At 38.2% G+C, this 140,280-nt stretch overlaps 1 protein-coding gene and 1 long non-coding RNA gene across 2 annotated transcripts in view; both read left to right on the forward strand.

Moving 5' to 3' along the window:
- The window catches only part of QDPR (quinoid dihydropteridine reductase), a 9,383-nt gene extending 1,245 nt beyond the window's left edge, over positions 1–8,138 (forward strand). Inside the window, exons 3-7 of the mRNA XM_042052975.1 lie at positions 584–680; positions 1,473–1,613; positions 3,942–4,050; positions 5,383–5,466; positions 7,270–8,138. Coding sequence (XP_041908909.1) covers positions 584–680; positions 1,473–1,613; positions 3,942–4,050; positions 5,383–5,466; positions 7,270–7,378 — 540 coding nt within the window. The 3' untranslated portion in view covers positions 7,379–8,138. The remainder of the gene's footprint in view (positions 1–583; positions 681–1,472; positions 1,614–3,941; positions 4,051–5,382; positions 5,467–7,269) is intronic.
- Positions 8,139–29,735: 21,597 nt separating this feature from the next.
- Positions 29,736–103,857, forward strand: LOC121676782. Its single transcript, XR_006020589.1, has 4 exons — positions 29,736–31,579; positions 33,531–33,662; positions 34,148–34,245; positions 103,636–103,857. It is a non-coding gene; the product is annotated as an uncharacterized LOC121676782 (long non-coding RNA).
- Positions 103,858–140,280: the final 36,423 nt, after the last annotated feature.

Raw genomic sequence — 140,280 nt, forward strand, 5'->3', positions numbered from 1 at the left:
GACAGAGAAAATTTGTAGCCAACAAATTCATTACCAGCTGCGAGATCTTACATTTGAAAGAGAACAAATTGTAGATACCTAAAAGTATACAAGCTCAAATTTAACAGCCAGGCTCAAACTGATGGTTGTGGTCTAGACAGAACCAATAAGAAGGCCAATCTTTAGTTGTTTTTCTTGCACTGTCATCAAAAGTGACGCCAGTAGTCCTAGTCAGACCTGGAGTTTTGTCCCCATCTTAAACAGCACCATACTTGGAAGAGAACCTGCCAAAAGCAAGTCAATAATAATTTTTAACGATAGAGGTAAGGGTCAGGAGTTTCAGCTCTGATGATCCCTTATTTCCAGTGACATCACACGCTCTATGGCTTTCATCCATCTGAGTTTCACCTATAGTTATTTTTCAACACTGTTGTTTTGAGTTCATAGATCATAAATATTAATTTTCTATAGCTGTTTAAATTGCTTTGTCTTGTGTTACTCCAATACATAAGTAGGAAAAAGTAACTTTAGGGCATTCTTGGTGTTTACCTCTTTACCTTATCAGTTCAGTGTTTTCAGTATATTCTTATTCTATGTGTTGAAGGTGACAGCAGAAGTTGGAAAACTTCTCGGTGAAGAAAAGGTGGATGCAATCTTGTGTGTAGCTGGAGGATGGGCTGGAGGCAGCGCCAAAGCCAAGTGTAAGCCTTTGGTACAGCCATGCTGGTGAAAACATGAAGGATAGCTGAGAGAAGTCCTTAAAAGTCTTTCTTCCTGAGTCCAGAAGAGGACAAAATCATAAAAGTACAAAATAGCTCAGTCACAGTGCTTCTTTGTGCTTCTCTGAATTTTTGCTGTCTGTTAAATTTGCACAACATTTAGTTTCTTCAGTAATGTTTGTTGATGCACTAATTTTTTTCAAAAAGTTTTTGATGTGCATTCTGAAGGAGCTCAGCATTATTATCTATGAGCTGACATTTCCTGAGATTACTGGTGTCAGGCAAGTTATAAAAGACAGTGCTGGGTAGAAATATTGATGTTGTTTCCTAAGTTATTGCTTTATGCATAAAACTTCAGTTGCCTCCTGCAGTTCTCTGAGCTGTTACTGTGCAATACAGTATTGGAAGGCACTGCCTAATCATGCTACAGAAAAAAACCTTCAAAAAAACCCTTAAAAAGAGGTTTTCAAACATGTAATATTCAGAATGAAATTTTATACTTTGCCCACTACTGTAGAGATACAAGAAGAAAAATAGCCTTTTCTGTCTGGAGTGAATTTGGTAAAATGTGTCCTTTTCTTCTCCCTTCTGGTTTGGATGTTACAGGCTCAAAGAGAAAGGAGATACAAAAGATATAAATGATATTTTACAATGTGGAAGTAAAAAATGGTAGAAAGCATGTTTTCATAGTGCTGTTGCACTCTGTGTAACAGTGAGGAAATCAGAGTTAAAAATCTTCTTTTGACTAATTTCACTAATTCTCTTCCTAATCAGCTTTATACAAAAACTGTGATCTAATGTGGAAGCAGAGCGTTTGGACATCGACTATTTCCAGCCACCTTGCCACAAAACATCTGAAAGAAGGTGGCCTCTTGACTCTGACAGGCGCTCAAGCTGCTTTGTCTGGAACCCCAGGTAAAATGCAGTGCATGACAGCTGCAGGGACACCAGCAGTTAGAGATGGTTGTTTATCTGAGCATTCTTGTTTGTGAAGCAATGGCTTCACACCCCAGTTCTTGACGTCTAGCACAAGTGGGACACTGCTGCTGAAACGTGTAAGGAAAGTGTAATTTTACAGGTAGCAATATTGGATCTCTCGAAGCCGTGGTGCAAATACATAGAATCAGTGTTAAAATAATATTTGACGTACATTGGTGAAATGTACTCGTCTAGTATATGGTTTAGAAAAAAGTTTGGGAAATAATGAAGACTAGAAGCACAAAGCAATGTAAGTACAATGTTTAGACAAAGTTAAATTTCCTATTCGTGTTCTGAAATACAGAGTCCTTAATTGACCAGTCTTTCTGTTCGTGATGACGCAGCTGATTCTGATAAACGTGCTTGCCCTGTTCATGTTCTGATTTAGTCTACCTTTGCTTCAGATGTAGATAAGCTTGTTGATTGTTGGCTTTGCACTCCGCTAGCTATTTAATAGGAGCTTCATTGGATTTTTAATCTTGCTCCTCAGCCATGTTGGTCTGCATGGAGGAAGAAATCTGGGAGCAATTTAAAATTAAAAAAAAAAAAGGCACCAACACACAAGCCCACAGGCAGCAAGAGGAAAGTTGGAGACAAATACTTCTATTTCCCAAGCTTTATTAGTGTCATTTCAATGATATTTTTAAGACACAGATTCTAAGATCTTAAAACATATACAATTTATGAATATTCTTGAAAGCTTTGCCTAACACTCTTCAGGCAAAAATATTCTATATATTTTCTAGTTAATGATTAATCTTCTGTGTTTATAGTGGCATCTGCTATAGTCAAAGATAAAAGGTTTATTTTGTGAGAATAAGCAGATGAATAATTTACAGTGAACTGCTGACTAACTATATACAAATGAAAAAAAAGTGAATTCTGGCAAACTTTCATGGTTTTTGTTTGGGTGGTTTTGGGAGATAGGGACCACAACACAGGAATCAAAGCGATGTGCCTTCCTGTTTTGAACTAGCTAGTTTCAGCTAGTCTGAATTGTTCTGAAAGTCACAGCAGTGCTTTGGGCAAACACATGCAACTTATTAACATCAGGAAGAATTGGGAAAGAGTTGTTACTCAACTTTTGCAAATATGCCTTATTAGCCTTGTTATGACCGGCTGTTCTGGAAGAAGTAATCTTTCTCTTGTTTGCTCTTAATGAGATTCTTCTTTTCCTATGAGAAAATGTTGCCTCGCATAATGCAAACTGAAGAACACTGAAAATTACATGAACAGTGACAGAAACAGTGTGAGAAATGTATCAGGCATGAAAAGGTTTCTAAGAAGATTTAGAATGTTTAGTTTAGGCAAGATGAGAGAGGAATATGAGACACATGAATGTTCTTATCATAACAATAAAATAAGTTAGCTAGTGCTGTCCATTATTGCTCCTAATAAAAGTGGGTGTGATACAATATGTATTTCTATTATATTCAAAATATGTCTTCAGGAATGTTGGAAAGGGGTGGGGTAGCTGTATAGATGGGTAGGAAGAAAGACATTCAGTTATAGTAGACAAAACACATTCATGTTTTCTTAGCTGCTTAATCTGTGTCCGAACTTCTTGACAGATGCATGCCTTGAGACACCTGAGACCTCTAGCACCCTGATTGTCCAGATCTTGTACCTGAGCAGTGTGCTTTATGCTCTGGTTCCTGCTGCTTTGACACTGCTAAATGGTGTCTGCCTAGAAAACAACAGTTTTTAGGAAGAAGTTTGCTTTCCCTGCACATTATTTATTAATTTTCTACCATGAGGGTTGGGTTTTTTTGTAGCTTTCTCTACAGGGGCTGTCAGACCTGGGGTGCTGACAAAGTGAATTCCAGATCTGAAAGGGAAGTGAACTGTATCTGTTCAGGTCCAAACTCACGAATACCTTAGTTATATGATTAAAATTAATAGAAGAGTGCCTTATTAAAATCTATGAGCATCTTCAGACTTACTCTGTTAAATTTGTGAGCTTAGCCCTGTAGGTCACATCCTTCAGGATGCATTTGGATACACTGACTGAACATGCTTGACTTGGTAAGCTGCTTATTTCTGTAGTGCTAAGTTAACTGAGTTCTGTGATAGTTCCTGGATGTCTACTAAAGCCCTCTTATTATTATCAGTTTTTTGTTTTAATGTATTTTAAAAGTGTGATTCTCTTCTGGCTGTGGTAAGTGGTCTTACTATTCATCAAACAGTCTTTAGTTTCTGTCATGTTACTGCTGATATTGAGAGCTGTTCTGATTGTGCTCTAATTTGCCGGTTTTTGATTTTCAGGGATGATTGCCTATGGTATGGCCAAAGGAGCAGTGCACCAGCTTTGTCAGAGTTTGGCTGGTGCCAGCAGTGGCCTGCCATCTGGTTCTGCTGCAGTTGCCATTTTACCGTAAGTGGTTGCTTAGCTGTCTCTGCCTGTGTTGTTTTATTTAGTTACTGCTGTAACCTACAGCCACACAGATATGCTTGCAGTGTCCTATTCACAGCACCCAGCCTCTCAGACTACTCACAGAGAAAGGGGGCATCTTGACTGGATGAACAAAGTGTTACAGAAGTCACCCTAAATATGATTACATTCTTTTCTTTGCCTTTGCAAAACAGTAGTGGATGTTAGGATTAAAATTTGATTTACTTTTAACCAGTTTAACTGTAGCCATGCATTGTCTGATTTCTTTATTTCAGTATAGACAGAACTGTAAAAATGAGATGAACTGTTCAGCACAGTTTTAGACTTAGCTGTGTGATAATAGTAAGGCAAAAGATTACTTCAGAGGTTTTCATTTGATTAAAGATGCTTCTTCATAAGGTGCTGCATATATATCTGTGCTTGATTGGTAAAATTAGACCAAGAAAGTTTAGCTAGTATTTGCCTGCTTTCATTTGCATCAGGAAAGCTAGTAAAAAGTGGATGGCCTAGTAGGTCTTCACTATGTTTAATTTTATCAATTCTGCTGCAAAAATTAAAAGTATTTTTCTTGCCAGGTCCATATCTAGTTCAGGACCCAAAGTTTAAGACCAGAGAGTTTTGTACAGGGATTTGGTACACTACCTGAATTCTCCCTTCTTTTGATTTCCTCACACACACTTCTTCAGGTCAGACAAGAATGGCATTAAATGTGTTTGGATGATTGACACCACCTTCTACAGAGCTTTACAGGCAGGCAGACACCAAGATCACTGGATTCTTGTACATGCTGCTCTTGTGTAGTTCTCATGCAAAACTCTGTTCTTAAGTGAATTTTTGAGAGGGTAAATATACCTTGGATTGTCAACAGTATCTCAGTGAGGGAGTTCTGCAAAGTTAACCCTTTCATGTCATTGTATGTAGCGTAAATATGTATTGTCAAAGTTAAAACTTCCTATGTTTGTGCATGTAGTCTCTCGAAAGCATGGATGTAGTGCATATGTGCTGTGCAGTACATGAAGCTTATTGCTGCCATTCCCTGTCTGGATGAGAGAGGTGGGAAGGGAGCTGCAAGCTAAGTGTTGGCCCCAATGGACAGTTCGTCGGTGAGCCCAGAAGCTTGGGGTTCTAAGTTGGAGCCTTGGATATACATTGAAACTAATGACTACGTTCTGTTAACACACGGGGAGGATGCAAGGGAAATCCATACCACATGGTGTAAAAGTCAAGCATGTTACAGCAGTGAATTGAAGCAGGTGGTGCTCATCAGAAACATGATATATAAATAAAAGGCTTGCTTATCTTTTTTAATCATAGGGTTACCTTAGATACGCCAGCAAACAGGAAAGCAATGCCTGATGCAGATTTCAGCTCCTGGACACCCTTAGAATTCATTGCAGAGTGAGTATCTGTGGGATAACTAAGCAGTTCCTCACTGTCCCTCTTGTTGCTGCATCTCAGTGCCTGTTCTTTTTAAATAGGTGTCTCGGATTTGGGTGGATTTTTTTCCTCCATCATCTTATTGTTTATCTTTCTAAATCACATTGGGTTTAATTGCACAGGTTTCCTAACTGGAGAAAATTAGCCTAACGCCATCAACTTCAGTATACATGAGTTATTTCAGCAAGGAAGATAGCCTTAAGCAGTTGGAAGCCAGAGAATTTACTAAAGCCTGTAGACAAATTAAATTGCAGACAGCAGGTGCAGGAGACACCTGGCTTAAAGATAAAGTGCAAATAGGCATGTAAACTTGGGTGGGTTTCTTTTTCTTTTAAACACTCTTTACTGCCCAGTTTATGGCATGTTAGTTCAGTTCTCTCAACTGGCAACATTCCTGCTCTTGTTTAAAAAAATTTAGTATTATCCACAAAAACTTGTCCTGAATGATGTTGCAAAATGCTGAAGCTGCAGCTGTATCTTATGTAACGGCAGGCTGAGATTATCTGCCTTACTGTTCTCATTCCTCAGAAGGTACAGCATGAGTATTGCATTCTGCAATGGGATGGGGAGTATCAGAGTTTCTGCTGAGGGTGAATTTTTTACATGTTTTAAAAATCTTTTAGAACTGACAGTGAAATTGAGTTTACCTATTGCTGAGTAGTTTAGTTCTGACATCAGATTTCCTTTTTTGTGAATTTTTTTAAGGTGGATGCCAGAGATGGAAATTTGCAGTTGCAGCTGTTTAGTTGAAGCCTCTGCAGTTGTCTGACGAGGCTCTTTAAAACAGGCCCCATCAACTGAATTTAGCTGGCCTGAAAATGTTCAGAAAAAGAGCCTTAATTTATTGTGCTCCAGAGACGGGGTAGCCAGATGTTGCAGATTTGCAAATTCATTTTTTAAGTTTAACTTCTGAGTAATTTATCCTTATAGGAGAATTCAGTTGATTGTTTTGTTTTGTTTCTAATTTCCTAAAATTTAACCCCAGCTTTGAAAACTGAAAATCTCACTGCCTGTGCAGCATCAGCATCTGTTGGCAACATCTGCATCTTGGGAAGGATGCAGGAAATTCTTTCCAATATGGCACTTGCGTTTTGTGCCCTGGAAGCTCTTGTTGGATAGTGGGTTGTTCCAATATGGCAATTGCTATGTCTGCACCATTGGAAGGGCTGAAGGACCTGTAAAATATCCTTCACTTTCTCTATTCTATTTTGAGGAAGGAGTTTATATTGTGGTTTGATAAGGAGTGTTCTGGTCTGCTACCTAGAATGTATCCATCTTACTCAGCACTATTTTGGATGTCTTACAGCTTTTTTTCCTCCCACTGAGACCACTTTCACAGTTAAATGTTGAAATGTTATAATGGCCTGTTGTCAGAGTAATGGGTTTAGCAACTCTATCCTAGCCATAAAACTTTATTTCTTTTATATATATGCTATAAGAGCAACTTAAGTAGCCCCTCCTTCCCTTTTCCAAATTATTTTTTTAATTGGGAAAAAACCTAGCCACCCTGACAATTTGAGCTCCTGGCCTTTTCCTTTGAGATGTTTTGGAAATTCTGTGTGCTCTAAAGCCCCTTGAATTTCTTTGGACCCTCTGTCCAGTTCTGAGGGTTTGAATCCAGTGATCACATCACACAGAGAACACCAGAGAGAGCAGAAGGAAAAGTAATAGGCTTGTATTTTATTCTTCCTGTCAATATACCTGATAGTAGTTGTTACTTTTTTGTTCTTTCTCACCCTGTTTTATCCATTTATTTTAAAACAGAACCTTTTATAACTGGATGACAGGAAAGGATCGACCAAGCTCTGGCAGTCTAATCCAGGTGATAACTACAGGTGGGAAGACTGAACTAGTTTCAGCAGCACATCTTTGATGTCAGTCACTTAAAGTGATGAAACTTCAGCAAAGGAGAAGCTGTGGAAAATCTGTCCACCAGTATAATCTGAATGGTCTTCTGTATCCAGTGTCTGTAGTTATTCCGTTAATTGAACCAGATTTCAAGTAATACTTCTGTGTTGTCAGTTGTGAGCTATCAGCATTTGTTTACCAAATAATATCAACTTGTCTGTAAACAAAAGTTGCAGGCTTTGAAGTCTGTAGATGTCCTAGTCCTGAGCATTATATGGCAACTTTACCTGTTTTCTGTGAAATGGGAATTGTGCTTAACTATGTCATGTGATTGCATACATAATGGTTGGATTTTTTTCTCTGTCAGTAAGTGTTTCTGGCAACTTACTGTAACTCTTTCAGTATTCTGTCTTTTTCTGTCTGAGACTATAACCCCACCCCTGCCTATTATGTTGTCTGTAGCCATAGGGAACACCACAGGCACATATCATATCCTAGTCGTGTAGCACTTTTCTTGTGAATGTTCCACTTGAGTTAATGAAACTGAATAGAGATTACTCACTTGAGAAGGAATTCTTAATTTGCCTTACAGTTCATAAGCTGCTCTCAGGCCTACAGTTGAAGGATAAAACTGTCATTCTGTCAAATGAATAGTATGCCTTTCTCTTAGTCATGATGGTTCTTGACTTTTTTGAAAAGCAAAGTGCCATCAAGAAGTAGAAAAAATGCAATTCTGTTTGAAAATGGAACTTCTTGTGCTAAATAAATGTATATTGTTTTATGTACTGGTTGTCTCCATTACTGTAATCCCAATATCTTGATAACATTTAATTGGTTTAGTTGAAAGTACAGTTCAGTTGTGGTAAAGGACTTAACTTTTTTTACTTATTTAATTCTGATCATGGTGCATGGTGTTTCTGCCAAAGATCTACTAGCCATGCACAGAGGCAGGCCTTCAGCTGGAGCAAATGTTTTCTTAAACTCAACCATGTTATGTGGAAACACAATTCAGATGCAGAGTGCAATCATTACCTGTTCTGAGCATAGACTTACATGGAATGAGTACTCTCGGATTTTTGGGAACATCTTGAAAGCAATTAAATATAAAAAGTTGTGTATATGTTCTCCCTCTTAACTTTTTTTGTTTTTATTAACTTCAGGCTTCTGCTGGGGAAGGATTTAGTGCCATGAGTCAGGAAACCTTTCCCCTCTTTCCACTGGAAAAGCTCACATGTGCCCATGTTAATTTTAACATGGAATGGTCGCCTGTTTTGGTATGACTGTCTCTTGTTTCTTTACTTGTTTTGTTTTGCTGTATGCAGAGGTGGAGGGGAATTTTTCTGTCCTGTCGAAACGGTCCAGGACTGTCAATTTGTAAATCTGCTTTTGATTTTAAGTGAAAAGCTCACAATGATGCTGCTGCACCAGCAGTTTCTACAGGCTCAGGGTACAGACAAAAACTGCAAGGCACTGGTAGGGAATGAAACCCTGGGGTGCTACTCAATTATTCTGGAAAAGGGGGTAGCTATCATACTACAAACTAACATGATTTGAAGGCTTCCCTTTGCCAAGCTAGCTAAAAGAGTGAATAGTGTTAAAGCATAATTGTGAATGGAAAACTTCTGGATTAACTTTCATCAGTTTTCAGGTATGAGCAGAAAGATACAAAAATGACATTATTAAAGCTGGAGAGTGAAAATAGAGGTGAGTGTGTGACAATGAGGCAAGTGTCTGTTAAGCTTGCTGCTAAAGGTGAGAGATTTAACCTGAGGAGTTTGATGTTGAAGAGGCTTTTTGTGACCAGTTTCATCCTGTATCTCTCTAAACTTAATTTCAGTTATCTGTCTAGGAGTAAAAGCCACCCTGCCACTGCAAACATCTGGGTTGCCTGGCTTCTTCAGCTGGCCCAGAGATCTGGTTGTGCTGTGATTAGATGTGTCTTTGTGTGGGTGTGGTTCCATATGGATGAGCTCCCTGCAGTGCCCACACACTACAACTGGAGACTGTAGGCCTGTTGTGAAGATTTTCACAGAGTTACGGCACGGTTTGGACTGGAAGCGACCTCTGAAGATCATCTAGTCCAACCTCCCTGTCAGGCAGGGATGTCTTAGTGCTTATTACAGACATAAGTATGTGGATGAATTTCCACTCTAGTGTTGATGAGAACCTCTGAATTGCTCATATTTTTATTGTGCTATTTATATGGCACGAATAACAACGCTAATACTGCAGAAGTTAGACACTTATCCTACTTTAAGGGAATGTAATAGGTGTATTAAGCAGCTGAATTTACTGTGTTTTTTTACTTAGGACTGTACAGATGTTGTCATACCAAAAAAATCACATGCCCAGAGCCTGTTTAGTAGGGCGTTTTCCTATGCAACCTTCCTTCAAAGATGTGCGCTGTTTATTAGGGAGGAAGTCAGTGAGGTCTGGGGAAAAATAAAACACAAATCACATCAGATCAGTCCTGCTTGCACTACATCCCACTTGTGCTCAGCATTCTGGGTTTCGCAAGTGTAATATTGCTTGAAAAAAAATTATTTCTAGATCCAAGCCAATGCACCTTGGAGAAGGTGATGCAATTGCATGGCCCAGCCCTAAACGCAGTTCCAGTCTCCCCAAAATGGGATGGCTCTTGCACATGGCAGCTGATACAAAGGTGCAGAGATAAAACATAGCTTTGTCAGAAAGCCAGGGCAGCGGGGACAGGCCTGCTCTGTATGAATGGGTTTTTTTCCTACAGTGTTGGGGAAGATGAAACAGGAAAGCCTTATAAATATGATTGCCTGACAAAAGATTTTGGGAATATGAAAACTACAGGCAACATCGAAATGAAAGCCACTTTTGAAATACCAAGTCTTAGTTACTGAACAACTGGAAAACAATGGTATGGCCACTGAAGATAATCCCCTCTTGATGGAACAATACCCTCTGCTTGCAGGCAGGTCCAAGGGTCAGAGCAGACCCTACTAGCTCAGCAGAAGGGGTCCAAAGAGTAGTTTTTAGAAGTTAAGATGTAACACTCTGTGGTAATATAAGAACTCTTATAGGCTGTATGTAAATGCTATAGGATTTGTATCTTGTATTAGATTGGTTAGTGACAATTAGAATATTCAGTACAGAAGATGATTTATTGTATTGTAACCAGGACTTCACCATTCTATTCCATTCCACTCTCATACTCGCTCTCTCTCTCCCTCTTACCCGCTTGCTCTCTTGCTCTCTTGGGCCTGGTCCGAGCTGAGTCTGGCAGCTCTAAGCAGTGCCCCTATGCCCACGCCTTTTGCAATAAACCGCATGTTCCAAGATCTGACTACAGAGATCTCCGTCTGTCCGAACCCACCTGAGTCCCTACACTACAGATTTAGAGAAATCAGATTTTAATAAAGCACACATAAAAGGCTTCTGCAGTAGAATATCAGTAGTACCGTTATAAATCCAAAGACCTCTGAGCACTGGAAAAGAGCTTGTTTTTGACATTCCAGGTGCCAAGTGTGTGGGAACTTGTGCTGCTGTCTGGACTGTGGCTGCTGTCTTGCAGAGCCTGACCTGTGTACAGTCCCTTTGCTTTGCAGAACCTTTGGTTCATTACAGGGTTGAGTCCAAAATGTATTTTACCAACAGGTTTAATTTGTTTGGTTATATTTTCATGAGCAAATTAGTTTTCTACCAATTATTTAATAAAACCTGCCACAAAACAAAGATTCAGAATCATGCCCCACATCCAAGGAAAATGGAAGTTTCCAAATACAATGATAGCTGAGTCATTTAGCAGGTGCAGTTCTACAGTAACCCAAATAGCACTTTCAAGTATTTTGTTGCAATAATTATGCTAAACAAGCATGATTTTTTTTTTTTAATAGTGGAATGAAAACTACTACCACAACAAAAAATAACATTTATCATCTTTCTTCTTCCTCGTATTGGCTCACTGGAAGAAAACAGATGGGGACTGCAATAGCATGTGGAGATGCTTCAGACTAACCCTTGCAGTGTTGAACAAGGTGAGAAGTAGGCAGACATCTGAAGGGCATTGCAGAAGTCAATAGCAAATATCACTTGAGATTTAGATCTCTGTCAGATGCTGTTATTCTTGCACTTCCTGAAACACCATGTTCTAAAGGATTTGCTCTATAAATACGTCTGGTCCCAACACGGTCTGTGAGGGCTCTCAGGGTATGATCACAGACTCCCACGGCTAAACAAGGCTGATCTTCAGGAATGCCAGTAGAGGGCAGAGACTTCCACTGAATTCGGGAGATTACTGCTAAAGAATATCTTTTTATCAGCGAGGATTTTAACCATGCTACAGCCTCTACTGAGAGGCTCATCCCCATTTCTTGCTTTAGTGCCCACCGTCCCACCCTTCTGGCCTTTCTTACACCAAGCACATGCAGCCTACTCCCTATACCAGTTCCAGAAACCAATCCATCAGCTTCAAGCAGAACAAACCAAAAAATAGCAACAACACCCAACAAACACCACCACTCTCAATACACAGACATACTCATGCACAAAAGAAAACAACAAAAAAAAAGAAGTCAAGACTGTGAAGGGAGTCCCACAGCAGGGTGTACTATTGCTTTTGACATGTTATCAGCTAGTGGAAAGGCAATATTTTGTAACACAGCTTTAAGGGCTTGCACACAGGTTATTTAACTACTGTACTGCACATAAGGGTATAAGAATTTCCTAACCCAAACAAAAGAGCCAGCATCTGTTCAGACTGGACTGGTATTAACAAAGAGGTGGAATTTGGAGACAAAAATTAATTACTGTGGGGTTTTGAGTATTAAAGTCTAAACTCCTTTGCCTGTGAAATGGAGGAATGGATAATATCTTTTTTAAAAGCTATTTAGGAGGGAACAAAAAGTAGCAAGACACACAACTGTCATTTCTATAGTTTAATATTCATTATTCAGTGCCTCCTGTAGATATGAACCACGCCACTCATCTTAGTACTTTCCTTGTAAGAACTTCCTCTTAAGCACTTTCTAAGTACATACTAGGATGTTCTTACAAATGGAGAGCATAGTAAAACCTTAAGATTGAAACCCTCGGTTTCTGCTTCTGTTTTGGCTACTGGTCTGGTGGAAGAATTTCAATACATCTCTGTATCTGTGGCTCTTATCCCAAATATATATGAGACCATTTTATAGTGCTTTGAGATCTACTGATGTATCAGAACATATGAATGAAACACAGTTATCTCTGTGGGTGCAATAATAGAAACTCAAAATACCTCTTTTGTTCATTGAACTTAATGTAAAATTGTGACCACGAGCCAAAGTCAGACCACTTTGTTACCACCAGTCATATTTGGTGATTTGCAAAAGAAGCGCTGTGTCAAAGACTACCTCAGCTTGGTAGTTTGGACATCACTTACCTGTGTATTTGATAGTATGTAGTAATATTTTCTCTCCAGGACAACAGGCATTAGTTTTTCATGACTATCACAGCTGGAATTTAAAAATACATTGTTGATTTTAAATTTGAACAAACCAATAACTCTTTCTATCAATGTATCCTTACATCTCAGTGAGGCAGGGCTGAGGTTATAAAAGAAATGGCCCTCATAGTAAATTCTGGATCAACATGAGTTCGTGTGATAGTTAGCTTTTTTATTTAAGACCATACACAAATATCACCTGAAAGAAAACATCTCGGGGCCCCAGGAAGATATTTTTTCCAGTTGTTGAGATCCTTCTTACATGACCAGATGTCCAGATTTTTTTTCCATCCTCCATGAGAACAATGACCAGACTCCTAAACTGCCAGCTTCTAGTTTCAAAGTCAGTGACTCATATCCTGGGCGGCAGGACATAGCTATGTATGCCCTAAGTGCCTCATGCATTGGTTGCACTAATCAAAAAAATCAGTCCATAGTCCAGCAGGGGTTAATGACCTACTTTATCCACATTACTTGATAAATAGCTTTAACATGACAAAATTTTGTGAATAACGTATTTTCTTTTTCCTTACAGCCCCCCAAAAACATCCTGTTTGCAAATTCAGGCCTTTCTTCTACCAAAGTGTTACCCTGCAAGCCTTTACACCATCTGTATAGTTAGCATGTAGGGAAACCATGGTATTAGCAATATGAGGCCACACAGACGTGTAAAAACATCTACCCTCCCCCTTCCCCAGTCTCAGCTTCCCTTGTTTTTCCCTGTGGTCTCTCAGAGCAGACTTGCTCGGAGAGGTGTCAGGCAGTGTAGGAGGTTGAGGTGCTGTGCCTCTAATGGTTTTCTCCTCCACTTTGCCTACTGGTTTGCCTGCTGCTCTGTCCCCTGGTGCCTCTGCTTTTGCCACCTTGCCAGGGGGTGGGTTGAAGGCTCATCTGATGAGATTGCAGGCATGCACCATGTTCCTGCTGCAGAGGGGGTTTTTCTTCACCATGCTGGTAGAGAAGATGAGCATAAGTCATGCTTAGCATACAAATGTCTTGAGTGCTGTAGAAAAAGACATGGTCATCATGTGCAGGATAAACGGAGTGGGGAGGACAGGTTATTAACGATGCAGAAACTGTTTAGCTGGCACGCAGTCATGCATGCATTTAAGAATCTTTTTTTGGTGGCTCTTAGGAAGGGCCAAGTGGTGTCTGCCTGTATAGACAGAAGATGGTATGAAATACTGTTTGAAGGGGCAAGGACAATTTCCCAGCTGTGGGCTGCTTGCTGTGCACTGGGTACAGCAGTCACCTGGGCAGCACTGCATCATGCCCAGGCATGTGGCTTCTGTAGCCCCCGGTCACCAGGGCTAAACAAATAGGTGGATTCAAAGTAACAGAGGTGGATAACTGTATCTTTCAGAGAGCAAGAGTTGAATTTTCAGACAAGGTAATAGTTAATTGTCTCATGAGGATCTGATACCTTTTGAAATACTGTTTAAAATTGGAACAAAACAGGAATTGTCAGTCTTCAAGTGTCCACTGTTCATTTCCAGTGGGGGCTGAGTTTTCAAACTAACATTTTCTCCTTAACTCTTGAGCTTTTACTTAGTAACTTGCCAATACCACTAGATTTCAGATAAGGGGATACACCTCCTCTTTTTCTAACTTCCAGTTTCCCAATTGTTAAATGGTTAAAGTCAATACGTTCTATTCAGAAAAAGATATCAGGTGCGTCTGCTGTTACATACCTCTTCTACAACAAAATTACTTGGGTAAACACCTTCAGGATTAACACTTTCTAAAAGCTGTAGCAAATTTGAGTTACATTCCATCATTTAATGCATTAATTTCACCTCAACCATAGTCAACAGGGAACAGATGAAGACAGAGCAACTCCTTTGTGTAGGGCTGCATTGTGTGGATTTCATGCAGAGACTCTGACTGCAGCTAAACATGCTATAATTAAGAAAATTCCTAATGCTAGGGTTTTTTTCCTATAATACTTTTTTGCTGAGGGTGGCATTGACAGGGTAATTTTGAAGTTCAACAGGAAAAAAGAGGGATTGATCTTAAGTAGTTTTGTTCTACTTACTCGTTAAACTTATCATTCTTTGTTCTCTTCATTTTTTTGAGATCTCAATCAAAAACCCTTTATGTGAGGCGTGATTCCAGCCACTGTGATTATAGGTTTCTTTGGATTGCTGAGCAAAGTGGAAGTGTTAACAAGAAAGGGTCTCTGATGTGGGTGAACTTATGCTAGAGCCTTAGAGCACAGTCTGTTCTGATGGAGAGCAAGTGGGAACAGTACTGGAGGATGATGGTGATACTGAAGACTGGGATAAAATGGATGGGTGAATTAAGAACAAACATGGACATGAGAAAGATGGGGTTACTCTTCAAACTGAAGGTAAGCATACAAGCCCAGAACATATGGCTAGAAGTGGAGCTGTGCAATGCCCCTGTTTTCATGTTGAATAGAAAAGCAAACCTAGGGTTGTACTAGCACTAATTTTCAGGGTTTCTTGTGCAGGTATCAACATCATACTGAAGGACCAATGTTCTAGGTAAAGAAGGAAATCATGGATTTATGTCCAAGAGGGGAAAAAACACTTAAGAGAGGTGAATTTGAGATAAGAATTAGGTAAAACAAGCATGAATATTAGCAAAGTATTTTCTTCTGTTTCTTGATTCTTTCTGTGTTCAGGGAACTGATATTCCATGTGTTCTTTATGCAGTCATTAAAAATATCAACTAACTTGGTCCATGTCCAATACAGTTGAAACTATCAACCAGGTGATAGAAAAAATACACCTGTTCTATTAGAAAGGATGAAATTTTAACCCCTGATTTGTACTTCCTGAACAAACAAGGTTATCTTGTATTGCTAACCTCAGGAAAAAACCCTGTGCAAGACTGTTAGGTGGATAGGAAAGTGGTTGCATGGTCACATCCAGAGGGAAAAGACAAGACTTTGGAGTGACCTAATTGTGCCCTTCCAGTACCTACAGGGAGTCTACAAGAACGGTGCAGAGACTATTTACAAGAGCATGTAATGATAGGGCAAGGGGAACAGTTTCAAACTTTAAGAGTAGGTTTTGGTATTAAGAGGAAATTCTTTAGTATGAGGGTGATGAAGTACTGAAGCAGGTCACCCAGAGAAGCTGTGGATGCCCCATCCCTGGAAGTGTTCAGGGCCAGATTGGATGAAGCTCTGATCTACTTGGTCTAGTGGAGGGTGTCCCCGCCCATGGCAGAGGGGTTAGAACTTTGTGATCCTTAATGTCCCCTCCAACCCAGGCCATTCTGTGATTCTCCTTGTGGTAATGCAGACCTCCCACAGTGTGTCATGAATTACGCTGACTGTTTTTCAGAAAAACACTCTGTACCTCTGCTTCTCTCATCTCTATTTTAAGGAGTGTAAGAGATGAAATTCAGTCTTCTTTCAGTTCTTTCCATTTTTCAGAAGACATTCAGATAACTTGTCATGAAATATCACATGGGGTAAGACTCTGAATGTAGCTATCAATGCTTCAGTGCTTGCATCGGTCATTGAACTGGCATTTTGAGTTCTCAGTGCCCTGAGAACTGAATGTTCCCCACTGCTTCTAGCTTAATAACCTGAAGTTATAAAATGTTTCATGGCAAGTGCAGTGAAAATGAAACTACAAAATGTCTGGTTTGTTGCTACTCACCATCAATTTTACCCTGTCAAAGCCCCACCTATGGAGTTGTTTGGAGCCAGTATTCAAAAGCCAACTTGTCTTCCATTCACTGAAAAATGAGTGTTGGAAAATTAAACTTTTTGCCTGTAAATTTTTGTCTAATAGGATGTTTTTTGTCAAGTGAACTGGTATAAGATAGAAAAAGTTGATCTTACAAGTTTCAGATCAGATTCTATCAGTGTTAATGTCACATCTATGGTTCTTTTTAGCCAGTGGCACTAATTGTAGGCATGCCAAAGTCAAACATCTTCAAAAACATATACTTCCACCTATACAAAGTCCTGAAGTCCCTATAGACCCTGAATATGGTTTAGTGATATCCATTGTCACCCAATCAAGCCAGATGTTTCCAACTGGAATACAGACTAGTTGTAAATTAACCCAGATATGGCAAAAGTGCAGGCATCATAGGTCAAGGTTCAGCCTGAGCTATTTACTCTACTTAAAAACAGTTTTAAAATATTGATAACAAAGCACCTGTAATCTTCTTATCTGAAATGCCTCTCAGAGGCTCAGAGTGTTCAGAAAGGAACAGGACCAAAGAAAATACACTTATTCAGTTAATTTTTATTTTGGTTGCAGTTGGGAATTAGTGTCTCAACATGCTTGTTTCTGTCGCAACTTTGTCTCTTCTTTGCTCTTCTAGTGCTTGATTCTAAATATCTTTCCCCAAATGGCCTCTACTGCTCACTGTTGGAAATGCCAAGACAGATGGACTGGCTGTGGTATAATACACTAGTTCTTATATTTTTTTTTTGCATTTTTATCTTGCTACTAACCAGACAGGTCAACCTAGAAATTAGAATAAGGTTCCAGTCGTTAGATCTATGAGGTTTTGGATCAGCTTTTTCAGTGGGATTAGAGAGAGGTAAAATACTGTCCTGTGTTCTAGATGGAGATTGTTAAATTTATAAGTATTTTGTGATGTGACCACGTGTGACATGAGGGGCAAGCCTTGCTAATCCTAGGAGCTTTCTTCATTCCACTGCAACACCAATGTTTCTTTATGTAAAACCCCCACAACACTCTGCTCCTTACAAGTCTCTTTTGCACCTCTGGAAACCAGGAATAAGGCTGTTTAAAGATGATGAGATGAGTGCTGGCAGTAGAGATAGCAACAATCTGCCTTTGTCTTGAGAATAAAACAACAAGATATATTCATTTGATGGCAGATGTCAAGTCATGGAAATTACAGATTAAAAATAATTTATGTAGGAAACAGATTTTACATCTCTCGACTTCTATTTTGAAAGAGTGTCACATTAAAGCACCATCATATAAATGCATCATGGGAACAAAGAATATGAGAAAGGCAGTGCACTAACAGTGACCTACATCCCGGGGCATACCAAAGCCTCAGCAACATCAGACAACATCGTCAGAGCGGCCATTTAACTGTCAGCCACATGATTTGTAGCTGGCTGCAGTAAGGACTAAAAATGTAGCATGTTAGACACACATTATAGAGGAAGAAAAAAAGCAAAATAAATTGGCATCGCTGAAGTTTTTTTCAGATTTTAACTGGAAAGTGGGTAATTCCCACTCACACTACCCATTTCTTTAATTGCAAACTATTTATATAGGAAGGACTCACTTTTTTTTCACTTTCTCTGAAGCAAAAAAAGTGCAGATACGAAAAACACGGGTTAAAAATAAGTGCCACATAAAGGGGAGCACAATATCTTCATTGTCTCTAGACTGTCAACTCAAATGGACAGAGATTAAGCTAAGGCAGGAGACACAGCTGTGAACAAGTTCTGGCCCTTGAGAAACTGCAATTATTTTGTAATTAGTGTCTTTTCAGTCTTTAAACTACTTCAGGTTCTTGCTTGTTCTGCTCAACCACTTCAGTATAAACCCTAGGATCAGTGTCTTTCAGGTGTCTCTTCAATGCTGTCCCTGTAGTGCCTTCCTTCCTGTGGTTTAATTCCTGCCTTGTGGAGTGCTGGGCAGAGTTGCACAGGGAGGGGGAACCATCAGCTTGGAAATGTGTTTCTGGCTCTCTCTCCTGAGGAGAGGGAAACAGAAATTCTGATGTGATGAAGCATCACGTCTGATGTGAAATCATCACTGTTTTTCTTTTTTTAAAAGAAACCTGCTCTGTGTCCAAGAATGGGGGGCAGTAGCCATTGGTGTGTGAGCAGACTCTTCAGAGCTGGGAGCACAGACAGCTGGTATGTTGAAGACACCTATGGGAGAACTTGTAGACTGCTGAGACTTGTAGACTGTTCTACAAAATTTCTGTGTTATTCCTATTGCTGCAGAATGTTATTGCTGGTCATGCAGTACCTGATCCTAACAGTGTGTCTGCTCTGCCCCTTGAGTAAGCTGCACCGTATTTGAGTAGCATGTCTTGTCCTCAAGAAAGACACTGGTTGAACTGGTTTTTCTAAGGTCAGGAGATAGGATTCAGAAAAAGAAAAGAAGAAAAACATCAGTAGTTAGAGAAATCTGTTATTTAGCAGATGTTCTTGCATTTCTCCATGAAATATTTCTGCTGTTGCTGATGTTTTGAATGATGGCTCTCAGTCATGAAGAGAACTGTTTCTCTTCTATCACAGGTGAAGTGTATCTAAGTTCCCTGCCTCTAGTCCTTAAAGCCAGTAGCTGCACTGTTAGTTTGTTGGTAACTTTTTTAATGATCCCTCCTATTATTAATACTCTGAGAGAAAGACAGCAACATTTTCTTGCCTCTGCCATGTACAGCCTTATCAGACAGAGGTAAATGTAAACTACAGCCTATTCTGTGAGCCTTAAATTGCCCTCTAAGCTGTATTCTTTCAGATGGAAGTGAGGCTTACTGGATGGTAGTTTTCCAGGTCCCCCTTTTCCTTTTAGAAGATGGGAGTAACACTGGCATTCCTTCAGTCATCAGGCACCTCTCCCATCCTCCATGATTTTTCAAAGATGATGGAGAGTGTCCTAAAAACATCTGCCAGCTCCCTCAGCACCCATGGGTGCATCCCATCAGGGCCCATGAATTTATGGCTGTTAAGTCTGTCTATCTGATCTCTAATCTAACTGTGACTAAGGGGAAGTCTTTCTTTCTCCAGCATTCCTCTCTTACCAGGACAGGGACTCCTGAGGGCCAGCCTCAGCAGTAAAGACTGAGGCAAAGAAGGCATTCAGTAATTCCACCTTCTCTGTGTCTTCCATCAGCAGGACACCCATCTGATTCTGCAGCAGCCCCATATTTTCCCTAGTCTTCCTTTTGCTGCTGATGTACTGGCAGAAGCCCTTCTTGGCATCCCTTGCCAAACTCAATTCCAAGTGGGTCTTGGCCTTCCTCTGCATATAGATAGGAACATTGCATGCAGAATCCCTGCATGCAATGTTCCTATAGTTCTCCCTTGTGACCTGTCCCTTTTTCCACATCCCATACATTTCTTTCTTCCGTTTGAAATTTACTAGAAGCTCCCTCCTCATCCATGCAGATCTCCTGCACACTTTGCTTGATTTCTTGCTCACTGGAATACGTTGGAAGTGATGCTTGAATACTGACCAGCTGTCTTGGCCTCCCCTTACCTTCTAGGGCCAAAACCCATGGGATTTCTCTAGGGGTACTTGTTTCCTGTTTAGTTACTGGTGACTAAAATGAGCTTTCAATACAATGGTTTGGGTTGGAAGGAACCTTGAAGACCATCTACTTCCAATCCCCCAGCCACAGCCAGAAACTACCCCACAGCATAAGGAAACTGGATTTAATCCGCTAATTATCAGATGTCACTCTATAGGCATTTATTTATCAATTAAAATCGCCCAGGACATGAATTTATATATTGTGGCAGTAAAAGTACGTAGGGAGGCAAACAAAGCTCGATGAGGCATAAGTGGGAACTTAATTTACACACGCTAGGATGAATATACTGTATTTCAGAGCAATGATTCACCACTGAAGGTTCACTGGTTTTCTATACAAAAATCAAAGCAGCTTTCTGCAAAGGTTTCTTAGAAGTCCAAGCTTAAGACAGAAGTCTTTAACAAGGATTTAATCAAATTCTTTAGCAGGGTGGTTCTGGTATCGTTACGAAAATAAAATCACTAATTTTCACATTAGCAGCTATTCTCTAAATAATTTTAACATAATGGCAGAATCCCTTGTGTACTGAAAGATTTCAAAAGGGAGATGAATCCATGCACACAAACTGACACAAAAAGTTTCAAGCAATTTAGAAGATTTGATTGTTTGTCTCAAATGAGCAGTGGATATTCTGGTTTGGACATCTCTTTTCTGTGATTATGTTCAGTAGTTAACTTGATGTACCAAAGAAAGTTCTCTTTTTCAGTGGAATTAAATGCAGTCTATTTTAAGAAAGAGAGAAAGAAAAGTCATGAGTAGGATGAGATGCTTTTTAAAAGCTCATTTAGGGAAAAGAAAAGGTAATTTAATACTTTGTAATGTTTGAAAGGCTTGATTTAAGGCAAAATTACTAGCCAGTTTAGATTATTTTAGCACTAATGGAATGAAATTTTCCTTTTTTTTAACAACTAAGTCTGTAATGAGGAGATTCAAACTGACTGAAAGTAGTAAATAGATTATAAGTTCATTTTGTGAAATTAGAGAAAAGATTCTTTATTCTTATGTATATTACATTAAACTATCAAACAGCTTTCAAAAGTTGCTTTTTCAGATGGGGAAAAACCTGTCCCCTTCCTTTACTTCTACGTAATGTTTTTGGTGTGTAAATGTATATGATATGCAGAAAACAGTAAGAAAGTATGTCTGAGGAAATTTTGGTGTACACATTTTCCTTCCTCTTTAAAAAAGAAGGAAATGGGGAAAATGCAGTAAAAATTGCAAATACTGAAAAGGAAATATAATTGTGACTAAACAAAATTTGGTTTTCTATAAGGAACAGATGGAAAAATTCTCATCTGTTTTACCAAGAAATGCTGAAACTTGTCTTTTGAGCTAGTTACTGATTCAGAAGTAATTGAAGAAAAAATTTTTTTTCTTCTTTATTTCAAAAGATTAATCATCTTTAGGATGTGGCTTCCCCCTTCATGGAATAGGAGGAAGATTGATTAATATCAATACATAGGATGCAAATTCCCTTCCAGTCCACCGTGTCTTTGAAAATACACTTTATCTGAATGTTGGCAATCCAAGGATTGCATGAAATATTAAGAAAATGTGCATTTACAATCTGCTAAGTACAAAACAGAAGAACAAAACCACTGAATAAACATTTTTGTTTGCATAACATAGCTGTATTGTGCCAAATTACAGCCAATTTAAGAAAAATCATTTAGTCACACCAGATAAAAGAAATATTTTTCTTACATTCACCCAGTGGCAAAATGCTATGTAATCTCTGCCTTAAAGATCTATCAATGCACGCTCCAACTCTCCTCATTCCTTTAATGCTTTGTACTCCTGCCACTGTTTATGCAAACCTTTTCCTCTATCACCAACATCACTGACATTGTTCAAGTGGCAGGACAATCAGTGTGGTTAGTACGGGGTTCCTCATATTCTCTGAATGTACATAATTTTCTTTGCTGTTCGGTGCTGTCAGCAGAATCCAGTGAAGATTGCAGATGGTTGCCCTAGCGTTTCAGGAGATAGGACTTTTATTTCACTGATTCTAAACCCACTTGTCTTCTCATTGATTTGTTTTCTTTTTGACTATGCAGAGTTAGGACTAAGGAACCCGACTAAAGGATGAATGAAGAAAGAATGGGAAAGAGTGGATATTAGGGGGTAGCTTTTTCTAGGTGGAGGGATTAATGGAGTAAAACCTGGTGAATCTCCCTAGACAAAAAGGATTCAAACATATAACACCACAAGAATTTCTCCTCACCCTCCTCCACTTGTGAATCTTCCTTCAATTTTCTTAAGAAAGGAATGGCTTTTTGCTTTCCTTGTGGTAGACAGCTTTATTTTATATGAAATTTCAAGAAGCGTAGGAATAGGAAAGGAGGAATTTTAGCCAGAATTAATAGGCACAATTCAGGCAACAAGAGAAGGTGGTTGTTTAGAATCTGAACAACATTGTGCCTGTCTAGCACATTGTCACAGAACAAGTGAGAGGAACAAGGGGATCTTGATTCTTTATCTAAATTCTTCACCACTACCCTTCATTTAAATATAAACAATACTTTTGTACTTATAGAGTGAGAGGTGTAAGTTGCCAAGGATCATGTTGGGACATTGTATTTTATGGGGCTAGAAAGTAGTAGTTTTGACTGGCTTTGCTGGGAGTCTGTACATGCACAACCAAAAATAATCTTGTTCCCTAATCAATTAATTTAAAAGGTTTTCTGCATATGATAAGGAGAAAATAATTTCTTGAAATATTTAATTAGGATAACATATTTTAAGAACAGTAAACCAAAATATTTATGAGATTTTCTTATTCTTCATAACTTGCAGGCAATATGCCTGTAATACCCAACCAAATATTTAATTGACAGTATATTAGAAAACTTTGAAACAGTAGTTTATCAGTGAGTGGTCTATAAAAGTTAGTTTAATTGATGCAAGATCAAGGGGTTTTTTAACTGTTTAATAGGGTAGATTAATTAAAGAGACAATGCTATAATCCCTCTCTATTCATGAAAATATAATGAAAATATCTGGTACAGAAATGACTTCAATTTTTTTTTCTTCATCTTGATTATGAGGTCAAATAACACTAAATCCCTGTGCAAGGAGCAATATGCAGACCTGTTAACATTATTTTCAGGACACAGTATAGCCTGAGACTTATAGAAGAAAAAACACTCATCCCTCCAAAAATTGTACATTTTACTTTGTAATGTACTATATGCAGTAGATGTTGCTATGGAAGTCTTAATATTCTTAACATTCTTTCTGACTTTGAAATGTCAGTAAGTGATATGGTACCATATTAATAATTAGACATCCAAAATAAGGTAAATGCATGAAAATGTGTACAAAAATCTCAGAATAATAGAATCATTGTAAGTAATAAGCTGATTTGATAGAACATCTTTCCAGACTTCTAATTGCAGTTGTAATCTGTCTGCACCAAAGGTATGATGTTTACTCAAGCAATGTCAGCAAAATAGCAATGCTAATTTCATAAACATGGGAAATTTAAAACTTTTTTTTCCCCTTGACTGCCACTTGGGCTTGTCTGCTTCTCTGCTCCATCCTGGGACCAATCAGTGACTGATGTTCTACAGTGTCTGAAGGAGCAGTGATACTGCAGGCTGCATCTGCCACCTAATAAAGGAAAGTTACTTTTTTTAAAATTTACTGGCCTTTGAGGTAATTTCAGTGTGTTCCATTCTGACAGTACCATGCTAACGGTTTTTGTGTAGCATCACCAACCTTTATTTTTCTTACTTAGTTACAACTTTGATTTTCCAGTGTTATGTCAGAATTAGTTCAGTAAAAGGTCCTGCTGGGTCTAGATTGATTGCACTGTGCTCTTCTGATTTGACATAAACAGACATTCAGGACTGAACAGCTGTCTTGCCATCACTTCAGGCTTTTGCTGTAAATATAACAATTTCAACAAGGGCTGAATTACTCTTCCTTTAAGCATGCCTGCTTTCTGTTTCATGTATTACTGACAACCTACTAAGGAAGAAAATTACAGTCAAAAATCATGGCAATTCAGGTTGCCACAGGATAGAGAGAGCAGCCATACAAAACGTTAATTATCACAGTATGTGGAAGAAAAATTTACCCAAATTTCCCTTAAACTGAGGAGCAGTGCCTTGAACAGTGTTACTTCTGGGCTAATGCTGAAATGAGCTTTGGAAAGTAAATCAATGAGTAAAGGCTTAATACAGTAGATTTATGTATGCTGTCAGTTTCTAGGCAATATAATTATTGTCAGTTTTCTGCCTCTAGCTACTCTTTTAGCTTCTGGGAATAATGAGAGAATGTGTTCAGCCATGTGACATTCTTTCCTTTGCAGAGCTAACCGCTGTTTCCCCTGTGGTGAATCTTGCATTTTAAAGAGCTCTCACACATTCTTCCATGAGAATTTTGTAAAATACCATGTGACAAAATATCATTTTACAGTATTATAGCTGAAGTGGCTTTCCATATCACATAGGTTGCTGAGAAATCAATGTCAAGCTTGGATCCACAGAAATGCACGATTTTAAATAAACTGCAAGTCAAAAGATGCATTCTTTATAAAAATCTTTATAGAAAGCTGCAGAGTGACTGTATGATAGATGTGTTTGATTCATCATGACAAGACACTGCATGGTCGACCCCCGAATATTATTTTTTAGGGATGTTCTTGCTTTCTTCCCTCTCTTTCTTGTTGTCCTCTCTCTACACCGTTAGCCCAAAATGATTGCAGATCCTACAGTCTGAGTGGCTGTCCTTAAAATCATTCTTTATCAGACTATGAGAGCTGGTGAATTAGTGTGCTGTAAAGTCTCTAGATTAGCAGTTTAGTGTTTAACTGTTTCAGAGAAGCTAGACTGCTTTTTCTAATTTGTAGTCTTGATCTTGATCAGGAGAACCAATATTTTCTAAAGGTTTTTTTTTTTATACTTCTTTTAAATTAAATTACAGCGAAGACTGTTCCTGTTTTGTAATTCTGTGATGCTGTGAGGTGTGACTGGTTAAATCCATGGCACTGTAATTTGAATGTAAAAAGTCATATTGTAAAAATAATATGTAGCTGTCATTACTGCCTCTATGTTCTGTCTTCCTTATAGGGCCATGCATTTTGGATCAAAATACTCACAGAGGTGCATGGTCTAACTGGAAATGCACATTTGTATTAGGAATAGTGCTCTTTCCTGAATGCTGATTCCTAGTAAGAAAGGAAAAGTGATATATCTTTTGTAGTCTGGGGTTTACTGAGCACAAGGGATGTGATCAGTAAGGTCTGAAGTCAGACTAACTGGTTTCAGCTGCTGACTGTAGAATTAATGATCTCCTTGTTTCCTTAGAGGAAGGCAGGGGAAAAATACCTGGTGAAAACCGACAGAATTACTTGTCTCTGAGAGCTGTAGCTGAGAGAATTTTATTTGGATCTGGATTTTTTGTTTGTTTGTATCTAAAAGAAACTGACTTTTTTGTACGTAAAAGAGATTAACTTGTCCCTTCTCATTCCTGCTAAGAAGTAACTATCTTGTCATTTTTAGGTAATTTAGGTTACAAATTAGGAATGCAATGAAAAGATTTTGAGAAATGGAAATATGATCTTAAAACTTACAAATTTTGTCAAAAACAGATTACACATCAATATTTTTCATATTTGTGAATTTATGGGAAATTATAATAATTTCTATAAATGATAAAACTTGAATAAAGTGCTAAAATATAGAAATTTGCCAATAATTTGCCTGTTATTTTAATACGACCTGATTGGAAAATAAAATGTTAGGTCAAAATAAAAAAAAAAAAGATTAAAGTCTCCCAAAGATTCATTTAAACTATAAGCTTACTATTCTGCAGAATAAATGTGCCCAAAATGATGCAGTTGGTAGCAATAAAGCTTTCATGCTTTAAAGACTAAACAGCTAAAGAAATAGTTTTAGCTGTGGTGTACCTGTAACACTGACACTTGGGGTGCAGACATGGCATCAATGCTCAAAATGTCTGTAACAATTTCACACAGCAAATGTAAAGTTTATGTTTTGGGGTAACATTTCACAGAAGTGCTTGGTGTGCTAGTGGATTACTAGCACATTACTAGCATTGCAGATTTGCCCATGTTCTCCATTCCTCTTTAGGTCTTAAGTGGAAAAGGAGAAGGATTTGAATGAAGACAACACCTTTTTCTGTGTATCACAAAGTTATCACGAATTAATAGGATTTCTTTTCCCTGGTAGAAGGGTGTGTTAAACTGGGATTAAAATGTGGTGTAGGGAGTTATTTTAAGATATTTGTGCAGCAACTTCTAAAGCCATTATTAGAGATAATAAGATTAATTACAAAAGGATAAGCTTCATTTTGTCAGCCACACAAGGTGTTGCTAGTCTTCATGTGTTTTCATGAGAATGAGACAAATGCTTCAAGAGACTATAAACCAGCATTTACATGGCAACTGTAATGAGCAGCACATAACAGTCCCAAAGCTCCAGAGACATCTAACCTGGACAGAAGTTGGCTCAGAAACTCTGAATTTACTCATCCCTGGGGGTTGCCTATATAGGAAAAATGTTCTTAGAAAATAAATGAAAAAATATTTAAAGAACAGAAAACTTTCAAAATACCTTTCCTACATATAAAATACACAGAGTATGATTTATTTAAAGAAAATGGAAAACTGAGGAAAGGTTGATTTTTTTGAGGAGTTTTGAAAGTTAGCTCTGATGCAACATGTATCCTTGCCATAAATATGGCAAAAAGAGAGTTTTGGGGCCTGACCTATCTTTAGTATTTCATTTGTTTATGTCTTCAGTTTCATTCAGCCTGCATCAGTTTCCTGATCTAGCTCCAGATGTGGCCCACAGAAGGCGGTGCAGGTCAAACTGACATGGTCCATATGCCAGAATGCAGGACAAGCATATTTTGAGTCATTGCTGCTGCTCTATTTTGTGAATAACACCATATTTATAATAATAACTGCTTTCCTTGATAACCAATAGAGGGTCTCTTACTGAAATTGAGAATTTCTTTGCAGTTCAGGTTCAGAGTAGCCCTGTTCATGTTGCTTCAAACACCTCAAGTAGGGAGTGTTTGACATTGGCTGCTTGAGCCAGGAGATGGCAGAAATGTTAGTGGCAAATGCAAAGGTTGATCAAGGCACAGGTTAAACTCCAACAAGCAATCATTGCCACTCTTCTCCCACATTCCCACAGTGGCTGAATGACCTTGTGATACACCACTGACTGCCCTAATTCTTTTCCTCTTTTAACATTTAAAATCGTTAGCTGCTGTACCCATGTAGGGAAAAACTCCAAACCTGAATCTGAGTTGAGCTGAAGTTAAATAGAGGTCTGAAGAAAGCCTGGAATAGTAGGTCTGAGAAGAGTGAATTGCCCCATGTCCCTGTGGGCTCTGCCTGGAACAGTTTCACTGTCCTACTGGGATTCTTTCAGGAGTCCCCGTTCTGGAGTAACACAGCACAGGTAACATGGGATGAGGAATTGACTTTTGCGTGCCCTGGGAGTGTTGCCAGAAACACTGGAGAATTAAGTATCTGGCAAGGTCCTTTGCTCACCTTACATAACCCACCACAGCAACACGTAACTGGTTGCAAAAGCCAGCCTACAGCGTGGGTTCTTGTGTGATGTGAGCAAAACTCAGGCAGCTTACGGGGAAGTGGGAAACAGTGAGGACTACACTGTGGTATTAGGTGACAAGCTGCTGAAAATTGTCAGGCTAATTAAAAATTCACAAAATTCTTTAAATATCTGATAGGACTATTTTTGTATATGTCATATTAAGATAGTAACAAATTATTTGGAAGTCGTAAAATTAATCAAAGTTTACATTTTTAAATTTTTTCAGATCTATAATTTTTTTTGTTAACATAAGAAGGCAAAGAATAGAAATGCAACTATTTTAGACTCCAAAATTAATTAACATCACCTGATGTAATTTATTATGGAATATTATTCTACCACTGTTGCTTAGAAGCTTTACTGCAATAAATTCCCAGTAGTATTAATGGGAATCTTCTGAATAAATCTTATCAGTCCAAGATGCTGTTATGTTTGTTTGATTACTACTGATACAATGAGTTTATACATTATGATGCTTTAATTTTTATTCATTTTTTTGTCCAACTTGTAATATAAAGTTTTGTGTTTGAGAATTATGCAAAGTGTTAGGCATTCATCCAGAACAATTAACTTCTCCAGTAAAGTTACTCACATAGGCTTTTGTCTGCTAAAATGTCAGCTTTTTTCTTACCTTACAGTTTTTTCTTTATATATTCTTGATGTGATTGTTGCAGATGTTGGTACCTACCATGTATGACTGTAACAAGCATCACACTCATCCTTGTTAGGATCAGCTAAAGTTCCTTACAATGTCAAATCTAATTGTTTCACCAAACTTTCATTACTAACTTGTGTTTCATAAAGGTTATATCATAACCTGTTAATGCAGGGGTCTTAGGCTTCTTGATTGTGCAGTGACATTGTTTTAGACACCAGTTTGAATTCTCCCAGAAGAATCCATGATCCCTTAGCTTTGTCTTTAAAAAACTTGTCTTCAGTCTTATCCAAACTTGATTTTTATTTAACTGTCTCTGGAGACAGTTTCATGATGTCAGCTGTCTTCTTGTAGGACATGTCATTTTATAGTGTTACAGAAAAGTAGTTTTGGCAAATAAATGGCAGTGTACATCATTAGGAAGATAAAAAAATCTAGAAAATTCTTAAGGAATCCAAGGACAATGGGGGAAAACCCAAAAGCTAATCATAATGAGGAGTCAGAGAAATCCTAGAGGTGCTATAGATCCATTAACAACTGGAGATAAATTAATACTTATTAATTATAAAGAATATGTAGAAATATTCAGTAAGATTCTCTGTTCTGTACTTGGAAAACTATGTGTTTGCATTCCATGAGGATAAGAAAGTGCTTTTCAGGGCACAGATAGATACTAAAGGATAAACACTTTTAGAGTTGCAGATAATTTGTACCAAACAGTCTTTAAAGAACTAAGAAGACATCTGGCATGCTGGTAATTTTTAATAAATCTTGAAATACTAGACAAAATTCAGAGGAGCTGAAGGGAGAAAATGTAAATATTAAAAGAAAAAGGACATGTTGGATAAGGTAGCCAATGGTAGTGTGTTTGGATGGATGGAAAAGCAGATACAGAAGCCTACAGATCTTTAGTTTTATTTTTCTCCATGTATCAAAAGCTTCTATAATAATAAATTTAAGAGGAGAAGTGATTAAGCCATTGCAAACCAAACATGCAAAGAAGGTGTGGATATTGCATGATTTGAAGTTCCCAGATCAGTCATACACCTTTTTTGGCAGGTATGTTTGAGCCAACCACATCTTAAGGATTCCATATTAAATTTGGTGGTCAAATGGACTGTACACTGCAGAGATCAAACCAGATGATCTAATGGCCTCTCCTGGGTTTTGACTTTAACAATACATCAAGTGCTTCCACTGTATTTCAAGCTGGCAAACAGATCTGATTATCATGTGAATGTTATGTGTCTGTTTACTCTGAGGGTAGTAAGAAGTAAAAAGACAGTTTATTTTAAAATAATATTTGCATCTTATTCTTCAATTATAATTTTCATGTCATTTTACAGACAAGAAAGTTTATTTTCCTGCAAATATGTAATATGTAATTGTATGTGTGCATGTGTATATATTTGTATCTATGGATTTCTTCACAGAAAAAAAAATCCCAACATGAAACACAATCTAAAAAGAAAAAAGAGCTTTCAGGGAAAATATTTCTGACTTTTTGTACCGTGCTATGACATTCAGAGCAGTGAAATAATACCTTGAGTACAGGTTTCCTTTTAAAGCAGGACATTGACGCAATGTCTACTCACTGGAGCAGGATGGTGGGGCTTTTGCAAAGTTACAGGACACATCACCAAATAAATGTTATATGTTGGAGAAAAGGGAATATACAGTTTTAATACATGGGATAGGATTTGGAGGAGGTCTTGTGTACCTGAAGCTTTGTCTTTTTTTTCAACTGTGCTGACTTTAGGATATATATATATATATATATAAAATTATATTACATCATAGTAATATATGCAGTAATGTATAATATATTTAATATGTTTAATTGCTGGCAAATCAATTGGTTCTAAAAGGTATTAACTCTTCTCACAATCCTTGTCTTATTATTTCCTGGTTACACACACTGAATTCCTAAGCATATGTCTTGTAAGCATTAGCGTTCAAAGAAAGGGGAGATAAGATGTATAATGACTTAGAGAGACCATATTCTAGTGTGAGAACATTCAATTCATTAAATTGTTTCTAATGTATTCTAGATGGATATATGCCTGCCTGCATTTTTTGGTTCAGTTTTGGCTTTTCTTTCATAACACAACTGTTCTCCCTGGTTTATAAAATGTCAAGGTCAAAGAGAGGTGAAGCTGAATGGTGCTGGGAATCTGAGATGCAAATAAGTTTCAGATAATCCATGTGATGCTCAGAGGCCATCTAGTTTCACAGAGCCATTAGCATTCAGGGATGCTCATTAGCACTCAGGCAGCCAGTCAGTATGCATTAGCAAAATGAGATGTGTTGATTAAAGTTACAAATTATGTGTTGAATGTTTAGACTTCAAGCCCTGGTAGCTTCACATTTATGAGAGTATATTTCTCTATGTTCACATTTAAAAAATGTTGACTCTTTCTAATTTTCAGTTCCTTTTTGGTGTGTGTGAGAATGTGTTTGCATGTGTTTGTGTGTATGGGAGGAGAAAGAAGTGAATGCAATGATAGAAGAGAAGGTGAGAAGTTAAAGCAATTTCAATATTTGATGTTTTTGTTTGAAATGTCTTTGAAAATCTTACAGTTACTGCTCTAATTTTAAAGTAAGAGACAACATTAAAAGTATCAAAGAGACTAGGAAGATTCTAACCTTTAATCTGTGTTATCCTGTGTGCTGGCCTATGAGAGGGAGCTAGCACTGTTTAGACACCAGTATCCCATTGACTTAATGAGATGTAGAAACTAACAATTCAAAAAATTCTCACTCATACTTCAAGAAATAATCAGCACGTATTATCTGATAATAATACAGTGGGATCTGGCTAAAACCATAGGATTATGTGGAAAACAATGATACAGTAGTTTAAAGTCTATTTTATTTAATTTTTATCACTTTATCATGTTCATATTACATGGGTCTATCCTGTGTAAGCATATTAAGAAAGGATACTGCACTTAACATCAGGCCATCAGCATTTTGGATAACATTGGTAAAATTTATCATCTTTTTTGTGCATTGTGCACTACTGCAGACATTCTAGAATAGCTATCTTAAACAAACGTAGCATGCCACCCTAACACTTGTTCTTACATTTTGTCGTTCTGTCAAAGAGTCTGGGAAGACCAGTTATTATGCAGATGACTGAATTAGATGAATAAAAGTTATGCAAGGCTGATATTGTGAAAGTGATTTATTTGCAGGACTAATAATGAAGTACTTTGTTTGCATTCTATCTCGGGAAACATTGTCTAATATCTGCAGCTGAAAGGAATCACGGAGAAGGTAAGAATTATTCTGAGCATGACTCAGCACGGAATTTCTTATTTTTTCTGGGTCTGATTTGAACAGATACACTAAATCCAGATGCTGCTTTTAGGCGGAGAAAGGTCTTGTGACGCTACTTAACACAGAAGTCCTTGTGGGGAAAACCTTGATCACCTCTGAACACAAGACACTGTATTGAAAGACAGCATAATGTAACTTCTGTTTTTCTTTTCCTGATCGTGTTGCCTTAAGAACGTTTTTAGTGGGTTGGATGGAAGTGCCAGCTCAATATCAGATGTTGAGTTCAGCTCAGTACCTTCATTCTGATGGTGATGTCTCTGTTCCTGGGCAGACCATCACTTGGCAGCATCCTTCAGCTACTTGGGTTGCTGTCAGGAATGCTCTGTTTTACATCCCTCATCAGTTCCCTTGCTATTCCACTTCTGATGCTTTGACCTCTTCCTTTATTTCATTTGTTATAGTCTGGGATCATTTGATCTTTCCACTTTGTTTTCTGTAGCCGTCTTGCTCTCTGTAAGGGGTTTGAGTTTGGGAGAAATCCTCATTGGCAGCAAACAGGAGATAGTCTTTGAGATGTAATGGGCAGAATGCAGGATGCTTAGTCCAGAATTACCACTCATGCTTTGTTTCTATGTGATATTTTCTCCTAGAAGTAGTCTTTTACCTGCTATATTTACAACGATAACAGAATCTATTTCCTACTTGGGATCCTATTCTTGAGCCTTTCATTTTTAAATCATTATTCCTGTTTTGTTTTGTGTTGGGTGGTTGTTTTGGTTGGTTTTTATTTTCATCACTTGTATCTGCATTACATGAACACCAGATCCTATGCTTCAGAGAGAAGGCTGTTTATTTCAAACTTATTCCTTGGGTAATGCAACAAAGATATCTGCCAATATGAGGTGCTGCAAACATAGAATTAAAAGGAGAAAAAGTATAGGGTAAGCCCGGTGAGTTTTAGTATGTCCAGCTGACCTGGAGCTTACACTTGTACCAGCAGGTCCAATAGGTAGCAATAGATTTTTCCTTTAGCCCACACGATTTAATTTCAGTTCTATTTATATTTTTGGGCTCCATGACATTTTGTGACACTGAGTTTCATAATCTGATTTATGTAGTTCCTAATACATATTAAAAACTCAACTCCAAAACTCCCTCCTATTGCTGTTTTCTTGTTCTGGTTTTGCCTTAGAGAATTGCCAGCCTTTGCTTTATATTTGCCTCTAAACACCTGAGAGAGTTATGATTCCTTCAGAAGACAGCACAGGTTGCTCTGTTAGACTGTATTCAAAACATTAGAACCAAGACCTGTTTTAAATTAAACTGTTTATATTTACAAAGACTCCTCACAGCAGCAGGGTCCTTCAGACATTACTCAGAGTGAATTATTATCCATCTATTTATTAACAGCATTGACAAGTCCTGTTCTTATGAAGCTTAAACTTGTGTGTGAGATGGTATTCTATTTTGGAACCTAGAACCAATCACTAAATAAAAAGCTCAAAAATTACCAAACTGACACTTCAGGCTTATTACAAGTCTTTGAATGTTGGTTTCTAACTTCATAATCATTGGGATAAGCTTTGTGATTATTCCCAAATGAATGAGAAATAAGACTATTAGAAAGACACTGATGAATTCAATGTCTTAATATATTTTTTAAAAAATTATATTGTATGCTCTTATCATACAGCAAAGGGCTTTATTTTCACAATAAATACACTTGTGAAGTTAGTATTAGACATTGTTCAGAGATTTTCAGTAGAAATAGTAATCTGATTTTCTTTGTTGCTGGGAAAGGGTGCTTTCCACTGAAGCAAATAGAAGTCGTGAATTTTCAGTTAATTCAAAGAAGAACAACAGAAATACATCTGAAAGGGTTATATATTATTAAAATAGTATTTTAAAATATCAAAATGTTATTAAAAATATATTTTTCTCTACCCAGATGTGATTCAGCCATTTTCCAGGGTGTGCCACTCTTAGTGAAGACTTCTGAGAGAGGAATTAGCATGTCTGGAGGGAAAGTCGTTACCCATCTTTACAGAAGAGGATCTGTCACTTATGCAGGGGAGCACAGGTAGGTCCTGTACGACAGCCAAAGTGCTGTTGTTCAGAGCAGGATTTTTGGAATCTGAGAACAAATAAAACTGTATGAGTTTGCTTTCTGAAGCTTTCAAAATCAGTTGGGAATTAAGAAATGTAGCTAGTTTGTCTCCCTCCTGTTTGGTCACTTTTTATCATGTTTCAAATATACAGGAACATTTCACAGAAAAAAAAGAATTCATAAAGGTCAGAAGTGTTTCCATACTTGGGAGTTCTGAGAGGTATGTTTAAGCCCTGGCAGACTTTTAACCTTTTCTAGCTTACAATAAGTTTGCCATCCTCTTAAAACCCTTTGATTGTATGGCTTTTGTTCCCTTGAAAGGGGGACAGGGCTGCCTGGTTACTCAAGCAGATGCCAGGCTTCTGATTTGCATTTGATGAAAGCCACTTGTGAAAGCAGAATCAATGCTCAGATTTACAAACAGTAAATGTGGGTATTGGCTTGTCATTTCTTCCTAGGTTGTTGCCCTATAAAGCTGTTCAAGTTCCTCTCTTCACAGGAACATCTTCCTGCTCTCCCTGCCTCCCATAAACGTTATGTTAGATCGAGAGGAAGGGTGAGTAATTCTTTTCACTTCCATTATCTGAGTTTTTAAAATTTAACAGCAAAAAAGGAAAAGGGGAAAAAAAAGAATGAAAATGCAGCTATTTAGAATAATGCATTATAAGCTGATGGACCATAATAACTAAACTGTGTGTCTGAAGGGGCCTAATTATTGAACACCAGAGGCACAAGAGGGAGCTTATTGTGGACAACAAAATAGTGCTCTATTAATGCTGTCACAGTACTGAGTACAGCATCAGCATTAATTTGTGGGCTTATATCCAGGTAGAGACTAGAACAGAATGCATCAAGAACAACAGAAATGAGTCTAAAGGGGTTTTATATCAAATCAAAGCAAGCAGGGAGAGGGGTTTTATTTTGAATGAGGTAAACCAAAAGCAAGATGGCAGTGATTGAACCAGTGTTGCTAAAATAAAGGTGTTTATGACTAGTCTGTGTGTAAACTCCTAGTGATTAATGTATAAGGTGTGTGTATATATGTTGAAGTGCAGGAGTAAGAGACTCAGCAAGGATAAGTATTCGAAGCACAATCTATTTGAGTCTTTTTATGCCATGAGGTCAGCTGTTACAGACTGTATCAAGACCAGTGCCCAGTAAGAGCACGTGAAGATGTACCTTGTCTCCTGTTGAAGAGTGTCTCTGCTTTTTACTTTGGATATGTGGTGTAATATTATTATTTTATGCCTAAGACATCTGTAGAAAAAGCACATTGTCAATAATGTGACCTAATTAAAGGACTAGAAGAGAGGAGTTGCCATTTCCCTTTAACATGAACTTGCATGAATTTAAGTTGCTTTGGCTTGGATGTCCTACTTTGCTGGTCTTGCTCCACAAAACCTTGTTCACTGTGGTAAAACATAGCCATTCTAAAAACTGAAAGCTTCACATGTTAAAGATGAACACTTTTTATAGTGCAAGAGGTCAGATAGAAAACTCACCCAGAAGCAACAGGACTGAATATAAATCTCAAGGTATTCAAAAGCTCGTTCTTTGTCTTGGCTATTTCTGATTTTCGGTGTTGGGAAAGGCAGGGCAGTGCAGTGCACAGGCTCATGAGCCAGATGTAAATGAGCTGCTGTAACATAACTCTTACTTCAGTCTGGTGTAGGTTAACCCTTTTGGGCTACCTTAGCTTTCTTCCTGTGGTACAGCTGCTGTGTCAACATGAGTCAGCTTTCACAGATACATACCGTAATAGCACCACTGAACTGCTTCCTGGGTCTGATCATGTTTGGCTAGTGCTTCTTTGGGTATCTATGAATGTATCTAGATGGTTATATATGTGGGAAGTTTTAACAGATTTATTAATTATTACTGTAGTAGCGTCAACTTTTACTCTTATTTTCCAAACTTGTGTGCGTGCATCAAATATGCCAAAATATTTTTTGAATGTAATATTACAGCTAAAGCATTTTTACTCTTTGTTTTATAGTGCAAATATTTAATGAATTTATTTTTCAAAATCATAATTTCTCATTAAAAAAAAAATGCTGTAATACCAGACAGTGTCCCTTGACAAATAAAAAAAAGAAACCAACAAAATTTCCTCATTTAGTGACTACTTGTCACTTAGTACACAGGGAGATCAGGTAGGCCGTTGTGTGTGATAGATATCCATATTTGGAAACTTAAGGTAGGAATACCTCTACAGAAACTCCAGGTTTAAGTATTGTCATTGTTGGGATTTTGTTGGTTCTTTAGTTTTCTTAACATGTAAAATAAGAGACAAGGTTGCATTACTTGATCTCTTCTAGGCCTGGATTTTAGTCCCCAGGTACAATTCTGGTTTAAAGCCTGACTGCAGGATATGAATTTGATTGGCTCAGTTGCATGAAATTTCATGCTTTGTCAGGTTGTTTAGTTTCAGAGAGTATAAAATGGAAAATTTTCATCCTGAAGTCAGGTATTATGTTACAGCTATATCCACTCCAATGCAGGAGTACATGTGCTAATGTAGTAAGAGCCAAGTGAAACACGTAGTGAGACCTGGGCTGGTGTGTGAGGAAATTTGACTTGATATATGTCAGTGCAAAGAGAGTCAGTAGTTATAGTGAACCTGCTCAGCTCCAGGTGTTACTGTTGCCTTCAGTGAGATTTGAACCTACTTATGCTCATTTATTTGGGGGTCAGATCGTACCCTAGGTAAACTATACCTGCTCAATTTTTAGGTTGAGGACATTCTAAAACTTTCAGGACCAAAGTTTGGAACAGTCTTGGATAGCTGTGGCCACCAGCTAACAAGTAAAGGTATGGTCTCCATGCAGATATATGATCAGGAGGCAGGAATGGATAAGAACTCTTTCCAGGTAGACAAAATCTCTTCATATTCACGAGAACCAGTTCTCTGACAGTACTATAGCAGCTGTACCTTCTTCTCCCTTTCCTCCACTGTCTTCCAGTCACACCAAGTAACTGAACTTTCTTCTTAGTTAACAGATTCTACACCAAACTTCACTCTCATATGGTTCTCTCCCTTTTCTCTCATTGACTCAAATTCATATACTTCTTAATGGCCTTCCCAAACTAGAATTCTTTCTTGCTGTTGGTTTGCATACTGTTGTGTATACCTCTTCCAGACTTCATTATTCCCACTTCATGCCCCCTCTGCATGTAACTCTTACCTGACTGCCGCTTTGTGACTCAGTCTTTATGGGCCAACTCATCCCCACAGCTGAAAACAGACTCTTAAGATTTTGGCACTGCCCACCACACTCCCTGTTCAAGTCTCTCATTAAATCCATTTCTCTATCACCCTTCACTGCATCTGCTTATGTCCAATACAGTTCTTAGTTGTGGGTTTGTCTGAAAATAAAAAACCCAAACACCTATAACTATAAAGAAAAAAAAGACACAGAACAGCATCCTGCAAATAAAAATTCTGGAGTGATCTGTGTGCTCCCTTATCCCATGATTACTCATGATTTTTAATTATTATCTTACCAATACTCCACACTGTTCAGACCAGGGATCTGACTCTCTGAGTCATCCATAAAGTGCAATATTTTCCGACACACAGTGAAAATCAACATACTTTTTGTTGAGAACCCAGTTGTTTGTTTATGTATTCAGAAAGAGATTTACAGTGGGAGTTCATTTTCTGTGTTCTCTTTTGTTTCAGATGGAACAGATGGCTGAGGAAAGTAAACATCTGTATGTGAACTGTTACATGTTCATGCATGTGTGGCAGTGTAAAAGGAAACATGGACATCAATACTTAGCCATAAACTATTTCTGAGGGAAGATTGGAAAAAATTTGATTTAACACATAAATCAGTAGAAATATGCTGAGAACTGACAAAAAGAATGAGAAATCACTGGCTATTTCTGTAGTCAGCTACCAGAGATGTGCTGTGTCCCACACTACCCAAAAACCTATAGGCATCTCTGTTCAGAATCATGGGATTTCTTTTATAATCATTTTACTGTAAGAATTCCTGTAAGCTAAAACAAAGAGGAATTCAAGGACACTGAATCTTACCTGCTGTTCATCTGTTGTCCTTTCCTCTAATTTCTTTGATGTGTGAAAACTACTACACAGCAATCTGAAACATGCTAATAGTTGTGTTAGCTGATATTTTTTTGATCATGCTTGAGAATTTCTGTTACACATAGCATTTGAGCTAAGACTTCTTTACTGAAACCGGACTCTCCAGCTGTACCTTGATTTCCTCCTCTCTGGTTTAGGGGACAGTTCATGCAGCATGCAGATATTTCAGTTAGTAGGTTTTCTGTAGTCCTTCAACTGTCACCACATTTTAAAAAGGGACAATTTCTGTTCAATACTGAATAGCACAGGAAAGTTTAGTAAGGGAAGATAATATATTCTATTATACCTACTGATGCCTCTGCAGGGATGTGGCTGAAATATAGGCAAGGTTTTGGATGCAAATGCTCTACTATAATGTATTCAGTAGTTACTCCACATTCTCCTTTCCATTTCTCCATGCTGTGCCTGAGGTTTTGTACTGTTGTGCCTGTTTTGTTTGACTAACACATAACTGTATTGTAGAAATTGTTACAAGTTGAGAAGAAGGAGTAGACATCTGGTTGTGGAATAATTGATGCTTTTGACTCTTGGAAAATTGTTGGAGGTTATTTACTCTTATTTGGTGGTTACTACTTGGATGATGGGGAGGAAATTATTCCCTTGTTCTAAGCACACTGGAAGGAACAGAGGGTTTTGTCACTTTTTATTTTCTTTCTGTCTATTTTTCTAGCGAATGTAATGTGAACTCTGAGTCCCTATACAAAAATATGACGGTCTGCAAGCCTGGTGTCTCTACTTCTATAATTGTTGTTTGATTCAACAGTTTAGATATACACAATAATAAAAGTTATTAGCAGTGAAAAATAATGTAAATTGTATAATCTCACTTTTTATAATTTCAAGATAAAACCCTCTTGTGATAAATATAGCAGCTGAAACTTCTCAGAACTTGTTTTAGATTGTAGTGTCTTGGATGAAATCCTGATTCTACAAAAGTCAACAGCAGAGTGCCAGTTGACGATGACAATGCTGGGAATTCAATGGGGCTTCAATTTCTAACACACTTAATGACCAGTTTTAGGCACAGATATATTTAAATGAAGACCCCCAAAATGGAAAGTTTTATATGCTTGTTTAATGCACATATTCTGAGTTGAATTTAAGTAGAAGTATAACATGCCCCTAATTTTTACATGACTAAGTTTTTTTTACTGAGATGGACTTACCGAATTTGTAAGTCCTTTTCATTGCAGACCCAATCCTACTTTTCATGTCAGTTGAGTCTGGTCAAGGAGTTTTATTTCAACGGTAAGACCAAGAAACCAGGATTTTAGAAACTAGGAAAACCCAATTTCAAATCTAAAGATCTCAAGGTTTTTATCTGCAGAGGGAGTTAAATTTTTTTCAAACAACTTACCTTGTTCTATTCCAATAAACTCAAATTCTAAAGTGGTGTTAACACTGTTGTAATAAATCAGTCTTGTCTTGTGGTAGTAAAGAATAAAGAACCATTTAGGGCATTAAAAGACCCTTAGATAACAGCAGAGCAGTCAAACTCATTTTCTTGAAATCTTTGATACTTTACTTATCTCCCATTTACTTTGGACTAATTTTCAACTTCATCTAGTTCATTTGCAACAGACAACACACTCCATTTGACTCTTCTAATTTAAGATTTCTGGAAAAATTTTGATATGTAAGTTCAATACTCTTGGTGCTCATTATTTCTTTTTACTTCAGGTCTTTGAGAAACCTGAGTGCTAAACTATCCAATAACAGAAATAAAGGAGGAGTAAATGAATGAAAGTTCACTTTGGTGCACTTGGCATATCTACTTTTCATTTTCAAAACTTTTTATCTGTTTCTGATTAAATCCACCCAGCCAAACCTGTTTGTTTAAGTTGTGTAGTCAAAGGAGAAATTAAAAACATACAAGTAATTCTAGGTGGATGCTGTCCAAAATTGAAATCAGCTTTAGAAAGAAAAAAAGGCATGAAATTCAGGACTTGGAAAGCAGCATACCACGCCAAGGCAGTCATTCAGGCATATAAAGCACTTTTCTTTAAACCTTAATGAGCAAAGTTGGAATCTGTCTCTGATTTTTCCTAAGTCAGGTTTTTCCTTCTTTAGCTGTTCTTGACTAAATTACATTAAACAATTGCATTGCTTGTCTGCCACACAGCTGCAGAGTTAGGAGGCACTTATGTTCCATAGAGTACAAATAGCACAAGGAGGACTTCCCATTTCGTGTGTGGTTGTCAGTGTCTCCCCTTCCCCCAGCTGTCAAAAATAAAATTAAAGAATAAAAAAAGTTTTAGCAGAACAAGAAACATAAAATTAAATGTAGTGTTATTGTGGGTGCACTTCTCTGGAACAAATTTTTATTCATCATACTTTATCTTGAAATGGGAATTGAAAAATGTAAAAGAACATAAACCAAAAATTTAAACAGAAAATATTGTGTTATTTTGAAAAATATGTTGCTAATTTCAGTTTTTCATCTGCCTTTGCTCTTTAATAATACTTTTTATTTCAATCTTCTCTATTTATTTTTTTAATGACATATTTCTCTTAATGTACTTGATTGTAGTTTGGATGGACATGACTTATAAAAATTACAAGAACTATAATTTTTGTAAAATACTTGGGAAATGAGGTAGGACCAAAACAGTACTAGAAGCAGACATACAAAAGTTTTACATTTTAGAGTTCATCAGGTATTCTACCTCTCCAAAAACAGAACAAAGTGAAGATCAGGAGCCAAATTTAACCTTGATCTAGAAGTATTAAATCTGAGGGTTGCAAGCCAGAGAACTCCCTCTTTTCTCAGCTACTTGAGGGGATCACAGTGACATAATTGGCTGTTATCCACAGGATCAGAATTTTCATTAATCCAAACAAATCCAAGGCTGCAGCAGATGTGAAAAGCACAAGTACCTTTTGTTGCACAGGAGAGTTATTGAGGAGAGGAACCATAGAAGCTGAAGTTTTGAGTGGACAAGAGCAGCCTGTTTTAATCTGCTTTAGGAGCAAGGAAGGAATGGATTACAGCAGTTTGAGCTACAGCTGGAAGGAGATGCCTTTACTTTGCAAAGCAAGCGGAGGGGGGAAAAGGTTCACACATCTTCAGGTATATGCAGACAGCATGACTACAGCTCATCTGACTGCACCTCAGTCATGTGAAACTATTTCAACTAAATGCAGAAGTAGCTCCTAATTTGAAATTGGAGGCAACTTTGTGGTTTCTTTGTAATGTTTCCTGCAGGCAAAAATATTACTTACAAATTATATTAATGGGAAGCAGACTTAGACCTCGTTCAAGGTTTGTTTGTTAGTGGTTAACTAGGCTCAGGTGCTTTGTTTCAATTCTGTGGAAAGTAGGGCAACTGGTAAACCGGTAGCAGTTCATTCTGAAACCTTTCTGGTGAATTTGCAGGCATAGTTTAGTCAAAAGTAGTAGTGTCACTGCCATTCACAGGATCCAGCCAGGATTCCCTGAGGCACATGGTAAGATATTCTAAATGTCTGAAAAATTCTGATAATTCTTCTTTTCCCCATGCAAAATTAAAGACGGTTTCAGTGCTAAGAGAGGGTCTGTGAGCAAATCCCTAATTATCTGAGAGATCTTGCTATCCTGCTTTTCTGTAAGGAAATATTAAATATTTAGATTTTGCCAGATATGAGGTACTAGTGTCAGTCTTGAAAGTCCCTGTTTGAAGCTGGGCAGAATCAATCCACCAGGACTGGAGATCTGGTTGGAGTAGGGCTGGAAATATACTGCTAAAGAAAACTTTGGGCTGCCAAAGAATTTTTCTTTTGAAGCTTTTCACATGCTGACTTTGAGTGAAGAATCAATTTGTGACTCCTTTTAGAGCAAATGCAAGGATTCTAGTTGGGAGATAAAGTACATAGTCCTGATTCTGGTTGGACTGGAAAAGGACTGAGAGGAATCAAATATAAAAAAGGGTACATGAACAGGATTTAATATTGGCATTATAATCATAATGTACAAAGCAGCTTTGTTCATTTTGAGTTTTTTTTGTTTCATGATTGGTAAAATACTCTTTTGACTTGTGCAATATGTAATAAATGGCGAAGCCTTGGATATTTTACACTAGGAACCTAAATTAATGCGTAGATATTTATGCATATTGTATTTTTGTGGCCTATTTATTGGATTATTAATATTTAACATTTTTTTAAATGAGTGAAGTACTTTCAAATTTTTTCTGAGGGTTGGCACAGGCTGTGTTGGATATAACTTGATTTGGCCCTGGAAACAGACAGCATCAGGAAGGGCAGTATAATTTTGGCAGTTAGTTGTTAAATTGTTTTGAACACTTCCTTCCTTTGATCTATTCAGTCATTTCTGCCCAAATTTACTTCCCTCACTTGTGCTTTTATGACTACTTACAGGCCTATTTTTGAAACAGATCACCAAATATCTTTTCGGATAGATGTGGTTCTCGGTCTAGTTCTGTAAAATGTTGAGGTGGTCAAGGGAATTAAAGATTAAATATTCAGATTTGCTTGGTAGAAGTTTGCTGCCTAGACATATGGTCTTGAAATTCTGGATTTAGGCAGTGTACCATTCTTTTTCCTGGCTTTTTGTTCACAGTTCTGCATGTCTACCCCCTGCTGCATTAGTGCAGTTTTTTTGGGGTCATGTAGTGAACTAGATCTTCCAGTGGCTTTTCAGCAAAAACAATCTGGGCAGCAACCCATGCATTTAGCACTCAGTCTAGCAGTGATTGCACTACTAAAACCAAAGCATAAATTTTTGCTGATATCTCTGCTGCTCCTGTATCTCCAAGAAAATATTTTTAAGAAAATATCACCTCCGTGAGATAAAAATAGAGTTATAACCTTAGTTTGTCAGTGATAGTCTCTAGAACTCCATGAAATATTTCTATTTTTGCCTTTGTACCTACATACCATTAACAAATTGGAATTTACATCAAAGAAGAAAACTGATAAAGGAGTCTGAATCATGACTAATGAAATGTATTCCTGAGTATGATCTTTCTTTTCAACCAGTAAGCAATAAAGGTTTTTTTGCTTGCAAAGCTACATGTTGAACCAAAGAGCAATAAAATAATAGGGAATAGAGAACTTGCCAGTTTTGTCAATTTTAACAGGCCTACACTCCTCGTCAACAAGTTCAATATCAGCTCAGTGTATTTTCAGTACATTACACTCAATTTTGTTGAGCTTAATGATAAGATCATTAGGCAAAAAACCATATAGGAAAGAATCTAAGAGTTGATGCAAAGAAATAATAGATCTGATTACAAGGTTATGTTCTTGAATCTTAATGCTCTGTTTCATTTGGGGAAAAGTTGAATTTTTACATGGAGGTAAAGGGCTTTCTTATTGAACTTTCATTTTATGAAACATCAAGACAATCTTTCTCCCTCATCCCCCCCAGTTCGTGTGCACCTGGGGTTTTTTTTGCAATTCAGCATTTCAGATCACAAAACTGAAAACAGCAAAGACATTCCAGATATTTTTATAGTGTCTTGTTATTTAAGGTACTCACACTGATGTCATAGCTGTACAGAAATAAGCTAAACACCTATTTAATACCTACAATACCTATTCTGTACTATAAAGCTATGATTAATGATTTTTCTGTTGTAATTGGAGCTAACAAGTGTGTGACCACCTCACTTTAGATGTAAGCTACAGTAATTAGCAAATACATAAATTATGCTATGAATAGATATTGACCGTTCTTTCAATATTTATAAAGAAAGATACCACATAATGAAGGCTGCAAATCTTAATGCAAGTTAAAACTAGTTCACTTCAACCTAAGGTATAAATAAGAGATGTGACAATATACAGCTGATTATTTTAACCTCAAACATGTCCCAGTGAACTTTCTGTAAGGTCACAGCCAGCCCACATTGAAGACGGGAACAAAACTAAAGATCTGCCAATTTAAGGCGATAGCTGTCATTGTTTTTCGTTTTTGTGGGCCCCTAAAGGTTTTCCAGTAGTGATTCTGACTCTTAGAAATTTCATAAAGGTCGAATAATGGCTCTATTTCACTTCCCATGGATCCCTTAGCTATACTACAGAGACTCAGGGCCAGGGTGAAAGCTGCTTATCAAAGACCAGTCACACAGAGAGCGGTTCTCCTGAGTTCAGAAGTCTATGCTGCTTCTCCATTTAGAAGTAACCACTGGCTTGCTGACAGATTGAATCAACAAAAACTTCTATTCCTCTTCAAACTTACCTATGTTCTGTACAAAAGAGGCCAAGGTAACTGGCTAGTCTCTAGCTGGCAGTGAGGAAAAGACATAATGAGGGGGAAACATGGGACCTTTCCCCTTCTCTGATCTTTGTGCTTGTTTTGAGGACTTTTCCAGGACTTTTAGATTGTGATAATCAGTTGGTCTCTGTTGGAATTTTTTCATCTTTCTTTGAGGGGATCTTATATGATACTGTGGTACAGATAGGAGCACAAGTGAATTCTAATGCGATATGGGGCTAATTGCTTGTAGTGAGCAGATTATTTTTGGGTGTAACAAGACATGTATTTCTGACACTGCCAGTCGTTGTGTGGGTTGGTTTTTTATCGGTCAAGGCTGCAGCTGTCCTCTTTCGGTAACACAAAATTCTTAAACCTTCTCTGTCATCAGTCCCCAGTATTCCTTATCTCAGAAAATCAAAGAACAAGTAGCATTCTTTTGTATTTCTGAACACATTTCCCAGTGCATGTGTCTTGAAAACTCCCAGAATCTGTAAGTTTTCTGGCTGTATGGTTCATGATCTCTCTGCTGCTGGTCATGGATGTCTCTCCTTTCACCCAAGTCCTTTTTCAGCTGCTTTAGTCATCTGTGATTTTACCTGTTTTGTGCAACATCCTTTAATGAATCAGCACAGTTTCTCCAGTTTGGACATTACAAGCCTGCATCTCTACTGTGTTGCAACTTGGAGTTCTTTTCTCTGAGAAATGAGCACGAAGTGAAGATAAAGGAGACTGATGAACGCTTGAATATCCATTTGTCCCTATGAGACTAAAAAAAGATTTCTTCAACTATAAGTATAGTTTGAGATATATTGCATAAGGTTTCTGCTAATCTCTTCTACTTTGGAGTTTGCCCAGGTTTTTCTTCCTTAAATTCTTTTCCCCCCTTCCCCTATTTTGACTAATGTCTTCCTCTGAAATGTCTCCTAACATTATTCCTGGGGATCTTTTAAACTTTTTGTATTTCAAGTGCAGCGCAGAGCATTTTACAAATCTTAAACCTGGTGAAAAGCTGGGAAAAAAAGAGTGATTTTTAGGCAGAAAGTGGCATCGTCTCCCCCAGGAGCAGAGCCTGGTTCCATAAGAGTGATAAGCATTACTGCAGCTTCAGTGTTACCATCACTTGGGAAAAGGTTACTGTGTGGATAGCATGGCCCAAAGAGAAGGTGGCTTAGAGGCTGGGGCTAACCACCTCTATGGGGAACATATGCGTAGTGCTTCCCAAGCCATATAACATACAGTGCATAACAATACAGGACAAGCCTGTTGAGGAGACAGTAGTCTTTTCAGCATTGCCCTGCAACCACAAGTCATTGATCCAGCTAACGATCAGCAACCAAGTAATTTTTATTATAGAGTAGTATGTCAAGATATAGAGAGGTCTGCTCTGGTGTAGGTTAAGTGGAATAATACATTGCACTACAGCTATGTTGGTGAGATTTTCTGTATCAACTTGGACCATAATAAGGAGCAGTTGCACTCTTTTTGAATGAGATGGAAAAATTAGATCTTTAGAACTTTAGAACTGTACTGTGGACATCATTCATGTGTAGGAATGCTCTGCCCCCGAGCCTTCCTAGGTTTCACTGGGTAATTACGTTCTACTTGTCCAAAGGGTTTCTTTCCTGCTTATGAAAACATTCCTTCCTTTCTATTTGATTTGCAGAACATTGTTCTTTAAAGCAGATGCAGCGTTTCTGTGTAAATTTAAATCACCCCATAGCTAATGTCAGCTTTTATTTGGCTTATGTCCTGCCACACCCTACAGTTTTTGTAGTGTAATCCAGCCCAGTGCAAATCGGTTCCTCTGGAGCGTGGTTCCTTTAGTCTTTGGTCACTAGGTGTCACTACTGATCTAGGAGAGAAGCACAGCTTTGTTCTTATTTCTGTTTTAAATTTGTGCGAAGCAGAAAATCGTTTGTGTATAATAACTTCTGTATTGTCTGTAAAAACTCATACCTACTGATTCCATAGCAGTGTCAGTAAGGAATCGTGTCCCCCAAATTCAGCAAGAGGTCTGCTATGCAGTCCACTTTAAACTGCACAAGGAAGAGTTAGTAATTCTTTCCCTCCCACCCTGTATGTTAGCTGTTTTGAATACAAAATGATTTTAGCTGTTGAAATACAGGAACATAACTGTAACAAGGAAAATATATTCCTTTTTCTGAAAAGAGTACAGAAAACTAGGTTGTAATAGATTAAGTCAGACTGTAGATGCAAAAATCAATTGTCAAAGTACACTTCCTGCTTGGAATTTCATTTGGGGCTTCTAGATTCCTGTTCATGTGTTAGAATCAGTAGTTAGAGGGATTAATCAGCCTGCACAAGATATATGGTGATCTCAGGCAAGGCTGGAAAAATCAGACTCCAAACCTGATTAAGTATTGAATGGTCTGGCCTTTTACTATTGTACGTAGGAGAACTAAATTTGAATCTGGACATAAATCTTGTTCACTTGCTCCCTGATAGCTCTTGGTAAATGTGAGGCACCATTTTGGAATGTATGCTGCTATTCTAAGAAAATGAACTTTGGCCTTTTAGTGAAGGAAAACCTGCTTCCTTTGCTGCAGTGCTGTAAAAACATCTCCTACTCATGTCTATTCTCTGCTCTTGGGATTCAACAGAGCTCAAGAAAAATATTTTAATGGAGACTGATTTCTAACCACTGCTGTACAACTCAAGAAAAAAAAAATCTAATTATTACATTCACATCTCTTCTAATCATTTAATGGTTAGATATTGGCAGCAAAGCACGCCACCTGAAGGTGAAGGAAGGCCAAGGGTATGTTAAGGGGTTCCTTCATGGAGGAAATGAGCTGTGTGTTTTGGTGGTCTCTCTGTTTCCCTTTTTTTTTCTTTGTTGGTGGTTTTGTTTGTGTGGGTTTTTTCTTTCCATTTCCTTTTTTAAATTTTTTTTTTTAATTTTTGGTTTTTTGTTTGTTTTGGTATGTTTTGTGGAGAAAAGCTGAGTTCTCTGTGCCTGAGACACCTTGTGCTGATCCTATGTGAAGGTGACTGTGTAAGCCCTCAGTGGTTTCATTTTCTCTGCTGGGAGTGGCAAGTTTTCAAACAGAGGCAAGTGGTGGTTTAGCCCTGCCTGTTGCAGATGCTTTTGAATACAAAGGTATTTTTAAGGCACAGAGAAAAGAGCTCAGTCTTCAGCTCATCATGTTGTACCTGCAATGCATGGCTATAGTGCTTTTGGATTTCTGTATTGGTTATCCAGGAAGATTATCCCTAAGAACTGCTGCAGCAGGATTCAAAAGATTTTTTTGTGCCTTACCAGAAATCACTACTTTATTTGTCTTATTACTTCATCAGCTACCTCAGACTTCCAATAGACTTGGATTATACTGTTAATAAAGCACTTTCTGCATAAAGGTTTTCCTCGCTGGTCACTGAATCCATGGGTGCCCAGTAGGTACCTTTGCTTGTGCATGGAGTCCTTGGTGATTGATTTAGAGGGCATCACCCAACTTCTCTTATTGTGACATGAAAGCTGGAAAGAACAATTTAGCACTACAACTTTCCAAATGTTAAAATGTAGAGTTTCCTTCTAGAATTGTGAGCTCATATCCTCAGAGGCTGACTCAGCCCCTTTGCTGGCAGGGGTGCATAAGGTTACGATTGAGGAAATCTTTGTTACTCTTCTGAAAATAACCATAATAACAGAAGTCTTGTATCCATACTTAGCAAGCTAACACCTCTTTATACTTCTCTGTCAAAGTAGCTTGTCTTTCTTCCTTTTTGTCATCTTCTTCTAATAATGACCATTATTTACAAATTTAGTTGCCTCATTGTGCAGGGTGTTCCTTCAAGAAGTCTCATGCAATATCACAACCTCCAATGTAAAATATGTCCCCAAACAGATTAAAGCATGCAAACACCAAGAAAGGGAGAAATTAGACTGATAGAAAATGGAGGGAGACACACGGATGTAAGAACGGTCCCAAAATGATTTTGTGAACTAAAATCTATGGCACTTCAGTTGGATCATATGCCAACAGCTCCAAATTTATGTTCTTTTAAAGTTATTTGCTCCCCTTCTTCCTCATCTAGCTTTCATATGTCCTATGTACTTAGAAAACTCTGAATTACCTCCCCGAAAGTGTTTCCTTCAAATCTGCAACAGCATCAGGATGGTTGTTGTCCACATGTGTAATAAGCGTGGAATTACAGTAATCTACCTGTGACATGTGAGCAAACATAGTTAAGTAGTTCCACAATATCTGCAGCTGGGATTTTGTAGTACTCACTGCTTTAACCAGTTTAAATAGAGCAAGGCAAGCTTGAACTTAGCTAAACAAGTTCTGTCCTGACTCTTTGTCTATATCTTAAATCTTCCTCCAGCTGTTAGTCGAAACATATGCATAATTAAGAAGAACTACCCCTTATTACTGCTTAATTTCCTGATAAAGACATTAAATTAAATTAAAAGGAATTTCCCCAAAAGCCCCCATTCAAAACTGAATCCCTGCACTGACAAGCTATTAGATTTTTTTCCAAAATAGAATAGCAAACAAAACAACGACAACAACAAAAATAAAAATCTACTTTCGGGTGTTTAGATTTGGGCAGTTTAATTGTTGCTCTGTTTCCCCGATAAGGTGAGACTAGTCCCATGTCACTAGGGGAATGGTATCCTGCTGTGTTTTTCCATCCTCATTTACAATGATTATGTTATCAGGCTAGCCAGGCAAAAGGGTGGAGCAACTATAATTTCAAAGCAGGATTAGGTTGAAATAACGAGGTCACCAAGTTGTGGTTGTCATGGCAACGTCACATCTAAGAATATGGGATGCTTCTAGGAGATGAGGCAAGTGTGGAGTCTCTCTCGCTTTGCACAAAATCCCAGACTATTTCTGTAAAATTGCTTAATTGCTTTTAAACAGGTTTTTGTTTTTCAAAGTGGCTTTTGCTACAACAATGAATGAAAATTTTACTTCTTTTTGTTGACAGTGTCTTAAGGATGTGTTTATCTCTGATCTGCTATTGATCCTGTTTTCCTGTCATCTTCTGCATATGCATATTGGCTGTCCTTAGAAGATCTTTTGTTTTAAATATACTGTAAAACTTTAGGTATTTCAAACACTGCTCAGGTGTTTTGATTCTCCTTGAGACTTTACAATCTTTTAGCATACAGGGTTGTCTCTCAGGTCATATCCTGCCGTGGGACCTCCCACACACTCACAAGTAAGAATTAGTGCTTTGCTGTTAACTCTTGATTTTCTGTGCTAGTGCTAGTTTTTATCCATTTCTTGGTACTGTTTTATGTTTTTTAAAATAGGTGGTGTTCTGGGTTTTTTTTTGGTAGCACCTGAAAATTCTTATTTTTAAATCCATTATTTGTCAGTGTTTAAAGTTTTATTTGAGTGGTTATAGAGCCTTACTTCACCCTGTCACTGCTCATCACAGGCTTTCACGGAAACTTTATGGTACAAACTTCTGACAACCACAGTTGGAAGCAGCTGTGTAGTTGTGTGTGGTTTTATTTCATTAAGTAAAATCTCACAAAAAAGATTTTCTTGTGTTATTCTTACCTCTGTTTTAGTATTGTGCAATATTATGATATAAATTGCACAACATACATCTCTAATGAAATCAGTTTGATTTTTATGCTTTTTCTTTGCCAAGTACATACTGCTTTCAGTATAATGTAGAGTTTAAACATGCCAGGCTAAGGGATTCGTGGAATAAAGGTGTAAGTTACAAACAGTATAAAGGCATTGGGGTAAATTGTGACGGGAGGCTATGGGGTTTAGTATTTAGTTTGGAAGAATGGAAGCCTTAATTTTCTTACAATATCTTGTCTATGTTTTTCTTCAGTGACTGGGGTACTTTTGTCTCTGCGAGTCTGAGCTCCACACTCTCTGCAGTCTCTGTGCTGTACCAGTCTCCCTGATGGTCTAAGTTCCATCCCACTATTTAGGTATCAGCATAGTTACATGGAACTTGCCAGAACATAATGGATGTAGAGACTGCTACCTTTTCTCAGGTTTTGGTTGAAAACAGCAGGTAGACATGCAGACAAACACCTAGACACAGAAAATGATCACAAAAAGCTCATTTCTCTGGGGCTTACATTAAACTGTAGGATGAGAGTTCCTACAAATGGGAAACAGACTGAAAAGACCCTGGGTTTTTATAATGCTATGAGAACGTTATCTAGCCTACCATGTATATGGTTTCTTTGATAGGGCTTCTGGTTAAAACAACAACAGGAAAATAAAGTAGACAGAAAATACCATATTCAGCATCATGTTTCAGACAGGTTGGAGAGATGGGCAGAGAAGTACTGTTTGAAATTTAACAAAGGCAAATGCAGAGTCCTGTACCTGGAAAAGAATAACCCTGGACACCAGCACAGGCTAAGAGTTGACCTGGCAGCTCTGCAGAGAAGAACCTGGGGGTCCAGGACTGGAGAATCTCTGTTATGAGAAAAGGCTGAGGGAGCTGGGCCTGCTCAGCCTCAAGAAGAGAAAACTGAGAGGGAACCTCATCAATGTCTGTCAGTATCTGAAGGGAGGGTGCCAGGAGGATGGAGCCAGGCTCTGCTCAGTGGTGCCAAGCAATAGGACAAGAGGCAATGGGCAGAGACTGATGCCCAGGAAGTTCCAAAAATTCCACCTGAAATGAGGAAGAACTTTACTGTGCGGGTGACCTTGCACTGGAACAGGTTGCCCAGAGACGTTATGGAGTCTCCCACACTGGAGATACTCAAGAACCATCTGGATGCAATCCTGTGCCACATGCTCTGGGATGGCCCTGCTTGAGCAGGGAGGTTGAACCAGATGACCCACTGTGGTCCTTCCCAGCCTTACCCATTCTGTGATTCTGTGATATGAGATGCAAGGTCTAAGGTGGTGTTTTTAGGGAGCCCAATTTTCAGCTGACAGAATTCCTTCATAGAATTCAGTATGGACATTTTTTGCCTGCCTTCCTCCCCTTTTTCTCCACTATCCAGTTAGAGCTTGTGAAAAGGGTGGCATCTTGCACCTTGCTGACATGCTGGGGAGTAGGGACTATGCAAAGCAGATGATTTCTATCAACAGTGAGACTAATTGCTCAGTTCTGAGAGTAAAAGGAAAAAGAAATCTCAGCTTTGGTGTGGAATGCACTGTTTAACCAACTGGTAACCAGATACTATTTTCTCTCTGACTTTGGAGGAGGTGTATGCTATTTTTCATAAAGGATAGGATCTTTCCAAGGTAGCCTGGAAGAGTCGTTGAGTAGCCTCACCTGTCTGGACTCTATTTACAGGTCTGCCACCTATGATGGTAAAGATAGGAATTCTCCACACCCCTCTTCCTCTTTGCAGATTTGTGTCTTGTCCTAAGAAGTTACAGATTGCCAATGGATGGACTGAATGTATTTTTTCTGTGAACTTATGATGTAATATTCTTCAGTGTGCTGAAGAACTACAAGGGAGATAAAGAAAAAATTTAAACCAAATTGTCAGTGGGTGTATCCACCAGATGGTGATGTTCTCCCAAATTATTTGCACATTGATCTTGCAGTAAAAATCTTGTCATTTGAGGGAATTCTGATTACCTCTCAAATTTCAGATGAGAGAGTCTTCCTGTTGCTTGACTGATAATTAGGTTTGGAAACAGAATGTGTTTCTGTCTGTCTTGAAGAGGCTACCCTGTTTGTGTCCAGAACAATGGACACAGTGAGGAATGGATAAGAAAAATCTGTAGCTTCTGCCACGTTGAAACAGAGCAAAAGCTAACATGTTAGAAGCCAGGTTTGCATGGCTACTTTACAGTTATGGAGGACCATAAGCTTGACAGCCTTGTTTACTGTGTAGGGCAGTATATGCCTGTGAAAAAGCAAGCACCGGAATGAGAATGGTGAGGAGGGCTTGTACTGCTATATTGCTTCATGGCTCCTCTTTCCTTAGCCTGGAGGATCATGTGGATAAATGCCAAAGGTTTGGTTTGCTGGGTGGGGCCTCATCTTCATCTCAAGCTGGAGAGAAACAGATCTGCTGCCTTCGCCCTCCCTTTCCTTGGCTGCTTGTTGAGCTGAACAGCCCTCAGGAAAACTGTGTTGTGGAAAGTTACACAATCTAAAGTCTAGCTTTTCCATCCTGGTATACAATAAACATTACTGCAGTTTATGCACATGCACTGCAGCCATTCCAATTGAAAGAGCTTCGCTATTAAAAATTGTTAGTTATTGATTTTGTTTGAGGAGTAACTGCCAGCAAAATTGGATCCTTCAAAAATCTTCTCCATTTTTATCTAACAGAGTAAAAGGTTCTCAGAAAACACAAGGAATGTGTTAGAAAAATCAAAATGATAACTTGTTGGTCTGTTTTGTATTTGTCTGTTTCTCACTGCCAGTGACATTGTTCACACACAGAACTCCAGTGAAGCTATTCTGTAGTATATCAACTATCAGTAAATAGAAACAATGCTGTATTTGATCCAACAAGGTCAAAAGAGACAATATACCTGGAAAGTTCACTCTTTTTTATGGGAATGCTCTCCCCAGGATAGAATAACAGTGACAATAATGCTAATCTTAAAGTTAGTTTTGCCAAAGAAAATATTTGTTATTTCTTAAACCCTCCCCGCCAAACAAAAACCACAATAAAATCAAAATACTATTGTACAAAATGGTCATTTCAAATCAGTAAAAATTATTTCTCTTAATGAATTCTGAATTGTAAGAATGGTCTGCCTTTTCTGACAGCAACATACTAGTTTGGGAGGGTTCCAGTTTAGGGCAGGTCTCATGGTGGGAACACAAATACTCTTGACGTCAATACAGTTCAGATATCCAGATTAAATTTTGCTCCTCGCCACAGACTTCTTGGTAGAGGTGGATCATCTGGGGCAGCAGTGTGTTTGAAAGGAAATGGGATGATGTTCCCTCTTGCCAGGATGATATTAATTGCATGCTGTGGGTGCTGGCCATACCACTCAGTACTGTTAATCCAGTTCTCTTCATGTCCTTTGCCTCCTTGTTCTTAGCCAGGACACCTGGGACTGATTTTGTGTGGTTGCATCAACACTACAAGCACAAATGTTCTCCCTACCCCTCACCACACCAGCTGCTTTTGTAGAGCTCACCTGTCTATGCTGAGAGTTTTGTGGATTTGGGTTTCTTTTGAAGCTGAAAAAATAAACAACTGCCCTCTCTCCTGGCCAGTATGCATGGGTCACTTTTTGTTATCACTGTGGTTGGAAAGTAGCCTGTATTTCCTCATTCCACTCTGCACTGCCATTTGTTGAGACTGAAAACCAGCTCACTTTGCTGCTGTTGGTCCTTAGAGTTCACCGTGCCTTTGAGAGTTTTTGTGTAACTTTGCAAGTAGCCTTATCAGTGAAATGGCTCAAGGTACTTGGACTGGACTGTACCAGCCAGGGAAAGCTGTCATATAGGCCTCTTTTATACTGTACAAGTCCATGACTTGTTCATTGAATGGGTTTTCTCCTGTGGCCAAGTGTTTGATGGATGACACCGAACATTCAGAAAAGTGTGAGAGAGCTTGCTGAGTTTTCCAAGTTCTGCAGCATTCATTAGGAAATTACTGAGGAACTTGAAAAATCTGAAAAACCCAACAGATATTCTGATGCACTCTTGCTACGTGTAGGTGGATGGCACTGTTCTTGCCCTGTGCAAGCTGAGAGTGCTGCCAATTTATTCTACTACACACATGGAGTGTTTGAGTGGTGGCCAGAAATGCTAGTAAACTCTTTGGGATTCTTCAGTATTTGCCTTCAGGTATTTGGTTTGGTTGCATACTTTGATGAGAACTGTGATCAAAACCAAGTTGTTCTGTGAGCAGCTGTTCTCTTTATTATGGATTGTGTCTAATGATTGGATTCCCTTCTGTCTAGCACCCGTGAACTTCTGACAGAAGCTTTTCCCACAGGTAAGACAGCAATCACTTGTGGAGATTTTCTGTTGTCTAGTAAGAATTTAGTTTACACAGTTGAACACTGGTCTCCTCTAACCAGACATTCATTTTAACAAAATGCATAGAAAAATAATAACTTTGAAACCATTGCCCTTCTGTCAAATCTGTTTGAGATTTGCCAAACTTCTGTATGAAAGAAGAGGGCAGACTGAGAGATCAGGAGTCAGACTGTGATTGCATTATCTTGTTTCCTATGAAACAAAGCTAACAGGGAAGCATTAGATGGCTAATCTTCAAACCTGTCCCAGACAAGGGAATCTTGCAGAGGAAATGGTGCTTGTAGTGTCATAGAGACTTATCTTTGTGAAACGTATGCTGGTTTGGCACCTAGATTTCAGTGAAACTGCCCAACTAAATTGTTAGTGGGAGCTGTGCCATCTGAGCAGATGGGCATGTGTAGGCAGTCAGTAGTCATGTTTGTTCTTCATTTATGGGAATTTAGACCAGGATTTGAAATACCATGAAGCATAAAAAACAAAATGCCCGGGTAGGTTATCCTTAGGTTTACATCTGAACTAGGTCTCCTTGTCCTGTTGCAGAGGGAGCATCCTCTAAGTAAGCCAGTCTAGGACAGCACATCTGACGGAAATAGATACTTCACCCATATCAATATTCAGATTTTTCAATTAATTCTGTCCTACTGATCCAATCCATTTTCTCTGGAAAATGACTCTTTAGACCACGTTTTTACTTTTGAATCCTTTTAACAACTTTCCCGTATCAGTTGCTTTCATTTCCAGCTTCCTTGCAGTCATAACTGAGTGATTCCAGCTGTGCCTGGAATTCTGCTCACTTCTTTCCACATCATTGTGCCCATTTGCTGGGGTAAAGTTACTTCTCAAAGCATGTGGGTATATACACACACTGCCACGAAGCAGGCTAAAGCTAAAACGTGTCATCTGCACCCCAATAACTACCTAACTGCATTCTCCTCCTGGCTGTAAACACAAGTAATTTTCCTCCAAATTCTTACCCTTTTAAGTGTGTGAGTTACTGAGCATGACCAGGCACAGAAATAGTTACGAGTGCTAGATATCTATCTGTGTGTAACCATACAGTAACTTCCATGTGCATTTAGTCCTAGCTTTCTTCAAAACATTTAGCCACCACTTCCATTATAGCACCTGGTGGTTTTTTGTCATCTATGCTAAGGTTTTGGACAGAATGATTGTGTCAAACAGGTCTGATCTTTGTCACTTTCTGTCTTGATGTGGGTAATATAAGAAAATCTTTACATGAACACCTGGCTTTACTGAAAGCACACATGTTCTGCAATAATGTCAGATAATAGCAGAGTTGAGTGATGAAATTTTGAGCCTGGCCTTTCATCTGTTGTGCTGTGTGGTATTACTTTGAATGTCTGCTCTAAGAGTTCTCTCTTATTTAGATTAAGTCTTACAAGACAGGGATAATGTTTTTCCCTTTGTGTCACAGAACCTCAGAAACTTTGCATTCAAGAAATAATAAAGAATTTAAGGCCAATGGTGTTGAGACATCATCCACATATGGAGTGTTTCTGGCCCATTTGATGCAGAGGAAATTCTGTGCAGGAAGTCAAAGAGGTGGCTAAGGTCAGAGCTGGCGTTTACAGAGTATCTGGCAACTTTCTTAGGCACGTGTTAAAACAAGTGTTCTTCAGATTCCAGAGGAAACCAACAGGCAATATGCATCACCTGCTACACACCTACATGTGTGTAGAGACCCTTTCTCAGATACGGCTTTCCGTGGTTATTTCTCCATCTATTTGTTGGGAAACTTTCTCTCCAATTTATGGGAAATTATGCTAGACTAGGGGATAATGATATGTTTTGTGACTTAAAAGGGATCTATATAAACATGCTTTTCTCAATTCCTTGCTAATAAATGAATGGATGCACACTTGCACAAGTGCAGTACATGAACAGAACAGCTGTTCTGTTACAAGTTAGGGAAGGGGAGAAGAGCCCAGATGTCAAGAACAGGGTAGTCTGAGCAGTCAGTCAACAGCCTTAATCATTTTCTAGGCAGGGACAACTTGAGAGCTGCCAGAATAACTGCCTGTGGATCTCGCCAAGGAGCCAAATACCCTGGCTGAGACTATAATATACAGACTGGCATCTGGGCTCTCTGATTGTCATCAGTCCCTGAGCATGACAGAGGAGGAAGTGGATAATAGTAATTGAAATGCTCACTGCAGCATTTTAAAATTAATAATTTCAAATATTTTCCTAAAATAATCCAACTATTAGGAAAATAATTAAACATGTTTTCTGAGAGGGCAAAGCATGCAAGACTCCTTTTAAGGGGTTGTGGTTCAAATATCTGTGTATTGTTTCCTTTGCTTAGATGTTTCACTCCACACTGCACTCCTACTACCCAGTTAGGCATCAAGATAACTTCCATTTATTCCCATAGGCTAAGTCATTGCTATGTGTATGGAGAGAGGTATAATACAGTCAAAGACAAACTGTGGATGTGTGTGACTGCACCTCAGTTTTCTCTTACGTGCCCTGGGATGCTCTTGTGCTACAAAGGTGATGTATCCATTGGTCATATCTTCAAGAATGTTTGTTCTCTCACAAACTTTGTTATTTCTCTTTTGTGGGCAGTCTTGGATGATGTTAGAGCCAGTAGCTGCAACATGACTTGAGAGGAATCAGTTCTATCCCTGCATCTTCACCTTCTGGTGCGTTATAAAGTGGAATGTATTAGACACTAGCATGCCTAGTAATAGATTTCCCATGAAGTTATGTTAAAATATCTGAAAACCTTGCCATTCCTGTGTGCCTCTAGGCATCATGACTGCACACATGTGGCATCTCTTAGTAGTGAGAATCTGGGAAAGGTTGGCCAAATAAAGGGCAGAATCCAACTATCCAAAAAGCTGATCTATGCTTGTCTGCATTGCCATTTTATGTTCCTGTCTCTTGGCAGTATCTGAATCTGCATGGAGGTTTCTGATTCTGCTGCTGGGAAGGTAGGGAGAGCTTTGTCATTCTCAACCATAGATGTAGGGGCTTACACATGCTGCTTTAACCACGTGGGGAATGTTTTTTTTATCTAGGGACATGGAGTTATGTTTTTTGTGATCCAAACACAAATATTATTTTATTTTCTTCTAATATCTGTAAACACTAGACTGCAATTTCTTCTTAAGAAGACCAGCTGCGGTGTCCAGCTGTCTTGGGGTGACTTTATGATGTGTATCCCCTATCGCTGCCCTATGCCCAGAAATTAATTGTGTGTCTTTCTGTGCCTTTAAGCTGAGCCAGAGAGGGGGGAGAGGAAAAAAAATGAAGCAAACTTCTCAAAGCAGTTGTTTCAAGGACACAGATATACACACTCCTCTGCTTCTGCAGCGGCAGGAGCGGGAGGAAGCACCCTGCTTGCTCTCCAGCCAGTTTTTTTGGCCCTTTTTTGATCCGGAGAGAGACGGAGAGTTGAACTTTGTTTTCCTGGGACTTCGGGGTTTTTTTCCCTTCTTCTGGACTATTTCAACATCAGAACACCTCGGGAGAGTTCTCCACTGAGGCCCTGAAGGTGGGCCCAAGACCCAGCTCCAGAGAGGAGGAGAGAGACTCCGTGAGCCATGGAAGGACTCGGAAACTTTCCCAGGTTTCTCTCCACAGCGAGAGGTTTTATTATTTAGCATTATTATCCTTTTCTTGTGTGTTTATTAAATAATTAGTTTTTATTTTTTTCACTTTCCTCCAAGGAAAACTTATCTTTCCTGAACCTGGTGGGGGAAGGCTGGTTGTAACCTGCCTTCTATCAGAGGATATTTTTTCCTCCAAATTTTTCCAAACCGGCATAAATAATTAGTGGTGCCCAATGTGGGGCTTGAAAGAAAGTGGGCACACCAGCACTGCTGCAATACCATGCAATCCACCAGCAAAGGGGATTTGAAGATGTAGGGATTGATCTCCTCTATATAAGCTGGTCCACAGAGATGAGAACTCCTTTTTCTGTATGCTTTTTCATTTTTTTTCCTGGAATGAAAGAAGGGGTAGTTGTGATTAATAAGTTTTTGAGCTAAATACCTTGCTTTTATTATGGCCACAGGGGATGAAGCATGAAAAACAGTAACAGCATGCTACAGAATAGTCATAGAAAGGATCACTGGAATTATTTTTTGAATGGCTTTCTATTGTTGGATGTTCTACTTAAAAAAGAATTTAGCCCTTGCAGTAATATTTGGTCTGCAATGAATTTTTTCAAAACTATTTGCATTTTGTTTAATGTTTATAGTTTCAAAAGTACACAGTCTGGGTGCTGCAGGCTTTGTAGGTTCAACAAGCAGAGCAGTGTAGAAGATAAAGTTTTGTCAATTCAAGGAAAGAATGGACCCTCTTGCCTCTTTGAGTTCTGTAAAGGCCAAAAATGTTTAACACTTAATATTTAAATGGTTTCTCTTTGCAGAGAGTAAGGTCTTTTTCAGCTTCAAGTAAGTGCTTATATCACCAGACACTACTAATGAGCTCTAGAGCCTTTCACCTCTCTGTCCCCAGTACAAGAATATAAGAAAAAATTCACTGTATGAGACCACAGATCCATGTGTTCATCTGATATTCCTCATAATAGGGAGGTAGAGATGACTAAGAAATAAACAGAAAATAACGTTCAACAGTAATCAGACAGTATAGATGTACTAGATGTAAGACACGACTAAGAAATAAACAGTAGTAGAGGACTAAGAAATACAAACTGGAGTCAATCTACTGTAATATTTCTTCTCCATTCCTATTGGTCACTTTTGCTCTTGTTAAATGTTTCTATGGGCTCTTAGCTCTGACTGCAGCTTTTCAGGAACAAAGACCCCAGTTCACTGTTGTTCTGGACTGGCTTCTTCTGCCAAACTACTCCTAAACTTTGGCCCCTGTATGTCCCTAGGCATCTTTCAACTTCTAAAGGGCTTCTATCAAGTCTTTCTCCACAGACTAGGAAAGTAAGTAATTCTGTAGTAAGCACCACTGCTACCCTGCTGTCCTCTTCTGCTTCAGAGGTTAGGAAGATTTCACCCTCTGAATATGGGATTCACCTCGGGGAAAATCCAGATTCTTTGAATCAGGTGAAATTTCGCAAAAAAGCACTTGAACACAAACTGCTTTTTCAATGGTGGTTCACCAAGAGATCATATTTCATGCTCAGAGGTACATCAAAATTCTTTGTCATGTAATAAATACAATCTAAATCTACTGCATCAAAGTGTCATGGAAGTGTTAGTAACTGAAGATTTCCTTATTCCAATTGGATCCTCTCCTATTTTTTGGAGTAGAATGTGAACTGTGCAGACAGAGCTTGATTTGCAGGCAATAAACTTTTGTATAACTCCTTCCAAGCCCAGTGTTTCTGCATGGAAAAAGAAGCCACACATTGTCTGAGGTTCAACTCAGAACAGCAGTCAAGTGATGAGAAGCCTGAAGAGGCAGTATTCCTGTCTTTTCTGGCTAGAAAAGTACTGGCCTTTCCCATCCCTCTCCTTCACCCTGACTTTTTGTGTTAAATTAAATTAACAGTGGTGACATATTTATAGTAATCTTTCAGATTTTGAGAATAGAATATAATCAGATAATTTCAAACTTTTCTCTGCCAAAAAGAAAACCCTTTTTATATTTAATGGAAGTTTAGATTTTCTCAAAATAACAACTCTTAAGGAATCGGAACAAAAAAAGTCAAACAAATAAGCAGATAATTGAATATCTTAATTGGTACAAAGTCACAAGCATTTTCAGGATCACTTGGGTTTCGCTTTTTTTTAGTCCTCAGAAGGAACAATAGATGCCAAATCTGCATTTCTCAGAATGGGAACAGGAGCATCCATGGGGTGAAGTGGGCAGGTGTGGTGATGGGTTTAGAAATGAGGGTCTGGAAAGTAAAATAACAGCAACAATTCAAAGAAGAGGCCAGGATGAAGGAGAAAATTAATATATATCAGTTTCATCAACTATGCCAATATAAGCCCTTTTCAGATGGGGAGGAACTTGGCATTATGATTCTTACATCCATGAAGTTAAATTTGGGCCTGTCTAGGGTTAGAAATGCTGTGCTACCATAACAAGCAGTAGTTGAGAGAGTTTGTTTTTCACATGATACCTCTGAGACTCCTTAAAACACCATGTGAGGTTCTGCTTGGGGTTCTGCCAGCTTCCTTTGGCATAAATCCTGACACAAACGCATGGCATTGGAAGCCTGCTGGGAGGAGAGGTTACAGCGTTACAAAACTGCTGCAATATCCTTTGCAGCATAGGCTGTTCCAAGAGCCCACTGCAAACCAAGGGGTGGATAGTTTTAAAGGTGGGAAAGCGTGACTTGCAGGTATGCAGAATAAAAAACATCTTGTACAACCCCCCTGCAAAAGCATAGTCAGGTAGAACAGGCTGCCCAGGGTTATGTCCAGATGACTTTTGAATATCTCCAAGAATGGAGACTCTACAACCTACTTGGGTAACCTGTTCCAGTGCTCAGTCACCCTCACAGTAAAAGAGTGTTTCCTGATACTCAGAAGGAACCTTCTGTGTTTTTGCCCATTGCCTTTTGTCCTGTCACTGTTCACCACTGTCTCTTTCTTCTTTATAGTCTCCTTTTAGATACTTGTAGACATTAATGAAATCCCCTCTGACCCTTCTCTTCCATAAACAGTTCCAGCACTTAACCTTTCCTCATATAAGAAATGCTCCAGTGCCTTCATCATCTTTGTGTTACTTCACTTGATTCTCTCCAGTAGCTCCATATCTTTCTTGTACTGAGGAGCTCAGAAACAGACACAGCATTCAGGTGTGACCTCTCTAGTGCAGAACAGAGTGGAAGGATCACCTCACTCCACCTTCTGGCAGCATTCCTCCTAATGTAGTGAAGGAAATGTGATAGTTCTTTGCTGCAAGGGCACAGTGCTGCCTCTTGTTCAACTTGGTGGCCACCAGGAGCCCCAGGTCCTTTTCTGCAAAGTTGCTGTCTAGGCAATTGGGTCCTGGCATATACTGGTGTATCTCCGGCTGACTGTGCTCTGCTGGAACACCCAAGTTCTCATCAGTCTGTTTATCCTGCCATACAACCTGAGAGAGGCACACCACTGACATCACCTACCCTTATCCTGTGGCTCTGCTGGAGGGAGTTGTAACTCTCTCATCAATGCACCTACCTTTAATAAAATGCCTCTATCCTTGGAGACAGAGCTTAAGTTGTCTTGGTAGCCTAAAGAACAATGACAGATCAGAGGATTTTTACTTTTCATGGGTAAGTTACCTGGAAGATATTCCCAACGTGCCTGAATCTTGGGCCTAAGAATGCCATGCATGGTTTTGCAATACCTAGGGCAGACAAAAGGAACAAGATGAGTGTCTTTAACTCAGTTGCCAAGTAGAGAAGCTTTGCCCAGGACTAAAAGAAAGCCTAGTCTTTAAGAGAAGGAAGACTAATGAAGTAGGTCATGACACAGAAATGTGAGTGGTCTTTTGCAAACATAGCACAAAATGGGGCTTTGCAAAGATGATGCAATCTGAGAGAAGTGGAAGAATGTTGTTGTACAGTCTGCTTGGAGATTTTGATAGGAATCCTCATGCTAAATCAGACAGAAAGAATTTGAATCTGAGTCATTGCTTAGCAGAGACCTAGACTTCTTGTCAGAGGTAAAAAAAATCCAATCCAGGTTTTATATAAAATTGCTTGCAAAAGCCAAAGCAAGAAAAAAAAGACTGTGGCTATGGTTGCATGATCATTAATACCATATCTGTGTTCTGGAGAAACATCCAGCAAGACAAATTAGATCTGGATCGGTCACAAGCACACAACTGCATTTCTGTCCATTTAATCAGAATGTGGTCTTAAGTTTGTGCCAGCTTTCTTAGTTTTACACTGATTTTATGAAGATTGTAGAAAGGCAGGCAATATTGGATCCATAATAAAACCTGAAAATGCAAATAGTTTTGAATATGACCTGCCAGAGTGAGTAAAAGCTTTTACGTAAGATCTGTAAATACAGCTTTTAAATCTGCTTATTTAGGAATCCTTAAGTTATATATATTGTCTCATATAACTACAGTATGATTTTTATTTTTTCCAAAACAAAGGTCTTACTGACAGACCTATGAGTTGTATTACATGCATTTCTGGTAAAAAGAAAAGTCATCTCTTGGTACCTTTTTGCCTCTCCTGTTCACAGGACTGGATGCAGGGCATGCAGACAAAAAGCTCACTGCAACATCCCAACGAGTACTGGGTTTGCTACAACAACCAGACTGAAGTAAGAGGGGTCAGCCATCATAACAGCACCTGGCTACTAAGAATACTTGCTACTAAGATGCCTTACTCCAAAGACCACTTATTGAGGCTACACAAAATTTCTGAACCAGAGGAAGCACCTTAGCTGTGGTATTTAGTTCTCCTATTTTTTCTGTCTGGTTTAGCCTCATACCTCTGCCCTTTCTTCTCTGCCTTCTGTTTTGACCTTTATGGCTAAAAAGGTCTCTTTTGTGACACTGCCATGTACTCATAATTTAGAAAGCAACTAAAAGCAATGTCTTAAGCAGGTTGATGTTGGTGTAGGTCACTCAAGTCCCATGGTAGCAGTAGTAGTCCCTTGTGCAGTGTCTGCCTTTGTCACCAGGGAGGTTGTCAACAAAAACTGCATTTTCTGCCTCTGCTGTTTTTTTGCCTCACGTTTAGGTGTGTGTTTGTCTGGTTTTGTTTTCAAGGAAGCGACACTGAACTTTAACAGCATTTCCCATCCATATCAACTCTTGCTAAAAGAACAGTTCTTACCATCTTTAATATCACCTTTAATATCACCAGGACTGTTTCCCTTTAAAAATCTCTTTACAAGTAAAGGGCAGAGGAATAAGGGGTAGTTAATATGAAAGTGTGAGTTACTACTTTAAAATTTCAGTTCTTTGACTTTTTTTCCCATTTTATCTTTGAGAAAAGGTTAGTGATTCGTAATAGTTCCTGTTGCTGGGGACTAAGACATTGAAGATCAGAATCTTCTCTGCTTAGTGTTAGACAGTGGAAAGATGGGCAGTAACCAGGTCTATTTCTTCCAGGAAAATTAACCCAAGATAATTTGTCTCAACACTGGACTTCAGGGCATAAGCAGGTCTCCTTAGTTCCATGTTCTCACTATGTACTAAAAATGCCCCTTGAATTGTCATAGATAAATACCCCTCCATATTTCATTTAACCTGAAATAAGTGTTTGAAGGAAGAAAACTTCCCTGGAATTCTAGTTCCAGGTGGGCCTCTAACTCCCATCTTTGCCTCAACCCCAGTTCAATCTGTGTAACAAACCCCCATGATGCTTGTACATTGATGCTTTCCAAAAGCATAAATCAAGATTCAAAATCCTAATATTCTTTTTTTCAGTGTCACAGCTGACAATAAAAAGTCTCTCAGGAACTGGATTTTCCCTCCTTGTAACTCAGGAAAAGCAGAGGTGGAAAAATAAGCAGTCTCAATGTTAATGTTTCATCTGTAACTATCTTGTTATATTTCATCATTATTAGTTAGACCTGTTCTGGTTCTTGTCATGTTGACATGGTAATCAGAAGACAAAATCTGACAAAATCTAGCTAAGGGAAGTGGTTAATGCTTATTGTTACCTCTTTGTGTTAGTCTAAACATATGAGAACTACAATGAAGTAAAATCTGCCTTGCTATCAATGTTCGATTTCATTGCAAGAAAAGAAAAGGTATAAACCTGCCTCTGTATAGCAGTCTACAGAGTGAAACTACAGAGAAAACAAAGAAGGCACTAGAAAGAATGCCTTAATAGTGAGAATTAGGTGTCAGATAACTTTGTGCCAGACTTATCTCTTTTGTCTCCAGATAGCAAAGGTTTAGGTCTGTAAAGGAGGTCCCAAAATCTCTCATGCTGCTTCTTTTTACCTCTTTTCCTTCCCTGTTTCTCATTTCTAACTTAGAGCAGGCCTTTGGCTCCACCCTTTGATCATTTAAGGGAGAAAAAGTTGTTTGTTTGTTTGTTTTATGTTAGAAGTGTTTGACCTTCCTCAGTTTTATAGAAATAGCTATAATGAGGCCAGATAGATTGTGAATCTTGAAATACCCCTGCAGTAAATAGGTCAAGTTATGTGACCTGCTGTAGCTAGCAGCACAGGAGAACTTATCAACATTACATGAGACTTATGAATATCATCAGTCATCAGACAGCAACTCCTAATTCCTAACCCAAATTATGAGATACCTGTTCACAACTGAGTAGGCTGGAAGGGGAGAGCCTTCCCTGTCTTAACGGGCTGGCCTCTGTTTATCATGAAGAAGGTAGCCAGAAGTGTTGAAATTTTAACAAAGACCTCATTTATCAAAAATATTCACTTTTCATTGAAGACAAGTAGGTGCTAATAAGTACCAGAAAAACACCAATAGTTTAGATAGTATTAACAAATAACCCCTCCTTCCTTAATTGGTGTATGCTACACAGGAACTGAGTTTTGAATGTACAACCAAATGTTAAAAGCTGTTTTCGAGCCTTGCTCTCTCCTCAATGAGACATCAAAATGTTGTCACCCAATCCTTTTTACTTTATTTTTTAGTTCAATACTTTGATCATTCCCCTCTGACATGGGTGCTGCTGTACCAGATTAGCTAGCAGCAAGTTTCTAGCTAGATGAAAAAACCCTTTAATGGGGTCTGTTTAGTACTTCATCTGTAAATCATTTATGTAAAGAAAATGTAACCAAGTCACAAACTGGCAGATAATTTCTTAGACATTTGTGTTGGTTATGAAATTATTACCCAGATTTCTCTTATGCTAAATACTCTTTAAAATATTGATATAAATATTTTGTTTAAAGGAAATCATATAGAAGATTTGAGCAAGATATTTTTCCTTTGAGAAAATAGTATACCTCTTAAACACAGGAAATGGACTCCCTCTAATCCACTGGAAGTCAGTAAAGCAAATGATGTGGTGAAATAAGGAAAAAGACTATTTGAGTGGGAAAGATGGGGGTTGGTACAAGTAGCTGTGGAACTGTTTAGAAGACAAAAATTAAGAGGTGAAAGGAGGGGCCAGAAAAAATTTAACATTGTAGCAAGAGACCTTTAAGAAAAGCATATTCTGGTACACAAAGGATCTGGGTGAAGAAACCATAGATATTGCTGCTTGCTTGAGACTATTTCTACATCACTTTTTGTTGGTACAGCCTAGAGCCCAGGAGGAAGAGAGCTGGGATTGTTGAAGAAACAAGAGGAAAGGTCCTTTTGAGGACTCCAATCTGACTAAATGTTAGGAATCAGAAAGGTGAGTCTTAAGGCCACTTCAGAAAGGAAAAGAGTCACTAGTGGAGACTCCCAGAGGTCAGTGCTAGTACCATTCCTTTTCAACACCTTCATTAATGACCTAGGGGAGTTTGCAATGAAATCTCCAAGTTCATGGACCTCCAGGTTTTCAAATGCCACACCAGTGCAGAAGAACTCTTAAAACACCTTGCAAAACGGAGTAAGGGGACAAAAATGTGTCAAATGAACTTCATTATAGATAAATGTACGGTAACGCAACTGCAGAAAACTGAATTTAAATACATGTACTGCTGATCTTGTAATTGCAACACAGGAAAGAGAACTTGAGAGTTATCACTGATTTCAATACTCTGAAGCAATTGGTTCAATGCACAGTGTCAGCCAGAAAAGAGAAAAATTGTCAGACATGATCAGAAAGAGTTTTGAGAGCAAGACTGGGTATCATTTTAATGCTGTGTAAAACCTTAAAGAACCCACAGTAGGTCATTCTGGGCTCTGTGGAGGACACGGAACAATTACGGAAGAGGGCAACTGAAATGATTGAGAGGCTGATAGCTGTTGTATTGCAAGGACAGACTAAAAAGACTAGGACCTTCCAACTAGGAGAGGTAAAACCAGAACCTGTTATACCTGATGTTTGCAAGGAATGCATTTGTTATTCAACAAATGCAGCAACAGTTGGTCTAGGGATGGTCACTGAAAATAGTAACAGATATAAGCTGGGGAAAAAGGAGTTTTTTTACATCATGGATGGTGAACTCATTCAATTGTTGCCATGGGAGGTTGTGGAGAGAAGACAGATGGTATCATCACGTGGAAAACAGGCTTGGAGAAAATTACATCGAGGCCAAGGCAGATGCTAAAGACAGAGACAGGGATGAACCTCTGAAATCCCTAATCCAAAGATAGCCTCTGCTGGGAGAAAAAGAGAGGAATGAGCTGCAGTGGGCAGCCTGATGTGCTCTCCTGGGTTAGGAACAGAGTCTCTGATGTGGCAGGAGACAGGCTGACTACTAGGTCTGACGCAGTAGGACATGTCCTGTGCTTTCATATTAGACATGGGTGTAAGGGAGATTTCTCCTGACAACTCTTTGAGGTTTTGCTCTGGCTACAACGTACATAACACATATGGCAGTCTTGTCATTTTTCTCTAGTTGAAAGCACAGGGGATGCAGTACTGCACAGGTTAAAGAGTGACTGTATTTGGGTAGACTGAGCAAGAAGGAACGCCTTCAGCAGTGCAAAGATCAGAGAGATTTTAGTTGTAAAACGGCAGGTAAGTAGTTCCCAGTGAGTGCTTTAAACTTGGTAGGTTTTAAAGTTCAAAGCAAAAATATTTCCCTTGTTTATATGGGTTATATACATATTTCTGTCTCTTGTGTATCCACTGACACTGTCATGTTTCTGTTCAGAAAGTATTTAGTGTCTTTTGTGGTTTGGGCTGCATAGATGTACTTTTTTCCCTGAATATTTTCAGGTCTGGATTTTGTTGTTGTGAATGTCTACTTTGCTACTGTGGCATTTACTAAGTAAATGACACCATACAAGGTGGCCCAAAATTAAAGTGTTTTGTAAATTAAAAATATAAAACTTAATTTGGAATTTTATTTATACCAGTCTTCAGATTAGCCATGCCTTGCTACAGCCCTAAATGTTCCTTTCCGTTCTTGATATTTTTTTGCCTTTCAAACAGTATTGCTATCTGGAATTCTCTTTAGTGCTACACTTCATATGTTACTGCTGGGCCAAAAAAAGATATTTTCACATCTTCCACATTTGCAGATGATTTGCTGCCAAAAGAGTTTCACTATTTTATAAAAGTGTAGATCCCAATGGCTGTCACAGGGTTGCATAAAAGTGTGCATTTCAGCTTATTAACATTTGCATTTGGTTCAAGATATTGATGATTTTGTTAGTCACTAAGGGACATCCACCTTAAAAGGTAAAGACAGATCATGCCTCATTTTTTTCACTCTGTTTTTGTGCAACTTGCAGGATATCAGTTTTACTGTTAATTGAGTTGTAATTAAGAAATGCTCTAAATTGGTTGAGTGCATGTTTATATGGTGAATTTTCACTGGCATAGCTCTGTTAGCCAGGTAAGTTGTGCTCTGCTGGCTGATCCTACTCCAACTAACAAGTCTGGATTTCTCTGAAATGAGACAAGATGCTACTGGCCTTAATTTTTTACTTTACCTCATTGCTATAAGTGAGCATTGCTATAAGGGAGCATCAAGGAACACGGATCTTTGTTATGGATGCTCCAGTTCACATTCTTCTATATTTTCTGAAGTTGCTAATGAAAACAGGCTTGTGCTAATCCGTGAACCGTAGTTTGCTTTTGTTGTCTCTGCTGTGGGGGCTGTTCCCTCTGCCAGGTGGGCGAGGTAAAGAACTGCAGGCAATAATGTCTTAAATCACTGCAGTAGTTTCCCTCGCCTGAGATTCAGTCTATCTAAAAAAAAGGACTTTTGTCAGTGCTACTTGTCTAACTTGTGAGAATGAGGCGGTGCTAGATTCAGTCTGAAAATACAGCAACATCTGCTTTTGAAGCTTTACAGTGAAATAGTGTGTTATACGTTATAGTATGCAGGCACATATAATCTGTTTACATAACAGTAATGTCATACTAATATAGATATGGTCTAATTGATGTGTAGATATGCTCTGATTGAATTAGCTGCAGTGTGGCACACTCAGGATAGGAGAACGGGGATTATACTTTATTGATTGGATTATTTCTCACTTTTATTATTCTTACTTTTAGGAGTTTCAATCTGCTAATTCTACTTCAAAACCTCATGACTGCATTTCACATAATTCCCCTTCATCCAGCAGCCAGAAAAAAAATGGATTCCCCTTCAAAAGATGTTCATAAAATGCTCTTATACACCAAGAAATCTGAGAGAATATGTCAAAACATTGGGCAGAAGCAAAACCTTGTTGCATCCTTTTCTAATTCTTGTGAGGCTTTTCTGTTTCATGTAATGTGAATAGAATAACTGGACTGCTATTGTTATGTGTCCACCTTCAAAGAATTACAAGCCTGCTTTAGCCTTCTGCAGAAAGGCATGACCACGGCATGGCTCACCCTTGGGATGCCGACTAACTCAGCAGGTAGGTGGTGTCACATTCCGTGTTGCTATAGCTCGGTTACCAGTGCCACCTGAACTAGCTAGTTTTGATCTAGCATATAAGAGCTATGAAGTGGTCAGACCTGGTGTCAGATTCACTTGGAGGTCTGAGAGTCTGGTGAACTGTCTGCTTTTGCAGCATTTCCTTACAAAGAAAACCAGAAACACGACTGCATAAATTTTGCTTATAAATGTCCTTAAATTCCTAGATTTTTAGACAGTTTTGCACTGTTCCTGTATACACACCCTTCTAGCTTCAGGGTGTAGTGGAGAAGGTCTCATTGTGCAGGTGCAACAGAAGCCAGATGCTCCTTTGGTGCAGACACCCTGTTCCCTGTGCTGGAATGCTCTTCACACAAGCCAGCCCCTAGCTGTGAGCCTTGGAGCGGGCACTGCCTGCCGGGGCCTGAAACAATAGCTCTGACAGATGTGACAGGCTCATTCATTTCAGCACTATTAATGCTGATACTTAGTTACACTGTAAATTCATGTGCTGTTAACTATTTCACTGCTCATCAGAAGCATGTTAGAGCAGGATTAGAAACAGCTGCAAAACCTATTAGAGCCAGAGCTCATTTGGTACCAGTAGTACCAGTGTGGGAGATGAGCCACTTTTTTACCTCAATCAAGAAGGAGCCAATTGTCCCATTGGGACAATGAGTTTTCCTACTCTTGCTTTCTTCTGTTTTCCTGTAGTTGTTGCCATTATTTTCTTCTGGTGAACAAGGGTTAAGAAACACATTGACACATACTAAGTATTTTGAGCTCTTGAAAATGAGAAGCCCATAAAGCTGATTGAAACAGTCAAATCCAAGTGATGGGAACTTGTCACAATGGAGCTCAGATCATATTGAGCATGTCTGCACTAAAAGCAGCATATGACTTCTACAATACTAGAAGAATAGATAGATTATTCTGCAGCCAAAACCTGGAAAGGATTATGTTTTGCTCTAATGCTGCCAATGGGTTGTACCACAATAATATGGTCTTGCCCTTGGGGAAGTGCCTAACAGAAAAGAGAAGGTGACTATAAATGACAACAGGGCATCCTATGAAATTTTTTTTTTTTTGTAGGAAAACAGTGTAGCTGCTAAAGCAAAGGACATATTACTAGACTGACTTTGCTCACTTACAGTATACTGCATAGGGTTAAACTTTTAGCCTAGTCCAATATGGTTTATCTGCTTTCCCTCTATGCTTTCTACAGAGCTGTACAGAGTGATGATAAACCAGAGAAAGCTGTTGTTTCCTTTTGATCACCCTTATTTGTGATGTGAAAAGACAAGCCTTATTTTTATTCTTCATGGTGCTGTTCAGTAATGCCTGCTTTGAAAAGGCTACCAATAATGCGACAGAGTCACTGCAGATTTCCATCTCTGTGCCCTACCTCTGCACTGATCAATTTTTCTCATACCCGTAGAAGAGGCATTGCTGTTTATCCTTTATTGCTGCTTTAGTACATAGGTATCAGCAAAGAAATTCATTACTAACCATGAATCAGAGTACTTGTCTTGTTTCAGGTTTGTTTCTTATCTGGTTATTTATGATCAGGGTTTAATTTTCTTTCGTAATTGATGCACTTGTAGTACCAGGGAAATTCATGTGGACCCCTTCCCCTTTTGATAAACCAGAAACAAAGAAGTAAAGTTACTAAATATGTACAGGGTCACAGTTGTAAGGCATGTGGTTTTAATTAAGTTTTAACTAATTCTCTTTATCTTGTCATAGTAATTATGACTGTACAAGTCATGTCACATTAATATGTGAAAGCAGCACTTTGGCATGGCTGGTCAAGGAACAAAGCCTTTATGACCTGCCTTGTTAAATTAAACCAGAGAGACTGATCAACTTGTATTTTGCTTCCTCCTTTGATAAATTATGTTAAAGATGAAGAAAAGTGCCAAAGGGCCAGCACACATTGGTGCTAAGTATTGCTGAACTATAGCAGCAAACAAATTGAGAGAAGAGTTCTTGTGGACCTTTTAAACACCCTGGGCTTTGATAATGAAAAATGAAATGACATATAACAATGAAGTAGCTTAAGTGAATTGATAATGCTTGAACGAATCTAAACTTTATCCTTTTTGTATGATATAGTTGGATACTCTAGAGTTGCAACTAATTTCTCTATCTTCTGTTTAAGCAGAGGATATCTTATACAGAATACACCTGTGAGGTTAGCTAGGGTGTGGCCCCACAGTACATTTGCTGGTTTATACTAACAAATCATCCAGACATTTTTTATTGAGAAGAACAAATGCAATGTAGTCTTCTCAGACTTTGGTAGGGCATAAGGTCTGCTCTGTTTGGAGAAAGCTACTTTTCACCATCACAGGAATAGTTGTTTGAAAGGAATAACATACTGTAAATTTGTGTTCTAGCTCACTTTGCAGTAGATTTCCTATATAGGCAAGCTCATATCAGCAACCTCATAGCTTAGCTAAGTCATCTTCAGTTTTGGCCTCTGTGCTGACTTATGTATGTTTGAACTATAGCAGTTCTTCTCTTTATTACAATGTGAAATCATGATCATAAAAAATAGAAAAAGGATGAATACCTTGTATTAAATTCTTGATGGTGATAGTCTGCTTCATCACCTTACCCCCCACCCATGCACGCTATCGAGGAGCAAAAGAGAAGTGCCATTTTTCTTATGCTATGCCAATAACTACTGGAGAGGTGCCACACAGCCCCTCTGATTGCTATGTCAATCTTTAGCTTTTTGAGTAATTTTTTGTTGTCAATAACTGTAGTGTCTTCTTCTGCTGTTTATGCATTAAGCTGCTGTAGGGACAATTTTTGAGGAATCCTGGCTGGATTCTTATCTGAGGTCTATGGCCTTTTCCTAGCAGAGACTTTAATCAGTTTTGAAATTCAGTCCCCTTTTCCATGGGGAATATGCTGAGTAATAGCATCATTGTCACAACAGCTTGCAGAAAGATTCAGGAAGACAGCCCTGTTTTCTTTTCTCAATTCTGCATTTATTTCTTTCCAATATCTTGGGAATAAAAAGGACCAAAAAAAATTTCTTTTCTTTTTCAAACAAAGACATCTATGAAAAGGGTATGCTTTAGCTCTTTCTGTCTGTAGGAACAGTCACTGCTTGGTGGATGGTGTTCTTCAAAAAAGAAGAGACATATTATGCAGGGAATTAAAACCTTAGTCCATTTTACTACATACAAATTTTGACATTGTGTACCTAAGTTTTACCTGCATATATAAAAACATTGCAAGCAAAGATGGACTGACTTTGGAGAGTAAGTAACCAGGAAAATGACAAGAATAAGAGGCTTATTTAAGAGTCTGTTTGAGGTTGCCACCTGTTTGTCCACACCAAGATTGGGAAATTGACTATAATTGCCATGCCAATAAAAGGAAACACAGCAGCAGAATGTTTTGAAGGCCCTCAGAGCATCCAAGACTTGCAAGATTATCTGTTAAAAAACATAGCAAAGACCTAGAATTCAAATAGAGGAAAATACAGTAATTTAGAGACACTTAGGTTAAACTTTACAAAGACTCTGAGAAAACAAGTAGATGATGTGAACTTCCAAAAAGTAACATTTTCCCACCATTTCAGTCAGCATTTCTTAAACTATAAGACACCAAGTATCTTTTGGCTGCAAAATAGACACCAATGTCTGATCTAGGAATATTTTTAAAATAAATTAATTATACAGGAAAGTAAGCATACACTTACTTTGACAAGACACTTATTTTGCAGGCACTTCTATGCTGGGCATTTAAAAAACTGTCTGCTCAGGAAACATTTAATCGGACTCTCCTAAATTTTTTCTGTAGCTCATTTGGAAGTTAAATGGCCCAAGGGCAACTTTTGCTGCGGTCAACAGAACAACTGAATGTTTTTTGAGAATTAGCTTGAGAGTATTTATACATCTCTGTAAATGAAGTGTCTGTAAAGGTACTTTGTACTGAAATAAAATATAATCGTAGTTTTTTACTAAGCTTTCAAAACAATGTGCAAAAGTATCATTGTCCTTCTCTCAGACCTCTTCTCTGCTTCCAGATTCACAACTAGCAGTACATAGCAAACCTGCATACTTACTGATGTTGTTTATTGCTGCACAATCTGCAAACAGGAAGCACCTGGGAGATTAAATCTCAGAGGGGGTTGTTAAAAGGGCAAGAAATCTGAGACGCTGAGAAGGCAGAAGGTGATTGCTGATACACTAAGACCATATGAAGTATCAGAATTATGGATCAAGCTAGTGATTGGCAGGATTCTTGCTTGACTAGGGGATTGTGATGAAAATTAGTGGGAAGTAGTAGTTCAGAAAACGTGAAAGTTCTGTCTCTGCTTGTGAAGAGGGAAGGCCTGACTACGTCCTGGATGTGCCCTAGAATGCATCGCTAGTCTTTCATAAATCAAGCTTCTAGTGTTTTTATGCTTGTTTATTGTTAATTGTGATGAAAAGGTATAGAAATTGCTTTTTGATCTCCAGGTAATTATCTCCCACTAATTATTGAAATGTGAAGGTTTGTGGTTAGAATATGGACACCCTTTAGCAGTTGGGGGAAAAAAGTACATTTTAGGAGAGTTTTCAAAAGCATGCATATAATTATTAGGATTACTTTTTTTTCCCCCTTGTGCTTGAGTTTTAAGTGAAAAGGCTTTTTAGCTTTGTTTCAGCTTGCTTTCTATTACAGAAAGAATTTTCACCATCTGACCCTGCATTAATCTAAGCAATGAAAGACTTTAATCAGATGCTGCAATGTGCCCATTTCCTGCAGGCTCCTAACATGAATTGGAACCTGCTGGAAACAGAAGCTGACTTTCTTGGTAATTCGTTTTTCAAAGTGAGCAGGAGATCTCAGGAGTGGCACCTTTTATTCCCCAGCAGGAGCGGAACCCCTACTTCACTGGAGGGAAAAAAAAAAAAAGCAGAAACACGAAGAGTGAAATGAAAGGTTAAGGAAATAAAGCCTGAAAGTAAGAAGGGGGCTGGGTAGAGGTATTAATGCAAGTCTGATGGAGCCTGCTCTTCAGGATCATGCCTTTTACTTCAGTCACTCCTACCTGCTTGCAGAGCTTGTCAATGTAGAGGGTCTGCAGTGAAATGTATACCAGCACTCCCCTGCCTCCTACCTTACAGCCAAAATAGGTTGTTAATAGTATTAATTATTATAATAATAATTTTAATCTTGTTAATCTTAATCTATAATATTAATCTTGTTTCCATCACAGAGCAACTAATACTTGCTCAGCCCTAACTGCATCCTAAGTCAATAAAAGAACCCAAACTCGTATCTGGAAGTTAAAGAACTTGAATACTGAATAATCTAATCTGTATCCTTTCCTGATATTTAACATCTCCTGCCCATCTGCCATAAAATCAGGGAACATATTCTTTGTAATGTAAAGAAAAATGATCTATACTTTAGAGGGTTTAGTGAGCTAGTGACATTTTAAGAATTTCTTTTCTTTGGAAGAGGAAAACCAGTATGCAGTTTCCTAATGTTGTCTTTCTCCCAGTGCATTTCACTGTTCATCAAAAGGGAAAAAGATTTGCTTTTCCAGTCCCCCAGTTCAAGCAACATTTTTTCAAGAAAACCACCCTACCCCTCTAAAGCAGAAACTAACACAAAACAAACCCAACAACAAAAAACCCTTCAGATTTTACAGCTCGGAGAATAGGAAACATAAAATTCCTATTGCAGAGCCTAGCCAGTGTGAGACAAAAACAGTGGAGCCAAAAGTAAGAGATGCAAAAAGAACACTTCTGTCTGTACATTTAGTGGAAAGGAAATAACAGTTACAATACTCTAATTGTAAGATATTCATTTTAATTTGTAAGTGTTAGCACTGATGCTGGTCAAAGATTAGCCTAGAAAAAGCCACTCCCTGCATGTCCTGCTTACTCAGCTCAGTGCAGCAGCTGTTCCAATAAGCAATTTGATGTTTAGCACCTGAGAATTTGCTCTCTCCTTCAGCCAGGATTGCAAGCTCAACAAAATTTATAAAAGCATGAAGCTTCATAACTCTTTCTCCCTAATGCAATAGCCATAGAAAATCTGGGTTATGGTGCATTCATTAGCTTTCTAGTAAAATTAATTTTTTATATTTTAAGGCTTTCCTTTCTTTTTCAACACAATGAAAATCTCTTCTGTGCGTCCAAAAGGAAGGATTTAAAAGAAAAAGAGGGGATGGGGGAAGAGTAGAAAAGAAAGATTACTGATTCTTACCTCCAAATGTCTTGATAAAGATATTCTTAGCTTGTAGCCTACAATCAGCAGTTTACTATAATTTATGGCTAAAAATGATGAAATAGAAAATTAGTCTTCATTATTTTTTTCAGGTTTGTTTTAAAAATGAAAAGTATTTATTTCTCACATTCTCAAAATTTGAATTCACATAACTTATACCTACTCTCAAGTGGACTTCACTCCAAGCTGCTGGGTTTACTTTTCCAGTTTTGTCAGCTCCAGTAGATGTCAAATGAATCTCATTATACGAATTTTAACTTAAATTCCTTGAGTGATGGGACTTATTGTTACTTCTTTCTTATTATTGCTTTAGAAAAGTTGGCTTAAACATACTCAAAGATTTCAGGAAAAAAACTTTAAAGCCACTCAGGAAAAGTCTTCTGTTATAAAGAAATATTTATAAATTTTATTCTATATTGCAGGCATTGCTTCCTTAGGTATGACAAAATGTTCACCAATCCCATTTTCCTGGTTTTTCTTCTAGGCCAATTCTTGGCTGCTTTTATTTAGGCTCTTGCCACCTTAGATTTGTGGTAGTTGGGTACATGGAGGATGTAGCCTGAGAAACAAGACAGACTTTGTGAAAGCAAGATTTCTCAGGGCAGTTTCACCTAAGAGCCCCTCAAAGTGTGGTTAGATCCTTCTTTTCAAGTGGAGGTACTACTGAGTCTGAACACAAAAGGGAACTCCATGTTTGTTCCAAGCATTTTACCTCTGTGGCATTAAACTTCAGTGGGATGGGTGGAGTAAAAGGGAAATGGGGAGGAGAGGAACCGTGTTAAAATAATCTCTCACTGGATGTAGCAGTTATTTCTCAAATGTTGAATTTGTTTCTTTCTGAACTGTTTAGCAGTCACCAGAAGTACAAAGTTACACCATGAAAAATTTCTGATGGGGATGAATTAAAAAACCCTAGTAATGAATCATCAGTTTCTTTTATGATTTACTGCTAAAAAGGAATATTTTATCAGCTGTACGAGCAAAAAGACATTGCTGTCAGCTCTGTAGTTGTTGCTCTCAGAAAAATCTTAAGTGTGCACCAGAATAGATCAAAGGAAACCCATCCTCATATTGGAATTAAAAAATGGGTTTGCAGCTTGCTAACTGATTTACCAGGATTACTAAGGGTTTCTGGGCCCGTTTCCTGTGAGGCTCTAAGGCACTGAGGAGAAAGGGTTTTAAAGCTGAAGGTGAGGTTTTCAGTGATTGCAAGGTGGGTGTGTGTGAAGAATGGAAACCAAGAAAAAGGTGAAAAGGATCCTAACTATGGAGGGTCTCCTCTCTGAAGACAGATTAAGGACTCTTTATTACCCTATTTTCATCAGGCACAGCATGGGGTGAAGATAATTTTACAAGATTATGAATTTTCATGGTATTTATGAGGAAATTTATATTCATTTCCTCATGACAAAGACATCTTGGCTACTTTTTCAACAGAAATAAATTGCAAAATGCATATAAAGCTCTTTTTTAGTTCATTCCTATTGGAAGATACCACAGATCTGTAATTTGCTTGAAATTACTCTGTCTTCTGTTTCCTCTGTAGACTTCAGTGAGAGTTTGCTTCTATAATTGTTTTGGTCACAGCAGACACTTTCTGTTATGCCTCATATAGCAAAGGACTACTGCCTAAAAATTTTGAGGGAAAATCTGGAAGTCAAAATTTTGTGTTTGGCATTCTATTAGAACAAAAGGGATGAAGTTACAGGGAGAATTACCGTCCTCAGTGTTTGTGAACTTTCAAGCATGACATTCTTAAACGTAGTTGCTTGGATGGGAGAAGAAGATCCTCAAACAAGAATCAGCAACAATGTGTGTTAGTACAGTGCTTAAATGTGTAGTAGTGTTGTCTGAGTATTGGTGACTGTGGTATTAGAATAGCACTTGACAGACCCTGTCTTAACTAATTTCTGGATATGTCAATTTTTTTTTGTGGCTTATTCCATTTTTCCCTTTTTGTCTATTCAGACTATAAATTTCTTGGAGTTACGGGATTGTCTTTTATTATGATGACTGCACAATGATGAAACTATGAGAAATCTATTCCTTCAGAGGGTTTTCTAGACCATATGTGGTCTAGAACTAGGCTGCCATATGTGAAGGCATCCAGAATTCAGGAACAGTCTGGTTTTATTTCTTCAGTGCCTTTGGAGACAAAAGGATTTTGTATCTACATGCAGATAATAGTTCTCTAAAATTTTTTTGATCTCGTTATTAATTCTGTGGACATGTGTATGCTATCTCTATGTTCAGTTTTTTGTGATCATGCTACAATATTAAAAATACAGACTGTTGTAGAGAGGGCTGTCAGTTGAGGCAGGCAATATAAACAACACAAACAGCGTGTTTACCAAGCTTGGCAAGATCATTATTCGGGGGGGGGATTTTAGTTAAATTAGTTGAAATGACAACATGTTTGGAATGAAATGAGATTCAATGGCAAATTGAGATTAATCAAATGAATATGACATGCCTTCAACTGATAATGAGGTTTATGCAGACGTGCACCGCTTTCTCTGTTCCAGTGATTCCAAGTACACATAACTAGCTGAAATGTATAAAGTGTAGTACTAAAAGTAGCTGTAACTTCACTGATCTCTTGTAACAAGAGGTTACTTTTGCTTGAAGCTCAACAACTACTCAAATTCCAGGGAGGAGCTGCTATTTATCTTAAGAATCTTTCATTTTCTGTCTTCCAGTTCTAAACTTGAAGTTCTCTACATGTGCACATGGTGCCACATGACACAGGTTAAATGTCAGTGCTGTGGCAGCCAGCTTCCTCTAAGGGACCTCTGCTAATGATAGCTATTGATCCAGTGCACAGCGTAGCCCCAAGGCAAGATCAGCTTCAATGCTTTTCCCTTCTCCTGCCCTCTCATTTATAGTGAAGTTGCCCTCAGACATGGCTTCACACTTGGGGATGGAACCTACTTATTGGCAAAGTACCCCGTGCATTCATTTATCAGATTTCACTGCTACATTTTTATTGCATGTTTGTAGGTAGAACTTTCCACAAGAAGAAATCTTTAATATGACATGTAAATATCCACAGGCACTGTTCATATTACTTCAGATGTGAAGATCTTGCCCATCAGTTGTACAACGCTGTGTAGAGCAAAAGTGCTTCTGTGCTCAACATGAGGTAACTTTTATTAGCTAAAAGAAGTTTTAGAGTACTATTACAAAATTACAACTGTCTGGTTATGCTGTGTGGCATCTCAGCATGTCTGTTGATTACCGTACTATTAGAATATAAAAAAAAATTAGCTTCAAGTAATATTTTTCTAAATAGAGCATACAATTTGATAAATTTGTATTTTTGAATATGATTATGAAAAAAATCAATTTGATATTTGGCTTTTAAGGAATTCAGAGTGATCCTAAGAAAACCTTAAGGCTTTGATTCTTCATTTTATGGAGCACATTAAAATTTAAGTAAAAGTGATGCACGGTATCTGTGAAATGCCTTGCCTTGAATTTTCAAATCAGTGTGTTTTCTGTGTATATTATGTATTATGCATATACAAAGAAATGTGTACTTAATGGGCTTAAATAATGGTTGTAGAAATTAATGGCAAAACCCACACAAATCCACCTTCAATTCAGCTGACCCTGTCTCTTGGTAGGAAATACATGGAGGCTCAAGGGTCCCTGGGTAGGTAACACTGTGTTTTCATGCTGTTGGCTACAGCCAGAGTACTGACAGGACTAGATGGACCTGTGCTCTAAGTGCTGTCATCATTACTCTAGAACAAGAAATATAACCCCCTCACACCCAGTGGATGGAAATTAAGCCAAAACCAATGTAGTTTCAGTGAACACCAACTCTCTCTCCTTATGAATGGTGAAAAGGAAAATTCCACAACATATTGGAGTTTCAAGATGTTTGTTTGTTTGTTTGGAAAAGGGAAGAAAATCTGAGAAAATGTAACTCCATTTTTTTCACCCCTTCCTTTTAAAACTGAAAGAAAACAGGTGATATAAATATCTGAATCTAAGTCATTTGTATTTTCCACCTCTAAAATAAACTTCGTCATGGAGATAAGTCTGCATGTGGTACTGTGGAGACAGAACTTGTTAAAAATATAGTTAACTTGAGGAAGTAATTCAGAAACTAGTCACTGCTGAAATATTTTCATCTTAAATGCCTACTATGCAGTTTGAAATTTAAAACATTTGATTTTTGCTGGTAAGTCCTGTTGAATAAAAATCTTGTATATAAAATTGTTGTGCTAAATAGCTGTCGGAAAAAGACAAGGATATCCATCAAACAGTAATGAAATGTATCCTGTTAATTTCAAAAGGTTTCCACACAGAACATCTTGGAATGTAGTGTAACATCTGTAAATGCTTCTGATGCTGGAGACCCTGTTCTTAGCATAGGCATGGACTTCATCTTGAAAGAGCCTCTTTTACTTAAAATGCGACACAGAGAGATAAACCAAGGGATAGAGAAAGGAAATGACTGGTGATTTTGAACCATTAATATGTTAGGCATGTCAAATGCCCCATAGAGCCATGCAGTGCCTTAACCAAGGATTAATTTAGACTGAACCATAAACTAAAGATAAAACAAAATTGCTGTGAAATGCTAATAAAAAATTTTTCTTCCAAAGCTACTCAAGCAAATCTTAAACGAAGAAAATGTTCCATGGCTGAAGACTGATTAAAAGAGCTAAAATGGAAAAAAAGAAAGAAAATAAACAAAATCCAAAATAATGCAGAAAACAGAATTGTCAGTGCTAGGTATGTTAATAACCTTAATGCTAAATCACTGGCTTGCAGATCTCTTGTACTTCATAAGTTTTGCCTTTCTGTGAAGATAAAGACATTGAAATAAATGGGATTGAATTGAGGTGAGGGTGGGGTTAAGAATCTGATCAAGAACAAGAAGAGATAAACCTCAGTTTAACTAAGATTCAAATGAATAAATGTAGGGTTCAACATTATGGTGGTTAACACCAGGAAACAGCGTCCTTTTGGGACACAAGTAGAGTAGTTCTGCCTGGAAATGGTATTCTAGCTTCTAACCAGGTTGAAAAAGAAATCCCCAGGTAACTGAACTGGAGGGATAAAGCTTCATTTTTTAAGGAATTCCCAGTGTCCCCAATAAAAAAATCTTCTCAGTACTCTGTCAACAACTTAGCTCCTGGTTGTAAAATGCCAGGAACAGATTCAGTGAATGATTGTTGTTGTGATTGCCAATATGTTTAAAATAGAACAAGAAAAGACACTGCATAAAAAGCTCAAAATAACAGTTCATAGGGTTTTTTTTTCTGAAATAAATGAGAAGAAAAGCTAAAGAGAAACCAAAATAAAAAAGCAGAAGTAATACAAGTTAGTATGTCTGTAATATTTAATAATGCTGGGTGTATTTGTCCTGTAAGAGATAAAAACTCTCGAAACAGAAAAATATGTAAAAATAGTAACCCCTCACAAAACTCCAATACAGAGATATATCTTTAGTTTTTACTTGAAACTCAAAGATTCTATTGCTTACATATGAGCTACACATTCCCAAGTATAATTTGAGCATCCACTTACATGCCTTGGCAGACCAAATGAGTAATGCCAAAAGATGGTCTTAGCAAATGTTAACATTACCAAATGTTTTCATGCTTGACCCTATAACGTACTGCACTAAAACCCCAACAAAACTGCACTTTGCACCGAAGTGAACTGTGCTGGAAAATCACTAAATTTGACCCAAGACTTGACTCGATACCCTGTGGCCTCAATGGGAGTATGTTGCCTGGTGAGCTGAAGCTAAAGTGCTCATCCCTTAACTGCTGACCTTCTGAAATGCGGCATGATTATTCTCCAAAAGGTTAATTACGTTCAAAGAATGAAGTAGGTTTGCTTTTGTTGTTTTGTTATTTTCCCAACAGTTCTAAAAATTAGAACCTTCATAAAGAAGACTGCCATGAGACCAATCTCTCTGAATGGATGTGGGTGTTCTGGCCCTGAAGAATCAGAGAGATATAGCTGGAGGCTGTGTGGGACAGTTTTATCTGGCAGAGCACAGATTGGTGTGTTTGGAGAAGCAAGGAACAGGAAAGAAGACCACCAGTAGAGCACTCTGTGTGAGGAAATTATGCACTTCCCTACAGCATCTACTTCCTGGTCTTTATATATCTTATTAAGGTACTGATTTTTCAGGAACATCTCTGGGAATGAAGGAGTTTCTTTGTGGTCTTTTTTTGAGGGATAGCTGACTTATGCTCCCCTCATGGAAACAAAAGGAAACTTTTGTTCTATTAAGTTCAGTTGCTAAATGTACTGACTTCACAGAAAGGAGATGCTGTTAACACCAGGAGATGAGGGACTCAGGATCCTTTTGGTTCCTGTTTGCACTGTAAAGAAGGTGGTGTTTGGCCTAGGATTCTCTTCAAATTTCTTTCTCCTTCCCTGCTTATATCAGACATCAGCTGGTTTCAGTGACCTCCATAAAACAGAGTGAGCAGAAGAAAACTGGCTCTGCTGCAGCCAGTAGAAAATCAATCATTCTCCTTGGCAGTGCCGCAAAAAAACCCCTCCCAAAAAAACACAAACAAACAAATCCACCCTATGTAAGAGCCTTACATAAAGTTTCGCAGATTTTGCCCAGCTGGGCAGCTGTATGGTAGAATTTGTAAGTACCAGTTTTGGGAAAGGCCCAAGCAGTGGGACTGCTACCAAAGGAAAAGCTTCCTTATTTGGGGCATCCTCCACCTCTGTGTCTTCAGGACAGCAGCATTAAAGATCAGAATTAAGATGGACATGATGTGGTTGCTTGCTCTATATATATCTTACATATTTCAAAAATACCAGGTTCAAAAGAAGGATCCAATCTGCCTAACTATTCAGGATGCAATTATTATGAAACCTATTTAGGCCAAAACATAGGTTATATAAAACTTGGATTATATAAAACCTTTATTTAAAAATTCAAATGAAATAGTTCCATAAATTCTACTGGTTAACAAAAACAATTTCCTGAACTATAAAACTTGCAATGTTCTGTTCTCAGCTAAACCATTTCTTACTTTATAGAGACTGAGAATTAGAATGTCTCTTCTCTCTTCTCTCTTCTCTCCATCACAAACCTGATGCAGAAGCACATGTAAAGTCTGGGGACAAAAGGTCTTGGGAGTGGAATGAACTTTGAGAGGACATTAGGTGAATTGAAACTGACCTTCTTTAAGAAAGGTTTTAAAACCTCTGTGTCTGATAAAGTCCTTCCATCAAAACTACAATGTCACTTGCAACACCAAGAACTCACACTTCTTAAATAATTACAATTCTCTAAAATCTCACTAAGAGCAGAGTATTTCCACAGCCTCAACAGACAGAAGGGCCAGAAATTGCACATGGTTTACTAGAGACTTCATTAGCACTAATCTGTTTTATGTAGAAACATTCACATTCTCCAATAGCTGGTGACAGTACAAACACTGAGATAAGAGGAAGAGGGTTTTTAATGCAGTAAGAAGGTTTATTTTTTTCATTGTCTTGCCTTTCAGTGTAAGTTCTGTAGGCTTTCACAAGTACTGATTACTTACAACATAAGGGACATGGAAGCCTTGTGCTGGATGAAATAATTTTGAAATGTCTGACTGTGATACATATAAAAGACAAGAATGAGATGACTTTTTCATAGAATTATTTTAAATCGAATTATGTTTTCTTAAATATTTTATACCAGGAAAGTGGAACTGAATATGAAAAACATTTGCTTTAGAGCCAAGTCTTTTTTCCAGGGTTATGGCTTTACAGCTAAACTTAATGTACACTATTTCATGGGTTCTGGTAAAAAAAATCCTTCAGTTTTCTGAAGAGCAGCAAAATTATTCTTTATTTGTTACCTCAGCCCTTTGCTGTCGCTCTGAATAGGTAACCTGCATTGGACCTGCTTTTAGCTCTTGTTGTCCTCTCCTCCCCAGCCCACCTCAGCACAAGACTCGATGCAAATAAAGTTCAAAGCAGGATAATGAGGCAATTTTGAAGATGCTTAAGGGCACTGCTTCAAGCATGGGCAGTAACATGAAAAAATGCACAGGTTCTTATTTGATAAGAAATGAAATGGGCCGGATAGACTGACCTACTGGATCAAGTCCAGTTGTCCTCTCAGCTATGACCAGAATGATTTTTAAGTGATGATGGGTGGTATGCATCAGGTGGTGTATCAGATAGACATAGAAAAAAAATTACAGAATGATGCAATACCTGAAAGGAGGTTGTAGCAAAATGGGGCTTGGTCTCTTCTCCCAGGTAGGAAGTGACAGGATAAGAGGAAATGGCCTCAAGTTGTTCCACAGAACATTTAGATTAGATATTAGGAAACATTTCTTCACTGAAAGGGTGGTCAGACATTGAAACAGGCTGCCCAAGGAATTGGTGGAATTACCATACCTGGAAGTGTTCAGAAGTTGTGTAGATGTGGCACTTGGGGACAGTTCAGTGGTGAACAAGGTGGAGCTGGTTTAACAGTTGGACTCGATCTCAGATGTCTTTTTCCAACATTAATGATTTTATGCTTCTTTTATTCTAAGAACTGGATGAAGATGGGAAAAGAACATTAAAACGGCTGAGCTGTTTCAGTTGACTTGTAGTCTTCCCATCAAAGAGAAAAGTGGCAGCCTCTGGAAGCTTGGAGTTCCCTCTGACGATGGGAACTACACTAACCTGGTGCGTCAGACCCGCTTCTCTGCTTGACTTGTCATAGATTCCCTTCCACCCCTCCAGTCAGCATGAAAATTTTTGTTTAGTTTGGAGATTTTCTTCTTGCTGCTAGATTAGCTTGTCTCTACTTCAGCTTGCACTGGAATCATTGTATTTTAGAGCCTTTATATGGTATGAGATCTGCTTCCTCAAAGTGGGCTCTGTGTTAATGACCAGTAAAATATCTCAGTTTTGTGGGGAATGGTAAAGCTTTCAAAAAAGAGATGCAACTCAGGAGGAGTTTAAGATCTTTCTATGAGGTCTTTTGTAATGATGGTGCTTTTGAGTATACAAATTAGAACAACCAAACCCACTTGTTAGAGAGAAGAGCCAAAAAATGGCAGTCAGTCTCATCACTGTATTTTTCCTGCATGTAAAAACAGCAACGTTATGACTGTAAGAGCAGAAATCCTTTCCTTTTCTAATAAACAAAGCAGGCATAAGCAAAAGAAAAATCATTAGGTGGTCCAACACGTGTAATGTTAGACTTGTACACACAGTATATTTCAGATGTACACCACAGGGGTATAATGGGGTGTATTTAAGCAGCAAGCATTGTCACAAGACTCTTCACAGCAAAGAGCTTCAAGGACTTAAGAGATCTAGTAACATGAAATTAGATGAATAGCACAGTGGTTACCCATATAGAATAAAAAGTGATTGTAAGTGAAGCTATTTCAATTTAGGTAAAGTATTAAATGGGGTCCCTGGGGATCATTACTTGAATTTGTACTGTTTCTAATCTATAAAAATGCCCTAGGTGAAAAACCTAACTGCAAACCCATACAGTTTTCTGTGAAATAAACATGGGAGAAGGTAGAGTACAGAACAGTCAATGAACAAATGTAACTTTGAACTAGGTCAGCATAAAGCAAACAGAATCTGTTAAAGAATATATAGCCAAGCAGATGGGATCTCAGAGCTGGGTAAATCTGACAGGAATAGAACTGTACTTGGTTAAGAAAAATTTAGAACAGAACACAAATGAATTGTGGTAGAAGGCAAGAAATATCTGGTCATGTAGGTAGGTTGAAAGGCTGAAGACTCACTCTGAAAAGTATAATGGCAGAAAGCAATATTTCATCTTCAGCAAAGGAAAGCAGAAAAACTTGCAAACTCCAGTTCACTTTTGGAACAAGCAATTCCAAATTAATTTAAACATGAAACCTGATCCAGCTTACTCTGCACCCTGGAGAAAGCTAGGGAAGTTTGAGATGAATGCTGGCAAAATCTGCTGCCGACCAATTTAGAAAACCTCCAGTGATCTATCCCAAAAACCTGAGCCAGAATCAGATGTACTCCTTAATGCTTTCCAGAAAAACCTAGCAAGGGACTTGGAAGAAATAAAAGGAAGTGTCAGAATTTTTATCCCAACATTTAAGAGTAATACATGAAACAGTTTTCCCTATGGATTATTCACCTTACCCTAATTTGCTTAAATGCCTTGCTAAGATAAAGATTTTCCTATTTGTTTTTTTGTTATATGGGATTTGTATTTCTGTAGTTTTCATGTGAGATTTATATTTCTGTCATTTTGCTTTGTCTTAATTGGTGGCGCTGCCAAAATTGCCTAGAGTTTCTAATAATACTTTTCTGTTGCTATTCTCCAGTTAAAAGATAATCTAAAAACCTATGTGTATTTTATATGAACAACTGTGTTGTCAGATATAACTGGGTATTGACTGGAATTCCCAGAACTATGAAAAAATGGTTGGCTTTTTTTTGTTATACATGGATATGATTTTTTTTTATCAAACCTTGTTTACTATAACCTCTCACATCATACACGAAAAATATTTTAATTACATTATATTCCTTCACTTCTACCAGTACTTTTTGTTCATCAGGTGCAAAAATGCCTGCATTTTACACACTTGCTCCTTGCTGTGTAACTTAGCTGTACATAAAGTATGGTCTTGATCTCTCTATCTCTTTTATTTCTTCTCTTTTAAAAATGATGCACAGTGTGTATACTCACTCTGTTATCTGCTTCTCTCTTTACACCCAGAACAATTTGTCTCTTGGGCTCCTCTTTTGGCATAGCTAAGAACAACATCTCTACAGGCCATGGAATTAGCTATATTTTGTTTTCTGGGGTGAACTTTGTCCACAGAAGACCGATTCAAACTCTTCTTTAATAATTTTGGTCTATCTGCTTGATGAGACTGAATGTAGGATGAGTTTTTAGCATGGTAACAATTATTTCTTTTCCACTACTGATGTTGCATTTTCTTTCTCACCCATGTGCTTAGTGCTTAGTTCCCTCCCCAGAAGGAACAGTCATTCCTGTAAGTTGCATTTTTTATGCATTTATGTTCCATTACCTGTTCCTAACTACTCCCTGGTGCATGGGCTGGCTTGATGTACACGAAAGCAATGTCCTGCTTGGTTAAAATCAAGGTATAGACTATTCACCTGTATTGGAGCAGTGAGCTGACAGAGGTGGTGTTTTCTTGTCAGCAGCCCATGTTGCTGGAGCTTCCAAACTACTGTGAAGTGATAAAATCAATTTAATCTATTTCATTTAATTTCTTGCTTCTTTCTGTTGTGGCAGCTTACATTAATTGCCATAATGGCTGCAAACTTTGAAACTCACCCATAATCTTATGCCAGTGTTCTTCTGTTGCATATCCTTAATTGTGACTTCAGTGTCAGAGAATTGCTTACCTTTCATAATACCCTAATCTTTATCGTGTATTGGACAACTATAGTTGTATTGTAAGTTATAATTGCATAGCTCAGGGTTAATTCTGCATTTTTCAGTGAACACTCAGTTTTTCTTCCAAAATGATCAGATCTCAGTTACAATCTTACCTTGTATCTGGTCCTAGTTAGACTTGTAAAATTGGCTTAGATTGATCAAAACCCCCTCTGTAATTTCACATTCTTCTGTGTCCTGATTAAAAGCACATACTTCACGTGTTTCATTTTTACAAGGAATGCAGCGCTCCTTGAATTTCTGGTACTGCTTCATACTTCCACTTCTCTAAGATAGCTGAAAATTATTAAACATTTTGCTCTGAGTCAGCCAGTGCTATGTGAAAAATCAGACCACCTCCCATGTAACTCCTCATTTTTTGGCTCCTATTCGTTGCAAGTACATCTGAAGTGCTGCGTGAACCTCCTTATGTTTTTCCTTTTTGCAGATGTTTCCAGCTTTCTTCGTGCTTTTAGTTCCCTCATTCTTCCACAGCGTGCATAATTTAAAGAACAAAAATGTCATTACTGCATCAGTTACTAACTTGAAATCAGAGTAAAGCTTTTGTGCATAGTGCAGGTGTTCCCAGCAGTTTGAGCAGATGTTGCCACCTTCAGAGAAGCTGTTGTCCTGATTCTGGGCTGTCCAGTCTTGCAGTCATCCTGCTATATTGCAGTGTAAAGCTGCACAGTCAGCCAGACCTGCCAGCCAGCTGGACTGAAAGATGAGGTTCTGTGTGTGAACAGGCAGAGGGAAGAAGTGGCAACATAAATCTGGGTAGGAACAAGGGGGATACAACTACACCTCTCTGCATTGCTTTGCAGCTAGATCAGTTTAGACAAACCCTGAAATCACACCTGAAGACCTCCATCATCCAGTTTTGTTTGTAGCTGCTTTGTGTTATGTGTGTGAGGTACAACAAACTGCCCTCTGCCTGTGCCCTTCATCCCTCGTCACCTCTTCATCGAATACCTCTGGACTATGTTACAAGCATAAGTGTGGTTAAACATTGGCAAATCCCTGAAAAGCTTTAGTTTTCTTGGGTTTGGGTTTTTTTATTTGTTTTTTCCAAATTCTGGACAGTATTGTTATACTGGTATTTATTCAAATAGAAAAATGGCCTCCACACTGAGAGTATGGCAAATTATATTTACATTTATATATATCTTCGCTTAGAGATACTTATCTGCTAGAGCATGTTTAGAAGTAGAAGACTCACAGAAAAACAAAGTCTTCCCCTTTCCTGTGCCTGGTCCTTTCAGCACAGCTGAAATGATCCAGTACTGAGGTGATGTTCTCCAGAGTAAAGGAAAGTAAATTAAATTACAACTTCTTTTCTTCTAGCAGTCACGTTTCTACTGAAACATGGCTTAATTTATCCATGAAATGCACAGATTAAAGAGTTCCACCACTCAATATAATTTTAAATTTTAAAAAGCAACTTTTTTAAAAAATATTTTAATTTTCTTCATGAAACTAAATGCAAGTCATGGAAAAAAAAAAAAGAACAAACCTAGTGTATACAGATGGGCATTGGAAACGAGCAAGAAAAGCAAAGCAAACAACCAAAAGTGTTTTTGTATTGAACTGCTTTCCTCCTTAATCTTAAATAGCAGATATCTTTGTTGATATCCAGAGCATGGTGGGAAGAGCTGAGATCCACAGTCAGAGTTGCAGCTGGGAATAGCAGCATTTCTCATGAGACTCCTCTGAACAGAGCACCCCATTTGCTTCATAACACTGCAGCCTATTTCTAGGGCCACATGTGAAACACAGCTGGTTGGAGGCTTAGCTCTGGCATAGGGGGTTCCTGGAGCTGGAGAGAGAACCCTCTGTGTTGAACCAGGAATGCAGAAGTTGCAAGCATTGCAGCAGGGGACAAGAAGATGGGCTCTGGAGGAGGAATCCTCCTGCACAGACACTTAACAGATAACATGGAATGGGGGTTCCTTACCAGTGAATCAGTGGGATTCTAGGACAGCCTCCCACAAGGACTAATGTGACAAGAAAGCTAACCGGTTTCAACATCGTTTTATAAATGTCCAGAAGTGATTATACACTGCTATTGTATAAAAACAGGGAATAGTGCTCTGTGATTGAAGATATTTCTGCTAGATTTAAAGTCTAAAGCAAATAAGAAAGACATTTTCTCTATTGAAATATATAGGTGGAATGGTGGAATGGTTTCACTATGGAAACCTTCAGCACATCTGAATAGGCTGTCACAGAAACCTAAACAGAAATTTAACCCTGGAACACCAAAATGCTTATTCCGTATTGATGACTTCAGTACTGATGGGTACATCAGTAACTGCTACAAAATGCTCACATCCTGTCATCTCGAATCTGTCACAATCTCTTAGGACCTAGAAAAGTCATCTGCAAACTGCTGGATGACCAGGTTGCTTTTATTTTACCAGCAACCTGTGCTGTGGTAATGCAAATGGTCCGTCAGTCTGGCCATTGCAAATTGGAGGGGGGTGTAAAATAAAATAAACTGTATATAGAAGAAGAAACTTTATGGTGAATTGTGAGTTTTCATGTTTAATTAAAAATAATCTGATTTATGTGGGGCTGCTACAGATGTTTTAGCTCACTGCACTAGAATTACATAAAAAAATCAACCACCTTAGAACTGGTATTTTGTTGGTGCAAATTTTAGGCTTTGGCTATTAAATGTGTCTTCTCTCCTGTAAACAGAGGATTTCCTGTATTGTTTTTTGCCCTCTGGTGAGAAAATTTGTAAGTAAACCTCACATATTTACAAAAAGGGAAACTTAACAGATAGAGTTTGGATCATTCTGAAGGTAAAACTTGATTAGAAAGACCCAAATTTCTCATCTTTAATTAAATGTATTGTAAAAATATTCTAAAATATGCATATTAAAACTTAAAATTATTACAGTCCTAATTTAAACATTATTTCAATTTGGCCAAATATAGTTTAAGCTGTCTTTTAAAAAATACTGCCATACCATGAGCATCACAGAATGATCCTTTATATTAACTGCAGAAAGCTTCTAAGAATGCTCTGATAGCAAGACTGTGAAGTGCAAGTTTACATGCAGTGTTGAAGATATTCATTAAAATTGTAATTAGGCTCACGATTAAATTCAGTTGCAGTAGAAACTTTGTGTGTAAGTGTTGCTACAGGAAGAAACCTCCAGTCTGAAAATTAGTTCAACAGTCTGAGCTATTTTAATTATGCAGAGTAGATTATCATTGGAGAAAGAAACCTTTATTACTGCACCAGAATACTGATTCCTTCCACCCCCCCAGCACACTGCTTGTTTTTCTGGGTTAGAGTGTGGTCTGTTTTGATAGCCTAATGATGTTCTGTGTAAATAATAGGAAAGTTAATCTGAGTAAGTTCAGGATCCTACTATTAATATTTTATTAAATGACCATTCGTACGATAGCACCTATCTTGCTTATCATGTTACAGCAGTAGCTTCTAGCTGTATATAGAAACTTGTAGTGAGGTGTTTTTTAATTTGCAGAATTTTACAAAGCTGCATTCCAAGGCAACATCTTGTTTCCATTTTTGCAAGCCCAAAGCTAGTGACAGAGATGCTGATGGATGGCTTTAACTGTCTCAAATGTCACAAATATACCTAAATTTGGCAAATCTGGGTATAACAGAAGGAAATATCCCTCCCCCCATTCATGTCTAACTTGATTATCGACAGAGTCCCCTATCTTAGCAGCAGATTTTATACCTCAGTTGAGAAGAGCTTGATTCTCTGAAATGGAACTTGACTTTATTTCAAGTGAAAAAGAAGAGGGTACAGCACACAATCTCCTTGCCAGCCCCTTCATGCACATGTCCTAGTACAGTTTGGAGGTGATGAGTAGCTGTGCAAAGATTCTTGGGCAGGGTAATCTGGCTGCAGCACTGTGCTTTTCTCCCTCAGTCTGCAGTGGCCAGAGAGTCAGGGTAGTTGTTGTTCTGGTCTGAAAGGGTTTTTCCATCCATCCCCTAATTTTCATCTGTTGTCCTGGAGTTTAATTTCCAGGCTTCACATACAGATTAGTCATTGCTATTTTGTTTTAACAGTACCTTCAGGATTCCTTTATTTTTGTGTGTTTTTTCTCTTCATGTCTGCTGCTTTTCAGGTGTGTGTACCTTTTCCAAATGTGCCAGCTTTCTCAGAGCTGGTTCTTCTTTGTATGTGTATCTGTGATCCTGAGACTCTTGGAGATGTGTAAATATTGAAACTTGGTGATGTCAGCCATGTAAGGTATGAACCATTCCTTTAATTTGTCATAAAGCAATGGATGTGCCAAAATAAATTAATGTATTTAGTCAGATTTACAAACTTAAATCCCAACTACCTATTTAGGTACTCTGATGTGATAAATTCTACTTTCCCCCTACTACCTGTATTTCTGCGCCTAAAAATACGTATTTTCATTTGAAAATAAAGCATTTAAGGTGGAGTTAGGTTAATACAGGTGAGCTAATTCACATGGCAAGGTGTCACCAGATGAAGGAAAGACTGGGCAATTCACTGAAAGATGTGGCAAGTTTGTTCTGTGGTCTAATATAAACATGCAGTTCTTCATCCACTTGCTATTGTTACTGCTGCTAAAAATAGAGAAAACCCTTAGCTAAGACTTCAGACCAAATAGATCTCACACTGTTGTCACCTCTCAGTTGTAGAGAGAGGTATCAGCTCTTGTAAAACCAGAACACGTTACCCTTCTTTTTTTGTTTTGTTTTGTTTTTGTTTTTGTTTTGTTTTAAATGAACTGGTTTGTGTCTGCCCGAAAATGTTTGGTTTCTTGGATGCACAAGTTTAAGATTAATTCCTGATTGCTGTAGGTGTTGCCACATGGCTATTTTTTGTATTTGTAATTATTTTCAAGAGTGCACTGTAATAGGTGCTATCCACATATTGCTGACAGCCCTGGCCTGTTATTAATGATGTTCCACATTATTCTTTTGGGAGGGAAGAGAACAGACCTACAACTTTGTGGTCTGATTGAATTCTGTGCTGCTGGAAAATGTATTTTGAAAGGATAAGGAAGTTGCCAGTACAGAGCCAGCCTGGGTGGATATGTGGGGGTTTGAAGCCCAGATAGTGACATGAGTGGTTTTTTGTGATAGTTGAATAGTGATTTTACTTGTTTTTCATTGGTCTCATGTTGCTGGGAAGTGACTGGAACAACCCTGAATTAACTGTGGTTGGTTAACTTGTTAGGTGCTTTCAGAGTAACAACCCTATCACAGGTACCTAAGAGTACCAGAGTGGTTTCTCCTTTCTGGGAAGACTGTTTATGTCCACTTTTACTTCACAGGAAGGCAAAGGTTATGTTGTATTTGGTCAAGTGTAAGCATTCAGTGCAGACAAACATAGTTCTTCATCACTGCTGGCAGGTATTTTGCAGGGTGTATTGTACTTGCTAGATAGTTCCAAATTAAGTAAGACATGAGTGCCACTGTCCAATGGATAGTCCATAAACGTCTCTAATGATCTTTTACTATGAGAGGATTTTAAAAAATGGAGGAAGGATGGGGGGAAAGACTGAAGGCAGTAGCAGTGCACATCTCATTCTGGGCCTTGAAGTACTTTCTGAAAGGATTTCAGACTCTTGATCTCACTGAAAATTATTTCTACAGACACCTTAGTATCTCCTTTTTAGTGTTTTTAAATTGTTTTATTTTCTATAGTACAAGGTACATGGTACTTGTGTTTTTGAGTTTTTAATTGATTTACAGAATATATTTCTTCTTTCATGTTATTTTCTGTCTTGCTGTGTGTATTAGAGAAATAAGGGGTAATCATCTATCTGTTGTGCTTCTGCTTGTTGACAATTGGTGCTGCTATCTTTTTACTACAATGGAGGCTCTAAGTCATGTGTCATCTCCTTAATATGATTTTGCAAAAAAAAAGTTTTTCCTTTCTTTTTGCCAATCATCTGTGTTCATAATAATGTATATATCTTCCTCCATTAAAATAATGAATGCAGCAAAAATATGAGTTTTAAGAAATATTAATGTGACATGATCAATATGAACCTTACCAGGTTTGACAGTAACACAAGTGAAGATATTCCTTAGTCTGTCTCTCTCTTCTTAAATAGCTCTCTGCAGATCATGGTGGATGGATTGACATGAAAGTAATTTAAATAGTCATTTTTATTACTGATTTAAAGCCTGAAGCCAGAAAAAATTGTCTCAAGTAATAGACTTTTAAAAGGCTTTTCTTCCCACCACTTTCTGAAAGAAGAGTTAGTTTGTGCCAGTTGATAGCCAGTACATTTGTATTTTGAAAGTTGCAGCTGCTATTGAGTGTTGATTTGCTACAAGATGTTGCCTTTACAATAAAAGAAACACTTGCTGGTTAGCCCTACACACATTATTTAAGGTATTCATAAGAAAGAAGCATATATTCAGATTACTATCTGAAGTAGATTCAAGCATTTAATGTTCTACTACTTTAGTGATTTATATTCTGGACATCTTTTGGAAGCAATTGAAATTTAGTTAATAGATATAAAAAGTTCCTGTGAATTTAAAAATTCAGTTAATTTAAATACACTGAATGTATAAGTAAATAAGTTCATGAATATACATTTCACACACACAAAAAATTATTTAACAAAACAAATATTTTCTCCAATGAAGGAACTGATGTAATACCTTCTGGGGGACTCAGTCTGCCAGGATTTAGAAATTGTAGATCTCATCCATTAATGCCTAATTCTAGCCCTAATCATGGAGGGAGAAAATAAGTTGGGATTTTTTTCAGGTTGCAGGTGGTTGCCCTGTTTTTCATTATCTAATCACTGAGTTTTCTAGCTGGATGAGTAGTAGTGAAGAGAATATCTCCTCTCCCTGGTCTTCAGAGGCTACTGCAATAAATTCAGCTTGGAAAAAAAAAAGCTGTAGTATTAAGGTTTTAATGACCTTAATACTTCACGCTGCTCTTGGACATTTCACAGAGATTGTCATAACTTGAAATTTAAAGTCAGTTTATTTTTTAAATGAAAACATTATTTATTTTTTAATTATGACTTTCACAGAAACTCCTTAAACATAGCTCGATTACTCCTATTAGATGCTCATTTGGTTTAGTTTTTTTAACTATCCCTATATAGACAAGAACAGTACTGGTATTTACTGGAGTTAATGATAAATTAATGAAACGAGCTAATAGAAATATCCTTTGAGACACATTTCTACCCACCTCTTAACTACCACAGGGAAAAATGAACCAAAATCAGGCCTTGGATATCTTTTGTTTTCTGTCATTTTACCTGGATTGCACTGCTTTATGTCAAGCTGCTGAGGGGCATGCGCTTGTGCAGAGAAGAGCAGATTTAAAGTGGGCACACCGAGTCTCCATCCTCTACACTGTGTTCAGCAAACTGAGCATTTTTGGTCCCTGTCTGTTTCAGGGTACATGGGGTATTTAACATGCTAAAGAACTGAGTCCTTGCCTTTCAGCTTGTATTTGTAGTGGAATAAGGACATAAAGATTTTACAAACATCAGTGATGTGCATCTTACTCAAGGATCCTTCCAGCTTGGGTCTGTGATGATTAAGTGAAAATGTGGCATGAACCATCTGTTGACAACAACTCTGAATTTGCATGCTGGGCAAAAATGCCCTGGAGCAAGGAAATGGTGGTGGGGATAGGGTTAAGTGGTAACCGGCTAAAGTCACTTCCTCATCAAATTTGTGTACGATTTCTGGGCATTGTCAAGAAGTCAGTGAGAGAACTTTTGCTGAAATAACCATGTTTTAAAAAATCACATTTCAAAAATCCATTCTTTGGGTTTAGCATCTTTTTGTTGCTGTAGAGAAAAATCTTGAGTAGGTGTTACAGAAGGATAAAAAAAAGGCCTCTAGGATTAAGGCCTCACAGCTGTTTGACAGTATATATTAAAAGATCCCTTTGCCTTTTTAATTTTTGATTTTCCTTTCAAGTTTCTCTTGGTACCTCAGTGGAATTGGGGGAAAATTATTAACACAATACTACAGCTTGCAGTTGCAAGGAATTGTATTTGAGCACTAGGCAGGTAGGCTAAAAATGGCTTAAGGGAGTAACAAATATTTTTGGTATGTGTTTAAAGTGCTTGAGAGTGAAGACGTCTGAAAAGCATCGGGGGAAATAATGAAGCAGCCGAACTTGTCTGAATATTTATTTTCCCTCAGTCATGTTTATATACTACCTAGTCCTTTTTTTCCTTGTTTTTTATTTTAAAAGTATCTCATAGCTTCATACCCAAAATAATCTCCTGGGTTCCATCCCTTGCAGTTTTTTCCCTTGTGGACAGAACTTTACTTATTTTTTTTAATGTTATAAAGTGTGCTGTCTGCCATGAAACCTATGTAATTTTGGTTTTTTTAGACCAAGAACTGCATTGAGAAGGCAGTGTAGAAATGTCCCTCTCTATGTACAGCATGATGGCACATTGAAGGAAGTGATTTAGGAATGGTAGCCTCCCAAAGGAGACTGTCCCAGTGCCTGGTTGCTGGTGGTGACAGGAGATCAGCCTCCCAGAGGCACTGCGGGCTGGCAACAAGGGGTGCTGGGAGAAAAAGGGCCCTTTCTCACTTTCCTTGCTGAATGCTTCCCCGGGGGGAAAACTGGAGGGTTATTTGTGCAAAGGAATAGATATATAAATATACATATATAAAATGTATTTCTGGAATAGGTTAAACTTCTACTGTAAACAAGGTAGTGATGTAAATTTCATGTGTTAGCCAAGGAGAAGAAATGCCAGAAGCAAACAATAACTTGCTGTCAGAATTGTAGCCAAGCTAGGCATTACAGTTAAAAACCCCCTTCATTTACCTGGCCCCTGCCCTAAAGATAGTGGGCTTGAGTATCTGCAGATCACCAAGATTAAATACAAGTGATGCTAGACATGGTATTGCCTGTCTGATTCTTTTACGTTTAAGAGGAGGAGAAAGAGACTCTGAATGATGGCAGAAGAGAGTCTGATTCTCCAAACTGATGTCTCTTTGTATGTCATGGGAGACTCACATGCCAATTCAGCTGTCTTATCTGACACACCTTTTCCTTGCTTCATTACTCACTACTATTATTTCTCGTGCCAGGTTGCTATCTTCACTGACAACCCTGCACTGGCTGCCTATTTGTGTTAGACACCTGTGGTCTTGCAAGTGTCCCTTAATGCTTCATACTCTACCTCAGGTCCTCATGGAAACTAGTCATCTAAAGCAAAAATGTCACACAAGCTATGTGCCTTCCAAGGTTTTTCTTCCTGAAAAAAAAAGGTTTAAACAGGTTTCTGAAGCCAATACACTCCTGCTAACACTTGTAGGAATGCTTAACTTGCTGCAAATACTGTTTGACATTCGTTCACCTGTGTTGAAGGAGTAGTGACAACTTGACTGATGGATGGAAGGGCCTCGTGGCTCTCTGGCTGTCATTGGTCCTTCTCTGTTTACAGTTCAAGCACTGCTTTGTTACCCTCTAAGAACTCTTAGAGAAATCAGATTTAAAAAATACTGTAGATCTGTGAGCATATGTACATTGTTAGTGAATATTCTTTTTGTGTGCAGGTATAAATGGAAGTATGTCACCTCTTTTTCTGTTAGAAAACATTCACTGCCCAAGAATCCTGCATGTAGGGCAAAATGTACCTTGTTCTTCTGGAGCTGCTTGCAAACAAAATTGCTTTTTAAAGTTCAAATATAGAAAACAAAGTCTTCTTGCTATTAAGAACTTCCTCTGCACTTACTTTGCCATCTCAAAAAGACAGATAACTTTTCTGACTAAGAATTTAATGATTCATGTGCTTGCTGGATGGGTGACTGAGAGGATTGCTTCAGTGCTGAAACAATGATTTTGCAGGGGGAAAGTATGGTTGCCAGGCTGCCTCTGCACACTGTAAATCCAAATTAATTGAAGCAAGTAAAACAGTACTTACAGACAATGAGTATAATGTAATGAACCTTTGGAAGTTTTACCATCCTCTTTCCCTATAATTCTGGTAGCTTCAGAAGACTGGAAAGAATAGGCAGATTTTATTTGGCTGCTTTCATACTAAAGGTGTCACAAAGCAGTCTGGAAGAAGAAAAGAAAAATAAGCAAGAAAAGACTGAATTCTAGGATTGTAGCAGGAGATACAGTCAAAATACTATGTTTGTTGATTGATGTGATTGTGTTAGGCAGCTCAAATTTCCACCTTTTCAAAAAAAGAAACAATTTTCAGAATAAATAAGTATGACAATATAAGACTTTTTTAAAAGCTAGAATTTCTCTACTCATTCAGATGATTGCTTAGAAAGAATTCACTAGTTTGATTAGAAGCATTGTTACCATGTAGTCTATGACACTTTTCAATTTGTAAAAAGATGATTTAATAGAATATTGTCATTTTAACCCCTTAAATGCAGAGTTCCTTTCAAAAAAATCTACACTTGCAAAGGCTTTCTGAATTTATGCAATTATGGAGAAAAAGATAAAATGGAAACATAATTATGTGCTATTTAATGGGAAGTAGTTCACTGAACTGTGCTACCACCACTGGAACTAATACTGTCTGTCACTGGCAATCTCCAAGATTTTATTAACTGAAAATCTTCAGTTTCATATTCTGGGGCAAGCACAGAAATCAGGCAGAGGAGTGAGGCTGCCTCAGAAGAAGAAGCTAGTTAAGTAGTCAAATTCCAGAAAGGAGCCTGGAACCCCTGAGATGGTGGCCACCACGAATGTCCTCATTAAGTGGACCATAGTGCTGCTGGGCCACTGCATGTAACTGTTGCAGTTCAAAATCAGTATTTTTAAAAATCTTTTATTTTGGGTACATCAGTGAAGTATAATGCTCTATAAAGGAGGAAGGAGTGAATTACAAGACTGTGGATGGCTAAAATATTTGTTTTCAATGTCTGAGCTGGCAGCCTAAGTCCTTTCCAAAGTGTTTTTAAAGATGCTTTTCAGCATTCCTGGCAAAACCCATACCTCATCAGTAGTCATGAGATGAAGCTGCACTTGCTTGTAAATGGCCTGTCTGGGCAAAAGCATGTCATGCCAGAACCCATTTCAATAAACTTCAACAGAACAACATAGTAAAGGAACTTGACTAGGCCAAGAAATTTCTGTATTGCTGAAACATGAGAGAAACATTGCAGACAACTGCTCTGTACTCCAGTGAACAGGATACAGTTCCACTTCAGCTGAATTCCTGAATGAAAGTTCCAGGTCTTTCTATTGAATAGGGCAAGGCTCTATTGAGCTGTTCAGGATTTCCATATTTTATTAATTTTTTGAGCAACCTGGTCTCATGGAAGGTATCTCTGCCCATGGCAGGGGAGCTAGAACTGAATGATTTTTAAGATCCCTTCCAACCAAAAATATTCAATGTTTTTATGATTTAAATATCAATAGGAATAGTGCTGGAAGTTATGGTGAAGTCCTCAAAGTTTGAGGTACGGAGGGGTGATGTAGAATTAATATATTTTAGAAAGTTTATGACAGAGCTGATAAGAAAATGCTCTCGATGATTCTATAATAGAAGATGAAAATAATTATAATTAAGAAGAATGGAAATGCACAGTTAATGGAAGAGCAGTTAGATGATGATCTCATGATTTTTGTTAGCTATTGAAGAGAATGAAAACTAAGGTAGCCTTCTGCTGGGGTGTCTTGGGCTTTACTTCTGAACTCTCCTCTAATATCCATAGGCTTTGGTCAACAAGGGTAAATTAGGAGAAATTAGACACGTTCCTGGGCATCAGCACAGAGCCACCATTTCTAACAGTGAAAAAACACTAAAAGGAGTGCACACGTGTCAGGTTTTTGCGTGCTAGCTCAAACAGAGCCCGGAGGTGTACCACAACCCGACTGCTGCACCACGGCAGGCACAGACACACACAGAAGCGCAGGCAGATGAGGGTGCGCTCCTCACCCGAGGGGGCTGTCCCTAAATAGGGTGTGAAAGCACGCAGGCAGAGGCAAAGAAGGGAGAGAGAGGGGACTCTCCGTGTAATTTCTAAGCAGAAAGTTTATTGACGTTAGACACGGGGGGGAGGGGAGGGAGAGCCGAAGATCTGACAGGGGTCCAGGGATTTTATAGTCGGGATAGGAAAGGCGGGGATAAGGGATACAGCAAATGGGATACTTGACAGGAGGCAGGGTTGAGTGCAAGGGAACCAATGGAAATAACACCAAGGAGGGATTTAGGGAAGGAACAAATGGGGTGTCGAGGAACAAAGAACTTTCTAGAGCTGATACATATTAAACTTGGGAAATGAATATAGACAACCTCATACATAAAGCAAAGAGGGAAAAACATTAACCAATCAGGGAAAAACATACAAGCAGCAGAACAAAGGAATCGTGGGTTCTCAGCATGACTGAAAGTTACATGCTAAACTTGGGTTTCTGACTAGCACAGTTGGTTGTCTGAGTTCTCAGGAGACATTGTCTGGAGCCACCTGCACCACCACACACACGGTCCTCTTCATTGTGCGTGTTATGGACAGTTCTCACAAAGAAGATGTATTCATCGCATTAGACCAAATTGCTGTCAAGAGTGATTTGAATAGAGTTTATCAGTAAATAACTACAAAATGTGATGGAACAAGAGCCAGACCTCAACAGTTATCTACTACACCAGTTTTAGAATGTAAGCAAAATGTCAAGGGCTGATTATTATTCATGAGAAAACCTTGAAAAAAATTCATGGGCAAAAGACCCTTTTCGCATTAACAATACCAGTAATGTTCCTACCCTCCTTTCAGAACAGACATGAGTACCTGTTTGATTTTTTTTTTGAGGTAAATATTCAAATAGCTGCAGAGCAATATATGTGCTCCTGTCTTTTGACTGATTCCTTGATGCCATATATCTGTGCTCCCACACTGCTTCTTCAGCTATTCTCTCCCCAGATGGATCATGGATCTCTGGATGATGTAGGCTGGTGTTGGAGCAACTGTGTTGGGGCTGTTCTTTCCCTCAGGCTGCTCCTGCCCCAAGAGTTCTTCTGCAGTAAGCGAGCATTGCTTTTAAGCTGTGCAAAGTGTTTGTCACACAGTCCTCACTGAAAATGCAGGCTAAGATTTTTTTAAGACTCTTAGGAAGAAATGGAATTATGGTATTTAATTTGGCTCCTTTTACCTAATGCTTGACTGCTCTGGAAGTGATGCCTGCAAAAGTTAGGATCACCACTCTTGCAGTTATAGTAACTTTCCTGCATTGCCTTGGAAGTGCAGTGTTGCCTGCAATCACTGCAAAACTTGTTCTTACAGATCTCTTTGGCTGTCTTCACACAACTGCTGCTTCATCACAGCTTGCAAAGGGACCCCAAGGAGGTAATTCCTTCTCTGGGGAAATCTCTTCTAGGGCTTTTATGTCACTCCATTCCCCTTACATGTATGTGGACCTCACAAGTAGAAAGAGGTATTTCCCTTGAAGATTTCCTGTCCTAGATAAGATTAAAATTTACACTTTTATAATCCCAGTGGAAAACCAGCAGGGGCAATACTAGTTTAGGCTGTTGCCCGTTGTTGTGTTTTTCAGTTTCATTGCCTGAATCTGAAAGTACGAGACTAGAGTAAACTGTAGCTCTTAAATATCAACACGTTTAACTATTTAGGGAAATTTCAGAGCTAGCAGATAGGAAGTTGTTTGTTATAGCCTGAAAACTAAAAATAGGTGCCATGAATAGGTATGAAGAATCCCCAGTGTTATTTTCTGACAAAAGCTACCTTTAAAAAATCAGTTTAGAAACTCTTTTGGAGCTGAATTTAAATTATTTTGTGAAGAACTCACCTTCCTGAAGTTGCTAAATTAATGTCTTAAAAGATCTCCAAATACATAAATCTGTCCAAGAAACAGTTGAGAAATGCTTTTAACCCCACATTTTAAAAAAGTTATGATAGAAGGAAATGTTTTGACAAGAAAGAACGAATCTCATAATGCCATTTAGATAAATGAATACATTTTCTTATTTCAGTTATATTAATTAAATATTCTGGGATCAGCTACCAGTACAGAATACTTTTGTAAGTACATATCTTTGATATCGGTATAAATAATCCTGGCCTGCTTTGTCAAAAAGATGGAGGAATATCACACATTGCTACCAACATACATAGATTTCTGTAAAAAAGCTATGCAGAATTATTAGACTAGGATCTCTATTGGTCAAATGTTAAAAATATTTTTTTAGTTTCATAGCACTTATATCTTGTCCCCATAATGCTTGTGTTATTTCTAAAAGATTGGTAAACACGCTGCAGTAGTAACTTAATTAATATTCATAGGAAATAATTGTCAAGGGAGTTTGTTGATCTTTCAATCTGAATGAAAGTCAAAGTAGATTTCTGTTGGAATTTTCCTTTTTTTCTCCTCTTAAATTAAAACAAAACAAAACACCCACAAACTAAACACGCAAAAAAAAAAAAAAACATCTGAGAAAGATTCTGTCATACTGATAGTGCTACCAGCTGTCTAGGCACATAAGTAATGTGAGGTGATGCTGTGATGGTGCACTTTCCATTCTTCTATTCCTCCTTGCCGTTAGACTCTTTCTTATTAAAGAAAAATGTCTATTCCCTGCTTAAGAATTTGTGGTTTGAAATAAAAAGAACACATTTCAGAGGAGTAGGATTCTGTCATTAGCATCGTAACTACGTTTTTTACATGATCTTTATGATAAATGAACATAAAGCAAACAAAGCTAAGGAAGGCTTGTGCGGTACTGTGTTACTGTGTCTGTAAAACCTTTTTCTCTCTCATTTCTTTCTCTCTGGAATGCTAAATAGGAGGCCTAGCTTGGGAATCAATAGTTCAATTAGATTATATGGTAGGTTTTTGGATGGCTGTTAGCATAGCCAGGAGATTACTTTCCCTGGATATTGGGGAAAAGCTGCTCTGGAGTGGGAGGCTGTAGCTGCACTTTGAGCCAGCCTGCACTGGGACAAAACTGCAGTATGCAAGAGCCATAAGCTTGTGGTTTTGTTTTATGCTTGCTGGATGCCCAGGGACCGAAACATAATTAGCTATCCTGCATCCAGAAGGAAACAGAAAGCATTTGCAATACATACAAACAATGAAAGGAAGTATTAGGCCCAGGTCCCAAAAAATATGTACTTAACTTTAAGTTTGCAAATTGTTGCACTGGAGTTTGCAGTACTAAGTGCTTTAGAGTGCTGGAACATGAGTGCCGTAAAATGAAACTTTGCAGACATTATGGGATAGCTGACTAGAAGACTTAATTCTAAAAGTAAAAAAAAATAAAATTGTTCCATGGTGAGGTAAAATTCAAACTAAAGTTTGCTTTTAAAAATCTTTAATAAGCATAGATGCAGGCAAATAACCCTGACTAATAGCATCACAAATAGCTTGGGCAGCAGAGAGAATGCACTATTGACCTCCTAAAATAAATGTTTGTAAATTCTCTTTTCAAAATACCTCAAAGCAGAGTGTCTGCTGTTCTGTAACATCAACATCCATGTGCATTGCACAAATGCCGTTTTGCATATTTGTTGGATATCTAACACAGAAATATTTGAACATGGACTTATTTTGTGGCTATGAGATCATTCATATAAATTGCACTAGATTAAATAGGCTTTGGTTTGCAGTTTTCCACAAACACTCGTCACATAGGAATGAAGTGTATTTCATTTTCATTCATTCCTCACATAATGTAGAATGTATTTCAGTTTGGGAAGCTTAATTTTTTTATAGAATATTCCTGTAAAAATATTATGTGGCTTGGAGCATAAATAGGCATCTATTCTCCATGTTAAATGGTAATGTATAATTTCTAAAGCAAATGTTGGCATCTAGGTGGTCTTCTGCTAATGTCTTGAAATAAGAAATAAGTCTGAATTGTTAATTTAAAGAAGGCTAAGTATTTCCTTAAAGATGTCTTATCTGGAAGCAACCTTTTTGATTTATAAATGTCTGTTCAATAGTATAGTTAATATTGCAGGAATTCTCTGGGAAGCTCGGGCATTGCTCATTTTTGTAATATTTTCGGATGAGAGGTTTGAAAATGTTAGTCTTTATTCTTAGAGTTATCAATTTAGAGAAGATGTAATGAATCACAATTAGAAAAATCACAGATTTTATGTTGATCAAACTCTAATTGCTCACTCAAAGAATTAGTTTGATGGGAACAAGAGCAGCAACAGGTGCTGTGGAATTTTGAAGTTCAGAGCACGTAAGAGAGCCCCGATTCCTATGGAACCCTGGCTGCTTATCTGGGTAGCAGTTTCTTTTTTTTTTTTTTTTTTTTGTTGGTTTCCAAATATGTCCATAACTGTCCTTAAAACCATGACACCTCTTTATAAAGAGCACTAAAGTCTGTAAAAGTAAGAATGAACTTAGCAGTATTTATTCATGGCTTCTCTTCCATGAGAGAGAAGAGAGCAGCATCTGATCCCTGAGAGCAGAGCCACCAGGGAAGAAACTAGGGACACCAGTGTCTCATTCTCACAAAAAGAATTACATTATATGAGATAGAAATGCATTATCTAAAATCTAATTACCATCCCTGGGTGCCTAGGATAGAGAGCTACATGGCATGCAGTGACAATGTCCCATGAACAGCTTTTGGACTTTGCTCGGTGTTACTGTTTCCAGAACAGAAGCTGTCCATAAACAAGCAGTTTCTTTTTGATTGCATGTCTATTTACTTTGATTTAGTCATCTTTACAGTGGGCCAGAACTCAAAGACTAACAGTGACATAGCAACAACTCTGTAAATGTAAACAGAAAATATTTGATGGGGCTCTTTAAAAAATGAGTTATCTGTTGAGATATGCCAGCTGTTCCTGATCAAGTCTGGTCAGAGGAAATGGAAAGCATCTTCTCAAGTACTGGAAGGTGAGATGGGCAGAGATAGGCTTGAATGGACGTACCAGAAGAAAAGCAGATTTAGATGATTTGGAAGAGATATGAATTATACATTTATATTTTTGATATCCCTGATGTGAAAAACATAAACCAAAGCAAAAAAGTTTTGTTTGAACTACAAAATGTATAGGCAAAATTTGTTTGAGAGACAAAGCAAGACACTGCTGAACCCTGGAGAGAAAACCAAATTCCATAAGTGCAGTGTGGTGGGACTCAGACAGCCCACACATGTGACTGTGCAGACAACAGTGGACCTGTGGCATATGTATTTCACTGCCTGGGTTGACAGAACGTGGAAGGTTCCTTGGTTTTCACTAAAATAGAGAGAAAAGTAACCATGATGTATAAGGATTCTGCTTCATCCTTTAGTCTGCTACACTGAAGTTAAAAAAGAAAAGGAGTCTTTTTTTATTTGGGAAGTGTTGTCATTTCACATTACTTTCACAATAAGGTAGACAATGACCCCCAGCAAGAGAGCTCCAGATCTGAACCTCCCCAAAGACTGGGAGGTATTTTTGTTCTGTGCCTACGTGCCCATGTGCTGAACCAGTAAGTGGCTAGAAAGCCATTGTTCCATGTCTTTATATGATAGATAAGGAAAGACTTGGTTTGCCATTTCCCTAAGCATCAAAGCTTAGCCTTGAAAACATGGTGAAGGAAATAAAATGTATAAAAAGCCCTAGACTTAATTGGCCACTGCATCTTTTAAGGGTCACAGCCTTAAGGACTTTACAGGCAGTTCTTCTGGTTCATCAACAATGCCTACATGAGGGACAGGCTGCCACTCCTGCAGTGACTTGTGCTCTGCCCAGTGTCACTGGGTTATTCTCCCTCAAGGAAAAACAGGTGTAAACCAACCTATTTTCACTGCAGTTGCTACCATGCGAATGAGAACCTGTCATGATATTGAAAAATGCCACTGATGCCAATGGATGGCTGTCCCTTTCTTCTTGCTCCCTCCACTTAACACAGTTAAAAGGTGAAGGCCGATAACTGATGCCACATTAACAGCAGCAATGGATAGGTAAGTACAATGGAACAAGTACATTCAGCATGAATTATTGTTTCACGTTTTCTCTACCAAATCAATGAATAAAGCAAATTGAGCATATATATGTAAATAAAACTTAACACCCCCTGATTTGTTTGCCTTCATCATATCTCTTTTGAAATTATTAATATTTTGTGGTATAAGGGCTGTAAGTCAAACTAGAGACATTATTAAAATCTAGGAGAAGCAAGATAAAAAACATTATGTGTGTGATGAAACTTCAATCAATGGTAGAGGTTGGTAACTTTCACAGTAATCTAAAACTTTCATGCCATAAAATAGCCTGATCCCTAGAGGTACTGATTGCAGCTTAGCAGCCATTTTATACACATATAGTTTATTTTTTTCTCCTAAGACACAAAGGGAAATGTGGTATCTGCTCCAGTGACATTACATGAGGGAGAGTTGGAGATAAAAAGTAGACATGGAAGATACTTAAGATTAATCACTTCATGTGATTACAGCTGAGCCAAAATCTACAGCCTCAGCTCTGTGATGTTTTTGTGGGATTGTGCTGCTGTAGCTATGTCTCACTTTTGCTTATGAGGTGTTATCCCTTCCTCACCTTCCCACAAGTTCCTGGATATCTTGGCTGTGCCATCTCTTCCAGTATCCACAATTCAACACCAGCTGTGGATTTCTGAAGATACTTCCATTCTTTCTTCCCCAAAAAAAGGCAATAGATCTCATGTTGGAGTGTCCCTGCCTTCCTTCCTGCTTTAAAAATGGCAGTAGCTACAAGAGTCTGCAGGCTGTACAAGGGAAGAAGGTGCTGCTTCTCTTTTCCCAGAGAATTTCATAGAAATGTGTAATTTTCAGGAGCCCTGAAGCAGGTAGGTGCTGTCCAAGTAGCTGTTCTGCACTAGATGCAATGCTATAGCCTGAATGGATGTGTGTTGTGGTTTGAATGTAGCCTGAAGCCTGCCTATTGTGTCACACTGATCTGAAAATATTCCTGTGAAAGTAAGATACACACACCCCCTCCATCCATTTTCCAAATTTCATTCCAAGGCTACTGTAAGAAATATGCTGGCAGTCCATGAGACCCTGGGCGAGGGGATCGTGTGCACCCTCAGTAAATTCACCAACAACACTAAGATGGGCAGGAGTTTCAAGCTGCTGGAGAGTAGGAGGGCTACCTTGAGAACTGTGTCCAGTTCTGGACCCCTCACTTCAGCAAAGACATTGAGGAGCTGGAGCAAGTCCAGAGAAGGGCAAAGGAGTTGGGGAAGGGTCTGGAGCACAAGTCTATGAGGGGCAGCTGAGGGTGCTGAGATGGATTATCCTGGAGAAGAGGAAGCTCAGCGGGGACCTTATTGCTCTCTACAGCTGCCTGAAAGGAGGTTGTAGCCAGGTGGGGTGTCTTCTCCCAGGCAACTGTGACAGGACAAGAGGACATAGCCACAGGTTACATCAGGGGACATTTAGGTTTGACATGAGGAAGAATTTCTTCACTGAAAGAGTGGTCAGATATTGGAATGGGCTGCTCCTGGAGGTGGTGGTGTAATCATTCTCAAAAGTGTTCAAGAAATGACTGGATATGGCACTTTGTGCCATGGTCTAGTTGACCAGGTGGTATTCAGTCAAAGGTAGGGTGGTGATTTTGGAGGTCTTTTCCAACCTTAATGATTCTCTGTTTCTGTGATGCTAAATTTCCAGTGTGGAAAAGGAAGCCTGGATGTGAGGCTGGCGTTGTAGCCATGACAACCAAAACAGAGGAGATGTGAATGAGGCAGGCACTCAGAGCGGTGCAGGGCCTTGAAGAAAAGGCCAGATCCTAGAAAGAAAAGCTGAGCTGGTTGCTGGTATATAGGAGTTTGATCAGAAAAAGCACAGTTACATTTTACAACACGCTGTGCTTGTGAATGGTATATGGAGACTTTTATGAAATGACAGGAGGGTGTTGCCTCTAAAAGAAAAGAAAATACGGGTGTAGAAATGATTTGGAGGAAGAGGAATGTCAGGTGATAGGGTTTCAGTGCAAGGAGAGGTATTTATCATGTCTGCAAAGAATACTGTGGTATTGACTGTGACACTGTATGAAGAAAAGACAGTTAGGAATGGAAATTAGAGGTGTCCATGTTTTAATATTAAGTTATTCCAGTTGGAAATGCCAGATGTGATTTTGGTTGGACAGAAATCAGATGTGAGTGTAGATACACAACTGAGCTATCAGCAAAATGTTGGCAGTTGAAGCATGTAAATGGTTGTACCTACCCAGGAAGGGATGTAAGGAACGGGAAGCAAAGAAGTAAATAGTTTGCTACACGGATATATGTCTGGATTATCTCTAAGCTCTGTCCCTGACTTGCTGTGTGATATTGGACAAGTAATTTAAATCTGTTTCTTATCCTGTCCTGTGACTTTATATAATTCGCAAAAATCCATGAAAAGTACGTTTGGGGGTTTTTTAACTATCTGTATGCGGAACATTTACCTCAACTGGTCTCACTTTCTGTTTGGTCTTTTAAATGCTACCTTAAGAAATTTACAAATGAAAAATAAGTTGATGTAAAAAAGTCTGGGGAGCACTGCAGAACATCCCACTGCAGTGAGTCACTGCCTCTTACTGCTTTTACTTATTACATAGGGAACTTTTCCTTCAACCTGAGTGTCTGGATTACCAGTTCCCCAAAATACTTTTGGCGCTCTATAGAGAACTCCTATGAGTGCTAATGGTGTTGAGGTTGCCTGCTTCTAAAATGATTGACTCCAAGTCTTTGTTTGATTCATGAGTGTAAAACCATTCTAGAGTTATTGTACTTAACAGTAAAACATGGTTTGAAAAAGAAAATTTTTCTGTTTGTTCTACAATAAATATTCAGTTATATATGTATACACATATATAAATATATATTTATTCTAGATGATCTAAGTGTTTGTTTTTCCTGATTACAAAATACAAAGTAAAGCTACTAATGAATGAAAGCCAGTAAATGACAATTCTGTTGTTTACTTAACCAGTGACTTCTTGATCTGCTTTTTGGCTTATTTTGGAGAAGCTATTAATTTGGTCCCCTTCCTCCCAGTCCAGGCTAGTATAACTTTGAGAATTTTTCTGAGTTTACACATGCTCTTGGCATGTTACAAAGCCTGCAGTGCTTATGGCTGGTTACATTTCCGGTGAGCGGATGTAACCATTCTCTTTTTCAATTGTCTACACTGAAAAGCAATAAGCTGGAGTGCTCTTCAAGAACACACGGAACTATACAGAAATTTTGGATAAATTCAACTGAGTAAAAGAGAGATTAAGGCTAGGTAATTTATAGCTTATGCTCACAACACGTACCAGTTGTGGCCTCTGAGTGTGTCCTGCTTTCCTTCCAGTTACACATTTCAGTGGAGTTACAGATCCTGAGGATCTGGCCGCCTCACATCCTTTGCTAGGCTTACTCAAGGCCCATGCAGCTTTGTATGCTGCTAGCACATTAGTAACTGTGGCATCATAAATCTGACCTGTAGTCTTTTTGTTTTCTTGTAAAGGGGCGTGTGTATTTGTCTGGTTTCCCACAAATTGTGCTGTAGCTCAGAGCACATTTGGACACTGTGCTGGCATGGCCACCAGGCTTGGGATCAGGAGACAAATCAATACGGGAAATCACTTGTACTGGCTCCTGACGATTTTGTCTTTCAGTCCTGGGCAACACAAGAAATAGCAATGTGAATTTATTTTTAAAGATGGCATCGCAAATTAAAAAGAATCTTTCCATCTTTTTACCTTTTTAAATGTAAGCATGATCTTTGTGGTATTTTGAAACAGATTGTCTACATCCAGAATTTTCAATGATAAGGTTGTTACCTAAAGAGTTAATTTCTGGGAACATACACCCAGAGCCAGAATTCTCCTTGACCAGTAAAAATCCAGATTGAGTTACTACTTTATTGCTTAATAACCTGGTAGGTTATGCTTTGATATTTCTCCTTTTAGTTACTAAGAAAGTCACAGATGCTTTCTCAAGAATTGTGCAGAGCAGAGTAGGTGTTTCTTATTATTTTTTCAGATATTTACATTTTAGCACTGAAGTCTCATCCTAGGGACAGAACAAACTTATGGCTTCAGTCTTGTGTCAATTATTTTAAATACTTTTGACTATCATTACTACATGAACAGAACTTTATGCACCATCAATATTTCAAATGTAAATAAAACAGTTCTTTAAAAATGAAGATCACTTAAAACATAGTGCTGCTTGAATGTTGAAGAGCCATTATGTTTAATAGCATTTTTAAACTATTAAAGTTGAGTGGTTACTTTTTATTTTGCATTTAGTCACTCATGGGAGACACTTATTTTGTCCCATACTCTGCAAATAGTGATGCTGTTAGTAGAGAAGATTCTCATTTTGAATAATGGTCTCATTTGTATAATATCCCTTGGTATAATATATTCATATCTTAGAGAGAAATGAAAATTCACAAACTGTTAAGGGGTGTACAGAAAATCAAATGAAATGTATGTCTATAAAAAATCTTGTGGGAGGGGAAGTAAAAGGGTGAACACCCTCTTCTGGTAATTATTAGGTTTGAAGCTAACACCCTGTTTTAGCAATGATGGCATCAATAGGAAATAATGATAATAAAAAAAAAATTATTATGGATTAGATAAGGGTTTTTCCAATATCCTTGGACAGCAAACTCCAGGACAATTCAGAATGGCTGACTGCATGAAAACGCAGAAAGAAATTATGGAATTAGATGTAGCAGTTTTTATAGCCCTGACTTAGCTTAATGTAGGCATTTGAGAGTCATTCTTGCTATTTTTTATTCACTTTTTATGGCTATTCCAGCATGTTCCAGTGATTCTCTTTTTATGCTGTGGTAGCACCAAAAAGAAAGGCTCATTTATTTGCTACAAACCTTGCAGAAAAATGAATAAAAGACTGATTCATCGTTTCTTCCACAAAACGTATTTTTTCCTATTACTTTTGGGTGCTTTGCCAAATGCCTGGGTTTATGTTTCCTGATCCTGAGTGATTTGAAATTTGAACCAGAAAAATGGACAAATTGTAGGTGTAGGTGTACAAGTCTTTTTGGACACTCTTGATTAAGACAAAGAAGTGGGAACCAGAAGAAAATACACATTTATTAGTACTTGAATCATTGGTGGGATGATGGGTGTTGGGTAGACAAATGTGCACATGGATGTGCAAATGCTAGAATATATATATTTAGCCACCTTCTTAAAAATACAGCTGTTATTTGTATCAACAGGAATTTGACTGGAACAGAATATATCTCTACATTTTAAGTAAAAACTGCTTTTAAAACAGTTATTTATAGCATAAAATTAGCATTGCCTTTGCTAGACTTTGCAATTACCAGAGCTGCAAATGGAAAGTCAGCAACAAATTTTGGAGGTTTTAGTGTAGTGCTGGTCTCTGTGATCATGTCAGAAGGGACAAATCAATGCACTGCAGCTTAAATTGTATCGGTCTGCTAAAGATTCTTTAGAAGCAAGTGAGATAGTAAAAAAATCTGCACTACAGGACTATCACTTTGTTATGCTATTGTAAATTTTAAAATATACTTTAGTTTTAAAGAAGCAAACCTTGCAAATTCCTCTTTTTCCTAAAGCAATCAAAATGGATTCAGGCAATACCTTTCTCACTAACCATGTATCATTTAGCTACCCACTTGTGCTTTGTAACCTTGACTTGATAAAGCTGTTTAAAAAGTTTTAAGAAATCTTTTGTATGGAGGATCGTTAATACATGGAAAAGATCCTATTACTTTAGATAAAGACTAATGCACTACAGTAGCCTTTTCAGTGAATATAAGCTATCTTCTCCAACATGTCTGTAATTCTGTTAAATATCTATTTAAAAGATGTCTAACAGTGTTACTAAAGTGATAGATGTTATTTTTACTTTTAAAACTAAAAAGTACAGCACCTTCTGAAATATTTTAAGGTCGTTTATGTGCAAAATGAATGCATATAAACTTTAAAGAATAGATTTTTCAACTTGGTAATTTTTGCACTCTTTGAGATTGTTTCAATTGCTACAATAAGGCAATTTGAACTCCAAATAATTGGTGATGCATTGTGAGTTTTATGTGGAATCTGTGGTCTTTTGAGAATGAAGCATAATTGCTCTTTGCTTTTAGAAAGGTCTTTTTCCAATAGCTTATTTCTCATTCACATTAATGGAAATTAAATAAGATTTTTTTTTTAACTTGCACAGTTTGGGCAAATTTCTGTCTAAATTTATATCCCTGGTATCTGTCTAATTCATGCATTATAGGTATTTTCATATTGTAACTATTAGTGTGGCATACAAACGCCATAGCTAATTGATGCATTTTATATTGGGCTGTATGGCTTGGTGTAAAATTTTAATGTAAGCAGGAATTTGTAAGGAAATTTTCAAAGGAAATGATCTGATAGTAATAATCTGTCTTGGGGTGACTTTATGATGTGTATCCCCTATCGCTGCTTTATGCCCAGAAATAAATTTTGTGCCTTTCTGTGCCTTTAAACTGAGCCTGAGCGGGGTGGGGGGTGGTATAGAGGTATCTTGGAGGAACTGCTAACCAACCTTCTTATTTCCTTTGCCTTCCACTATCTTCTAAAGAGCTTTTAAGCCAGTAGATTCATGGTGAATCTTGCTTTTGTAATGCAAGTAAAACAAATGTTTTCCATATGATTATGATTACTTGATCCCTGTGCTGTACTCTGTTACATGCAATACACACTGCTCACTGCCAAGACATGGCTGCTGTCCAATGTATACAATCTAAAGAAGAGTTTAGGCTCTATACTCAGGTTTATGCTTTCAAATCACTACACTTGTGTCATCCATACTGTGTGTGCACAGTAATTAAGGAACAGTGAATTTCCTTGCTCACTAGGACTGTGTTTGGAAATCAACATATCTTCTGGTCCAAGATTTCTATATATCTTCATACATAGCAATATTTAATGAATTTGAGGCTACTGTATTCCTTATTTTGGGACCTTTTCCTGAAGCTGTAACAGGTGCGACATCTGGATTTAGGCAAAGTAATATTTCTTGTCCATGTGCAAGCTATTTTAGCACTAGAGAAAAGCCTGTGGTCATTTGCTCTTCACAAGGTTACTGTCACATATTCTTACTTACTGTGGTGTTGCTGAAAAGAAGATCCATGAATTTGAACAGTAGAATAAAATGCTGTACACTAGTTTCCAAGAAGATGCTGTGTATTCCCCTTCCAAATCACTGTCCTGGTTCCCACTTACAGACATAACTTTAAACCACTGTTCCCACTTTAAAAACAAAACAAATAAAAGGATAAAGAGGCAAGCTCTTCTGTGCACAAGAGGAAATTTTAAGGTCTAGAAAGGTCTGTACTACCTGAAGTTTTAGAAGATACGGAATATTTTATAATTGGCAGAACATCTATGCACATATTCTATTAGACCTTAATAGTTGGACCACAGTTCCAGGTTAACTTTTCTTGCTAACTTAAGAAATGTTTTACTGGATGTGTGGATAAAAGAATGGAACTGTTTAAACTGATTGTAAGTAGATGTAGAATCTCCACAGAGTGTGATTTTTGGAAGAATGGAAAGCAAAAATCCTGAAACTGAGAATAAATAATAATAGGTTACACCTTTTCTGTGTTCTAGTTTTTAATGAATTTTCCACAGCCTTCATGAGAAGAAAAGAAGGATGTTCAGAATGTTCTGAGGATCGGGAGATGAACATTCTGAGTAGTCAGAGAGAAAGTTTCAAAAAGATGAGACCTCCACCCACAGGCATAAAATGATAGAAACATATGTGGACATCAGGTAAAAGGGCCAATTGTGAGGGACTTGTGCTTTGTATTAATGCTTTTTTATAAGTTGAAGTAGAGCATGCCATCATGAGGAATTCAAACCATGCAAAAGTAGAGTGCTTCTGCATCAAAACACAGAGGAATAGTGGGAATGAGAGAGGACCATATCTTCCCAGAAGCTAGTAAAAATCCCTGCTTAAAATTAATCTCCTTGATTATTAACCTATGTCTTATTACTATTTTGTGGTACATGTGGAACACAGAGAGCAGAGAGAATGAAGTGAGTAATTACTCTGCTAAGCTTAGGGACATAAAGTAGTCATAGTACCTGTCTTTCTGCATTATCATATGAAAGAATGGAGAGTTATGTTTACTTTTTGGTGACTAAGTGAATGACATTGTACATGCCCCTAAGGCAGAGAAACATTAGACCACCAGTTCCCAAGAATGCTTAAATTCTTCCCCAACCCTCATTAAGTTTTATTACAATGCATCATGTCATACTTACTGGGATTGGTCCCACCCACTTAAAAGAGTCTCCACCTTTGATACAGGCTAATCCTCCAGCTGTGATTCAAGCTGGTCTGATTCAGCACCTCATTGATTCTGCCAGGTACCGGGTTTTCTTGTGGAGCAGACCAGAGGAGACTGGAATAGTATTTGTACATCTCAGAATAATGGCAGTAATCAAATTTTACCTTGACTATCTACAGTTCATCTGGAGTAATTTTACTTCATTACAACAGTTAAATGTGTCTTCTTAGTCACAATTTGTGATTCCTCTTTTTTATGTTTGCATTATTTTATAGCTGGACACTTGGGCAAGATAAAAAACTTCCCCCAGGCTAGATAATATCTCACTACAGACAGGGGAACAAAGTGATATGTGGCCAATGAATAGTCAGAAATGTGATGTAACTATGGGAGGTCCTTAGGAAATGGGATAAGAAAATAGACTAATAATGTGGAGTTCAAAGAATGGGGTTTGGAGTGGAATACCAAGTACCCTACAGGAGCTGATATATACGTGTGCCCCAAGAGGTTGTTTCTCCAAAGCAGAAACTTTTTAACAGAAATATAAGTTTCTTAGTACCAAAATGAAATAAAAATCCCTATTTTCATCTGAACAAGAAGTTATTCTGATCTTTACATTTATCAGTAGTGTAATTAGATGTCTTTTGTCTAGACCACAGAATTTCAATGATTATCTCTTAAGTTATATTAGTTATTTTTGTTTGGCTAGTGTTGATTTTCTAGTTGATTTTGATTCAAATTTATCAGGATGTGGGGAATCCACCACTTCTCTCAGTACTTCCAAAAATCTTTTGCTGCCATTGATATCATTGTACTTTCCTTTTCACATTTATTTTATGTGGATATAAAATCCAGTCATGGCTCCTTGTTCCACCTGTTTCTGCAGCATTTAGAAGCCATTTACAGCTTGGCGATTTCTTCTTTTAAGGATCTTAACTGTTGTAATCACATCTCAATCTTCTCTTGCTAACATACACCAAATTTGAACTCTCATTGTTAAATTCTCCTTCCCTCACAACACTTCTGTAACTCCTAGATCCACTTCTAATATAATTTTAAAAACCTGTTGTCCTGGGGTGACGTTATGAAGCTGCTTTATTCCTTAACTGTCGCTCAATGCCCGAGGATGCTGCGCCTTTAGGATGGACGCGGGGGCGGGGCCGGAGCCACGGACCCGAGGGGCGGTTGAACGGCTCAGCCCAACGGCTCGGGGGGGAGTGCACTGGGAGCACTGCGCTGCTTTTTGGTTCCCTTTGTGTTCCAGCTAGCTGGGAAAAGGTTCTGTTGGTTTTTTCTCTTGTTCTTCTCTTTCCTTCCCTTGCCTCACTGCCTCCCTTCCTTCCTTGCCGGTCCGGGGAGCCTGCGGGGGCAGCCCCAGTGGGCCCGCGGGGTAGCCCCGGCTGGTCCAAGCCCATATGTCTGTTCCCTCTTCGGGAATTTGTTATATTTTGAGGGTTTTTTTAATCCTGTTCTACCCTGGTTTTTTATGTGTTAATAAACAGTTTGGCTTCTTTTTCCCACTTTCACTTCTTGTGACCCACTTGTCTTATTGGTGGAGGAAAAGGGGAGGCCCTTTCCTCCTGAAGTTTTTCTCCAAAACCAATACATAAATTTGGCGCCCAATTTAAGGGGCATGTGAAAGCGAAAAAAAAAAAAACACCACCATTTTGCTTTGAATCACTTTGTATTGAACTACAGCAGTAAGACCATGCTGTTTGATTTAATAATTTTTCTGTGGAACTTAACTATAAGTACATGTCCACAGCTATGGGCAGTTGGGTGCCTGGCTTACACCTTTTATAAGTGAGGAATAAGAATCATGACTGCCATTTTGATATCCCTGGTGCTAGTGATTTCTCGAAGTTTGATGGAAGTAATGGAAACCATCAAGAATGTGTATGTCATGTTGTTTTTCCGTTCCAGCCTTGGTAGTTTCCTTTTGGAATGTATTAGCAATTACACCCAGTTTGTTAGGGGAAAAGCAGGGGATGATAATTCCCAGTTCTTCATCTCCTTCTTCCCCTTCAGATCTGGCACGTCACCTTTTGAAAGTGTCATCCAGTTTCCCCTGGATGTCAAAGATACCATTTTCTTATTATGTTGTCTTTCAGGGTTTCTCTATGTGGTCTCCAGCTTGTCTGAAATAAGGGCTGAGATTTCCAGAGGGGTTGCCCAGACACCTGCCCCACTTGTGGAAAATCTTAAGTGGTGTGGGGAATGGGAGGACGTACGCCAGACCCTGAAGCAGTTTTCTGACCCAGTAGCCTGGAACTTCCCTCCTGAATGAATTCAGAATCCAGGTGAGGTAGGGAAGTATCTGAAGGAAAATTGCAATAACAACGCTGATGAAAAGGAAAAGCTCATTGCCATGTGCTGGGTCCTGGCTAACACTTACCACACACTGCTAGATACTGTAGGGCAGAAGACACAGCCAGAGGGGCAGGAGAATAAGCCAGCAGACACCCCAATCACTCTGGCTGCAGCTAAAGCAGATAGGGAGCCTAAACCAATAACAATTGTCCCTGTCCAGAGAAAGAAACACAAAGCCAAATCCATTCGCTCAGTGGATGATGATGGACAGCCAGGACCTTCACAGCCAGCAGAGGAATCGGAACCTGAAATCATCACTGAGTCCCTGTCCATAGAGAGCCTTCGTACCCTGAGGAAAGATTACACCTGATGGCATGATGAAACTATATTAAGTTGGATGGTCCGGATCTGGGACGCTGCAGGTGATGGTACAATTCTGGATGGCACTGAAGCGAGGCATTTGGGATCCCTGTCACGTGATTTAAGTCTTGACCAAGGGATCACAAGGGGCCCTGAAGCTCTCAGTCTCTAAACACGGCTCTTAAGAAGTGTGAAGGAAAGATACCTGTGCCAGGTAGACCTCCAGCTGCAGCTAAACCCCTGGAAAACCATGGAACAAGGGATTCAATGCCTGAGAGAACTGGCAGTGATAGAGATCATATTCTCAGATGACCAAGCAATGCCCCTGCTTTAGCAATGATGACGCGGAATGACGGGGATGAGACAGTGAGTTCTATGGTGAGGAGGCTCCGGGCATATGCAGACACTGGGCAGGGCCCAACACAAGCAAGAATTGCAGCTGTGGAAAAGAGTCTGTCAGAGACCATACAGAAGATGGAAGATAGGGTGGACAAGACTCATCAGAAACTCGGGAAGGAGCTGAAAGAGGGCCTTCTCCAAATCACATCAGTGCAGACCAGAGGCCCTGTTACCAGAAGCAGACGTCCCACAGGTAGGGAGAGAGGGTACACCCCATGAGCTGAGATGTGGTTCTTCCTGTGTGGCTGCGGGGAAGACATGAGGAGGTGGGATGGAAAACCAACTTCTGTCCTGGCAGCGGGGGTGCGTGAATTGAAGAATGGTAATGCTGAGAGAAGGAGTTCTACCAGAAGGGAAGTAGCTCAAGTTTCAAATGATAACCAGAACTAGAGGGGCCCTGCCTCTAGCCAGGTACAGACCAGTGAAAATCGTGTCTTTTGGACAGTGTGGGTCCGATGGCCTGGCACATCAGAACCACAGAAATACGAAGCCTTGGTTGACACGGGCGTGCAGTGCACCTGGATTCCATCAAGGCACGTGGGGGCAGAACCAGCTTCTATTTCTGGAGCGACAGGGGGATCGCAGCAGTTGACACTGCTTGAAGCCGACGTGAGCCTAACTGGAAATGAGTGGAAGAAACATTGTATTGTGACTGGCCCAGGGGCCCAATGTATTCTGGGCATAGATTTTCCCCAGAGTGGGTATTTCAAAGACCTGAAGGGACTCAGGTGGGACTTTGGACTCTCCAAAACCGAGACACCTGTTCACCAGAATGTATGTAGTGTCTCAGTACTGCTGCAGAGAAGGGTAAAACAATCTCCCTACCCCTGCAGGAAGAGAAGGGAGAAAAAAAAGTTCCCAGTATTGTATTTTACATAAGGATGCTTGTTTGCTTAAGATCAAAAGTGAGAAGTGTTTCCTCTCCTAAAGATGTTGCCATATAAAAGTTTAGTTCTGCAAAGTCCTTGTTCTTGTGGCTAACTTCACTGATTCATCAGGTCTGATCATGCCAGCATGTGCAGCTGTGGGTTGTGTCATCTGCAAACTGACTAAACAACTGAAATCTCAGAAGGAAGGGGCTGTCATTTAAAAAGGAGTATTTCTAAGTAGTACTAGGCATACTGGATCCTACCCTAGTTGCAACTTTTAGATACTATGAAAATATAAAAGTTAAATTTATTGTGATAATAAAAGATTGTGGGAGCTGTGCTGCTGAAATCGATCAGGGTAAAATTAAACAATAAAGCTGCTTTGAATCAAACTCACAAGTAAGGAGCAGCATACATTGGACTTTGGATCAGGCCCAAAATTAAAGGTTTCTTTCTTAAAAGAGATTTTATATTCACTATTCTCCTACGATTTTCCAAGTGTATTTAATAAATAACAACTTAAAAATTATCACCTTTCTTATGTTCTATGTTACTTGGAGGTATAATTTCTTAATGAATCCGTGATACAAACTTAAGTAGTAAAAATGTTTTTTTACTTTGCAAATATCACCAGCATGTCTTAAAGCAAGTAAGATTCTGCCTGTGTGTGGAAGGGGGAGAGCTGGTGTATTGATCAGCTGAAGTGCTGCAGAGACTATAAACCGATAGTCAGAAGGAGGAAAAAAAAAACCCAAAAAGAAATCACAGGAGAACACATAGCAGCAGAAAATCTGTGGAAAATGATCCACTGCTGTCTTCTCAGTTTCTATCCCCAAATGAGACTATATCTCAATCTGTTTCTGGTCAAGACCAAACATAACAAACCTTAAACATTTGGTTTATATTTTTTCTCCCTGAAACTTTGAATGAATTATACAGAAAATCACGGCATGTCTTTAAAAATTCTGATCAGGTTTCCTCTGGAGTCTTGCTGCTGGAAGAATGTCTTATGGGTAAATTTCCACTCTCTCAGCAGGGCAGTGTTTTGCATGAACCAACTCCCAGGAGAAAATATTGTGTGCTTATTCTGTACAACAAGGCTCAGGCAGCATCTCCATATTAAACTGACCAGAGGGAGCGAGGGGAAGCAGTTGACCTGAGGGGAAAGGGGCAGGGCTGAGGACCAGAAGACAGTGTTTATTTCCAAAGCTAGACAGTCCTGTTCATAAAAACAAACAAACAAACAAAAAAACAACCCCCAAAATCCCCCAAAACCAAAACCAAACCCAACCAAAAAACCCCCTCAAACTACAAAAAAAGCCTTCTGAAATATTTCTATAGCTATGTTACAACAGTTGAAGAGCGTGAATACCACTTTTCCAAAAATATACTCACTAAAGGTATGAGATAAAGTCCTCAAACAAGAAATCCTGGTGTCAGGTCATTTTCTAGTCTTTTTTAGAGAAAGTTGGAAATATGCTCCCCTTCTTTATTCTTTTACTGCCTGGACTTTAGATTTATTTTATGCTTCCTTAGAAATTGACTTCACTTTTTTGTATTTGAACCTGGTTGGCAGTACATATTGTTTCACTAATGGATCTTGTTGTTACTGGGCTATTTCTTGGTATGGTTCTGTGATTCAGTACTTTTAATTATCTTTTATTACAACATGTACCAGGTCCTAACATACAGTAGATTTACTGATAAGGCAATATACCACTTGTATTGTACTGTATCCATTTATAGTAATTTTTATAATGGTATCTTGCTAATAAAATGTTATCTTATTCATTCAATTTGTGTGTAATAAATCAACAGCCTGTTCGCTTTCTTCTCATGCAGATATCGGTGTAAGTATGTACGACTGTGTGCATGTACTAAACCTGATGATGTTGCTTGCATACAAATGGAAATTAGCCTAAGAGCATTTCATTAATGAATATGTAGCTGTTTTCCTGTGACCCGAGTAGAATTAATACCCTAAATACATAAAATAACATGGGAATTTATTTTCTCTCACATATGGCATTTGAAAAAATGCATCCAGCCCATTTTTGCCCTGCCATTCTTCCCATATTACAGATTTCAAAACCTAAATAATTGTAAATCGGGTTGGTTTTTTTTGCTGTACAAGATAAATCAGGGATTCCCCAATTTACATTTTCTGGGTAATACCACTAAGATGCGGCATTAGCTAGCTGTGGAAGTAGCAGCAAATCTCACTCTACATATATGCTAATGAGGATGTATTTAGCAGCTTACACTACATTGATATCACATTTAGAAATGTGTGATATACATAATGAAAGATGAAGTAATGCTCTATGCCCTTGCTTTAAAGGTGGCCCATAGAAAGCAGCATTTACATTGTACCTCCTTTCAGAGAACTTGAAGAAGACTAAAAATATCTAGAGGATGTGATGACGAATACAAAAATATCTTGGATTTAGTCTGGATGAACTGTTGAATGTCTATCTGTGAAATGCAATTTTTTGTTCAGAGAACAAGTGAGAGCTAATCGATATCCCTACTGTAGTCCAGCCATAGCTTGACCAATGCTATAGCCTCTGACAGAGACAACAGAAAATTCTATTGATGTGTTTATACAAGGTATTTGATGGTTTAAGTCATGACAGGTTTTAAATAAATTTGTCCATCTGTTTGTGAAATGACAAGTTTGAAGGCAAAACTAAGCAGTATCCTTTAAGATAGCATCCAGCATGTTAAGAGTTGAAACAGGATAAGTACGGTAAATTTGTACATATTTCCTTTTTTTTCTGTTTTCTTTCAAAGGGAGTGTCATGAACTCATAACAATGGTCTTTCTTTTAAAACCCAATCATCATAATAGAAATACTAAAAATTGTGAGCTGGTGTGGGGGGAAGGGTGTATAGAAACACAGATTTTCCAAACAATGTTCTCTTCTAAGCCAAAAGTGTATCATCAAATACAAGCCCAGGTAGGGGGATTAATCCTCCCAAGCACAGTGCAAGCAGAGTGGCTGTGACCTTTCCTATGTAAGTAGAGTGAATTTAAAAAAAAAAATGTCTAGAGCAAAAAGTATTTTATTGTCTAAACCCCAGCTTTTCCATGTACAGGTGTTATACAAAATACAAGAACAAGATAAAAGAATCCTAACACTTTCTATACAAAGGATTCACTGTTTTCATGAATCGTTTCTCAGTCTGAGCTCAGCTTTTTCTGTTTGTATTAAACATTATTGCTGGCTACCCTGAAATCTCTGAATGACATGCCAAACCTGGAGTCCTGTCTGTACAGATCGATCGTGCTGGTGTATCTTATTTCCTTTCTGTAGCCGAGTCCTGGGTGTGCAGGCAACAAGGTACTTAACATTAGTGTGAGTAAAGTGCTTAAGGTTTAAGCATGTGCCAAGAACTTTACTGGATGTGCTTCATAGTTAACTGGCAGACTGATATAAAATCAACTTGTTATTGAATTACACTGTTTTGGATAGAAAATTTGTATTACTCATAAGTATTACAGGTAGGGGAAGTGGCTGAAGATGAGCATGACAGATCACTGATAAACAGTGAGCTCAGATTGCTTGTTTAGATAAGTGGAGGTGGGCAATGTGTGTTGTAGTATGGCCAAATGGAGACGAATTTGGGACAAAGCCAGTGTTTGGAAAATGGAGACCCTGTTCTGGGAGGCTGTGGCTTTAAAAGGCTTTTGAGTTCTGGTAAATAATCAGCTAAAGGTGAGCTGCCAGCTAACACAGTAGGGAAGCTAATGTGATGCTTGAATATATCAAATGGAGAAATCTCAAGTAAAGGATAGGAAAATGATATTATTTTGGGGGTCTGATGAAAATCCAATGGGGCCTTGAGTTCACTTTTGGCACACACTTTTCAAGAAAGAAAATACTTTGGAGAGTGTTAGAAGAAAAAAAAATGAATGGTTACAATTTTTTTAAAAATATGCTTTGCAATGAAAGATTCTGAGATCTCCATCTGTTTTCTTATCAGAGGAGGTTACTTAGTCCTGGTGTACAAGAACTAAAATAGGGAAGAAAATTCTAGAAGGTTACAGACAAAAGCAAAGCAACACTCTGAAGCTGGAAATTGAGGGCACTTTCTTAAATTAATCACTGTAATACACTTTTCAAAATAATTTGAACAACTTACGTAGGTTCTTTAACTCTATGATTTCTCACTGCAGAAAACATAAATAGGCTTTTCTGTTAAAAGTCTGTGCTCCTGTTCAAAACATTTTTTTTAAAAGCATCTGCATTCTGAGTTACATATAAGGGTCAGTTTTCATGACAGCAATGCCTCTTCAGCCTTATCTTTTTTCTGATAAGAATCTGTAGGAAGCAGCTTAGTTCCCTTTTTAAGAGAAAAAAAATCAAACTAGTTTTCTATTGGGAGAAATGAATAGTGCCTTCATAAAAACAATAGATATCCTCCTCTCTTAAAGTCTGTGCTACGTTTACATTGAAGTGGCTCTGAAGACTATAATTCCTTCTATATGCATGAGGAAAAAAATACTGAGAATTATGGAAGAATGGACACTTTGGCTTGAAACTGAAAGAGAGTAGATTTAGATTGGATATTAGAAAGAAATTCTTTATTGTGAGGATGGTGAGGCAGTGGAACAGGTTGTCCAGAGAAATTGTGGGTGCCCCATTCCTGGAAGTGTTTGAGGTCAGGCTGGATGGGGCTTTGAGCAACCTGAAAGGTGTTCCTGTCCACAGCAGAGGGGTTGGAACTAGATGAGCTTTCAACCCAAACTATTTTATGATTCAAAGACTGTTTTCAGAAGTCAAAGCAGAACAGCAAAGAAATTCAGGCCTAAAGCCACCTCATATTAACCAGACAGATGGTTGAATTAGTTGAAAATACTGTGACTTGTAGTACTGTGGGACATGAGTATGATTTTCACTGATGAGGGTTTTGGATGGAGCTGCCCCCTCCCCTGGGACTGACACACTGGGAGTTAAGCACTGAGCACCCAGCACGCTGGTGCTGGTCAGGAGTGAGAGTGGTTCAGCTCCATGGAGTAGCAATGCTCTGGCACTGTGAAGTATAACTATGTTTAGTAAGTCTTGTTTTTCAGATGGGATGAATCCTTTAAGAACTCCTTTATGAAGGCACAGCTGTAGGGACTTTGAATCAGTGCAAATTTGGTGCTAGTGCCTGGTGAATTCTGCTTTGAGGATGTGGGTGCTGAGCTCCACTGCCTGGTGCAAAGGTGCCCTCAGGGCAAGTGCAGTGTGCCTTGAGCTGGCTGCTCTAGGCAGTGACACCCAGAGTAACAGAGTCTCTGATGAGTGTGATTGCATGAGCAGCACTGTTTATAACTCAGTTGAGTCTGTACATGAGATATACTTGGTGAACATTTTATACAAAGCAAAAGGTCTGTTCAAAACCACAAGTGAAAACCTTCTGCTTGTTTTTAAAAAGTCTGATATTTACTTACGTTTTTGAGTTTGTGTGAATTTCTTTTAATTACATTGCCATCTTGGTCTGTTATGGTATAGTTTAAATTAAGGGCTAGGTTGTACTGAGTCAAAGATCAGCACGCTTTGTCGTCACCTTTTGTACTCAATGCTCCTACTTTAGACTAAGACAGTGCTTACATTTCTCCCCTTCCAAAATTACAGAAAACTCATCACGGTTTCATTTTTTTTCTTTATGGAAAATTAATATAGATGAACTTGATGCCAGTCAGGTTTGAACAGACCAGTCAGATTGTCATATAGCTCTGTGTTAAATTATAGAAGGAGGAACCTTCAGAAATCAAAGTCTCTTAAAGAGATTGGTGGTATTTAGGCTTGATCCTGAATGGTATTAAGCATTCTTTCCTTGGTCCTGTAAATTCTTAACTTTTAAGTTCTCTGCAGCTGTCTCTTTTAGGTCAAGCATGTGTTTAAGTGTTTTGTTGGATTTGGGCCAGAATGTTCAGCATTATAACTGAAGAGGTTTAACCCGTGGAATCTGGATCCCTTAAACTTGAAATCAGACATCTAACATTTCCAGGACTGCAATTCAAATAGCTTCCAATCTCTCTTGGCTAAAGCACTGATTAAGAAAAAAAATCATCATCAGTTGTGCTTAGATTCTGGTCTTGCAAACAGCTGTACTTATGCTGGACATCACTAACCCATATATTTCAGTGTTAATATATTAAGACTTTAAGTGTTTTGGTGAGAAAAATCATCGTCACTGCAGTTTTTGTACAAGGACTGAGGTACTGTGGGGTCTTTTGGTGAATGGTAAAATGTTTTGGTCCAACTTCTGAAATACGTCCTGCCCTCTCTGACAAAGTTTGACTTCAGTTATGATTGGCAAGGAGGAATTTGCTTGCTGTAGTTTGTAATTTGGCAGGGGGATATTTTACTGGTTGTTAGAGAGAAATGAGTTCTGCTTCCTAGTTGGGACTTTGTTTTCATTGGATGAGAATGAGAGCAAATATTTGGACATAAATGTTTTATGGCAGTACCATATGGTCCTTGGTATTTTATTTTTAATTTTTTGCAGTTGCATTAAAATTCCTTTAATATTACCAATGTATTTCATTTAAAAGATAACTGCTGCATGTAACCTGAACAGCTGTTTTTCCTAAAATTGCCATAGCATCAAAACTTTTGCTTCTCTGAAACCCAGTGGTTTATCTGAATAGATAGTTATATCACTGGTTTTTTTGGGGAGAACTTGTTTCTATTTTAACTAATAAATACCATGTCAGTTATATTGCGTTGTCACAGCTTTGCTCTAAATAGTAGTTGGTGATAATTTCTAATTGCAATCAGTGAAATCAAATGGTTAGTTATGTGTTGCCAGGATTTTCTTCCCTTTGAAAAAAATAGCACTAAAAGAAATGCAAAGAAATCAAACTACAAAAACATTCTTGCTTTTCCCCCTTCCCAAAGGAAAAAAATTCCCTTAACTGGTACTTCAAACCTGAAGATTTACCTTATTCTCTTTTCCCAGGGTAGTACTACAGGGGAAATGAACTTCAAAATCTGAAAGCCCTTGCAGCACCTTGGGACTTGCTGGGACAAATGAAACACACAGGGGTTTAATCTTAGGAGTATCTTCACAGAAAAAAAGGTAGATTGGAGTAAAGTAACTATATAATTATCACTCTTTTTTTTCCATCACCCAACAAGTGTGCATGCTATTTAAGTAAACCAGAGTAAGAGCTGTACCCAAACAGCCCATGTGTGCACTAAATTATACTTTCATAAATTGGGAAGAAGGACAATGGGGGCACTTGAAAGAATCTTTACTTTTTTTAACTGCATCTTTGTCACACTCCTCTTTCTTCTCTTTTAAAAATTCTTCCGTTTTTGGGGTGGGGAGGGGGAGAAGAAGAGTAAGATTTCATATCAAAGGCTTAACTTTATACTTATATTCTAAAAACTTATTTTCTGTGAGAAGTTAATTCAGTAATAGTCACCAGATGGTGTGCAAATACTAATGAGGGATGTTATGACTCTTGGGTTCCTTGTGGAGGTTGTAGGAGTCGGCATCTTGCCATCAGAAAATAGATGCCGGGGGAGTATAAGTGCTCCCTGGGGAGGATGTGACTGGACTGGCAGGGCTTCATTTTTGTTGCTGCTTTGTTGGTGGGAGTTCTACCAGTCGTAAGAAAATTTTTCTTTATTAGCTTTAATGATAGAGAAAATGGTGGGACATGGTGCTCAGTATCACAACTTTGAAGACTGTGAATAATCTCAATTTTCATTGAACCTGAGTGAATAATTACTACAGTTTTTAAAAGTGAAATAAAGCACTACTGTTTGGAGACTGGGACACAGGCTGGGATGGTCACGTATGGGACAACGAAACATCTATTTACAGGGAAATGTTCTCATTTTTTCTAGAGCAATACTTTATGCTACCTCTTTAGAATGATAATGCTGTGTGTTCACTGCCATATGATTTATTGCTAGTTAATCCATCACATCTGTTCTCTGTCTCAGTGGCAGCATATAAACATTGTAAGGCAAGCAAGATGAAACGGAGCTCTGAGATGTCTTTTATAACAGATCTCTGTAAGTGTGAAAGTAGAAGTGTCTGTTGATTCATAGCAGCATGCTAAGGAGCTTCTAGTCAACAATGGGCATTGATATGTCAATTCCCTTGTGTGACTTGGGCTCTTTTCCCATCCACTCACTCACTCATCCTCAGAATTTACACTGCCAAACTGAAAGGAAAATGTTGACAAATACATAACACTGTCTCTTTCAGATACAATGTATTTATATTTGCCAGCAAGAGAGCTACTGACTTCAGCACTTGAAAACCCCTGAAACATGCATTCAGGACTTTGTAATGAGATGTAGAGTACTGTGCTGATGTGCAGTCTGATGCAAGATGGTCTTGTCCAGTTGAAACAGTCCATTGGTCTTATTCAGGTTCATGAAAAGTGCACCCGTATTATGTAATCTGTGATGGTGTTCTTTTACATCCTTTCTGGTGAAAATTATTAGATAAAGAGATATCTGTGCAGTCTCAACATGTAGGATTGAGACATACTTGTGAAGAATCTTGGAGAACTGCATTTCTTCTGTTTTCAGTTAAAGAGTTAAATGTCTGCTGTCATAGCATTTTTGTGAATACTAACCTTACTCAGAAAAACAAACAAACCACAGCAGTTTTTAATGTAATAGGTTTTTTGAGAGTGCTGAAAAGTATACCTGAGTAGATATGAACATATAAAGAACAAAAGAATCAGTTAGGAATTGTAGTGATGTCAACATCATTAAGGTGAAATGAAAATATTTTAAGAACAATATTGCTTGTATTGATGCCATCAGTAAAGCATGTAAGATGAAACATAAAACATGATGAATTTAGGGAACTAAAAAATGGACCACTTGACCAAAGTATAGATAGAAAAAGTCCAAGTGCACCCCAGTCTCCACTCCATGACATTTTCTTCTTTTCATTCTATTAATTTCTGTTTGCATTTGAAAGTGACATGTCAAAAGCTAGAATATATATTCATATCTTGCCACTGAAATTTTTATGTTCTCTGTTATCCAGGTTATTTAAATTGTTACCAAGGCTATGAACCTTAGAACTTAAAGCATTTTGCTATCTCTAATAGTATGCTATGTCACACATTCCCATCGTAGATGACTGAAGAAATCCTGCATGTGTAACTTGCATGTCAGAACATAGATCTGAAAACTACTTTTATTACCATTGGAGTGGTATTTATCCCCCTCAAAAAAAAAACAACAAACCAAAAACAAACAAAAAACCAACCAAACAAAAAACCACCCCCAAAACCCACCTGTAAGTCTGTACAATATGGAGACGAGGACTTGATCACTTGTTTCAGCAGTTGTTGGTGAATAATTTTCCCCGTGGAGCTCCTCAGCATCCAGATTTTCTGTTTGCATCTAAACTAATACATAGATATGAGAGAAATAGCATTCTGCTGAACTTCACCTGAAGATTCAAATTTATTAGAGTGGGAAATTTGATAATCACAGAAGCACAAAATGGCTGAAGTTGGAAGGTGACCTTCTCCACAACTTCTGACCAAGCAAAGCTGCCTAAAGCAGGTTGTTTAGGACCTTCTCCATAAGACAGATATCTGAAAGAATTGGAGATTTCACAGCCTCTTTGAATAACCTATGCCAGTGCTCAGACACCTCCAGAGTAACAAAGCATTTCCTGGTGTTCAGAGGAAACCTCCTGTGTTTCAGTTTGTGCCCATTGCCTCCTGTCTGTCACTGAGCATCACTGAAAAGAGCCTGACTCTGTCCTCTATGAACCCTTCCTGCAGACATTGATATAAATAGAAGAGATCCCCTGAGCCTTGTCCTCTCCAGGCTGAACGGTCACAGGTTTCTCACAGATGAGGCTCCCCCATCCCTTTGTCATTCATGGCCCTTTGTTGGACTTTCTCTGGTATATCCATGCCTCTCTTCTACTGGGGAGCCCAGAACTGGGCACAGTATTCCAAGTGTGGTCTCACCAGTGCAGAGCAGAGGAGAAGGATCACCTCCCTCAACCTGCTGGCAACACTCACTCAAGTTAAATCAAATAGTACCTCTCATGATTTGTACTTCATTGTACCAGCTGAGACACAGCCACACCTAGCATTCAGATGCCTTCAGTTTTCAAGTACTTGGAATCAGCTTCAGTGTCTGATCTCTTACCAGCTCCTTTCATACGATCTTTTCATATGGCCACGAGAATAAGACATTGCACACTGTAGGTGTATTGTTTTCAGTTTGGGAAGTTATATAAAACAACTGTTTGCTACAGAAAAGTATGTTCTACCCGGTTATACTTGTTACATATTACAGAAGTACCTGGGACCTAATCAAACACCTGTATGGGTTTCTTTTAAGCCCCATATGGACAACTAGGAAGAAGAAAGTTTGCTGTGGCTGTATTTGTAAATTAAGCAGCATCCAGGATGTTCCCAAGCACTGCCATTCTGCTGATATTTTGGGTGAACAGTTCCTGGCAGGGCTTTTTTCTGTGCCCCAGTAGCACTTTCCCAGATGATTCCCACATGTAGTCCAGGAATTGGTGCAGGTGAGGGACCACTCCCTCCAGGCTGTTGGCACATGTCCTCCCTGTTTCAGATGCTCAACATGGTTTATAATATGGTTGCATTCTCTTCTTGCTTACCTCAGTGCCATAGTATAGCCTCAGGCACATTTAAATTACAAGTATAGGCACAACCTCTGTCTCTGGGTCCCATGATGCCTCCAGTATGTGTGCCAGGATGCAAACAGGGAAATGAGGTTATAGTGGGAAAGAGCTAAATTAACACAGTGGAATTTTAAAGTAAAGCTTTTATTCCTAATCAATACCAGATGGAAGAGTTTTGGAAATACCATTGCAGAGGTAAAGTTAAGAAAAGGTTTAAAGGATAAAGTAATGTTATTTGAAAAGTTTGGTGGAGGTGTTCTCTCTGCATGCCAAGGCGGTCTAAGGGAAATCATCAGTGCTTGCAGGGCAGCAGCAAGAATTTGGTATTCATGTTGTTATCAGAATGAAATGGGGGACGGGGGCTCAATAAGGTAAGAGATTTATGTAATAGTTTGTTGTGAAGTTCTGAGAAGGCACTTTGTTTACGGAAGTGGAAGTCATCAACCAGTGAGCCATTGGACCCATGCAGTTTGGCACGATATACAACAAACTGTAAGATCTCAGAATTTTCAAACCAAGAAGTCATAAACCATAGCAGTGTGCCAGTAATTTGCTTAGTCTTGTAACTTGTGATTGTCTGAGGGACAAAAAATACAACTGCAAATTATGTTTATTGTAGTTGCATATATTTATCAAAACACAGACATGTATTAGATTAGATTAGATATTTAACCTACGAAAAGTTAGGTAAATTTTCGTGTTTGGTCTATCAGTCTTAACAGCTTCTATAATTGTAAATGCATGAAGACAGAGAAGTTAGCAGAAATATATTTTCTTTACATAATTGTGGGAATATCAATCTATCTAAGGAGAATGGAGATATTGTTAAAGGCACATTGAGGCAAGACAGTATTTCAGGGTGTTGGAAGAAAAAAAGCAATTGAGCAACTCACTGCTGTTGTTTGATTTCACATGCCCCAGACCACCCCTTCAATGTATTATGCAGGTGATACAGATCCTGATAGTTTCATTTGCTTCTCACCCTTTTGTTATACCAAACGATGGTGGTTTTTGTCAGCTTTGAAGGAGAAATTACTCATAGAAACACATAACCAAAAGTGCTGTTTGCCATGGTTCAGTCCAGTGGCAAACTCTACAGTAGCAGCTAATCTAGAGGCTCAACTCAGTCAGATGACCAGAAACTAATTTCCAATGAGCTGTTTACTATATTTAATTCAAGGGCAGATCATACCACATTTCCACTGACACACTCAAGAAGCAAAGGACAAAAGTAGGACTATGAAAAAAGGAATCTTAAAGCTATGTAATAAAGGAGCTTGCTGGAGTAGTGAATACTTAAAAGTCAAAGAGAATGAAGATGGAATTGAAGTTCTAGGAGCTGCCAAGAGGTATGTTTTCAATTCTGAAATCTTTTTTGCACTGTGATGGAGCTTTACCTTTTTTTTAAGTGCAATTTATTTCTTTTTCATCCTAATCTAGATTTATTAGGCAGCAGAAAAAAATAGTTTTTCAGCTCTATTTCAGATAAGCCTTTAAACCACTTGTGAAAATGACAGAATAACTGCCCTGCACAGACCTTGAATATTTTCTGGTGGATGGATATCTAAATTATTTAAAAGTATTTTTTTTTCCTTTGGAGGTGACTTGGAGAAGTTGTGGCAAGGGTTTAATATAAAAATAGGAACCACTTTTTAAAATATATAACAAATATAATAGAAATAATCATGATACAAGTGTAGCTCTCCAGTGACTTGCTAGTAGAAAGGAGAGAATTCCTTTAGGTCGACATCGTTATATGTGACAACAACATTGACTTTTTATGAAGGCAGGGATAGAACCCAGGGTTGCTGTGCTGTTTCCCTTTGACACTGAATATTTGTGGTAAGTGAACTGGTAAATCTCTGTGTTCATTTCACCTTTTAGTGGAAGGTGTTCCTTGCTCATGGCAGGGGGGTTGGGAAGAGATGATTTTTAAGGTTCCTTCCAACCCAAACCACTGTATGATTCTATGATTTTCCCAAATGCTCTCAGGGCACATGTCTAGGAAAACAATCTGAACTGGAAATGTGCACTTGGTGTGTTCCATCTTTCTTCATAAATCCATGGAAAACAAGATTGTGTTCCCTGAATGCATAAATTAGTGTTGAGTGCAAAGTGTCACAGTTTCTTGATAATCCACAGTATTTATGAGCAGGTACAGATATTTACTTTCTATATATCTGTTCAAAATACTTTTGAAAGTCCATTAAAATAGTTTTTTACTAGTAGATCTCTTTATCTTGTGTTGAAGTAATTTCTTAATTCACTTGAATTATGTAGATAATTATACACTATACCTAGTTTAGCCTTCACCAGTGTTAATATTAATGCTACTTTCTTGATTTTTTGCATTGGGCTCTTCCTTTACTGTGGAGTTGTCTCAGAACATAGACAGGGACTTGGTGTGAGTAGCTACTTTGCAAGACAGGACTTTAGTGTGTCTAACTGCTGCTCCTGTGGCAAGAGTTGCCCCATATAAAGGCACTAGGACTTTGTGATCTCCTGCCTGGTTACCAGGGCTGTGGTAAGCTTAATGATGCTTTCCTGCAGACTTGTGGGAGACGATCTGGATGTTTTGGGGTAAAAATGAAAGATTATGAAAAGGTTTTAAGAGGACTGCCTGAGCTGAGGTGGTTTGGTGTGCATTTGGGCTGCCAAATGGATGCTTAGCCTCTCAGACTGGTTTCCCTGACTGTAGCCTGACCTTCACATTTATGGGGAGAGGTTCATGTGTGCAGGAGGGGTGATGGCTGTGTATAAACTCGAGCATTACTCCACTGAATTAACATATTTAAGACTATAAAACATCTTTAACAATGAGATTTTTCAGGGGAAAGAGTGGGTTTTTTACATACTGAGTTGTAATAGTTCTGAGAGTAAATGTTCATTAAACCTTTGCATTTAGGAAACTTTTCTAAACACTTGTGATGGCGACTCCAAATACTGTCTGATAAGTGTTGCAGTCAATGTCACGCTTGTCAAACAGTGACTTGAAATGTGATATTTTTTTCCTGAATAGTGTTGAAAATCATTATTCATTTATTAAGTGCCAAAAGTGCATTACTGCAATACAAAGAACAGAATAAAACTCAGTTGTCTCCAAGGAGATTACAAGACAGCAGATATTTAAAGGAGTAAATGTACTGGGCGATTCAGATCTTCTGACTGGCAGTAATGTCATTAGTTTTTCTTCATCTCTCCTCCCTCGTAGCTCACATGAGAGATGACGAATGACCACTTTTGCCTGGGCTGGTGAATTCTGCAAAAGAAACATTTGGCTTGGGAAACACATGATGTCTACATATGAGAGTACAAGTGAGGCCTAGGCACATAATTCAAAACCCAGTTTTCCTTAAATACTGTGCTACCCATACAGCAAGAGGGCTGCAGTGCTCAGATCGCTTAGTGGCTGGAGAAGCAAATTTGGTATGAGGACTATAATTTTATTTCTGACAAGCTGTATGGCCTTAGGGAAGTTACCTTATTTATCAGGGCTTCAATTCATCCTGCTATAAAAAGTGGAAAATAATGATTTTGCACCTTTCCAAAGAGCCTGAAAGCATTATAGGTAACAGAATATGCAAAATATTAGTGATGTTCAAACTGATTACCATCCTTATCTTCTTATTGACCACTTGGGATCAGTTTTAACTAGATTTTAGGCACAACTCCAAATATTGGTATTCATAAATCAGTTTCAGAAAAGTTTTCAAAGCTGTACCTCATGATCACATTTGTGTAATTCTTGACACAAATGAAGTCCCAAGCTATTTCTTCCTAATGTCATTAACTATTCCTTTATAGAGTTTAGCTAATGAATTTTAAAGGCTGATGGGTCTTCACATGGTCATTGTCCAGTCTGAACCCATTTAGAACTTACCTCGAGTCCAGTGGTTCTGCTTGAAGGATAGATGATCTTTTTGGGGTGAAAAAACCAGACAGAAAAAACCCCCACCTCATTCCAGTCTTGATTTAAGCATTTCTAATAATAGAAAATCCACTACAAACCTTGGTAAATTGCTCTGGGGTTAATTGTGTTCACTGCAGAAATCTTTTCCCTAGCTTGAATTTGCTTAGCTTCAGCTGAGGTTTCAGTGTTAATTCTCATATTGATTTTAAAACGTGAAAATTCATTTTTATTTTTAACAGAAAATGGGTCTGACTTTCAGTACACCATGGAATAGAAACAATGTTGAAATTATTTTTCTATGAAATATTTTTCTTGTTATTCAGTCAGCTCTACTATTATCCTGAAATAGTGTTGCAATTTTTTAACTCGGATTCATTTCTTGGGAATAGAAGTCAAACTTATGCAAGAGTAAATTTCACAACTCTTCTTTATTTTTCATGAATATTTTGTTCCTTCATTTGCTTTTCTGCAATCCAGTACCTCCACAATTCTATTATTTCCATTAAAACACCATCAGTGTACGGTATACATGTAACTTCTTTTTAATTCCATAGAATGAATTTCAAGAGGTCTTTGCAGAACAGATGAGGTTATGTGGTGAAAATTAGAGGCTGGGTAACAGCATTTTTTCTGTAAAAAAGCAGAGGACTTCTGCCTTTGTTCCATTTTGCATTAAAAATACATTGCTATAAATACACATGAATTTTTAAAAGAAATTTTGGCAAAAAATGACCGCTGAATCATGTTACACAAAAGAATGAAATAGTTTATAAATAGTAAATAAAACACTTGCAAACATAATTGCCCAATGAAGAAAATTATAGGGACTAAAATTGAGTGATACATGTATGCAAGACTGAAAGCTTGGTTTGTTTGCATTTACTCCTGCTCACATAAAAAACCATTTTTTCTGAACTGAGAGTAAACTGGAGTGCAGCAGACCCTCTGGATTGTAAACTGTTTTGAAAAACATAAAAATATGTTAATATTTGCTATTATGGTAGCAAGTGTATTAACAGGAAATAATTTGGAGTATATACTGATAAATATATACTGAATATATATATATATATATATATGAAGATATCACAGAATCATAGAACGGCCCAGGTTGGAAGAGACCTAGAAGATCATCTAGCTCCTCTGCCATGCACAGGAACAGCTTTCACTAGGTTGCTCAGAGCTCTATCCAGCCTGGCCTTGATCACTTCCAGGGATGGGGCATCCACAGCTTCTCTGGGCAACCTCTGCCAGGGCCTCACCACCCTCACAGTAAAGAATTTTTTCCTAATATCTAATCTAAACCTACTCTCTTTCAGTTTGAAACTTGTCCTGTCCTGTTCGAAGCTTGTCCCCCTTATCCTGTTACTACATGTCCTTGTAAAAAGCCCCTCTCCATCTTTTCTGTAGGCTCCCTTTGGGTACTGGAAGTTGACGATTAGGTCATCCCAATTCTCTCAGCCTTTTCTTACAGGAAAGGTGTTCCATCCTTCTCATCATCTTGGTGGCCTCCTCTGGGCTCACCCCAGCAGGACCATGTCCTTCCTGTGCTGGGAGCCCAGAGCTGGATGCAGCACTGCGGGTGGGGTCCCAGCGGAGTGGAGCAGAGCGGCAGAACGCGCTCCCTCGCCCTGGTGCCCGCAGTGCGCTGGATGCAGCCCAGGACACCTTTGGCCTTCTGGGCTGTGAGCGCACGTTGCCGGCTCTTGCCCAGCCTCTCATCGCCCTGAATCCCCAAGTCCTTCTCAACAGGGCTGCTTTTGATCTGTTCATCCCCAGCCTGTGTGGATACCTGGGGTTGCCCCAACGCAGGTGAAGCACCTTGTACTTGGTCTTATTACACCTCTTGAGCTTCCCATGGGTCTGCTTCTTGAGCTTGTCCAGGTCCTTCTGGATGACATGTCACCCTTCTGGTGTGGCAGCCTCAGCACTCAGTCATCTGCAAATTTGCTGAGGGTGCACTCAATTCCTTCATCTATGTCATTAATGATGATATCAAATAACACTGGCCCCAGTACGGATCTGGGAGGGACATCACTTATTACTGATGTCCATCAGGACTCTGAGACATTGACCACTACCCTCTGGATGCATCCAACTACTTTGTTATCTAACAGTCCACTCATCAAATCCGTCTCTCTCCCACGGAGAGAGAAGGATGTTGTGGGGAACTTTATAGAAGTTGGGATAGAAGTCCAGATAAAAGACATCTTTAGTTCTTCCCTTGTACACTGGTGTAATCACTCCATCACAGAACACCACTGGGTTCGTCAGGTAGGAGTTGCCCTTGGTGGAGCTGTGCTGGCCATCTTGAATCACCTCCTTGTCCTCCATGGACAGCTTCTTGATGGAGAACGACTTCTGTTCCGTGATCTTCTCAGGCACAGAGGTGAGGCTGACAGGTTGGTAGTTCCCAGGATCCTCCTTTCTACCCTCTTTTTAAAGACAGGTGCAATATTTGCCTTTTTCCAGTCACCTGGGACTTCACCTGACTACTGTGACTTTTCAAATATCGTGGAGAGTGGTTTGGCAACTACATCAGCCAATTCCCTCAGGACTCTGGGATGAATTTTATCAGGTCCATAGACTGATGTACATTCCGGTTCCTCAGGTGGTCACAAACCTGATCTTCTCTTACAGTGGGAAAGGCACTGCTCCTCCAGTCCCTATCCTGCTGTCCATCCACTTGAGTAGTGTGGAAGAGAGGTTGCCATTGTAGACTGAGCTGAAGAAATTTTTGAGTACCTCAGCCTTAATCTCATCATTGCTACCAGTTTTCCAGCACTGTTTATTAGGGGGATACACCTGCTGTGACCTTCCTTTTCTGGTTAACATACCTTTAGAAGCTCTTCCTGTTAGTCTTTGCTTCCTTTGTCAGGTTCAGTTCCAGCCTCACCTTGGTCTCCCTACACAACTCTTCCCGGGTGACTTTCCTGTCCTTGCTTCAACCATACTTCTCTTTAGTTTGACCAGCTGGTTCCTACTCAGCCACGCTGGTCTCCTGCCTTTCTTGTCTGATACATATATATGTATATGATATATACAGATACAATTCAGAATATACACCAATAATAATGCAGAGATACACAAAACTAGAATGACCAGGAATGCTATTTGCATCTAATTTAGGGCACTGCTGTTTTGAGGGGGGAGGGTATGTGTAATGTTAGTAAAAGAAATGTCAGCAATTTGGTGAAAGGGAGGGTAAGGAGTACTGACTGAAAACCAGGTGGGCTGTTTGCTGGTAGAAGTGGCTTCCCATTTGTCTTGGCGAAGTGCCCCTAGACTTGATGGCTCCAATCCCAGCAGGAATGGAATCTGCTCTCTAAGATAGCTCTGGAGAATCAGTCCTGAAAGAGTAGTTTCAGACCATCTGGAGCCAGATGGCCAACTTCAGACTTCTAAAATTTAAAGGGCAATTTATTGGCCTTATTGGAGTCTAAGTGAGCTTTGCTATTGATTTCAAGAAAGGTACATGAATTTACACACGGTTTTGAATTCAGAAGTATTACCAGGTTAAAAATTTTTTAGGATGGAAGATGAACACTCTTAGAGAAAATGTGTGGGAGCTGTACTGGGAACAAGAATCTGGATTTTCCAAAAGCAGATGGTGAAAAATATCTTTGCTGCTAGCTGGTGCCTGAGCTCGAATTGCACTACTTTGCTGTTAAAATCCAGTCTATTCAAAGTCTGTCTGCATGAATTTTACATTTCTAAATAAAAGCGTAAAAGGATAATTTAGTAATTTGGTCTCTGCTGTCTACTCACTTTTTCTTCCTAGAGAAATTACCAGGATCCAAATACACTAACCAATCAGTGTCACAACTACAGACATTGCTGAATGATTCTTATGTATTCATTGGTAAACTATCGTCTCTTTCAATTTACCATTCTTTTGCAGATTGAATTACCTTCTGTTCATTATTTATCCATTTAAAATTTTCTTGCAAAAATAAACCATAAAATATTAGAATTACAGACATTAAGTCCTTCACTTGAAAAAAGGTGGAGGGTTGTGTTGGAAGAATTGAGAAAAGAAGTTCATATATTGGAAAGAGTGGTGAATTATGTAACAAAAAAAGGTGAGGTGGTTTTAACTGTTACATTATTCAGTGCACAAAGTAGCTTATTTTGGGCAAAAGTAGTGGTTATTACAACATGATTTTTTTTGACTTTGATTGCAGTTATGCAAATCCTTCGTCTCATTTTCTCTCCCTGTATAAATAGGGATTGTTTTTACATTCTGTAGCAGAGAAACTATGACATTCCATGTTTTTCAATATATGGGAGCTTGGACTAAATCACTACCGGTGGCTTGTGGCCCGAGCTCTGAGACTCTATGTGTGTGCCTCTGATGCCCAGGGGAGCATGGCAGGGAATTCCCTTAATGAGTAAGATGATCAGTTAATTCCCAGTGTCGTGTGGTAGAGCACTGTGCAGTCCAGCCTTGGCACTCCTGTGTCAGTCCAGCCTTGCTTTTGGGTCCCAAATAGCATCAGCTGTTTTCATCCCAGCACGTTCATTCATCTCTGATCTTCCCTGCCCTGTGTGGACATGCCATACAAACCCCTTCAGCTCTCTTCTACTGGAAAAGAATGGAAAAGAGGATTGTACAGTTGAATACATGGAACATGTCAATGGAGTGCATACTGGAGTGCAGACACTAGTCACAATGTGAAGCTAATTAAATGTGAGATATCTGCTGTCTGAAAGATATTAGCATTGGCCCCCAGGATGGTCATCATTCTTCTTTATTCTAGATATTTCCTATACCTTCAGTTTTAGTTTTAACTTGAAATGTGACAAGCAGTGACCTTATTACTATTTCCAAATTATCATTAAAGACAAAAAAAGTTAAGTAGTTCAAAGCCAAACAGAATAGGGTATATAATAATAACAGAATAGGGTTATACAAATATCCACATTTAGGGATTCCTTGCAAACTCCTTGTGCTAGTAACTGGTCAGTTGTTCAGGACTTCATTCATATAATATGGGCTTTGCCGATATTGTAGAGTGTTCATGTTTCAATTGGATTGTTACACATTAAAAATTAGTGCCCTATTAAAAGGTTAAGTATATTGCATTCAATTAAATTATATTTATCAATTTTTCAACTTTTGCCAGACTTGTAATCTGTTAAAAATAAGTCAGATTTGATTAAATTTATTATCAGTAAAACTGATTAACTGGCATTATTGAGATTTCTTAATGTTAATTTCTATTCAGGTTAGTACCTTATGTGATATCCCATTAGTTTAATCACTGGATTAAACCTGGGGCAATAGTTATCTGATTTTATCACTTGGTACTTTTTGAGTATTTGCACAGTGGCACTCTGCAAATCATCTAGAATTTCCTTAATACAACAAGATTTATTATGGATTAACATCAGTATGACAAACATTTTCTTGGCCATTCCTTTAATATACCTGGGTGAAGATTACTGAGATCCACTGACTTCAGAATATTTCTATCAAGTTACATTTTTAACACCCAACTATGTCACTAATGCATTTAAAAAAATATCATCCCACTGTCACTGTACGTTACCTTTTGTCTTAGCTAAAGAATGTGTCAGGTTTTTCTATATGTCTTAGCAATTTGTCCTCTGGAAATAATCAATACATTGCTAAAAATCCCTTTTGTTATAAGAATATTCTTAGCAAAAAAACTGAAAAAAAACCCCAACAAAATAAAGAAATAAAAAAACCACCCAGGAGCCCTGTAAGCCCTGGATATTTCCGAATACCTCTAACTTTCTTCTCAGTCCTTCCTTGGATTTGGATTGAAGAATTGTGCTTTTTCCCCCTAAATATTAAGCTTTAAAAAACCCTCTTATTTCTATTTATTTGTCACCTTTAACTTTCCTACCCAGTCAGTCCTGCTTAGACATTTCTGCATCTTTGGGAAACTAGCTGTTTGGAAATCTTAAATGCATCTATTCTTAGTAATTTCAAATTCTGTCTATATGAAATCAATGGATCGTGCTTATACATCCTATCTGTAGTTTATAGTTTGACCTTAGTTAATATTAAAAGCAATCTAAAATAGTTATCTCATACTGAGTTCAACTTCTTTTAAGTTGTTTTACTGCTACTGTTGGCTGAACTGCAGTAAAGAAGTTTGTTATTTGTTAGGTGAGAGTTTCCACATCTGCCTTCCAAATGGAAGTACCCCACAATATATTTCTCCTCCACACTTTTGAAATTTAAGGAGTAGTTTATCCTGGTTTTGGTTTAATTTATTGTTTTATATTTTGGTTGTGTGGGTTTGGTTTTTAAAATCAGATCCTTGCTGTGGGCTTAGTCACATAGCACGTTGGTCTGCTTCCATTCAAGATCCTCTGCCTCCAAGCTCTAAAATGAATATTGTCTTCAGCAGAGAGTGTCACCCTGTGACTTTAGTTGCAGAGGGATAAGTGCCCCTCTACTGCCACCCATGTACCTGGTGTCTAATCATACTTCAATACTGCAGTCATTCAGACCATCCGAGGTTTCAGTGACCCCCCACCATTTTCTCAAGATGAAGTGGAAGCAATATAACTTTGAAGAAAGTATTTGTTTATAAAGAACTTAAATCTCTAAGCAAAAGCTCTTCTAAATACTTCTCTTTTTTTCTTTGACATCTTTAATGCATACTTTAAACATAAATTTATTGTATATATGTCAGAAGAAACAGAAATACAAAATATCTTTCTCCCCATATCAAGGAAAAGGTGTCCCCGTAAGTCAGGAAGCAGAACCAAATCCTCTGTCACCAGGGGTCCATGGGCTAATGAACTCAAATAAAATCTTGTCCCAGCCCTATGACACAACAAGTCATAAACAGCTTGAACCAGCCTAAAGAATGCAAAAAGTTTCAGTTGTTATAAATCACAAGTATCAGACAACAAGCAGACAGTGGAAGTCAGTTTTTGGAGTGCATTCAACCCTTCAAAGCTGAAACAATGTTGGGATCTAGAGGACTTTTAAAGTCTTGGGGACCTTTGCTAGGTCTTCCTATAATTTGCATAAGGATTTCTACCCCCAGATGCAGTATTATTCCCTGCAATATTCCTATTCCAAACTGTTTCTTTACTATGTTATTATTGCAGTTTTCAAGTCTGATTGTTTTATCAGTCAGCAGCAATGTAAGGGGTCTGGATAAAATGACTTTCAAATACTATTTATTTAAATGCTTAAACAGTGTATGTGATTTTGGTCACAATTTCCAATCATTAAATTCCCAAAAGTTTGTGAAGCTGAAACTGTAAATATTTTTTAATATGTATAATAATATATTAATTTTATAATCATGCCAATTATTATTTTCATGGGTATAAAATACAGTTTATTAAATATTTTGTAAAAAGATCTTTCGGATTTATTTTCAAATCAATCAATCCATCACATATTTTGGAAACAAGCCAGTCAGTTCTTCGATATAAAGGCTATAAGCCATACATTCCTCAGATATGTACATAATTTTTCCCATATAAGAATAACTTTGAGCATTTTAGCTTCTGAGGGTTGATTTCAGTAATAAAAATGTGTTGCTAAGATTATTAATCCTTGGTAAGACATACCTGCTCAGTATTTCAGGATGTGGTTCACAGGGATGTGAGGCACACAAAGAACCATTGAAGTCAACTGGAACTGTGATCAGTTCCCACTTCTCAAAGCCTGAAGGGCTATTTGCTTTCATCTTGTTAGTGATCATGTAATGCTAGTTCAGATCCAAGGTGCAGGGATAAAGTCAGCATTATATAGGCAAGCATGAAAGATCTTCATAAGATTTTCCCATGTAACTATTATGTAAAGACATTTCAAAGAAACATGGGGCCCTCCAGTCAGTCATTTCTACTGGGAATAAATTTTTAGGGGATAAGACTGGCTTTACTATTTATTATGTAGTAATGGAACGTTACCTTTGTTGTGAGACTAAAGGAAAAAGTTGAAAGCTGGGTTAAAAAGTCTAAAGAAAGCCTCACACTTGCCAGAAGTAGCCAGTAATTACCACGATGATAAGTTTGAGGACTCAGGTTCCAAGCAAAATCAAGGAATAAGAATTCAAAGGGAGGATTTTTTTCTGTGCCAGTTTCCTCTTTTCCAGGAAATTCATGTGGTCAAAAGTTTCTTTTAACAGAAAATTATTTACAGGTGCTGTTTCTGGCTCTGTCACAAAGTTGTGTCTTACACCTCTGTCTAAGTGCAGTCAGTCTTTGGATCAATGTGACTTCTTCCTATAGGGGTCTTTCTGTTAAATCACTGCCTGCTAGAGAACCAGTGTCCAAGGCCTTTCAGAGCTTTGGATGACTCAAAGGGCAATGACTATTTTGGCTGAATGTAGCAATACTATTTCTAGATGAAGTTAGAAATTTCTAGATAGGTTACCGTGTTTCAGAAACACTTCAGAGGAGAACCTGACCACTAAATAAAAAACCTGAAACTTCAGTCCATAGCTTTTCCTCTTCAAATGTAAACCCTGGGGTATGAGAATTAATGAACGTGTTGGACCAATAGTGCATGACACTGCTTCCAATGAGGTTTGTTATTTATAATTGTTTAATCTTTTTGCATTCCAATTAAGCATCAGAAATCACCAACAGTTCAACTGGAAGCTAGCTTAATTTAAAGTTTCTATTACCTAACACTCCGGAGGACATGTGCAGTATGTTATTGAAGATCTGCCTCTTTGCAGCTTTTTCCAGTTTCTGAACTGAATTCTTACTGTTCGCTAGCTTTTGAACAATGTCCTTATCAGACATTTTTTCCTACAACCATGAAGTGTGGAAATGGAATTCTTAAAAATGATGAAAGAGAAAAATAAAAGAAAGAAAGAAAGTTGAGATTCAATCATAACCATGTGAATCCTGAAGCTGGGGCTAGAAGACACACATCTTTAAAGTCCTGTGAGTTGGCGCTGCCCTGCAGGTATAATGAATTTCAGGTTATTTTGTTTTTGCAAAACAACTGTGAAATGGTTCTCCTTCCCTTAACTCTGATGAGCTTTTATCAAGCTGGTGTGGCCTCTCCAGGGCTGAATGAGGCTGGAGCCATGTAAGCGAGGTGCTTCCCACAATGTTACAAGAACTTTATGTTCTAATTTACCCTAACAGTGTGAAGAGGTACAGAAGTACTACAGCTTCAGTCATTTTTCAACATGAGAAGAGATTTTCTTCAATTACATAAAACAAGGTGCATAAAAGAAGTCACTGTGAATTAAGTCTAGCACCATTTTGAAGTTACCTCAAAAGGTTTGATCATGTAAGATACCTTCGTATCTTATTAGATATTTATTTAGATAGATTAGTTATTTAGATTTTATCTAATTTTAAAATTGCAAAACTTACCTAGCCTGAAGTTTCTTTAGAAAATCATTCATCTAAGGAAAAAAGTAAAGAAAAATCTCAAAAATAAAAAATCTTAAAATGGGATTTATTTTCATTATTTATCACCTCTTTGTAAAAGTAATATGTCTTATCCACTTACTGAATTTAAGTAGGATTTTTTATTTAGATTAAAAAATAACTTGATAAATGCATACCTGTAACCCTGAGGAACTTTTATTTTTTGAACCTGCTGATTTTAATAGCCTGAGCAGTGGCAATTCTGCAGTATTTTCCCTTTATTTCATTAGATCCAAGAGGTTTGAGGGCTTTTCTCAGTCAAGCTAAACTCTAAATGTGAATCTTTCAGGATTC

This window comes from Corvus kubaryi, unplaced genomic scaffold, assembly GCF_017639235.1.
Source record: "Corvus kubaryi isolate FWS band 111438036 unplaced genomic scaffold, C.kubaryi_AGA036_p1.0 split1-131, whole genome shotgun sequence".
NCBI lineage: Eukaryota > Metazoa > Chordata > Aves > Passeriformes > Corvidae > Corvus > Corvus kubaryi.